The sequence below is a fragment of the Ceratotherium simum genome, chromosome 18, assembly GCF_057802395.1.
Source record: "Ceratotherium simum simum isolate JZ-2026a chromosome 18, ASM5780239v1, whole genome shotgun sequence".
NCBI lineage: Eukaryota > Metazoa > Chordata > Mammalia > Perissodactyla > Rhinocerotidae > Ceratotherium > Ceratotherium simum.
Window position 1 is genome coordinate 47,016,018 of NC_141917.1, and position 104,283 is coordinate 47,120,300.

The 104,283-nt window shown below is 39.5% G+C and overlaps 1 protein-coding gene and 1 pseudogene across 6 annotated transcripts; both read right to left on the reverse strand.

Annotated features, from left to right (window-relative positions):
* Nucleotides 1-3,715: 3,715 nt before the first annotated feature.
* Nucleotides 3,716-78,871, reverse strand: ELOVL7 (ELOVL fatty acid elongase 7). Of its 6 annotated transcripts, XM_087443298.1 has the most exons (9): nucleotides 30,268-30,395; nucleotides 28,250-28,478; nucleotides 27,072-27,135; nucleotides 21,685-21,875; nucleotides 17,399-17,479; nucleotides 16,174-16,230; nucleotides 12,996-13,101; nucleotides 9,304-9,440; nucleotides 3,716-7,152 (listed from the first exon to the last, which is right to left on the reverse strand). In XM_087443298.1, the coding sequence occupies exons 2-9, from the start codon at nucleotides 28,277-28,279 to the stop codon at nucleotides 6,943-6,945; spliced, it is 876 nt and encodes a 291-aa protein (XP_087299424.1). In that variant the 5' UTR covers nucleotides 28,280-28,478; nucleotides 30,268-30,395; the 3' UTR covers nucleotides 3,716-6,942. The 6 variants fall into 6 exon arrangements, with proteins under 6 accessions (XP_087299424.1, XP_004422912.1, XP_087299427.1 ...); XM_004422855.3 differs by lacking the exons at nucleotides 27,072-27,135; nucleotides 28,250-28,478 and adding an exon at nucleotides 78,734-78,871 and having other exon boundaries at nucleotides 30,268-30,366; XM_087443301.1 differs by lacking the exons at nucleotides 27,072-27,135; nucleotides 28,250-28,478 and adding an exon at nucleotides 78,734-78,855.
* Nucleotides 78,872-103,580: 24,709 nt separating this feature from the next.
* Nucleotides 103,581-103,654, reverse strand: LOC147914635 (U6 spliceosomal RNA; annotated as a pseudogene).
* Nucleotides 103,655-104,283: the final 629 nt, after the last annotated feature.

Sequence of the window (104,283 nt, forward strand, 5' to 3'; positions counted from 1 at the left end):
CCTTGCTGGAAGCTAGGATATATTTGAGATCTGTCTCCGTCCCTGGGCACATCCATTCCCCACTGTGTTTATGCAACTTTTTCACTCTTCTTCTCAAGCCATCTTGAGTAAATAAACATGTTTATACTTCCTCTACTTCAAAAGGAAAACAATTTTTTCCTCAATCTCACATTCCCCTTTACCTACTACCTTTTACCTTCTCTTCTCAACCCAGCTCTTTGAAAGAATAGTCATCACACTACTGCCTGAGGAAGAGATTTGATGGAGGAATGTCCCTCAAACTCAACACGTCCCCAAACAATTCACCTTCTGACCCTCCTTCCCACGCCCTGATCAATCGTCGGCTTGGTCCCGCACTTTCAAAACTGAAACATTGGGTTCACCTCACACGTTTCCCTCAAGCTCATGCCAGGTGTTTCTTTCCTTTTCTGGCCTGGAGTTTTCTTTGGGGCATACGCTCCTCCTCATTTTCTTTCTGACAAACAGTCCCTCATCTTTCATGAGTCAGCTGATACTACCTCCTCTTTCAAGCTTTTTCTGAAGTCCTGCCCCCAGTCTAGGTAGAACTGAACATTTCTGCTTTGTGTCCCTCCATTGTACAGATTAAAAACCACCATTTTAACAGCTGGCACACTTGACGTGCTGCCTGTTTGTCTCCCTCCATCTGAATGTGAATCTCTGTGGGGACTGCTATTATTTGTTTTGTTTTTTATACTCAGTGTCTAGCACAGGACCTGGTACAGAGCAGGTGTTTAACAAATTATTGTTGAATGAACGAATAAGCCGGTAAACGAATGAGCAGAGGAAGAGAATCTGTAACAATAGCAAACACTTATTTGATGCTTCATTCAACTCATATTTATTGAATTCCTGTAATATACTAGCTATCGTTCTAAGCACTTGCAGTGAACAAAACAGACAAAAATGTCTGCCCTTGAGGAGGTTACTTTCTAACGAGGAAGACAGCAATAGACAATATAAATAATCAATAAGTACAGGGTGCAGCACGTTAGAAGGTAACAAGTGCTGTATGGAAGAAAGAATGTGTAAGGTAAAGGGAGATCGGGGTACAGGTAGTGAACAGGGTAGGCAGGGCAGGCCTCATCGAGAAAGTGAGATTTGGGCAAAGACTGGAGGGAAGCGAGGGGTTTGGCCAAGTAGTTACTTGGGGAAGAGCCCCTCAGGCAGAGGCAAAAGCTGAGAATGTGCCTAGCATGGTCCAGTGAACACAAGGAGGCCAGTGTGGCTGGGGCAGAAGGAGCCAAGTGGGAAGTCGTAGGAGATGAGGACAGAGGGGCAATGGCAGGTGGGAGACAGATCATGGAGGGCCTTGCAGACCACTGTAAAGACTTTGGCTTTTTCTCTGGGTGAAACCAGAAGCCACTGGAGGGTTTTGAGTAAAAGAGTGACATGATCTAATTTACGTTAAGTGATGATTTTGGGTGTGATGTAGACAACGCATTGTAGGGAGGTGAGGCAGAAGCAGAGAGTCAGATAGGAAGCTAGTCTGGAAAGCCAGGCAGACACGAGGAGGGCCCAGAGTGGTCAGATTCTGGTTATACTTTAAGGTGAAGCCTTTGATGTTGAGTGAGAGAGAGAGGAATGCAGATGACTCCAAGGTGTTTGGCCTGAACAACTGGAAGGAAGGCACTGTTCTACAAGTCTTCCCTGTACTAACTCATTGAATCCCCACACTAAACTGATGAGGCAAGCAGTGTTACGGTTTCCATTTTCAGTGGGGACACTAAGACACAGAGAGGTTGTCCAGGTCACGTGGCTAGTAAGCGACAGAGCCAGAATCTGACCAGGCAGCCTGGTTCCAGAGTCTATTCTCTCAACCACTACACCAAGCTTCCCTCCATAACAGCACAGTAGGATAAAAAGGTTTTATATTGGGTAAAAATGTGAAAAGACCGAGGATAATTCTATAATATAGGCAAAACTATTTGGGTCTGAAGTAGGATGCTTGGCACAAGAATAAAAAAGAAAGAAAGGAACAGATTCATGGACAAGATAACACAAAGCAGGCAGAAGATACACTGACAAGGATTCGTGCAGTTTTTAAGATAAAAGACAGCAGCTCTGAGCTCACAGCTTTCATGTTCAGATAGTCAGATGCTTATATCATTCCTATTGAAGCTGTAAGTACTAGGCACAGGATGTCTCCTTGTGTAGCCTGGGCAATTTAAACCAATACTCCTTGTACCAAGCTTTCTCCCTTTAGTAACCAAATTGTCCCCTAAATTAACTGAATCCTGTGGACTCTAGAATATATACAAGGTACAGCAACATTTTCTTAATGCTGCAGTTTGAATATAGTCACAAATGCTCTTTTAGATGTTAAGAGTATTGCAGTTGGCAAGGATTGTTGGGTTATAAGTGCATATACAGCCTGACCTGATACCAGCTGTCAATAAAAGCCATAACCACACCCAGTTAGCCACATAAAAGTAAGAGCCCTCTGGTCTTTTCTCTGGTGCAGCCTGGAATAACAGGATGTGTTGTGAGCCTGTTCCATTGTGGTCACATCTGCTGGAAACATCTAGAGAAACTTTTATCCCCATCCCTTCCCCAATTAACACATACCATACGCCACTTGAAGTGGAGAGAACCATAACCCCTGCTCTCTTGGGCTAGGGACCCACCTTCTTTTCCTCCCCACTCAAATCTGCTGAGTCTGTATTCTTTGTGCATAGATTTCATATTTTTACCAGTTACTACAAAGGGCTTTTAAATACATTATTTCATATAAGCCACACAACAATGTACACAAGGACAACTTGTACTAGTATTCTCACTTTATAGATGAAGAAACAGAAGCTGAGAGAAGTTAACTGGCTTGTTCAAAGTCACTTGGCATCTAACATCCATGCCTCACAGATTCAGATACAGCACACTTCCCACACCACAACACTGCTTCTCTGAACCCTGCAACACATCCCATCCTTGGTCAATCAGTTGCCAGATTCCACTCTCCCATCCTAAGCTCTCTCACATCAGCCTCTTTCTTTCTAGTCAAACACTCTGGCTCTCTTCATCTCACCCTTAAACAAATTACCCCTTTAGTGTCTCATGCCTCCACCCCACCCCACCAGATGACTCGTAAGGTACCATTTTGATCATACCTCTCCTCTCTCAAAAACCTTTAAATGCTCCCATTTGCTTGAAGAATCAAGCCCAGATGCTGTGGCAGCATGTCCCCAAAGTCAGAGTCCCCCTCCCTTTCTGGCCTCATCTCTCTGTATCTCCTACAGGAAGCCTCACTCTAATCTGGTCTATTAGCCATTCCCTAAACTTTCCTAATGCTTTTCTTCCCCTGGCCCTTGATTTATTATTTTTTTTCACTTACCCACTTACCCTTGCCCACTAACCCACTACCATTTTGAAATTCTGCACATCTTAAACATATAAGTCAAATGTAAATTCCTTCATAGAGCCTTCCCTGCTCGCTAAGTGACAGGACTTTCACTCCTATGGCACCTAGCACGTACTGCCCTGTAACATAATTTCCTCTGCCAGTCTGTAAGCTCCAGGAGGTCCCAACTATGTTGTAGGCATCTCTGTATCATTCTAATGTCTACACAGGGCTCTGAACACAGCAAGTATACAACACATGTATAAAATGCTTTGGTTCAATGAGTATTCGGGTTAAAAACCACCCACCCATGCAAACATATGCAGTTAGATTCCAAAATGAAAGATACACACACATATATACATGTAATACCACAAATTTATTATAACACACACACACACAAAACCCAAACTTTGATGCTATCCATGGAATTTTCCAGTCTTTAAACACTTAACAGAAATAAAGGATAATTGAGGAAATGTAACCTCATAATTTTATAATTTATATAACAATGTAGTCTATTCAATTAAGAATTCACTCAGTCAAGACTGTAAAATGGCAATGTCCCATATATTTAAAATTTTGCATTTGTATTTATTTATAATATAGATATAGATTCTCAAGGATTCATAGAGTTTTATGCCATAAACCAGACTTTGTAACTGGGCTCTTTATTTGTTAGGATAGCAAGCCTAAAGGCAATAAAGTCCTGAAGAGGGGGATGAAACCCTAATAGAAACTCCATGTGATCCACAGAGCCCTTTAATAAAACATTGCCCATACAAACCCTACATCCAGTGATATTCATTTTGATCTACTGATGTTTATATGGAGGATGCTTCTGCTTGCTGTGATTTCTTTTCATGTAACATTCTAGCTCTCCACTTCTATTCATAAATTTAGAATTATGTAACATGTTGCTGTTAACTCATTGGCAAGTCAAACATTTTAAAGACTACAGGGAGGTTAGGAGAGGTCGTACAATGCAGGCCAGAAAGTATGCAAGAAAAGCAATCCAACTCTTTTGTTTTATCTTCTTTTATTTTTGCTTCATTTTGGTCTTTACCTTACTTTGGAAATCTTTGGGATTTGTGTGTATGTATAACACCTCCTACTATACCTTCTCATTTTAGCACAGGTTGGGTTTGAAAAGCCAAAACAGGAAAACACTTAAGGCACCCTGAGACCCTCAGAGACATAAACTAGAGCTGCTGTTTCTTTTTAGCTCTACTCTCCAGTTCTTTATTCTTTATTTAGAAAAATATGTAATTTTCCCCGTTTATCAACTCTCATCTTCTCATATTGTAAGCAAGCAAAATCACTAAAGGTCACTTAAAGGCAAATAACCTTATGCATCTGGTAAGTGTGAAGAGAAAAGGCCACGGTATAGATTAATGGATTAGGAGAGACACAGAACTACAGGAGTTGATGGTGACTGAAAACTCAGGCTTTGTTGTACAGTAAGTATCACTGTGTGTAACACAGTAACTAGAGCCCGTCAGTATTAATTGTTTAAAGTCATACGAGCAAAAGCAGTTCTTCAAAATCGAGTATAAATAGAACAAGAAAAAAGATGCACTAAGGAAAAATTCAGACATGTCCAAATATTGCTGTTTCTTGAATAAAATTCTATTGACCAGTAGTTTGGGTTCTCCAACAAGAAAATGTGAGAGCAAGAGAATTTTAGAAAGTAGCAATTCTAAAGAAACAAAATCTATGCAAAATGAGTTTCAGTCCTTCAATGTAGTATAGTTTATAAGTTCAAAAAAAAGAAATCCAGGCTGTTAATTAATTTATAATTCTGGAAAATATTTCTTCATGCAGTATATCTATAACAATAACTATTATGTAGTCTCTCTCTCTCTCTCTCTATTGAGAGAGACCCTTATATAACCAAATCTTCCCTGGACAATCTCTGTGTCACCATTTGCCTCCAGTTGCTTCACAAGCCACTTGAACCCATCTTTGGAAACTGTATGATGGGTGGTCAAAAATCCTTCATGAGGGGCCGGCCCAGTGGTGTAGCAGTTAAGTGCGCAAGCTCCGCTTTGGCACACACACAAAAAAATCATTCATGATCTAAGGGTATCTGTAGTATGCTAATGATATGAACATTTACACATCTAACCAATGTATCCTTTTTTTTTTTTTGAAAATCAATGTTATTTTATTAATTATACTCTTTTTTATTTTGGTGAGGAAGATTAGCCCTGAGCTAAACTCCGTTACTAATCTTCCTCTTTTTGCTGAGGAAGATTAGCCCTGAGCTAACAGCTGTGCCTATCTTCCTCTATTTTTTGTACGTGGGATGCCACCACAGCATGGCTTGATGAGCAGTGTGTAGGTCTGCGCCCGGGATCCAAACTGGCGAACCACAGGCCACCAAAGTGGAGCACACAAACTTAACCACAAACTGGGCCAGCCCCTAACCAATGTATCTTTAACCAAGATAATCCTTTAAACCATGACAATATGAGAAAGTGACATTATAATACAATTGACAACAGATTTTTCCCACTGAACTACAGGGTACTTTTTCCATTGACAAATTCACCTCTTCCCAGAAACATACAAAGTTAATTGCAAAACAGTAATAGCAAAGTGTTCATTAAGCCATTAGAACAAATCACCTTGTTTTCAAAATATTAATTTAACCTTCGTGTCAGGTGCATTGATATACTAACTGAAAGGATTTTTACTTTTGAACAGTTTATACAACAAAAGCGTTGTGAGTTAGTCTTACCAGCAAAACTGCTGGCTACTCAAGAGATCCATTAAAAATTATTGTTAGTGATTTTTTTTTTTTTTGGTGAGGAAGATTAGGCCTGAGCTAACATCTGTTGCCAATCCTCCTCTTTTGCTGAAGAAGATTGGCCGTAGGCTAACATCTGTGTCCATCTTCCTCTACTTTATATGTGGGACACCTGCCACAGCATGGCTTGATAATCGGCGCATAGGTCCGCGCCCAGGATCTGAATCTGCAAACCCCAGGCTGCCTAAGTGGAGCGCATGAACTTAACCACTGCACCACTGGGCCAGCCCCACTGTTAGTGATTTTAAATGACAACTTACCAAAAATTCACTGGACTGTTCCCTGTGTTAGCTCTTTAGAATGGGAATTTAACTCAAGAATAAATATAGTGTTTTCTGAATATAGTCAACAAGCAACCAAGCCAGATACCACGTTACAGGTTTCCAGACCTGGCAGAAGGAATCTATTGTACGGCATGGATCTCTGTCCGTGCTCAAAATATCAAATGATATTTTTCATCTATACCGGACTTCTTTGAAAAGTACTGTACTGTTTCATATCCTCCTTTCATTGTAACAAAATGTATTAAATAAAACCTTTAGATTAGGTTTAAAAGCAGCTGAAAACCTGGCTGCTTCAGGCTCTAATTATCAGAAGACTCTGTTATCTGGGAGCTTTGGGCTCTCAAATATCAGAAACCCCAATAACTTATCATAAAAATACAAGCTCTTGGTTTTGAAAAATATACAAAATGCACTACACATGGAAATATCTCTTGATTGTCAAGGAAGACAAGATAGCAGTCTCATCTATCGATTCATGCTGTGCTTGAATTTCAGTGATCTTTGTTTTTGCAGATTCCATTTTTCACAGTTTTGGGCAGCCTCTGACCTTTGGTGTAAGCGTGGTACCAAAAATGGAGAAAGAGCAGCAGAAAGATGCAACCATAAATCAAAATCACGTACACAAAGACTGGAAACTGGTACTTGCAGTCCTCCAGGAACAAGAACTGTCCCACGTGGATGGTGACAATAATGAACTGGACCTAACAGGTGAAAGAGTGAAAAATATCGCTCAGACATGAAGAGTCACAATGGCGCAATTATTTAATGCATTCTTTGCCTGCTTATGTTCAAACACTCTCTAACCACATCTAGGCTCCTGTTGGGTGGGGAATTTTATCTTTCAATCTAGCCTCCATGGGAGTGAAGTGGGTAGAACAGTGTCAAAACCCAGATGGGAATTTGGAACCCACCAAATTGCACAACTCCAGGGGGCCCTATGTAAATATCCCTGGAGCTGCACAGTGCAGCAGCCCTTTCATACTCGGAGAACCATCAGCGCAGGTTTTCTTTGCACGTCTCTGACTTGAGTCCTTGACTGATGCAATGCAAACAGGACCACTCCCTTACAGCTTTATTTTCTAGGATAGTTTCAATTTCAAATATTCTGTCCTGTTGTTAGACCGGGTATTTCAATTTTGGGGAAATAAAAACATTCTCCTTAGAGTCCCACTAATTCTGTAGGAGCCAAAGCATCACTGAGTCCTCACATCTGGCACTTGTCGTCCACTGTTATAGAGAAAAATATATCCTATCTGCCAACAGCAGCAGAGAATCTGCAAGGAGTAAGACAGCATTGGTGACCCTCCTAGTGATGCCCAGGGGCTCTGTGTTCAAGAATGTTCTATGCAGTCTTAAGAGGGACACTTTCTGGGCTAATGTCCAGATTTTTTGGATATCTTTTTTCTCCTGATTTTTAAAATGTTTATTTATACATATATTTTTCCTCCAAAGTCCCAGTAGATAGTTGTATGTCACAGCTGCACATCCTTCTAGTTGCTGTAGGTGGGAAGCGGCCTCAGCATGGCTGGAGAAGCAGTGCATCGGTGCACGCCCGGGATCCGAACCCTGGCCACCAGCAGCGGAGCACGCGCACTTAACCACCAAGCCATGGGGCCGGCCCTCTCCTGATTTTTAAAAGGCAACATATATTCTGTGGAAATTTTAGAAAGGTAAAATTTATAAATAAAAATAAATAATAAGTACCCACAATCCATCCAGTTAATCAAAGATTTTCACATAGTTTCTTTTATCATCATCAACTCTCTTTATATTATTTTGAACTTTCATGACATTTCTGTGCAGTAGCTACAATTATTCCTCTCATTTTGCAGATGAGGAAATGAAACCTTTGAAAGCCTAAACAACATCCTCAACATTCTATGCAGGTGTATTTGTGTATCATTGACATATTTGAAATACTAATGAAGAAATATCTGTTCTTTTTCTATATAAGTATTTTCCCACATTATTAAAAAGTTTTTACAACATTTAAGAGTATGTTAAGTGAAAAGAGCCTAATGCAAAATTGTATATGCCGTATAATACAAATCATGCAAAAAGACATACATAAATGCATACAGGAGAAAAGCCAGACGAGAATAAAATAAAATATCAACTCTGATTATCCCTGGGTGGTGGAATTACGTTTATTTTTCTTTCTCTTTGCTTAATTAGATGTTCTAATTTCTCTGCAATGAGCATATATTACCGTACAATTAGAAAAATACTTAAAAAGAAAGCAACTGTGAATAATTTTCATGACTTTGTAATATTCCAAAGCAGGAATTAACATAATTTATTTCACCATTTCCTTGTGGTTGGTTATTTAGGGTATTGTTAATTTTGTCAATATATATATTATGCCACCACCCTACACTTTAATCCTCACGGTACTTTTACTAGTTGGAGGAAAAAAAGACGGATAAATGTTAGGACTAGATAGGCAGGCACACAAGATGGCCCATAACTCCCTCAAAGTTACATTCCCCCAAAGTGATTTAGATCTAGAATATGGAATTTCTAACTTCTAATTTAATATTATGCCTAGGAAGGTATCCTCGAGATTATTTTGATCATAAATATATTTATTTTATATAAATGCATAAAATAGTATAAAGATACACATGCTAGTTTAATTGTCTGAGCCTCTTGGCTACCAAATATGCTTTGTTTTCAACAAAGTTCCTGACAAAAGTTTAAATAATATAGAAAGGATAATGATGGGATGCCATATAGGGGCCAGACCCTTTATAACCCTATTGTTTTGTAAACTTTGGTATCCTAATTCATAGGGAAGACAAGTGACTCCAGTGTAGTTTCACATCTGGTTTTAAAGAAAATTAATTACTCACAAGCTGTAATGATGTCAAATATTTTTTCCACCACAAATACTTCTGGTAAGCTGGTCCCAATGCACACAGTCCATAATAGGAATACATGACTATATGTACAGCTGTATTTAGAAAGGCATGGAATGTTCCCAAACCACCTGGAAAATAAAATTGTCATAAAACGGGGGCACTGTTCCTTAAAATGAAACATATTTTTGTCTGAACTGAGATTTTAGTATAATAATTACATTAATTTTAGTAGGAAGAAAAACATATGAAATATCATCTTGTTAAGCAGCTACCAAATTAGAGGAAGATGAATAATATATTTATTTAGTAAAATACAAGATACAAATCTTAGAGAATAGATTAGCATGTCTTTATTTATTGTTATAACTTAACCCTAAGGTGGTCTTATGATATGGGTTTGCTTAAACTAAGTCGATCTTTTTAAACTTGACACATTGCTAAATAACAGCAATCAAATTCATTTTTTAGTGAGGGTTAACATATATAAAGTACACAAAGTACATTAATCTTAAGTGTACTACTTGATGATTTTTTAAATATGAAAACACCCATGTAACCACTACCAAATTCAAGATATAGAACATTTCCAACACCACATAAGGTTCCTATGTCCCTCTTCCAAGAATATACCCCTCCCAACATAACCCTTATTCTGACTTCTATCATCAACTATTAGTTTTGCCTGTTGTTAAATGTCATATAAATAGAATTATATAAGATGTACTCTTTTGTGCCAACTTTCTTTCAGTCAACAATATGTTTAAGATTCATCCACGTTGATGTGTATATTAGTAGTCTGCCTTTTTATTGCTGTGTAGTATTACACTATATGAATGCATCACAATTTATTTATCCATACTCCTATTAAAAGATATTTGGATTGTTTTCAATTTGGGCTATTACGAATAAAGCCACTAAGAATATTTTTGTACATGTCATTGTGTGGAAACAAATTTACTTTTTCCACTCTCAATAATCTTCAATAAATATTCTTAGTGCCACAAAACTTTGGCAGTAAAACCACTAGCTTTCACTAGCTATGCTAAGTTTGCTTTAATTAATTACTGTTTTTCCAAAATAAACATTTCTTAATTATTGAACCAGCTTTGATTACTGCTTCCATTTGCTTATTATCAGTTGTGCCTTCCTGCCTTGGTTTTCCTCTTCTCATTTCCCCACCTCTCCTACTGACCACATTCAATTCAGAATAGAAGAAAAGAACCCAGGGGGAACGTAAGCAATGATCATTTCAGTTGTTTTTAGCTGGACCAGTAGTACAGTGAGAGGGGTAATGGGGTGATTAGTTGATGGTGGGGTAAAAAAACAAAACTTTTCCCTAGCATCTCTTTCAATCTAGAAGAATCTGCATTTTTTATGTATAACCTGATCCAGCTTAGTAATGTTGACATGGAATTTAAATTTTTCTCCAAAATATTCTATTTTCTTCATTCTAGTATTCTTAATTCCAGAAATAAGGCAAAATCTCACAAATTTGGATTAATTATGTTAGAAAAAGGGCCAAATTCATAAACACTATGAATTACAGAAAGTTTAAAGCAAAATGAAAATTGTTGCATGGTAGAAACTAGTTTTTAACGATCATTCATAATTGCAGTAATTCTAGATACTTCTAGATACTATCACTACTAAAGTACTCCCTTAAAATAACCTGTTAAGGGCCGGCCCCGAGGCTTAGCGGTTAAGCGCGCACGCTTCCCTACTGGCGGCCCGGGGTTCGGATCCCGGGTGCGCACCGACGCACCACTTGTCCGGCCATGCTGAGGCTGCATCCCACATACAGCAACTAGAAGGATGTGCAACTATGACATACAACTATCTATTGGGGTTTTGGAGGGGAAAAAAGGAGGAGGACTGGCAATAGATGTTAGCTCAGAGCCAGCCTTCCTCAGCAAAAAGAGGAGGATTAGCATGGATGTTAGCTCAGGGCTGATCTTCCTCACAAAAAAAAAAATAAATAAAATAACCTGTCAAAAATAATTATTTTTAAGTAGTTTAAATATTCCACCAATGTCTCATTTATGCTGTACTGTGCTTCATAAACTTTCCCTTCTTGGATACAGTAAATCAAATTTCAGCGAATTCTTTAATTATCACAAATTTCAAGTCAGAAGAAACTGAATTAATGAAGCTTATTAACAACCTCTCAGCTTTTATTATTTACATTTAGATTAGTCTTCTTTCCCCAAAGAAACCTGAATAAATAGATTATAGTGGTGTAAAAACACCTTTTATAGGGTAATTTAAAAATAGAATAGTTGTCTATTTCTGATAGTTTAGGAATCAAGCTGCTTAACGGGGAGAAGCCAAACACCTCTCAAGTCCATTTGTGTCTTCCATGATTATATACACTCAAGAGATCTATTTCACCCTTGATAACAAACTACATCAGGGCCTTTCTCACCAAGGCATCTCTCCCATTTTTTGGTAGAAGAATGTCTATTTTCTATTTAGAAATTTTCACCATTTAAATGTCCTAAAACGAGGATCCTATGGACAGGAATTGAACAAAGCACCAGTGTAGCTAAGGGAGTTTAGTAAGGGCTACTGATCAAAATAAGCTATCAAATAAAATTAACTTGCTTATTTTCTCTAGTTATGATTATTTTCTAAGTTATTTTAATAAGCTTGTTCACAGAACAATCACATTTTAATTAGTAATGTTTTTCATATCTTCTTTGGAAGGCTTTTCTAATAAAGTATTTTCTAAGCTTGCTTTCTTCTTTAAGATAAGAGTTCTGAAAAGCAAACGTCGCAGAATGAATTACAATTAGTGTCATCACATTTTACTTCTTTGGTTTGGAAAAAAGAAATGAATCGCCTCGGTAATTATCCCAATTCTCCACATCTCAGGAAGGGAGCAGATGTGTAATTAATATAAAAACCAGCCACAGAAATATTTTCATATATTCAAAAGGAAAGCTCGATTGCTATTATCCCAGAGAGTTGCACAACAGGCAAACAAAAAATTAAATACTAGACAGAGATCAGCTGTGCTCAAGCTTTTGAAAAGACAGTTTAAACCGGACAGTTTGATTCTAGGAATGGAAGCCAGTGCCAAACCACATTTCTGGAAATACCTCAGCTCTTATTGCTATACTTTTGACTTACAAAATAATATCAAAACATCCTTTAATATGATACGATGCTTAAGGAAGTTGGGACGACTGCCAGTTGACACATCTTTGGAGAGCTATTAGGAGTTGAGGAGTATATCAGTTATTGTAAATTTGAAGTCAAAAAAGACACGGAAGTTGAGACAAACATTCTAACTTCCTGGAAACATGTAAGGAATAGTTATTTAACTACATTCCTATGAAACCAAGGCTTTTACGATTTTATTTATTTGTTTGTTTGTCATTATTTATTTATTTAAAGACATTTAATGGGACTATGTGGGAAAAGAATAAAATCCAAACAAAACAACTAAAGGCTATGTGTAGAAGACTGTACCTACAAGTCACGCATATCTAAAGAGTAGAGGGTGGGGGAAGGATCTAGATAAGAGTCCTACATTCATGTTTCAGGTAATAATGAAAGTCAGAAGTTTGATCGAAGAGATTCTTTGGAGTTTCTTTGAAACCACATTCAAGGATAGAATCTGTGTTTATAGCATAGAGAAACGTTATCGTTTGTAATACATGAACCCACTCTCCCTTGGCTACCTGCAGCAAATTTGACTCCAAACCACCAGGTCCATGGCATGCTGGTATGATGGAAGACATGCAGGAAAGTCACTTGGTTATTCTTCTTACGCAGAACAAAAAAGATCTGAAATAATTTAAAGAAAATCAAGTTCATATAAAATCATCCAATAATTTATCTAGTGTTACAAAAATATTGGCAAAGTGAAAAATACATCACATCATAATTTGCTTTGAAAGGGTTGCCTTATAGAATGCTCATAGACGCAGCTGATTCACCAAGGGGCAGCTCAAAGGCTAATTAGTATGAAGGAACTTAGGGACGATGCCCAGTCATGGGAGAATCACTAAAAAGGTGAAAAGAAATTGCATACAGATTTAAAAATCAAAGGTATAAAGTGAAGAATATGGCCAAAAATTATTAAAAGAAATGTTATTGGTAAAAAAATATCGTCATGGATTCTGAAGTATATGAGAAAGCAGACAGTCTTAATACTTAGGACTGCGATTATTCTACATTGCTCTCTGACACACCCTACCAATTTAGATAAGGGACTAAGTAAATTGAAAGAGGACTTGCAACAAATCAAAAGTTAGCAAATTATTATTAAAGAAAGATGAAGAGGGAAAAACTTGAAGAGTTAATTGGAGAAATAGGATAGAAAAGAAAGCAAAGCTGCCTAGGAAAAATGGGAAGGGCAACCAAGGCACCATCCAGATTGAATGTACCCAGTAGTTTGCAGAAACTCTACAAACAAAGGAGTAGAACAAAAAGGCTTTTTGGGGAAAATTTTTTTCAAAAGCAGAATTAAATGTGTAAAAAAATATTCAAAATTTAGAAGACCAGTGATGAGCTAGACTTCAAAATATGGGACTAGATATCTTTGGGTCGGCAATATGATGTAATCTACACAGAAATCGAAATATAATACTGTACACCTGAAATTTATATAATGTTATAAACCACTGTTGCCTCAATAAAAAAAAAATCAGGACCAGCTATATAATTTGGGGACTAGTGCAAAAAGAATATACAGGCCCTCTTGTTCAAAAAGCAGTGTAAAAGTGCCATTAAAGGTACATAGTAAGAAAAAAAAAAAGAAAATGACACACTGATTCTAAAATCTTCATAGAAATGCAAAGGGCTAAGAAGATCCGAGATAATTTTGAAGAACAAAGTTGGAGGATTCATTCCACTGAATATCAAGACATACTTAAAAGCTACTCTATTTCAGATAGTGTGGCACTAGAACAAAGAGAGACAAATCAACCAACAGAACACAGCAAAGAATTTGGAAACAGGGACACAGTTACATAAATAATTTATGAGAAAGATAACACTGCAGAGCACTGGAGAGAGAATCGTCTTTTCAATCAATGGTGACGGTTCAACTGTATATTCCTACAGAAAACATAAAATCTGAACCTTACCTCACTCCATACACAAAAATCAGTTCTGGGGTGACTGTAGATCTAAATATGAAAAGTTAACAATAGAGCTTCTAGAAGATAACATAACATTACTTCATGGCCTTGGGCTTGGAAATGTTCTCTTAAATAAAACATTGAAAGCATTAAACACAAAAGAAAAAGTGAAAAATTGCACTACACTAATTAACAAATTCTGTTCAAAAGATACCATTAAGACAGTGCAAAGGTAAGCTATGGAATGGGAAAAAGATATTTGCAACAGACATATTTGACAAAGGTCTCACACCTAGAATATATAAAGAACTCTTATAAATCAATAAAAAGGACAGATAGCCCAAATACAAAAATAGACAAGACATTTAAACAGGCATTTCAGAGAAGATCAAAATGGCCAGTAAATATATAAAAACGGATTCAATCTCATTAGTACTTAGAGAAATGCAAATTAAAATCACAATGAGACACCAGAACATACCATGCTTATCTCAAAATGTGGACTCTGGACTAACAGTAATAACACCACCTGAGAACTTGCCAGAAATGCAAATTCTTGAGTTCCACCCAAGATCTGCTGAATCAGAAACTCTGGGGGTGGGATAAAGTCATCTGTGTTTTTAATAAGCCCTCCAGATGATTCTAATGCATGCTAAAGTTTGAGAACCACCGGATTCTACACTCACTAAAGTCCTTTCCAATTCTAACATTATGCAATTACTCAGCTGAGAAGGTGAAGCATGTTGAGATTTGCTACAAGAAATGTAGAGGTATATATTCTAGAGAGAGAACACACTTGTCAGTCTTAGACCCAGGACTGGTTCCACATAACTAAGATCCACATGCCACAAAGATACAGTAAATATCCAGCTTTCCTAAGCTACTCTGGAAACAAAGGTGCATGGCTTTCTCCTCTCATCATGGACTCTAATTCAAGGCACTTGCTTCTCCCAGGGCCCAGTCACCTAAATTCAGAGCTGGTCCTCAAGAAGAGAGAGGACCCAGTAAGCACGGACTTCGAATGGCAGCTGGAGACAGTTTTGATGTTACCCAAATTACTGATATCCCAGGGGTAACTGAACATTCTAGTATAAGCTTATGAATTTTGAAGCGTTTATCCTGTTTTTTTTTTTGCTGGGGAAGATTCACCTTGAGCTAACATCTGTTGCCAATCTTCCTCTCTCTCTTTTTTATTTTTTCCCTCCCCAAAGCCCCAGTACCTAGTTGTATACTCTAGTTCAAGTCCTTCTAGTTCTTCTATGTGAGCCGCCGCCACAGCACAGCTACTGACGGACGGGTGGTGTGATTCCACGACCGAGAACTGAACCTGGGCTGCCGAGCGGAGCGTGCTGAACTTTAACTGAGCCGTCAGGGCTGGCTCAGCATTTATCCTTTTAAAGGAGTATGGATGACACAGTACTTTGGTACGAAGAATCAAAGGTCAAATGTTCTCTGCTCTTTGCTTCCTGAACTTCACAAAACAATTATCATCAATCTATAAAAGGTGCACAGTTTTGTAGTGTATATGACAGTCACATGCTTATCTTAATCGGATGGTAGATATATAAGAAAAACCTTGTGGAGTTTGCAAAAGACTGAAAAATAAGCTTATTCTATCTATTCTCTAAAATTAATAATAATAAAAGGAAAAAGATAATATTAGGTCTGCCTGAGGAGGAGAGATAACCCAAGTTATCAGAAAACTGATTTCTAGCACTTTATTGCTCTCACTGAAACACCAAACATTTACCAAATGTGGTGACTATATACTCACAGTATCGAACAGCTCAATAAATTTTGAGAAGTAATAAAGCCAGCAGGTGCGTGCCATCTGCAGAAAGACACACACATATGAATTTATTTTATTTTTTTTACACGGAAGAAAATTTTATTTTTTTGAAATTTTGGCAATATACACATAACATAAAATTTACCATCTTAACTATTTTTTTTTGAAGAAGATTGGTCCTGAGCTAACATCTGTTGCCACTTTTCCTCTTTTTCTCCCTAAGCCCCAGTACATAGTTGTATATCCTAGTTGTAGGTCCTTCTAGTTCTTTTATGTAGGACGCCACCTCAGCATGGCTTGATGAGCGGTGAGTAGGTCTGTGCCCAGGATCCGAACCAGCGAACCTCGGACCACCGCTGAAGCAGAATGCACGAACTTAACCCCTACGCCATGGGGGCCAGCCCCTACGATCTTAACTATTTTTAAGTGTACAGTTCGGTGGCATTAAGGACATTCACATTGTTGGGCAACCATGACCACCATCTATCTGTAAAACTCTTTTAATCTTGCGAAACTGAGACCCTGTACCCATTAAACAATTAACTCCCTATCTCTCCTCCCCGCTGACCCCTGGCAACTACGATTTTACTTTCTGTTCCTAAATTTGACTATTCTAGGTACCTCAAATAATAGAATCATACGGTATTTACCCTTTTGTGCCTGGATTACTTCACTTGTCATAACGTCCTCAAGGCTCATTCATGTTGTAGCACGTGTCAGAATTTACTTCCTTGTTAAGGCTGAATAATATCCCATTGTATGTATATATCACATTCTGTTTATCTATTCATCCATCAATGGACACTTGGGTCACCTCCACTTTTTGGCTATTGTGAATAATGCTGCTATGAATATGGGTGTTCTAACATCTCTTTGAGACCCTGCTTTCAATTCTTTTAGGTACATAACCAGAAGTGGAATTGCTGGATCATATGGTAATTCTATTTTTAATTTTTTGAGGAACCAGATATACATTTATTTTTAAATTCAGGAAATTCAAAAACAAAAGCACCAATTTTCATTTTACAGGAAACTATACACCTGACTTTCTTTGATTCTTTCTGGTAATTTTTAACTTTTTTCTCTCAATACATATATTCTGATCACTGAGTCATTTACTCACTCTGAGTTCACATTTAGTGTCACAAATAGAGTCCCAAAAGTTTTGACATGGATTTGGGGTTACAAGTTTTTCCAAAGAGAAACTTACCCTCAATGCTGCAGGCGACCGTGAATAGTCAACAATTTCACATTGAAATGAATAACCTGTACCCCAGCCAGACATCACAAACTGCAAGACAACACACGCATATTAAAGAAGGAAGCATTTGCTCAACAGTTACAACAAAGGTAGTTTTGACCATGTGTCTTCATTACGTTCTTGGCTGAGTGCAGAGGGAAAGGCAGGCTAGAGCAGTTACAAAGTAGGAACTTGCATGACATCAAGGCAACGAGAATTTTCAAAATCATAAACTCATATACTATTTATATAAACTGTGTTTGGACTAAAATGTCCATGTCTTGGGATGACTGTTCTAATATAGTGGAGAATCTGTTGTATAAACAGCAATAGTGGCAGAGAAAGGGTAGTCTATGTACGTATATGTACATCTACATATACGCGTGCATATGTTTGTATGCTCTAAAGGGAAAATAATTGGGTGCACATTCAGTCTTTTCTGGTGATTTCCAATCTTCCCAATTAGTCAATAAATAAATGGGCAAACCAAAATTCCTCAATGTACTCATAAGATGGCTGCAACAACTGGGGTTTTCCTGTCCTTGGCTAGCGGGTATAATGTGAAGTGGTAATCCATGGCTCTTAAAATCAAGATTGACCAAACACAAGACTGAGATGTTAGTTTTGCTTCGGATTCACATGACAAGTAAGAAAGGAAAATCTTAACAATAAGAGTACAATCTGGCAAGCCTTAATTCCAACACACCCACAAAGTGACCTTAGGCTAGTGGTGAGAAGAAAAAGCTTATTGTTGATAAGTCTGAACCATAATTCAAAGATTATATCGACATTCTTTCAGTCTGATAGTGGGAAGCTCTTCTTTTAAAACAGTATCTGAACATGAAAAACTAAGGGCTCTAACTTTTTTTTTTTTTTTCAGGAAGATTAGCCCTGAGCTAACATCTGTTGCCATCCTCCTCTTTTTGCTGAGGAAGATTGGTTCTGGGCTAACATCCATGTCCATCTTCCTCTACTTTATATGTGGGATGCCTGCCACAGCATGGCTTGATAAGCAGTGCGTAGGTCTGCACCCGGGATCTGAACCTGCGAACCCCGGGCCACAGAAGCAGAGTGCACAAACTTAACCACTATGCCACTGGGCCAGCCCCCTTAAGGACTCTAATTTTAAATTAAATGTTTGGCTTAATTTAGAGTTTTGACAATATGATCAGTTCTTCTCTTCTCTGACTTCCTAGTCTCACAAGTGCCAACACATTCCTGAGAATGTCTTCTTTCTCACTATAATGGTTATATCCTTTTCGGCCATTGAAGTACATTTAAAATTTCTATTTTTAATTACCATTAAAGCTAAAATGACAACTTTAAAATAAATTAACTTCTATAAGCAAAAGTTTATGAGGCATTATCAGAATGATATTTTAAAGGTGAAAAGGAAAGAAACAAAGGAGAAAGAATAACTATTTAGACTGGTATTTAAAAACATACCATCCTTTTCTGACACCAGCTCCTAGCTTGTTTGTAATATAATTTCATCACACTGTTAACTTGGTAAGTTATGAAATTGTGAAAATTAAGATTCAGAAAAGTATAAGACATACTTCATGTGTGAGAAAAATCTTTCAAAAACAAGTCAATAAATTTTCTCAAAGGAATAAGGCAATGTGGCCCAGAAACAGCAAATTCTATTTTACAAAATCCTGACTCGTCAGCAAGCGTCCTCATATTCTCTGCTGCTCAGACTCACTTCTGACTGATGCAAGTAACACTCTCAGTCCACTTTCTTAAACAGGGATGGCTGCTTCTCCCCTTCACCCCAGCCCAGCAAGCACTGCACTGAAGGGGAGAAGCTGTGTGACTTGGCCTTCTGTGGGGTCTTCACTGGTCTCGCATTATTAGTGTCTGAGTGGTGCCAAGGAAGTAGCACGTTCAAACCATCACTGTAAGATAAGGCATGTGATTCCTTTGGTCTGAGGTACTTCCCTCTCTCCTTGTTCACATTTACCCTGACGTCCCTAGAGATGTTTACTCTCTATACCAAATGCAGTCGTGCTCCACCCAATAAAGCACGTGTCCTGGAGAGGACATGCTGCTCGGTGGTCAAAAGTCTGTTTCAACAGAGAATGGAACTCAACGCTTTCCTGAATTAAGTTTAAGAACATTCCAACAGTCTGTGGAGCTTTTAATATTTATTTATTTATTTATTTTGTGTGTGTGTGTGTATGTGTGTGTGTGTGTGTGTGTGTGTGTGTGTGTTTGTGTGAGGAAGATCAGCCCTGAGCTAACATCCATGCCCATCTTCCTCCACTTTACGTGGGACGCCGCCACAGCATGGCCTGACAAGCAGTGCGTCGGTGCACACCCGGGATCCGAACCCAGGCCGGCAGCAGCGGAGCACGCGCGCACTTAACCGCTATGCCACGGGGCCGGCCCCCAGAGCTTTTGACATACATGTCTACATTTCAGGCTGGCAATAAGAAAGAGTAAAAATTTATATTTGGCAGGTAATAAACCCCAAAACTGGCACATAAGGAACTCAAGTATTAGCAGTTAATGGGAGATAGAAACTCTCAAATTCAGATATTTTCAAACCTTCTTTTACATTATAATTGCTAAAATAGGAACCAAAACTGACTGGTTATAACTGGATTCCTTCCAAGTCTGAGAAATATATTTGGGGACATAACAATCAATGACACAATCAGACATAGAACCTAAGAACACCAGAGCATGAAGGGACTTGAGAGACAATTTGGTTCAATCCTGACTTCAGAAAATGAGAGAACAGAGGCCCAGAGAGGTTAAGTGACTTGCTCAAAATCAGATAACTAGTTAGTAGCATAACTGGGACTAACTAGCCCCTGATCTCCTGGCTTCTAGGTCTGCTCTTAACACTGTCCTATAGGAGGGTATATCCTATCTCTGAGAACACGCTAAGAGGGGCCGGCCCCGTGGCTTAGTGGTTAAGTGCGTGCGCTCCGCTACTGGCAGCCTGGGTTCGGATCCCGGGCGCGCACCGACACACCACTTCTCCGGCCATGCAGAGGCCGCATCCCACATACACAACTAGAAGGATGTGCAACTATGACATACAACTATCTACTGGGGCTTTGGGGGGAAAAAAGGAGGAGGATTGGCAATAGATGTTAGCTCAGAGCCGGTCTTCCTCAGCAAAAAGAGGAGGATTAGCATGGATGTTAGCTCAGGGCTGATCTTCCTCACAAAAAAAAAAAAAAAAGAACACGCTAAGAGCACGTATCTTCTCCACTCCCCATCTGTATTTCTCCTTCCCTTTCAGTTACTCATTCTCCAGAAAGGACAGTAAAAGTGGCTTGTGAGTTACTTTTGGAAATAAAGTAGAAGAAATGGAAGGCAGCAAAGTAAGTCCAGACTTCAGGGAGGCTTGTGAGAAATGAGGCCAGAGCAAACTTAAGGTGACCCAATCTGGTGGATTCGCAGCCGGAATCAGGTTGGAAGGACACATGTGCAGAGACTATGGTATCAAGAGAGGCCAGAGGGGCCATGTTGGGCCCTCATGAGTCCCAGGTATGAGGAAGCACAGTCTGTGTTGCAGAGAAAGTAAATAAGGGGCCGAAGATGAGGAAGCCAGCCTATATTGGAAAAGAAGAAAGGAATCCCAGAAAAGCAGGTAAATGAGGGTGGCTGAGGCATGTTAACAGCAGAGGGGGAGAAAGAGGATCCATGAGTCTGCCTTTGGGTCCTGGAAGATCCCCATCTCTCTTCCTGACAAGTGAGGGACAGGCTCCCTCACCTACTGCTTTGTATGAGTCTAAGTTCTCTGTCCCCGCAAAGCCCAGCTAAACCAAACCAAAACATCACATTATAGCTCATCAAAGCATGCAGAAACCAAAGGTTCCTACCATGAGGATGACAACTCATTACAGAGTCAGGATGAGCTCTGATCTCAGACAGATCTGGATTCAAACATCAGTCCTCCACTTACCAACTATGCTACTTTAAGTAAGTCACTTAATTTCTCTGAGTATTGTGTTTCCTCAAAACTAACATTTATCTATTATGGCTAGCTACATGCAAGTCCCTGGCTTAATGTTAAGTTTTCTCACTGCCTGTGAGGAAGACTACACTGAGATCCTCTAAAAAGTTCAATATCTGATCTATACAGAACAACTTTTTGGCAAATACCTTTCTAGTGAGCTAAGTTTCTAAAATTCCTTAAATCTCAAAGAGTTACCCTTACAGTCACAACAAGAAACATAATGACAGATAAACAGGAAGACAGGCAAAATTCTCCCATTAGGAATACTGAAGACACTTGCCTCATAACACATATACACAGAAAAGAGTACTAGGAAAAAATTGTACGTTATCATCGCTTTCTTGAGTTCAAATGGCTTTCGATTCTCCATGAGCTTTGGTCCCAGAGAAGTGACAAAATAGACATAGAGTCCCAGGATGATGGTTTGCGGCAGAGGCGAGGACATGAGGAGCCAGTCTTCAACTCTTGGATCTAAGAGAAAACAAGATGTAGGTACATATCCACTTAGCCAAAAGATATCCAACAGCAACCACCATTTCTTTAAGTGAGCAGCTAGATCCTAACGTTGACAGTGGACTGTTTGGGCAATGATCACTACTAGCTTCAGGAATAGTAAAGGGAAATCACCAAGAATAGTGATGGGGCTACAAACAGTGAGGCTGTTACCACCCCAGGCCTCAAATAGCAAAGAGAGGTAGTGGTTACCAGAACCCAGGAGAGAGTCACACAGAGAAGCCCTCCTGGAGAGGAGCTATGACCTTCAGTTGAGGAATTCCACCAGCACAAGGCAATTCTCCAAGTAAGGGGCCAGGAGAATCGATACCCCAACACCACCCTCCTCCCGCTCTCCAGTCTCCTGGGGCTCTCCATTGGCTGAACCCAACAAGAAACCAGAGGGCAGGGGAGTAAGCCCATGGATATAATCCATACTGGTCATTCTCCAGGGCCCAGCACAGGGTGCAGAGTAGATCTGGAGGATAGAAGACACCAAGCAAAGTTCCACCATCCATCTATATAACCACTAGTAACATTTTAGAGTTTCTCCATCCAGACATTCTTTTATATATAAAAATGTTTGTTTTTGCTATTTCTTAACTTCTTTCCCCAAGAAAACTGTGACATTTCCACATATACTGTATCACAGAATTATAGAATTGAAAGGGACTTAGCATCATCTAAGTACCTAAAGTGTCCAGAATGTGTTAACCAATCTGATATTTTGAGCAAAAAAATATATTAGCCTCACAACCGTGTAAAAAGAAATTCACCTGATCACTGCTAGTTCCAGGCCAGGAGAATTAGATCAATTACAATTTGCAACTCAAGATAAAATGTGATTAATTTTACAATCTTAAGTAGTTCAGGTGTAATTTTACTAAATTGCCTCACAACGCCAGAGCATTAAAAAGGAAAATAAGTATGGACAAGCTTCCAGGTGCATCTGACTCAAAACTGAGTCTTGACTAACTTTAGGTTGCCACATACCATCACTTTTATCAATTGGGAAAGAGGGGTGGCAGAAATATAGTCCTTGCTCATTTAAACTGCTAATGATGTAGCCAATTACTGAAAAATTTTGAATACCCCTTCAAGTCTGACTTCCTCCCCAATGTAAAAACTTCTTCAATAGACTCCATGACTCATGACTCACTTGGCTTCGATTTTATTGCTGGAGAGCTCACATTTGACACTTGATTACAGGGCATGGCTTTAGCTATTAAAGATGATTTATCCTGCATTCAAACGGGCTTCCCTCAAAAATACTGACAGATGCCCTATCTCAAAAAAATAAATAAGCCAAAAGTCAGCTCTAAAACGAACCCCAAAATATTTAGGAATTTAATATATGATAAAGGAAGCCTCATAAACAAGCAGGGAAGGGAGAGATTATTCAACAAATGTTGAGAGGGAAACTGACTATTGGGTTGAAAAATGAGTTTGTTCCTTACCTTGTATCCTATATAAGCATATCCCAAACTACCCAATGGAAGCAAGATATTTGAAGTCTTTCCACAAAAAGTGGGGAGAGACTACTGGGAATGCTAGGTTAAACAAACAAGTTGCTTTTCTGCAGGATTTCTTGGTGCTTCGTGTTCATTGTGAATTGCCAAGATGGGAACAGTGGTATGCAGCATTCCTCAAACTCATTTGGCCAGGGAACCCTGATTTTTTTTGTAGAATACCATTTAACACCTTGTGGAATTAACACTCTGTGGAACACAATTTGGGAAAGCTAGCCCTTTGCTAAAATACATTTATAAATTAAACCATTAAAAATTAGGTAGTGATGGGCCGGCCCTATGGCTTAGAGGTTAAGTGCGCGTGCTCCGCTGCTGGTGGCCCGGGTTCGGATCCCGGGCGCGCACCGACGCAGTGCTTCTCCGGCCATGGTGGGGCCGTGTCCCACATACAGCAACTAGAAGGATGTGCAGCTATAACATACAACTATCTACGGGGGCTTTGGGGGAAAAAATTAAATAAATAAAAATTATAAAAAAAAATTAGGTAATGATAGGGGAAGATAAATCGGATCAGATCATTTTGAGATAATAGTAAAGAGGTAGAAAATATAAATTTTTAAAATGGTTAAACATGGGGAATGAGAGACAGGTGGAAGTTAAGAAAAACACCTGAGATTCTTTTGTTTAGATAACTATACCATCACTGAGACTAGAAATATAGGATAAGGAGGAAGATTGGTCAGGGAGAGATGGCGTATGTTTTAGAACATCTTACACCTGGGGTGCCTGCAAAGCACTCATAAGGAGACCCCCATAGGTACCTGGATATATGGGTCTGGAATTAGGAGAGAGATCTGGACCAGAGATGTAGGCTTGGGTCGTCATCACAGAAAAGATGAATAATAAAGTGGTGAAACTGGCTCAGGAAAGGTGGGCGGAGTAAGGAGAGTACACACTGAAGTCAGAATCTTGAGGACTCAATGTTCAATGAGTGGTAGAGAGAAAACTGTAAAGAAGACTCGGAGGGACTAGCCAAAGAGGGAGAAGGAAAACCACCAAAGTGCAAGATCCTGAAGCCAAGGGCAGAGAGCATTTCCAGAAGGAGTCAAAGCATCGAATGTGGCTGAGAGGGAAAGTAACATGTGGACTGAAAAGTGCTGCTGGATTTAACAAAAGGAAGTCATTGATGCTCTCAGCAGGAACCACGTTAGTTAAGTATCATGCACAAAACAGAAATTCCACAAAAGTTTGCTGATAGACATTCATTAAAATTCTCAAAATAGGGGGCCGGCCTGGTGGCATAGCAGTTAAGTGCAGGTGTTCCGCTTCGGCGGCCCGGGGTCCACAGGTTCAGATCCTGGGTGCGCAAGGACGCACCACCTGTCAAGCCATGCTGTGGTGGCGTCCCATATAAAGTAGAGGAAGATGGGCACGGATGTTAGCCCAGGGCCAATCTTCCTCAGCAAAAAAGAGGATTGGCATCGGATGTTAGCTCAGGGCTGGTCTTCCTTACCAAAAAAAAAAAAGTTGTCACACAACTGGGACCAAGGGACAGAATTAGAACTGATCAAATTTTGATGGATTTCTTCTATCAGTGTGTAATCCAAACATTAAATACATGAATATCATAAACCATCTTGATACATCTAGTTTTTATCTCCAACGAAATACGGACTTAAAACCCATACCAAAAGAAGACTTCTGAAGGGATGTTAACGTTATCACCTTTGGATGGTGACAGTATGGATGACTTTTATTTTTTTCTTACTCTTTATTGGCAATTTTAAATGTTTCTCTTATTAACAGACACCATACGTATGATTGAAAACTAGGGTTTTTTTTAAAATGTCAGTAAAGGAATTCCTGAATTAGAGATTTTATTTTATTTTATTGTTTCATTGACTCAGCAGGGGAGAAAAAACCAAATGACATCATCTTTCTGTTCTTCCACTGGTAGCAGTAGAAAGAAGACACGCCAGAAAAAGCACAGTGGGCTGGCTCAGGAAGCAGAAAAAAATAATTTTAAAATAAATAACTTTTTCCTGTAATTTAACATTTTAAGCACATACCTTTTTAAAAAATCCTGTGTGTGACTTTCAAGTTCTATAGTTCAAAAAAATCATTATGTCCTTTGGGAAAAGCTAGTTAATTTAATTTCATGTTATTTTCAAAGCAAATAATAAAACAAAACACCAAGCTTTTTTATCCTATTCCAGCAAAATTCTGGAGTCAGCCAGCCGGGGTCAGATCCTGGCTTTCCTACTGACTTGTTATGTGACCTGGGGCCACTGACTTAACTTCTCTGTGCTTAGTTTCCTCATCTGTGAGTTGAGCATAATACAGCATGTATCTCACAGAGGATTTAGTGAGTTATTATAGGTAAACAGCTGGCACAGACTAAGTGCTCAGTAAGTGTTGCTACTATTATTACAGCAAATCTCAAGTCTGTCAGCACAGCAGAATCAGCTCTGGAGTATTTAAAAATCAATGGCCAAAAATGACCCTGATCCAACTGCACCAGAATTCTAGGGTATGGGTCCCAGGCATCCAAATTTTGAAAAAGGCTGCCGAGGTGACCGCAATGAACTGTCAGACCTGAGATCCAGAGGTTCAGTGTGCTTCTCTCACTTCTATTCAGGGCCTCAGCATCCCTCACCAGGGGCTCTGCAGTGGTCTTTCACGTGGTTTCCCAGCCTCCTGATCCAATCTGCTACATCTCATCTTCTACACAACTGCCAGACTCACTTTCTAAAGGTACAGGTCTGCTCAGATTATTCCTCTGCTTAAATTAGCTCTCTCTACTGAGTAAATAAAATTCAAAGTCTTTCATATGATGTTCATGACTCTGACAACTGTTCATTTTTCCTGCCTTCTCTCTTACCAACAGTTATTCCTTTCTGAATAGAGAACCCACTTCCATGTGAGGTAGTGGGCTCCCCATGATGAGAAGTCTACAAATCAGGTGTGTATGGTGACTTGATGGGGGGGTTGTAGAGGGGTCTGCTTGGTGACATTTAAAGTTTTTTTACTTTATTTATTTATTTATTTTTTGCCCTGAGCTAACATCTGTTGCTAATCTTCCTCTTTTTTTTTCCCCTTTCCAAAGCCCCAGAACATAGTTGTATATTCTAGTTGTAGATTGTTCTAGTTCTTTGTGAGCCGCTGCCACAGCACGGCTACTGACAGACAGGTAGTGTGGTTCCATGACTGGAAGTGAACCCTGGCTGCCGAAGCGGTAAGCACCCAACTTTAACCACTTGGCCACCCGGGCTAGCTTGACATTTAAAGTTAATGCTGACTCAGTCTGTGATTCTACAAATTACAAAAGGTTCAGGGGTGAGGTGAGCTCTGTCTCCCCAGAGACAAAAGGCTGATGATGCACCTTCTATTTCTGGCATCAGAGTTGGGTTTAAGTGTCACGAGTAGGGCCGAGCTGAAAGCAGAGGATGGGAGGGCAGGCTGTCTGAGAGCCCACACCCCAGGGATTACCAAATTCTGACATTATTACTCCTTTCTAAGAGTGTTCCAGAGAGAGAGGGTGCACAGGGGAAGTACAAGCACCACATATATAGAATATTAATGAGCTTTTCCATCAACTACTTGTAAGAGAGTCTTCTTAAGGGCATGTACTAGCTGAAAGAGCACACCCTTTGAAATTCCAAGCACCAGTAAGATGAAGAAGCTGGAAGAAAAAGCAAACATGTACCTCTAGCACTTTGTGAAGTATTAAAGGTTCCGAACGGCAGCAATCTTAACGCAGACTCCATCTTCTTGCAAAAAGATCACAACTAAGTCTGAAAAGTCATTTTTACTATCCAAATATAAGGAAAGTTGCTTTTTAAACATCAAAAACGTTTTCATTTCTCTCGGGCCCAAAATGCTACTATAGCATTATCTCAAAATTTGACCTTTCATACCTAAGAATCATAATAAATCCTCTTATAGCTTAAGTATTAATTAAACCATTTTTAAATTCTGTAGCTGTGGAATTTTCCACAAGAAATAACTACGTACGACCACCACTTCTCTAGCAATCAGAAAACCAATGAATATCAGTAAGTTCCCTGAAGGCTACTCAGGATTAGGGCCAAAGCCAAGAATACACTTGAAATTCTTGGCCCTTGATCATGGGCTCAGACCTTCCCAGGGTAAGCAAAGTAAAACTGGACCAAGATGGCCAGAAATGATTCCTAATGGCTCTCGGAGATCAATACCCCACTAAGCAGAAGCTAAAAGCTTTCCTGTTACACCTGATAGTGTTCTCATAAAGTCGTAAACCTCAACTCAAAACATTTTAACCCTTTTAGACCCTGACAGGAAAAAAAAGGTGAGGAAACTTTTTAAAAAAGTGATATGCTCTATAAAAAGTATTTTAAGACAAAAATGCTCTATCAATCATCTGTAACCACCACCACCATTTGTGTTGGGATACTTCCCAAATGACAGAGGACTTTCATGCATGTTATCTGGTAGCTGGTAGGTACCATTCTCATCTCTGTTTTGCTAACAGAGAAACTGAGACTCACAGACAATAAATAATTTGTTTAAGACCACCTAGCTAGTCCACAGTAGTGTCAGAAGGTAAATCTAGGTCTTCTTATCACACATCCCCATACCCTTCCTCCTCTCTCAAGACTTCCAGTTAGCAAACTCAGATAGGTAGCACTCCCTGCCTCCTCCTCCTCTTCCTTGCACTGTTTGCCGTGCTGTTTCCAGGCTCTCCTTGTTTCTCCCGAATCACCTCCACCCCTTTGTCATTCCTTTTCCTGACCTACTATTACTCAGCTGTTCAATGTAACTATTCCTCACAAAAAGTAAAGAGTTGACCCATGAATAAAAGTGGTGGTGGAATTCAGAAGTAGTTCATTTTAAAACATTTTATACTTCCAGCATTATGTAGATATCCATCGTCATCTGAATCTATTTGGCTCTTGAGTTAGGATATTGATTATTGGAGTCTCTTGGGTTCCTGCATTTGAGATAGTGAATAGCAAGCGTTGGATAGCAAGGGATCTGTTCTTCCAAACAGATCTATTTCAGAAAAAGGTACCCAAATCTGCTTGCTTCCCAAGTTCAAATCATGAGAGTTCAGGTAGCAAGGTACTCGTATACTCTGAAAAGCAATTAAAATATTAGTATTTTTAAAAATAAGTAAATAAAAGTAAAAACATTAGAACAAAACAAAAAAATAGTATTTAAATTAAATACTGAATTTATGAGAACTACTGTAAACCTTCAGAGAGGGATGACCTCTAAAGAAACCTATATGTTCTCTGCATCATTACATAAGTTGAAAACTAAGAAAAAAAAAAAAGAAGAAAATATGGAAATAGTCACTCTCCATTCCCCTACCAGAGTGAAGCTTCCCTACTTATGGGATCTTTTTTAGATCCTTAACATTCTTCAGGGGCAAAATTGTTGGGACTTTTTTTAGTGAAATAAAAGTGGCCTTTAGCAGTCTACTGAGAAAGACAGCAATGATGAAACAGTGTATCTTTGCAGAAATCAGTGTAAACTGAAATATAATTCCAATTGTGGTAGGTGCCAAGAGGAGGCACTTTTTCCTCCTGAATTTGGTGAACATGCAATTTCATCATGGTTGGTAGGTAGAAACTAATCCAAAGTGGTGATGGTGGTGAATATGTGTAAAATAATTCAAATGTGAAATACCAGAATGCTAATTAGAAAACATAGGTTCTAGTCTTTTCTGCCAACAACTAACCACGATGTTGGGAAGGCCACATCTCTGGGCCTCAGTTTCTTCAACTCTAAAATGATGATGTCTAGGTCAATCTCAGCTCCATTTTTTTTTTATTATTTTTCGTGTGTGTGAGGAAGATCAGCCCTGAGCTAACATCCATGCCAATCCTCCTCTTTTTGCTGAGGAAGACTGGCCCTGAGCTAATATCTGTGCCCATCTTCCTCCACTTTATGTGGGACGCTGCCACAGCATGGCCTGACAAATGGTGCATCAGTGTGTGCCTGGGATCCGAATCCGGGCCGCCAGCAGCGGAGCGCGTGCACTTAACTGCTAGGCCACGGGGCTAGGCCCCCATTCAGCTCTAAAATGCTCTGATTCCTTGTCTATTGAAAAATTCTTTATGTATATATTATATTTATATTTTTTAAATGTTTGTTTTAAATGTTATATTTTTTAAATGTTTTGTAATAGTTATAAAAGCAACACACATTTGGTGGTTTTAAAAAATCTAGACAGACACAGATAAGTAAACAGAAATTACCCATAATCCTATCACACAGTGATAACTGCTAACCCTCACAGAAGAAATATACGTGGTGTTTTATAACCTGTTTTCATTTAATGTATTTTAAACTTCTTGCTATGGTATTAAATGTTCTTCTAGAATATTGATTTTTACTTTTTTTTAATGGGCAAGGGGAGAAGGCAGGCACTTCAGAATCACTCAGGGGTTACCCTAGGAAATGCTCCCTGCCCCTTCTGATACACCCCTGGTGGGGTGCAGCCCTTCCCATTCAAGAATCATCATGGACAGAGCCATTGTTGGCAATAACTGTTATTTCCCTTAGGAGAATTAGGGCACAACAAGCCTAAGGGCACTGTGTCTCCAAAATCACTTTTAGTGGCTACTGAGTTGGAATGTACCATTATTTACTAACCAACTCCCTTCACTGGATATTAAAGCTATTTTCACTGTTATAAACATCGTAATGGACATCTGTGTAGCTCTATCTTTGGACATATCTGTAATGAAACCCTTGTACTTCCTCTTCACTAGTAATAAAAATCAATATTTGGGGTGTCTATGAGGGAGTGTTAAGCTGCAAAGTCTCTCATTCTGTTTCACTGAAATCCTATTAAATATGGGAATCTGACATAAAAAAGAAAGAATGAGCCTCAATTAGGAAATTTGGTTACTTACCAGCATCTTTGATCCAATTATCGTAAAGACGCACAGTCCTCGATGTAAGATCACTGAAGGCCATTTTTCCACAGGATTTACTGGCTCTTACAATGGGTTCTTCAGGAAAACAAAAAAAAGTCTGTGATCTATAAATGCAAATAAAACCAAGTTTATAGTAATACAACATTAAAAATGTTAAGGGGCCGGTCCGGTGGCGCAAGTGGTTAAGTGCCCGTGCTCTGCTGTGGCGGCCCAGGGCTCACCATGCTGTGGCGGCGTCCCATATAAAGTAGAGGAAGATGGGCACAGATGTTGGCCCAGGGCCAGTCTTCCTCAGCAAAAAAAAGAGGAGGATTGGCATTGGATGTTAGCTCAGGGCTGGTCCTCCTCACACACACACACACACACACAAACACACACACACAAAGCTAAAAACTTAACAGGAATAACCGGCAAAACAACAAACTTTATTGAGGTTAAATGCATTAGTGAACCACAATAAACCCAGATGCAGTTGCAAACATTTAAGATTTTTCATGATTATAAGGACAATGCTTACTTTGCTGAAAAAGGCTGACATTCTATGTAGAAGACACAAAAGGAGCAAATGATTCTAAGAACTTTCATAGGAGCATCCCCTTTTACAGCGACACATAGATCAGGAATGGACTGTACCTCCCATGGCAATGCTAGAGTAAAAACCCAGGTAAAGAATGTAGAGAAGATACACAAACTTTCAGAGAAGCTACTCTGATCCAGACTTATAGCTGATCTTCAGGCATAATAAGGTCTTCTATAGCAAGTTTTTACAATTTAAGTGGAAAAGACATAGAAAGCAGGAGGGAAAGAAGATCTACAAGAGTCAAGAAGAAGCTGCCTAGTTTATCTGGACAGATAGACAAGAATAGTTGCAAAAAGAGGTCTTCTGAAAAAGACCAGTGAGGGGGAATGAGCTGTATTATAACTTAAAAGATATTCTAAATCTTCAATAATTAAAACAGTGTGACACTGGCACATAAAGAGGCAAACCAATGGAATAGAATAGAATGTCCAGAAATAAACCAAATACATTTGGGAATTTAGAACTGTATTTCATAAATTCTAAGATGTACACTTTCCCACATTTTCACATCTCTGAAATCAGTATACACCTTACAAATGGATGATGTGTCATAAAATGAATAGTATATTTGATTCCAAGTCATGTGGTGGGAAGATGAAAAAGTTCTGGAGGTGGATGGTGGTGATGGTTGCACAAGAACACAAATGTATTTAATGCCACTGAAAATGGTCAAGATGGTAAATTTACACTTACAAATGGTCAAAATAGTAAATTTTACATTATTATGCTTTACCACAATAAAAAAGAAATCGTTTAGGTCAGTAACAGGGAAATTGAGACTTTCTTCTAGCATTCTAAAATAAAGCCATTTAAATATATACAATACATATATATATATATTTTAAAAGACATATGATATATTAAAAAGGTGGAATCTCAAACCAGTGGGCAGTGAATTACCAGCAGTTATTCAATAAATGGTGTGGTACAACTGAATAGTCATCTGAAAAAAAAGTTGGATCCAAACATGGATAAACTCCAAGTAGATCAAAGATTTAAATAAGAAAAATAGAACCATGAAAGTACTAGATTACAGCAGGGAGAACACTTTTATAACCTTGAAGTGGGAAAAGACTTTCTAACTTTGACTTAAAATCCATAAGACATAAGAGAAGGCTAACAAATTTAACCATATGAAAATCAAGAAGAAAAAATTAAAAAGCCAAATAACAAACAGGAAAAAATATGTTCAATTCATATCACAGACAAGTGCTACTCTCTCTAATATATAAAGAGTTCCTAGAAATTGATAAGATAAAGACCTATAAACTAAGAAAAAAATGGGAAAGTTTCACAGAAAAGGATATACAAATAGCTCTTAAACATACAAAAAGTTGCTTAACTTTAATCATAGTAAGAAATCTACAATATTTTATTGCACTGGATGGGCCAAAGTCCAAACATTTTTATCATCAGATGGGCCAAAATCCCAAAATATGTTAACTCTGTTGGCAGGACTATGGAAAACTCATACATTGCTGGTGGGGGTGCAAATTAGTATAATCCTTACTGAGAGCAATTTGGCATTATCAGTAAAAACTATAAATGCATATTTTTTTAACCCAGTAATCCTACTTTCAGAAACTTATGCTGTAGATATACATGTACATATGCAGAATGACATATATTCAAGGTTATTCATTGCATCAGTAAGTAAGAAAAAAGATTGGAAACAACCAAATATCTATTAAAAGGCTACTGGTTAATAAATGATAATACATCCAACACCATGAAATATTATGCAATTGTAAATAAGAATGAGGAAGCTCCCCATGTGCTGATATGGAAAGATATCCAAGATAAATCTCTATGTGAAAAAAATACCGGAAGGTACAGAATTATAAAATGACTACCTTTGTATAGAAAAGGAGGAAAGTAGTAAGAATATAAATTTACATTTATTTATATTAGCATAAAAGGAACTCTGAAAAGATATCTATGGGAAAGGGAATGGTACAAACTGGGCTGAAGGGGTGGAAGGAAGACCTCACACTGTTTGGTTTTTGACTCATGTGAATATATTACCTACCCAAAAAGAATTAAAATATTTTAAAGGAAAAAAAAAATGGGATCAGCTACACCTTTGCTAGGACATTCCCACTTAAACATCCATACACAAATGCACATATACGCCAAAGAGGGACTTTTATCTTAATTCCTCAAGGGCCCATCCCTCCAGAGGATCTCTCCAAGTCCAAGGAGGCATCTCAGCATGGCCTCTGACTTGCTATATCCAGCATCCTCAAGCTGACTTCAGACTCAAGGTTGGCTGTGGTGATGCCAGGGCCATGCAGAGTCAGCCCAGACTCTTTGTTTTCCTGTGGATCATTTCCATATGAAGGTGTGATGTGGGGGTAGGAGCAGAGGCTCTGGGGTCACAAAGACCTTGGTCTGAATCCCACCACTTAATAGCTGTGTGACCCTGGGCAAAATTAAAGCTCAATTTCTAATCTGTAAAATGGCGATTCTACAATCTACCAAGATAAAATAAACAAACTCATAGAGTTGTTTTGAGAACCATATGACATAACACATATTTGTAAAGTTTAGAGCACAGAATCTGATAAAGAATAAACATTCAATCAGAGTCAGACATTACCATGTGCAGAGATAAGTTATACCAATTTAATTGGAAAACATCTGGCCAAACTCACTATCTAGTACAGTTGAATGGCAACAATATGGAACAAACCTAGAGAAAATACTACTACTTTTAGCTCGTATGTCACAGATTACACGTTTCTTCCCGTGATGTTTTCCATCTGTTCTGGTATGAGTGTTTTAGACCATGATAAAAGCTACTTTCCCACTCACCTTAACCACTGATATAACAGACCTCGAGCCATTATTCTCATCTTCGATCTGCCCAAATAATACTGTTTAAATTATTCAGAATCAGAGTGAAAGAGTCTAATTAAATATGGCATATGGTGGGGTTACATTTCAAAGTATTATTCTGTCTTCTGGGCAATCCCCACCTCCTCTTTTTTTCACTCATTTCACCACTTTCCTCTTCCCAGCCCTCACTGAAGCACAAAAACTCAAAGAAACTGCAGTCTAATGCATGTCAGAAATACTCATGGGCAGCAAACAGAGCTGGCTTCTCTAATCCCAATGACCACACAAGACTGAGATGAAGGAAGAGGGAGAAGGTAGTCAGAGGAGCAACTCACCCTGGATGGGAAAGAGTGGCAGGAGGAGACATCCTCCAAGCAGGCAAGAGGAGGAGGACTGGAGAGGGAGGAAAGGGAGCCATGAGCCCAAGCTTTCTGGAGTGTGGACTCTCTCACTGATCCTTTGCTTGTAGATAACCTGCCATCCAATAGTCCTTAACATTTGTGGGCCCACCAGAAGAGAAGGAGTGTGCATAATTATGTGGGGATGGGGCATGAAAAGAAAAGCTGATCCCTTTATCTTGTTGGATCTGAACACAAACAGCTGAGAATTTCCTTATGAGCTGGGACAGTGATGGACTGGATGCCGACATTACATTGTAGGGATTGGTCTAGAAAATTGTTAACAACTGAATTTGGCGCAACCTGGGTTGTCCCTCAAATATAGTGCTACCCCTGGACTAGAGCCAGGTATCTCCCCGACCTTTACCATGATTTAACATGGACTCTTGATTGCTAAACAATGGTACATAGAGATGGGAAGAAGCTTATTCTATGTGATGAAAGTCTAAAGATATCTTCTACCTGACAGCAGAACTGGGATCTTAATAACCAAGTTAAACTACTCAATAGCATAAAATTTCAGGGCTGGAGATGCCAAGAAAGTTACGGCTCTCGTGTATGTGAAGCAGAGACTTAAAACTCATAAACAGTAGACAAATCATCACACCTCCATTAAGGGTGGAAGAGACAAGGGAGTGCTACAAGGGAAGAGAAAAAAGCTCCCTGTCAGAGATTGACTTGCCTCCAAAGACCTCAAAAATATGTGGCAGGATTACAGTAAACAGGAACCTGTTGATGGGGGACTGGTGCTGGTATTCCATGGCCCAGCACCTGCAAGCGACCCATGAATTCTGCTTCTTATTTTTGACAGTATCACACAGTGACCAGGGCATTTGGTAAAGAAGGGACTTAATCCGCCTACACTAGCTTCTTTAGGCCTACATTAAAGAGGTCAAGTTCAAATGTGAGAAATGTGCTTGATGCCTACAGGAGAAGGCCCTTCCCATAAGGCAGTTTACCTAGAGACTATCCACAGCCACATAGATACTAACACCAGAACACAGGAAGTGTGCTTAAGGTATCTGATCACTTCCTCCATTTTGCTCAACTCTATCTCAACAGTAATCAGAAGGCAGAACTCATCTGGGAGAACTTCTTGCTGGAATTCACTCAGATGGGGATGGGCAACAGATGTCAGCTCAGGGCAAATCCTCCTCAGCAGAAAAAAAAAAAAAGAATGTCACCTGGAAATGTAAAGGACCTGGGTCAAGACGGGTAGGCACAGGAGGTGTAATCAATACTGGAAAAGATTTCTCTGGTGATTCAAAACAACTTGTAAGAGATGTGCAATCTGGGAGCAGGTCTTTGAGTCAGCACATACATCCAAGATATTAGGAAACTAACCTCCTATTTCAAGGGTGAAATAAGCTTGAAGTTCTCAAGCAACTGCGAAAGAGAAGATCCTTGCTACATTTTAGGTCTTAGTAAATTACAGAAAATTAGAATATAAGCCTTGTCTTTTAGGCAAACAAAACTGATTAAGACAAATATCAAATAAAGATACTAAATACTTAACTTTCTGTTTTTTAAATGGGAATGTTATAATATCAGGGAAGATGCTTTCGTCTGCAAGTAACAGAATATTCAACTCAAAATGGCTTAAGCAGTAAGGAGATGCGTTATCTCACAGAAAAAGAAGTCAAAGGTAGGGAAATTTCTTCTGAGTTGGTTAGTTTCTGTTTTGCCATTCTTGTGGAAAAAGATGGTGGCAGTCATCCCAAACATCACATTCTTATACACCTTCATCCAGAGCAGTAAAAGGTTCTTTTCTTTGTGTCTCTTTTTAGGAGCTTCCAACCCTTTCCCGATGCTGCCTGGGAGCCCCTTGAATGCCCCTCCCAGAACTGCATCACATGCCAATATCTATCTAAATCAAGCACTGAAAAAGGATTAGGATTGTAGCAGTGTCTTTAGGGTAATTAGTGTTGTATCTACCCTGACCCCACAGCCACATGGGGAAGCAGATGGCTTCAGGGAGGAAGGAGGAGCCTGAAATAAGGTGGAAGCATGATTAGCCCACAAGGAAGAAGGGGTTAGCTTTGGGAAACAAGGTCTGCCGTAACTGTGACTTGAGATTACCCTGCAGGGACATTTCAAATGTGAACTGAAGCCCTGACAGTGAGCCCATCCATCTCTCTACTCATCCTGGTGATATGTGCTCAGGATAAACCAATCTTGATTTTTTTTTGTTTAAACAAAACATGATTAATAAGTTAACCATGCTTTGCAGCACCATAAGACTTTCTAGTGACTTATATATCTGCTATTTAGAATTATCTTGTGCCACAGTCTCTTTGATGATACAGATAACACACTATCGATCTATAAACACAGACAGCATAGGGTTGAACTCACACTTGTAATTGTTGTTATACCACTTCCACTAACTTATGCTGTTCTGGCTGGTATTTGGCATGTTTAAATAAAATGAGTGTTTCCCACCCCCAATAACAATGACACGGTAGTACCTATTAACACTCTCTTTATATGAATAGACTCAGGTTTGTCCTTCAATCAGGTTTAAGAGTTGTAATTTCCACACAAAGCAGCACCTCAAAACAAGTATCATTGCCATCCTCTCCATTCCTTACTATTCCATTATTTCATCTTGATTTTCACTTCTTCACCTTCCCCTAATAGAGGGACCTATTAAAATTAGATGACTCTGGAAAATATAACACTATATATGCATGACCCTCCCAACTAATTCAGATTGCATTTCTGTTTGGCTCGAGCTCTGCAGCATAATCATGACTCATGAGTTTGAGCAAAGCAGCAGGCAATCGTTAGTTTAGATGTTCATTTAACAACCTCAACATGTTAATATAACAACTTGTTAGAAATGAAGGAGTCCTAGAAACCAATGATACAAACAACAGGCCTCACTAGGAAATACAATTCATGTAAAACTTTCATGTAAAAAAAAATAGCTAAATGTGCTATTTATTGTGCTTACTATTATTGTTATGATAACAGAGGGCCTCTCAGGCTAAGCAGAGCTATCAGTATCCTTGCCAAGTCTCTGGTGTCAATGCAGCATTATAGAATTGGAGAGACCAGGCAAACTTAGAGAAGAGTCAGAGAACCTTTAGGGTAAATAAAGGATCTGCTCAAATCACCAGCAGGTATAAAACTCAGAGCTAGGCAGGAGGGGATAGGAGGATGCCTCTAGAAAATACAACGCACGAGACTAACAGATAAGTGACCGCTGGGACCAAGGGGACTCATTTTTCTGTCAGAAGAAGAGGTAAGCGCCTCAAGGGCAGTTTGATTCCTATGTGTAACCTAAGTCCTAGTACAATGCCTTGAGTAGACTAGGTGCTCATTACATATTTGCTGAATGAATTTTAACATGTAAACTCAGAAAAACAAGGCAAGATGATGGGGCCAGACCAAATGCTCCATCCCTTAGGCCTTCTCCATTTTTTTTTTAAATGAATGCAATACTCCTCTGATTCAATTCCTCTTCAAACAGAAAGTATTTTTTGTGTGTGTGTGTGAGGAAGATCAGCCCTGGGCTAACATCCATGCTAATCCTCCTCTTTTTGCTGAGGAAGACAGGCTCTGAGCTAACATCTATTGCCAATCCTCCTCCTTTTTTTTTTTTTTCCCCCAAAGCCCCAGAAGATAGTTGTATGTCATAGCTGCACATCCTTCTAGTTGCTGCATGTGGGACATGGCCTCAGCATGGCCGGAGAAGCGGTACATCGGTGTGGGCCCGGGGTTCCGAACCCGGGCCGCCAGTAGCGGAGCGCGCGCACTTAACCGCTAAGCCATGGGGCCGGCCCAGAAAGTATTTTTTGAGCATCTGTTATTGTGCAAGAAAGTGTTGAGCAGGATACAATATTATTTATAAAATATGGTCCCTGAATTCAAACAACTTTCAATTTGGCAGGAAAAATAAATGCCTACACAGATGTCTAAAATGCAAAGCAGAATACAGGGTCACACAAACAGTTCACATAGAATACCACAGCCTCCAGGAGTGAAGGTTCATATCTGGCACGTGTGACCCGGAAGAAAGGCATAATGGAGGAGAGGACACATGAGCAGACCTTTGAGAATAAGATTTCAATAGGCAAAAATGTGTGCACCTGGGAGAGGAGAGGCATGTGTCACAAGCAGAGGGAGCTTCAATGGAAAATTCACTCATTTGCTCATTCAGCCAATATTCTTAAGTATCTGTTATATGCCAAGCACTGTTTTAGGTGCCAGTGATGTAGTAGAAAACAAAACAAAAATCTTGCCTTCATGAAATTATAGAAAAACTGCAGGTGTGTTTCCAGAATGTTTGTTAGTCCACTTTGGGAGTGTAGAGAGTAAAGGAGGGGAACAATGAAGAGATCAAGACAGGAAAGGTAGATTCCAATGGTGGTACTTGATTGTGGAGGAACTGAAAGCCAGGCTTAACAATTTTTTTGGACTTAGTCCTGTTGACAATGAGGAGTCATTACAGGTTTCTCAACCAGGGAATGTCTTAATCAAAGTGGTGCTCGGAAAGATTAACTAGCTGGTAGAGTCTGGGGCTGGGTGACTGAAGGTGTGGTTTGGAAGCAGAGAGAACAGTTACGCAACTATTGCACCCTATTGGGAAGGATCCAGCATAAGCACCAGTTCCTCTGAGATGTCATCCCTGATTGCATCAGTTAGGATTAGGTGTCCCACTAAGGTGTTCTCATAACAATTTGTCTCATCTGTAGTAGTACTTATTGCATAGTATCGCAAATGCCTGTTTATTAATTATCTTTCCACTCATTGAGAGGGAATAGACTGAGCCTCATTATCTTTGTGTTCCCAGTGCCTAGACTAGTACCTGGCATTTGGCAGAAAATATTTGTGGCATGGGTGAATAATTAAGTGTTATGGGTTGAATTGTGTCCCCTCAAAATTCATATGTTGAAGTTCTAACCCCCAGTACCTCAGAATATGACCTTATTTGGAGATACGTCTTTACAGATGTAATCAGGTTAAAATGAAGTCATTAGGGTGGGCCTTAATCCAATATGACGGGTGTCCTTTATAAAAAGGGGGAATTTGGAGACAGACATGCATACAAGAACACTACAATATGAACATGAAGATGATCATCTATAAGTCAAGGAGAAAGGCCTGGAACAGATCCTTCCCTCACAGCCCTCAGAAGGAACCAAGCTTGCCAACTCCTTAATTTTGAACTTCTATCCTACAGAACTGTGAGATGATAAATTTCTATTGTTTAAACCACTCAGTTTGTGGTACTTTGTTACAGCAGCACTAGCAAACTAATACAAGTGAAAATGTTCAGCCAACTTGGAGAAACATCCAGAATCAGAGCTCAGGATTAAAGTCATCGTTAGCTATAAATAAAGAGAGGTGATAACATGGGAAAAGAATAAATTTCTGTGACAAATAATATATAAGGAAATATGGCAAAGGGCAGCATCTCAGGGAATACCCACATTTAGGAAACAAAAAGAGAAGCCAGGGACAAACATAAAGAAGCAACAGTCAGAAAGCTGCAGAAGAAAGCTGCCCGGTAGAATCTCCCTTCAAATACAGAAAAAATAAAATAAATGGCCAAAACAATGCCCACAAAATCTCATGGAAGCAACCAAATAAAGAAGGGCCACATACGGATGTTCTAAATCTCAGAAAGTCATGACCCAGAAAGGCTCTGGAGCAGAGTGGCATTCATAACATGGCAAAGCTCCTAACCCAACATGGCCTCTTCCCCACTGTACTGGTGATGGAAAAAGCCTGAGAATTCTCACAAGTACCCCCAAATCTAAAGAGAAGCAAGTGGACTAATAATCCTAATCTTTTCCCTCTCCAGCTGAGGAATGAACAACAGGACAGACTCTGATGATGGAGGCTCCACACTTAACTGGTGAACAGATAAAGATGCCTTAAAGACGTCCATGGGAATGGGATTCACCTGTGAGGTGGCGTGAATCTTGGGATGGATATTCAACAACACTTTAAAAGTGAGAATACAACTCAGGTACAATCTGTTTTTGTTTTTGTTTTTTTTTTGTGAGGAAGATCAGCCCTGAGCTAACATCCATGCCACTCCTCCTCTTTTTGCTGAGGAAGACTGGCCCTGAGCTAACATCTATTGCCAGTCCTCCTCCTTTTTCTCCCCAAAGCCCCAGTGGATAGTTGTATGTCATAGTTGCACATCCTTCTAGTTGCTGTATGTGGGACGTGGCCTCAGCATGGCCAGAGAAGTGGTGCGTCGGTGGGCGCCCCGGATCCGGGCCACCGGTAGCGGAGCACGCGCACTTAACCGCTAAGCCACAGGGTCATCCCCAGGTACAATCTGGTTTAACTGAATATTTCTTTCCTTCACCTTCCATGTCTTCAGGCTATAGAAAAAATGGGTATAACCTGAAATTCTCAGCCCTCAAACTGTAGCTCAGTGAGAAAAAAAAAAACTGGGCTCAGGGCCTGCCCGGTGGCATAGCGGTTAAGTTCACGCATTCCTCTTTGGCAGCCTGGGGTTCGCAGGTTGGGATCTTGGACGCAGACCTACTCATCGCTCATCAAGCCATGCTGAGGCAGCATCACACATAGAAGAACTAGTAGGACCTACAACTAGGATATACAACTATGTACTGGGGCTTTGGGGAGAAAAAAGAAAAAAAAAAGGGGAAGATTGGCAACAGATGTTAGCACAGGGCCAATCTTCCTCCAAAAAAAAAAAATCTTCATCAAAAAAAAAAAAAACTGGGCTCAAAAATACTGCGGAAAAGGGACAAAAAGGCACCCATACTATATATTAGTCAGAGCAAATAGATGGTTTGACTAGAGGTGCCCAAGTATTCATAAAATTTAAAAAATGACCAGAAAACGTCACAAACAGATTATGACAAAAAAAAAAAGTAAAACAAGAATATATAGCAAACAAAGAACCCAACCAAGAAAAAAAAAATGTAACTAAAGTAAAAAAAGGAAATTCTTCACAAGTGCTTTGAGTTTAAAACATGTATTTATAAAATGATAAAACAAAAGAATGAAATGGAACAAGGGAATGCAAAACGAAGGAAACAAATGAGGACCAAGGCATCATTATAGCACTAACAAATAAATTAGAAACAGCCAGAAATAGAATAGTCATAGCTAAACAGTGAATTCCTGATATAGAAGGAAGGTTGAAATAATCAAATAAAAATGACAGAAGTTAAAACAATTGAGAAAAGCCACTAGTGAGGGCAAAGATGATTCAATAAAAGGATAATTGGTATTTCTAAATTATAGAATTCAACAGAAGAAAAAGCAGCAATATTCAAATAAAAGAAAATTTCCTACTGACTTTAAGACAGACCGAGAATTCTAGATTGTAAGAAAATTTAATGTATAACAATCAATATCAAGACAAATTCAGGTTAAAATGATGAAGTGAAAAAATTAAAAAAAATTTTTGTGCATGTATGGAGAAAAAGCAAATCAAAGAAGATCTAAATAAATGGAAAGTTATACTATGTTCATGGATTGGAAGACTCAGTATTGTTAAGATATCAATTCTCCTCAAATCAATCAACATAATTCCAATCAAAATCACATATACTTAGTATATAACCCAGCAATCTCACTCTGGCTATTAACCCAAGAGAAATGAATACTTATATTCACACAAAAAATCTTTATATAAATGTTTATAGTGACTTTATTCATAATTACCCCAAACTGGAAACAATCCAAATGTTCCTCAACTGATAAATGGAGAAATAAACTGTGGTATATCCATGCAATGAAACACTACTCAGTTATAAAAAGAAAAGGACTATTAATACTCATAACAGCATAGATGAATCTCAAATGTGTTTACGTTAACTGAAATAAGCCAGACTCAAAAGACTACATACTATCTGATTCCATTTATGACCAACAAAACCATAAAGATAGAGGACAGATCAGCATTTGTAATCAACCCCTCCACAACCCCTCCACACCAACCTTGGTGGAGGGGTTGATTGCAAAGCTCAGCACAAAGAAATTTTTTGGTGTGATGGAAATGTCTGTATGGTGGTGGCTGCATGATTCAATGCATGAGTCAGAACTCGTAGAACTGTCAACTAAAAAGACTGAATTTACTGAATGTAAAAAAGAGTGACTTTACTAAATGAAAATTTTAAAAAATCCTTAAATCCCAAAAAAACCTCATACACAAGAGAGAAGAAACTTACGCTGCGTCAGACTTCTGTAAAGCAACATTCAATGACAAATAGATTAACACTTATAACATTTTGAAAGAACAAGGCATAACCCAGAAATATTAGACCTAACTAAGATCTTGCTCAAGTACAAAAGCAGTAGAAATACCTTCCCAAAAACAGAAGAACTTTGGGGATATTGCGTCTATAGCTTTCTTGAAAAAACGACATGATGACCAAAATCAAGCCAACATAGAAATGAACCAAAAGAAGTAATTCATGAATGGAGAAGCCTTTTCAAAAAGACTGGTTGTGGGGGCCGGCCTGGTGGTGTAGTAGTTAAGTTTGTGTGCTCTGCTTCAGTGGCCCAGGGTCCGTGGGTTCAGATCCAGGGCGTGAACCTACGCACCACTCATCAAGCCATGCTGTGGCGGCATCCCATATATAAAGTAGAGGAAGATTGGCAACAGGTTTTTAGCTCAGCGACAATCTTCCTCAAGCAAAAAGAGGAGGATTGGCAACAGATGTTAGCTCAGGGCCAGTCTTCCTCACTAAAAAAAAAAAAAAAAAAAAAGACTGGTTGATGGTGGGCAGAATCCATTTAAATGTAGAAAGAATATTAGGATTATAGAACAGAATGTAAATACTACAAATCCCTACAACATAAAGACATAACTATAAATAATGTTTACAGAATGCTTATTATATACTGGATTCTTTATGTCAACTAATTCATTTATATTCCCCAACAACTCTATCCTTACTTCACAGATGAGGAAAACTAAGACAAATGGGGTTAGGTAACCTGGTGGTATGCATTACTAAACCCAGGCTCCATGAACCACTATGTTACACTTCCTCCCCAAATTAAAATAACTTAACTGACAAAAATCTGAACGTGGGGAGGAAGAAGGGGAAGGAAATGTGAGATGTCAACATCTTTATATTTTATAGTAGTGAGTCAATTAATATGGCCTAAAATTAAGATTGTCTAAAATAGTCTTTTTAGAAAGGAATGACTCCAACCTTTTCGTGTTTTTCACAATCTCTTTTTATAATTGTCAGGGATCATTTAAGAAACCCGTCTGTATGGGAAAATACTTATTTGAAGTTCAGCAATCTCTTCAGCTTCACCTTAGTTTCTTTTTTGCCTATTAAAGTTGAGTAGAATTCAATTTAACACTTTGTGTGTGTGTGTGTGTGTTCAGAAGACTAGCCCTGAGCTAACATCCGCTGCCAATCCTCCTCTTTTTGCTGAGGAAGATTAGCCCTGAGCTAATATTCGTGCCCCTCTTCCACGGCTTGACAAGTGGTGCGTCAGTGCGTGCCCGGGATCCAAACCTGCGAACTCCAGGCCGCTGAAGCGGAGCGCACGAACTTAACCGCTGCGCCACTAGGCCGGCCCCCAATTTAATACTTTTTATTTATGAGCAGCATATATGATCGATTTTATAAAAATTCATCTGTCTAGCTATCCAGCTAGCCAGCCAGAACCAACATTTCATTTGCATACTTGTGCCTAGAAGGACTTCTGGAATGACGCTGACATCATAAAGACAATGATGTTATTTCTGAGTGGTTGGATTTGGGGTGATTTATTTAAAGAATAACACATGTTTCTCCTTGTATTTTCCTCCATTGCTTAAATCTGCTAGAATCAGTATATAATATTTTATGAGGACAAGAGGATCTTTTTTTCTTTAAAAAATAATGTTAAGAGACTAGCAAAATGTTGATAATTTTTGAGGATAGGAGATGGTACTTGGATGTTAATTGTGTATCTCTACTTTTCCCTGAAAATTCCACTTTAAAATATTCAAAAAAAGAAAAGAAAAAGAATGTTAAGGCCAATAACTAGTATTGACAGTGTAAAAGAAACTAAAGAAGAAAACTAGTTCTCCAGTTTTGAGTGAATGAGGATGAAGAAAAAAACTATTAAATTCTGAAATTAGCAAATAATTTGTAAACTTCTAAGTATAGTGTACAGTTGAGTGGCAGAAATCAAATCCAGGTCTCTCAGGCATGAGGAGGCACTGAAAGTAGTTAGTACAGATATACATAAATTTTATCCTTGAAGAAGGTTTGAGCTGGAGGGACCCCAAGAATTGATCCAGCTGTAAGGACTGAAGCTCTGAAGGATTTTCCAAGAAAGAGTTGGACCCATCACTCAACTCAACTGACTTCTGGGCTCTTTCCCATTCTATGTGGAACTGTTGCTCAAGATATTTATAAGAGGAAGGAGAGAGAAGATGGTGGAGTGAAAGATTGATTTCAAAGATGAAAACATCCTGAACACATTTGTAGGACCAGGAAAAGTTGGTGGTGGAGAGGTGGCGGAGGAGAAATCGCATGCGTATGTATGTATAGGCCTAAGATGAGAACTCTCATTTCACGAGAAGTCACAACCAAGTAGGAAGATAACGAAACCATAGCTCCGAGTGAAGATGCCCTGTCCCTATTTCAACACCTGTAACTCAACACCTGTATCAACAGCTGGGTTGCTATAGTGCATTGATATTTCAGTTATTTCAAAATTCAAAGTAGTCCATCAAAACAAAAGTGTGATGGGTATTTATTTTCTGGACAACTCACAAACACTGACTTAGCCCACAACGTGGGTAAATACAGTTTTAGCTGGAGTTCTGGCTCTGAGAAACAGAGAGACAATCGGCACAACAGAAGGAAAGAGAACACCTTTCCGGGGACTCAAGATAAACATTATTTGGGTATACCTTGTACCCAGGAATCTCATTCTGTCCTAAATCCCTCAATACTCCTATCTACTAGGGCTTTACCTCCACCAAAAGTGTTCAAGTACACAGTTACCTAATCCCTCCAACAAACAAACAAAAAGTCAATTCATTAAATTGCAACTCATGTTGGCTAGATACTGGAAAGAAAACAATTTCATCATTATTTAGAATAAAAGAGTAACTGTTAAACTTTAATGTACATTAGACTTTCCTGAGATACTTGTTGAAAAGGCATATTTCTAGGGCCTCCCCTACAGGCAATCTCAGGTGGTCAGTCCTTCAACCACACTAGGGAAACACTGCACTATGATTTTCTAGTTTTGTTTTAAGACAATGCTTACTCACAAATGAATCTTTAAGTGAGAGTTTTAGGTATTTAAGAAAATGAAATAAAGCATTTCTTATAGCATGAAGAAAAATGTTTTGGGGTAGAAGAACTACAGAAGCAGGTCCGCTCGGCCTGAGGCAGTGCCCCTAGGATCCTCTCCCTGCTATGTATTAACATAGCACTTTCATTTCCCATTCACTGATATTAGAATCCCATACTGAGGGGCCGGCCAGGTGGTGCAGCAGGTAAGTGTGTGCACTCCACTTTGGCGGCCGGAGGGTTCGCAGGTTCGGATCCCGGGCGCACACTGACACACTGCTTATCAATCCATGCTGTGGCGGTGTCACATATAAAGTAGAGGAAGATTGGCATGGATGTTAGCCCAGGGGCAATCTTCCTCAGCAAAACTACAAAAGATTTCACCTTTACTCTTGTACCTTTTTCCCACCTAAGATAGACACAATATTTATTGGATTTCTTCTTTTTTTTTTTTTTTTTAAGATTTTATTTATTTTATTTTTTCCCCCCAAAGCCCCAGTAGATAGTTGTATGTCATAGCTGCACATCCTTCTAGTTGCTGTATGTGGGACTCGGCCTCAGGATGGACGGAGAAGTGGTGCCTCGATGCACACCCGGGATCCGAACCCGGGCCACCAGCATCGCAGCGCGCGCACTTAACCACCAAGCCACAGGGCCGGCCCATATTGGATTTCTTCTATCTGTCATCTGAGCTGTAGAGTTTGTGATTCTTCCAAACAAAACTTAGGAATACAACCTTGAATAATGCTTATATTAAGTGTGTTGCTCTTACATCTCTCCCTCGAACATCATTTGCGGAGTTAGAAGGCTGAGTATGGTTTAAAGGATGGTAACAACGTAGCCTCTTTCCATTAACTCTGTAAAACCCGTTCCCAAGCCACCACTGTCCCACCCTTCTCAATTCTCTACTGAGAATGCTTCTCTATTTGACTAGTCTCAATCTCCATCTAAGACAAGTCCTAGAAAAAAGCAAAAATGAGAAATAAAAACAATAAAAACGTATCTTGAGGGGAAAGGAAAGCACAAAGTAACAAAGGGATCCTTGCCAATCAGTTTGACAATGGGGAGCCAAACTTACTGTTTGGTATAGATTTAATTGTCATCAGAAACATGGGTTGTAATAGGAAAAAGTTTAAGTGGTTGTGGCCTATGTTGGTAAATCAATAACAACAGTGACAAGCCCCTCACCAGGCTGGGAACAGACAAACTGCTCAACCTAACAGAAAAAATATAGAATAGGAAAAAATAAGGATAACGAAATAACGGAGGGGGATTGTTCCTGAGTAGATCTGACATACTGTGGTTCATCACGGTGGGGATTCTGGACCCTAGCACCTCAAACGGGTGCTTGATGGAGGATGCGGCTGTCCTCGGATAATCATCTTCCTTGCTTAAAGGTGTCCTCTCTCACTGGAGCTGCACACAAAGGTTGGGGAGCTCCCTCTTGTTAAACCCAGAGGCTTTTCCTGAGTCCTTATCTACCCTGATTTCCCTGCAGTCCCACATTGCTGACCTCTCCTTCCTTCCTGAAGCCCAGACCTTGGCTTTCAGAACATAGCACTTTTCTAACTGGCCTCATGCCTTTCCATCGTTCAGTCCTTAATCATTTTGTTCTGCTGGTTCTTTTCTTCACATTCCTGCCCTGGGGGTATCTCTCTTAAATCCATGGCATTTTCTTTTTCTTTTTATCTACTTGCTCCTCCTACTATGGTAATGACTCCCGAATCTATACTCTGAACCCCAACATTTCACCCATGCCAGAGGTTACTATTTCCAGCGGCCAATAAACATTACAACTTGGACATTTCAATGTCACAGAAAACCTAACTAATCCCTAAAGGAACTTACCTTGCCCAATTTCCACCTTCCACCAGTTGGCTTCTTTATCCAATACTTCCACCAATGTTAATGACTTGACTTTTCTTCTGATTTAAACACTAGAATCATCTTTGACTCTGTTCTCTCACCTCTAACCTGCAAGCTGTTACAAATTCCTTTGACTGTTGTTAGCTGAAACCTTTCTCTGCCATTCTCATGGCTAACAACCAGAATCCCACTTCACACCTGTATTCCTGCAACCGGGCCCAGACAACTCCTGCCTCCACTCTTATTTCCTTTCAATTCACGCTTAGGGTTAACATTTTACCAGGAAAAAAAATCATCCTAAAATATCACTTTCCTCATCTTTTCCCCCTTCTCAAGAACCTACAATGACTCCCCATTATAAATCACATCAAGTCCCAAGTTCTCAGCTGCATTATTTGACTCCACTCTCCCCATTCAAATTCCCAGCACTCCCCACTACTCTCTAATGTTAAAATCTCTTTTTTTTCCCATAAGCTGTTTCCCACCTGTCCCCTTCCCTCCCTCCCAACCCCCAAAGTCATCGACTGTTTGTTTTTGCTCCTATCACATTTTTTTCTACTAATAGAGATAGGGACTCGGGAAATTTCAGAGGGCACTTGTTAACAGACTACTAGTCCGGGTGTCATACATGAGGATTTGTGAAGAGGAGCAGCAGCAGCTAGAACTGGACAGGTAGACCGGGGCTGAGTGATGAAGATCCTTCAAGACAAGTGTGTCACATTTATTTCTCTTAGAGACTTGGCTCTCAGGTAAAAACACTGAAACAATCGTGAAATCATAATAAAGCACAAGCAAGTAAAACAAAATACCAACGTCTCCCCTTTGACCACTACGTATGAGATCTGTAAGAACAAACACTTCCTGCCATGGGAACCTTGCCACTGTGTGCCTCAGATGAAAGCAGTTCCTCTGTTTCATAAATTAACCAGGAGGTTCAAAAACAAGGCAGCAACAAGCTCTGCTAAGCAACTTCTCTGACAAAGGTCGGAAAGACTTTTCTCGGTCGCCTAAATCAACTCATGCCAACCTGCAATCCTCGTTATTGGGAATTTTTGCAATTGAAAAGCTGTTTGGATTAAAGTTTTAAAAATTGGTGCTTCTGAAAAAAATACTATTTTAATAAAGAGTTAAGAGCAGCAAGCAAATCTGTGAAATGGGTTGGTTCAAGCTAAAGCAGAAATTCATAAGGAAGAAGCAGAACCAGTGGTGACAATCAGCTTTCTCATCAGGCCTCAGTAGTCGTCTTGGACTATTGCTCAAACACCAAAGAGGTGTTCACAGATCCTATGAGGAGATTTGTAGGGAGCTTTCTTGAAGAAAGAAAGGGAGATGACCCAGCATACCACAGGCAGCGCAACGAGGCATATCTGAAATCAACTGTTGCCTGTATTTCCTGAAGCAAGGGAATAGAGACAGTTGCTCCCCATGTTATCCAAGAGAATAACAACAGCGCCCACTTATCAAGGGCTCTGGGTCAGGTACTGTGCTAGGTGATTCATTCACATTCTCTATTTAATCCTCAGAGCAACCCTATGAAAGCAGAGCCGGTGTTCAACAGTTCAACAGGACTGTAGACTATACTCATCTACTGCAGCGTACAGCTTTCCAGTGTGGAGGGTGGAAAGAGGAGCAAGATGGTGAAACAGACTTAGCCAATCAACAAACATTTATTGACACCATAGCAGGCCCTATGCTGGGGATTCAAAAGCAGACCAGACAACCATTTCACACCCACTAAGATGAATAACTAGTGTCAGGGAGAACATGGAAAACTTGGAACACACATACATTGCTGTTGGGATTGTAAAATGGTGCAGCCACTGTGGAAAACAGTTTGGCAGTTCGTCAAAGTATTAAATATAGAGTTACCACATGACCCAGCAATTCTGCTCCTAGGTATATACACAAGACAACTGAAAACATGTGTTCACACAAAAACTTGTACATAAATGTTCATAGCTGCATTATTTATAATAGTCAAAAAGTAGAAACAACCCATATGTCCATCAACAAATGAGCCAATAAATATAATGGTATATCCATACGATGAAATATTATTAAGCAATAAAAAAGGAATGAAGTACTGATTCATGCTACAACATGGATGAAACTTGAAAACATTATGCTAAGTAAAAGAAGCAAGTCATAAACGATCACATATTGTATGCTTTCATTTATGTGAAATGTCCAGAATAGGCAAATCCATGGAGACAGACAGTAGACTGGTAATTGCCTAGGCCTGGGGAATTGGAGGGGAAAGTAAGGAGTGACTGCTAATGGGTATTGTGTTTCTTTTTGGGGTGATGAAAACGTTCTAAGGATGACTGCAGTGCTGGCTGTACAACTCTGTGAACATACTAAAAACCACTGAATTGTACACTTGAAATGGGTAAATTGTATGGTATGTGAATTATATCTCAATAAAGCTATTTTTAAAATGTAGACTAGACACAGTGCTTGCCCTCTTGGAATTCATACACAAGTAAACAGTTATAATATATAGTATATGCTCTACAATAACAGTAAGCCTAGGGTGCTTTCATGGCAAAGAGGAGAGGGTACTTACTCCAGCCTGGGAGCCAGAGTCATGGGCAGAGATCAAGAAAGTCTTCCTGGAGGAAGTCACCTCTGAGCAGACCATTCAAAGGATAAGTTGGAGCTAGGCTGGTGAAAAAGATACAGTATCCTGCAGAAGTGTAACCAGGGAATATCTAATAAGAGAAAGCTAATACAAGCTATTCCAGCCTTCTCTGATTATTTTAGAATAATCAGACCAACTTTTAACCCTGAGATGGCTTGTGGTTCACATTATTGCTAATCTCCCTAGTCCACCATGTAGAAAAATCTCAGAAAGGAGTAAAGGTAGACTTAGGGTCATACAGTTCAGGTCACCCAGTGGGACAAATCTCCAAATTCAGGGACAAAATCTAGAAGTGTCAATCACCCACCTTCACAGGTTGAAGGTTAATACAGAGTTGAAGATTTACTTTCACATAAAAAGAAATATAGTCATGTGTCTCAAAAACGAGGATACATTCTGAGAAATGCATTGTTAGGCGATTTTGTTGTTGTGCGAACATCATAGAGTGTACTTACACAAACCTAGATAGTATAGCCTACTGCACAATTAGGCTATATGTACTAATCTTATGGGACCCCCGTCATACACACGTTCTATCATTGACCAAAATGTCGTTATGCAGCACATGACTGTAATTTAAAATTAACATGGTGAATAAACTTTAGTAGGTTATGATAGTTCTGTTCAAATTAGGGAAGGTGATGTAAAACTGAATGCAAACTGAAAGGCAGAGGTCCCATCAAAGTCTCAAAAACACAGTTGGTAAAGTATTCACCAGAGTTTTCCAGCACTGCATAGAAGGGTGTTATGAATGAAGTTTAAAAGACAGAATCATCTCTAGAGGGGAGAATGAGATTAGTCAAGCTCTTTTTGCTTTAATTTTACCAAATAATCTTCTCATCTACACCTGAATCTCCTGAGCAGAATTATCTACTTGCACATTTGCTCAGTCTTGGGTTTGTCTACATATACAACCAATTTTAAATGAATGACTTGAGATTCTACAGTTTCCTGGGTGTGGCTAGCCTTGTATTAACTCACTAGAACCTAAGAATGCACTCCTCCCTACCAAACACACTAAACGACTTATGTATCGAGGTATCCAAATTGGCCATCTGAGGGCTGTCCATGGAGATCCCACACAGACATGGCTTCCAAGAGAAGTGGGCAAAATCATCTGGAAACCTAACTTTGCTACATCGATAGTTCTTAACAGTAAGTGGAAAATTCAGAACTAGAGACTCACCCACTTAACTTCTAAACTCCCTATCCCATGAAAAGCATCACATGGACTACCCTGCAGCTAACACTTAGGAAACTGTAAGAGGACCTTACAGGGTGTGTGAACTGATAACCTGAAACTCAAAGCACATACAGAATTTTAAGTGCTGGCTTTTAAATATACGCTAGCAAGCTAATGTAATGAACTAAAATCAAGACTACTATTATATTACACAATAACCAGCCTACATGACTTCCCCTAACAGATGTGATTTTTAATTGGATTAAAGAATTTCTAGCATGTTTTCTCTCTAAATAACCCACATGAAAATACTTATCATTCTTTAAATGCTTTTATTCACTCCCTCCTATGTGGGAACATAAAACTATGGAAAACACTAGCAAGATAAAAAACATACATCTAGAATCATAAAGCGAGGAAAGAATTTAGGAATTATCTAAATCTACCTCCTAAATTCAGATAACTAAATAAGCAGAGGAGTATTTTATTCTTCCTTTAGCATGGCTCAGAGTGAAGTCGGAAAAACCTGGAAAAGTCACCTGTTTTTGCTTAGCCTTTTCGCTGAAGAGCAGAAACTAAAAATGGTGAAAGCCTTTAGGTTTGCTAAAGCAAAGGGAAGGGTATGTGGCCCAAAAGTTACAGTAGTTTTTATATCAGGTCAGTGCAGTGAAGAGACATCTTGGGCAGATGGAGGCAGTCATGGAATATAGTTTGGGAAAACACTAATCACAAGACCAGAAACTGTTTGCACTCTGCCTACTTGCTCTGTGACCTGAGGTCTGAGAAATTTTAATGTTTTTGAGTCTCTGTTTCCTATCTACAAAAGGCTTTACCTTAATAGACTGGGATCGATAAGCTAAGATGAACTCCTGGAGGCCAAGAAATGAATGTTATTCACCTGTACCTCAGCATAACCCACACTATTGTCACCGACCAGTGCCCCAAGGAACTCAAGGGTGGGTTTGGAAGCATTTAACTGTTTTTCCAAGTTGTTTTTATATGTTAAGGAGACACAACCAGCAACCACCCTGAAGCTAACCAAGTCTCCCTACAAGAGCTATGCCCATGACCTTGCCTTATTTTTAATACGAAGATCTCTTCAGGAGGAGATTAAGCCTCATTACCATAATCTGCAGTGTACCTGCCTCTCCCTTTTGAATATTCATTCCCCAACCAAATTAAAAGTTCCCGCTTCCTTTTGTTCAGGACGCCATCACTTTGGAAATGATTCCTCATGGCCTCCTATTTGCTGCAAATACACTTTACTTTGTGAGACAACTTCCACTGGTGTAGAGTCTTATTTAACTCACCAGGAGGCGAGCCCACTTGGTTTGGTATCACCACCACAAAGTCAATTCTAGACAAATAGGCCAAATTACGCAATCATGGGATTTTGAAACAAGACCAGCACTGGTCACCTCAACGTGGAGCTCTTGGAAAAACATACACTAACAGTTAGCTTCTCTTCAAGTTGTGATACTTTAAATATGTAAAAAAACTAACAGTATATGTAGGAATTTAGCACATGATTGATACATATGCATTTTAAATTACTAGGGAAGATATAGATTATTCAATAAATAGTGTTAGGACAGATGGGTAACCAATGGGAAAAAAGTAAATTAGAATCCGTATCTGATCTTATACCAAAATAAATTTCAGATGCATCAAAAATTTAAATGTAAAAAATGAAACTATAAAAATACCTGGAGGTTGGGAGAAACTAAGTGAAGGGTACACAGGATCTCTCTGTACTAACTGTAACTTCCTATGAATCTTGAAATACTATTTCAAAATAAAAAGTTAAAAAAAAATACTTGGTGAAAGCTGAGATAATTATTTTGTAATAATGTAATGAGAAAGGCCTCTTCAACTATGACACAAATCACAGAAGTCATAGATATAAAGATTAAATTAAATATGTCTACCTAAAATTAAATGTGCATGTCAAAAGCCTATGTTCACAAAGCTAAAAAACAAATCAAATGGAAAGAAAAATATATGCCATCTCATATCCCAAAGGGCTAATTTCCTTAAAAATTAGGAAAGTCTTTCCTCACCTAAAGACTCCAACAAATTAATAAGAAAAAAGCCAACAACCCAACAGAGAAATGGATAAAAGATATGAGGAGTTAATAGAAAGGAAATAGAAATAACTCTAAAATATAAGATGCCCAACCTTACTCAGCAATGTGACAAATAGAAATTTAAATTAGAGTGAAATACCATTTTTACTTATCAGATTGGCAAAGACCATAAAGTCCGATATACTGTGTTGGCCAACAAGTGGAGAAACAGGCACTCTCATACGTTGTTGGTGGGACTGTGATTTGGTACAATCTCTGTGGGAACGATTTGGCAATAACTGTTGCAGTGCAAATGTTTTACAAGTATACTTCACACTTGTATGAAAGATGTACATATAAGATTTTTTACAATCTTTTAATAGCAAAAGAAGTAGAAACTACTCAAATGTCCACCAATGTGAGACTTGTTAAAAAATTTGTATATTCATACCAGGAAATACTATGTAGTTATAAAAGGGAATGAAGTAGCTTTACCTATGCTGCTATGAAATAACCACTAAAATATATAATTAATGCCAGGTACAAGACAAATACTTCCTTGTATATGTGCAGAATTGTCTCTGGAAAGATCAATAAGAAATTGGTAACACTGGTTACTTACTTGAATAAAGTTAAAAATTAAAACAACAATAATATAGATTTATTAATGTTTCCTAAGTTTTATGGCCACACATAGAAAGGAGTGAACCAAGCAGTACTTATTATAATTATGCACATCTACTAAGTCCTTGGTACACAGTTTGAAGCTATAGCATACTAAAAACAGAGTATTCACTAAGCAGGGAAGAAAACATGAACATTAGCCAAACTCATCAGTAGATGGCATGGATTTAAGAAAATTGGATGTAGGCCTCAATAAACTGAAAATGAGCTGACAGAAATCAGGTGTTATTAATCTCTGTAGCTCACTCTCTTCCTCATTTCCCAGCCTAGCATAGACTCTTAAAAGAAAGCAGGTACTCAACTGTTTATGAATGAATAAATGATTAATTGAATGGATGAATGGAGGGGATGGATGGAATGGATAAATCCATAAATAGTTAGAAGAAGGAGTTTAAGTTGAAGGGCTTGATCTACCTCTGCTCCCATTTCCTGCTGACACTGGGCAAGCCTTAGTCTCCTTGTCCTTCCCTGTACAAATGAGAGGTGGTAGAACGTATACATGTTGGAAAACAATGATCATAATCCCTAAATGACTTGGTGGATAATTACTACCATGGTCGGCAAAACAATGCCCCCCTCCCGAAATGTCCCTGCCTTAATACCTGGAATTTGTGATTATGTTACATGGCAAAAGGGACTCTACAGATGTAATTAAGATTACAGACCTTAAAATAGAGAGATTATCCTTGATTATTCTGGTGGGCTTAATGTAATCACATGAGCCCTTACAAGCAGAGAACTGTCTCTGGCTGGAGGAAGAAGAAGAAGAGGAAGACAGAAGAGATGTGGCAGAAGAGGAAGTCAGAGAGATTCAAAGCAGGAGGATTCAAAGCACTGTTGCTGGCTCTGAGTTGTAGGGGCCTACATTCAAGGACTGGAGAGAAGCTCCCTAGGAGCTAAGGGTGGCCCCTAGCTGACAGCCAGCCAGGACAGAGGGACCTCAGTCCTGCAACCACAAGCAACTGAATTGTTTTTCTTGTATGTGTGTGAGGAAGATCAGCCCTGAGCTAACATCCATGCCAATCCTCCCCTTTTTGCTGAGAAAGACTCGCCCTGAGCTAACATCCGTGCCGATCTTCTCCCACTTTATGTGGGAGGCTGCCACAGCATGACCTGACAAGCAGTGCGTCGGTGTGCGCCCGGGATCTGAAGCTGGGCCGCCAGCAGCAGAGCGCGCGCACCTAACCGCTACGCCATGGGGCGGCCGGGAACTGAATTCTGCCAGCAAACTGAATGAGCCTGAAAACAGATTCTTCCTAGAGCCTCCAGATAAGAGCCCAGCTGGCCAACACCTTGTGAAACATAGAGCAGAGATAAATTGATCAAGCCATGCTCCAGCTCAAAATCCTTTGAAGACCGCCTCCAGAAAAAGTCTAACCCCTTGACTACCCTTAGCAACCCTTCCAAGCTCTACTAGGGCAAAAACCGTCTCTACTTGGCTTCTAATCCCAGTACCTAGGAAGGATCTGGCACATAGTTGCTTCTTGGGAAGTATTCACTGAATGAAAAAAATCAACCCCACCTGACTCTCCAGCCTCATCTCTCACTTTACGGCAGCCCTTTTTCACTATGCTTCTATCATCTTAGTTTAGCAGTCCTAGGCTGCTGCATCATCCCTCTCTCTCTGTGCTCCAATTTCTCCTCATGGCTAAAAAGCCTTGTTCCCTGGCAGGTAAGCAGATCTCATTTTTTAAGATTTCACCCTCCTCCAACAGGGTTTCTCCTCCCCTTACAGCTCAACCATCCAGGCAAACTGTCTGGTCTCTTCTGAGCCCCCGATGCAAGTTGTCCCCTCTTCCACTATGGCATCTACAGCAAACTCTCTAGTGTAGCGCTACTCAAAGGTGGTCTGCGGACTGGCGCTGATGTACAAATGGTTTATTACCGGTCCAATACAAGATAAGTCCAGAAATTCAAGTGTAAGCATTTAGTAATGTTTTTTTTTATTTTTTTAAAGATTTTATTTATTTAATTTTTTCCCCCCAAAGCCCCAGTAGATAGTTGTATGTCATAGCTGCACATCCTTCTAGTTGCTGTATGTGGGACTCGGCCTCAGGATGGACGGAGAAGTGGTGCCTCGACGCGCACCTGGGATCCGAACCCGGGCCACCAGCATTGCAGCACGCGCACTTAACCACCAAGCCACAGGGCCGGCCCAGCATTTAGTAATGTTTATGGTAATTTGACATTGCTGTGACATTCAAGTATGTGACACTTGTTGAACAAGGTATAGACCAGTTTGGGTGTCCTTGAGTTTGTGTGGTGAGTCACATGTGGTGCAAACTGCATTTTAATCATGTGCAATAGGACTACTTGTTGGTCTATGATAGAGCAAAAACAAACAGCTCAATGGGTCCGACACCACAGATCATCTGAGGTGCACTGCTCTAATGCACTCAGGTATGTTCTCATCTTCCGCCTTTTGGGATGTTGTTTGCTGCCTGAGACAATGCAGATGTCTAGCAAATATCAGTAAATAAATTAATAAAGATGTGAATGATGAGACTTCTTGAAAGACATGAGATCTGAGCTACTTCTTAGTGATTGGTAGGAATTGAACACTTTGGGGTAAAAGGATGGGCAAATACACTGAGGAAGTTGTACAATGAGGAATAGCGAGAAAAGATGTTGCACAAGCAATGGAAATCAAAAGGTGAAATATTATGCAGAAGCATAATTACGTAAAGGGGCTCAAACGGACAGTTCTGCCAGCCCTACCACTCTGACCCTCCAAGCTTACCCCAGAGGCACCCCCTTAGTGCAGAGTCTGCAAGCCTTAGGCAGACAGAGCCCCTGAAGGGTTTTAAAACAGTGTTGTGACCTAGCTGTGCAAAGGATGAATGGGAGGGGGTGAGCCTAAGGTCAAGGAGACCAACTAGGATTTAACTGCAATCATCCCAATGAGAAATGCTTCACAGCCTCAACAAGAGCAGAGCTAGTCTGGTGATATACAGTGGCGGTAGACACAAAGTCAATAAATATTTATGAGGCAATACAAGAAGGGCTTGGTGATTCAGTAGATGGGATAAAGGAACAGGGACTATGTGCAGGATATGTTCATGGAGGTGTCAGCAGATGAGATAAAGATCACAGAAAGAGAAACAGGTTTAAGGGGCAAGGGACTTGTGAATTTCAGTGTGACAAGCCTGTGGGACATTAAGGTGGAGATGGTCAGCAGGCAGTTGGGAGAAAGGTGAAGGCTGAAGATACAGATTTTGGAAGTTTTCACATCTAGATGGTGAATAAAACCACAGTAATAGATAAATGAGAAAAACAGTGGTCTAAGGACAAACCCTTAGACAATACCATCATTTAAGAGGTAAGCTGAGGGAGGGAATCTCACAAAGAAGATGAAAAAGGAAGAGTAAAAAAGACACGAGGAGAACTGAGTTCATGCAGAATCACAGGAACAAAAATAGGGGAAATTCTGAAAAAGGAGACAGTGATGAACACAGTCAAATGCACAGAGACGTCCAGTGTGACAGAGCTGAATGGTCTCCACTGACTCGAGTCAACCTGGAAGCCCATGTGACTTAGGAGGGGAAAGTAAGTAGAGTGATAAGGCAGAAGCCAAACTATAAAGACAGAGGAGCAATTGAAGACATCGAACAGGTCACTCTCAAGAGGCTTGCTTGTGAAGGTGAGAAACGAGGAAGGAGGTGCAAAATCAAGCTTTATCATTTTGGTAAAACCTTAAGTATTTTTATAGTGAGAGGAAGAAACAAAAGAGAGAAACAAGGGGAAACAACCAATGAAAGTCTGGAGGAGAAATGGAGGGGATGGAAACAGAGGCCTGCGAGGTGATGCTCTTCCTCCACTGGAGCAAGGTGACACCTCCTCCTCCCAGAAGGGAACAGTGAAAGCAGGGCAGGACAGAGATGAGTTAGGAAGGGGAAGGAAGCCTTCTGTGGGGCCCACGTCCGGATTAAGGCCCTCCCTATGTTCTCTAATAACGCCTCAGTGCCTCACCACAGCACTTACCATGTGCTGTGGTTGCCTAATTTCCCTGCCTACATGCGGCACTAGGCTGTAACTTCCAGGAAGGACTGGGCTAATCTGTCCTGTCCACCACTCTATACTCAATGCCCAGCACAAACTAGGCCCCAATTAAATGTTCAGTTGACTAAATGGGGACAAAAAAAATTAAGGGATTCACTGACAAAAGCTCTAATTTTTCTAGCAAAGTAGGAGGTGAAGTCAATTGCTGAGGGTTGATAAAATAGGGTTAGGTAGGGAGTTTTGGAGAGTAGGGAAAGAACAGGATAGCTTTTGAGAGGAATGGGAAATGCAAATCCTTCAAGGACAAGTTTAAAGCCCTGGTTCTCAATCTTGGTTGCATATTGGAATCACCCAGAGAACAGTAAGAAATACCAACGTTTGAGTCCCACCTAAAAATTTCAGATTTAATTGGCCTGGGCAGCCTGGGCATTGGGATTTTTTTTAAGTTTCCAGAAGATTCTATTATGTTGCCAAGGTTGAGAGTCACTGAGTGAAAGGATTAAGTAATGTTGGTTAGAGTTGAGCTGAGACTAGAAACCATGAATTGATAGATTATCAATTCACCATTTTACCCAGTTTTCTGCAAAACTGTTCAGCTGCCTGGGTGTATGTGCAGAGGACGACTGTAGGGTTAATCTGGAGTTAGGGCTTTGCCAGACAAATATGGAAGTGATACAAGTAGAGAGCTGAGAGACTGAGGGAAAACTAAGGTCTCTCTGAGAGTGAAGAGAGGGAGGTATAAGAGAGCCAAAAAGCCAGAGGCTGTGGTCTGAAGATGGGATATTACAGCTAATGATTTCTTCTTGACACATTTCCAGGTGATAAGGCCCAGAGACTGGCTATGAAAGCAAGTGGTTCGAGTGTTGTAGAGGTTATCACAGATGGGTCAGACAAGGAACTTTGTCTGACACAGCTACTCATAAGTCAGCTTCTGAAAAGGTTTTGAAGTCTCCCAGAGCGATAGCAGACAGCAGCTGGATGAGTCAGATGCCAAAGTCCACAATGCACGTGGGACTGAAGAGAAAATGACAGACAAAGAGGGTTAAGAAAGGCAAGAGAGAACCAAGCCTGAGGGAGAGACATTCAAAAAAGGAGAGTTTTATTTTCTCATGTAAGTGAACAAGTAACACTTTGATTCAGATGTGGCAATGGAAAAACAGGGAAATTCTAGCCAGTCCACCCAGACATGTAGTACCTTTGAATATGGGAGAAAGCCTCCATTTCTTTCACTCCTACATCAAACCATCAGCAAATCCTGACAACTCTCTCTAAATATATTCTAGAAGCGAACCATGGTGGTCAAAGTCACTGTCCTCTCTTATCTGAATTATTGCAACAGTCTCTCAACTGGTCTCCCTGATTTCCCCTTTGTTCCTCTTCAATGTAGTCTTCATATTAAAGAAAAAACAAAACAAAATAAAAAACATCCAAGGCATGTCACTTCTTTGCTTAAAATGCACCAATGTCTTCCCACCTCACTCACACCAAAAGTCCAAGTTCTTATAACGGGCTACAAGGTCCTACATGATCTGGGCCCTGACTACCTCTCTGACCTTTCCACTCTCTCCGCTCTTCTCCTACTTAGCTACAGCCACACTGGGCTCCTCACCCTTCCTTGAACACACCAAGAATACCCCTGCCTCAGAGCATTTGAAACTACTGTCCCTACAACCTGGAATTCCCTTCTTGCAGATATCTGCCTTGGCTACCCCTTCACTTCCTTCAGATCTCTGCTAAAATGTCCCCTTCATGACTCCACCAACACGTGCTTCCCTATCTTTATTTCTTACTTTTCTCCATAGCACTTTTCATCATTATTTACATATATGTCACCAAGATTCTACATTCATTTGTTTACTGTCTGATCCTCCCACTCCCCAATAACACTCTAGAATATAAGCTCCTCGGGAATAGGTATGGGGCATGGAGCTCCATCAGGGGAGGGAGATGGCACCCAGAGGAGGATGGGTAGGTCATGTGGATTGATGAATCCTAGAGAGAACAAAAATCATAATGGTCTTTCCCACTATAAATTTAACATAGGGAAAGTACTGTAATACACATGTACATAACAGTACACAACCATAAAATATATAGATAAACCCATAAAAGGAAGAAAAACAAATGGTCCTCAAAGAGAAATGTGGATAAGAAAAGTAACCAATAGTAAAATTCATCCTGCTTTCTATCTATGCGTACAATTCATTTATTCAGCCTCGTCCAGGAATACATTCTTCCACAGAAGTAAATATTTTAGATAACTGAAATGCTTATCTGTGGGTGTAATCACTTTAAAAAGTGCTTCTGATAGAAAAATGTAAAACATTTTTTGAAAGATTTCAATCGTCTTATACACTGAACTTTTCTGGATGACTCAGGGATGTTACTAAGAGCATCAGTATCACAGCAGTGCCCTCTGGAATTGTCCATGTCTACAACTATGCACCTTTGCCCTACACTAAAAAGTTCCAAATTGCCAGGCACTTCAAATACCTGCATCTGCTTTTAACAGATTTCCTGTCCCCTCCCTATCAGCTTATCAGCCACGCCACTGTTTGTTACCAGCATTTTTGTCTCTGTAAGATCCCACTCATTCTAATTTGCTGTCCCTAATCTGCTATGGGATGGGAAATGAGATAATCAATGATGCTGGAAGGTTTAAAATAACGCTAAATGGACTGTGATTAAAAACCAGAGGGTCTCCCTGTGGATCGAGAACTCGGTGGACTTCAGGACACTGTTTTCTCTGCTCAGGGATGATTTCTCTGCTTTCTTACTAATTTTCAATAGCATTTTGGGTATTTAAACTTCATGATAAACAGCCTCTGGATTAGCAGACTGTTCCTGTATCTACCACCTTCTTCATTCAGTTCTAATAAAATGATTGTTATTAAGGTATCTCAGGCCTATTTAACAAATTAAAAACTAAGGCAGATTTAGGACCACAGAGGATGTACATTTATTCCATGTCTGCAAAAGACATCTCCAATTGAGAACAAAATTTATAATTTGGTTATTTAAACCAAAGAAAAGATCTTCACAAAGAAAGTGCAGTTACACTTCTAGGCTAGTAGACAAGTTGATTTAATGCATAACGTATGTAAAATGCATTTGTAATAAAGTATAGTATTGCTAAATAGCATTATTTAATTTTTAAGTTAAATAATTTTGATATGAAAGATTCCAGAAGCAACAACTTAGAAAGACTAACATTTCCCCCCACTTTTTATCTGGATAGAAGAACATAGTCTAGTTCTGGTCTCAGTGTGGGCCCCTCCAGCTACGGCCCTTTCAAACAATAGCTCAATGTCAACAAACAGAAACTGCAGATAATGCAAGATCAAAACAATGACTGCCCTATAAAAGTGGTCATGGTGAATATTTATAAATGTCTTTCTAGGTAAACAAAGACAGACTTTTTCTTTCTAGTTAGTTTTACACAAGATACTTAAATAGCTTCCATGGATTTTCCTCCTGGTAGGGGAGGAGAGGCGAGGGAGAAATTGGAGTTATTCTGGCTTTAACTACCATTATGAGTTTTAACCATCTGATCTTTGAAATTTTTCAACAATTGCTAAATCTCTAAATGCCCCATCATAAAGGAACTCTCCAGAAGAGGCCACCTTGGTTAAATGTCTCAAATTCTACAAATGAGCATGTAATTTGTTCACTCAACCTGCAATGATTACCAAGGAAGAGAAATAATGGAATTTCCAGAATCTCATCTAAAACATTTCCCTGACCCAGTTTCCCTAAGACCAATTTTGGCACCACAATCCACCCATATTTCTAGGCTCCAAACCTTGGCCTCTTATCCCTCCCTCATCCAGACCTGCCTCCTCTGTACTTTTCCTTCATTTACTCTGCCCTCTCTTTTGTTTCCATCCATACAGGCAGATACCTGTCTAGGCTCTGTGCTGGACCAAGGGGTAAGCCTCTCCTCTTTTACACGCTAGTTTCCTTTCCACTAACAGTGTGACAAGCCAGCAACCTGAGTTGTCCAGCTCAAAGCACCTCTGACCAGATCCTTTCTCTTTTCAGAATCCTCCAGCAGTTTGTAATGGAGTTTTGAACTAAGCTGGAATTCCTGACCATAGACTTCATTAACTGGACTCCATTCACCCTCTACCCTCCCTTCTCCCTCTGATTCCTGATAAACTAGTCTCTCAGCCATGTAAATTCAAATTTTCTTGCTGTTCCCTGAATTCTCTCTGTTACACCCTCACAATAACTGAAATAGGAATAAATTACTCAGAGACTTTCAGGATTTTTTTTTTTTAAGTTATCATGTACCCTTTAAGAGCATAAAAATTATTTCTACTACTGATATAAACCATAAGAATAAATGGTTTTGCTCTGCTTTATTAATTTAACAGAGCATATGCCTAACATTGTTTCGTTTTTATTTCACTTCAGGTAAAGTATCTATAGCTTTAGGAAAAAGTATTAAATGTATCACATGGGGACATTTCAAACTGCTGATTTTTATGTACCCAGTTCACGCTTTTTCCCTGTACTAGCCCCCAAAATGGATAAGAGTTTTAAAAATTCATTTGCCATAGGTAGACACTGCATTTTAAATTAAACATTGAGAATAAAGAAATAGCAAAGTTATTGAAATATACTGCCAAATTGTTTAATAATATAATATTCATCTACAAGAGATAAGGACTGCTAAGTAAATTTCTATTGTTTTTAATCTTTTCTTGTAACTTTATATAATTTGTTAAGTGGACTGCATATCATCTTATTAGCCAAGAATCTCTACACGACTGCACTTTTAGTCATAACCTGATTTATATATATATTTTTTAATTACCTGTTGATTGGATATGTGATGGTGTTAATGGATTATTTTTAACTTTGTAGGTGCGATAAGGGTATTGTGGTAATTTTTTTTTAAGTCCTTATCTTTTGGAGATATACTGAAATATTTACAGATGAAATAAGATTGGCCATGAGCCTGGGTGATGTGTACATCCAGTTCTTTATATTATTCTCTCTACTTTTATAAACGTTGGGAAATTTCCGTAATATGAGTTTTTTAAAAAGGAAGAAATAAAATTTCCATGTTGAAAAGCTTATAAAGTTTTTTTTTAAAGTATACTAGGAAACAGTTCTTGTACTTCATCTAAATAGTACCCAATTTTTTTCCCCACGAAAAACTTCAACAACCTTTTTAAAAATGCCTACAAGAGAACCCGGCCCCACGGTTTAGTGGTTAGCTGCATGCACTCCGCTACTGGAGGCCCGGGTTCGGATCCCGGGCGCGTACTGACGCACCACTTGTCCGGCCATGCTGAGGCCGCGTCCCACATACAGCAGCTAGAAGGAGGCGCAGCTATGACATACAACTGTCTACTGGGGCTTTGGGGAGAAAAAGGGAAAAAAAGAGGAGGATTGGCATGGATGTTAGCTCAGGGCTGCTCTTCCTCACCACACACACAAAAGCCTACAAGAAGCTGCAACGCAATTTACCAAAATGTCAGCGATGGTAATTTCTAGTTGGTGGCATTATGGACGATGTCTGTTTTCTTTTTTGTCAAAAGTTTTTTGTTTTGTTTTGTTTTGTTATTCTTTATGTTTCCCATATTTCTAAAATTAGCATATACTATTATCATAGTCTGAAAATATGACTTTTCTGATTATACAGAAGTATTATTTTCTAAATCAAGCACAAAAAATCTGTCTATATCACAAATCTCTGCACCTTTTTCTATGTTTACCATGAAAAGTACTAACAAAAAAGATGAACTTTCATGCAAGTCCAGTTATCCACAAAACTACCTGTGGTATGACAGCAGGATGAAAAGGGTGAGTTTTGATTGTCACTGGGGAAATGCGTGCTAGAGAAGATAATTCTGGAATGATAGGAAGATTGGTAAGATTTTGGTCTTATTTTGCCAAGACAGTCTTATTGACTAACACAATTGAATGCTCATAATGGACCCTCTAAGAGCAAACAGTCCAGAGGAGTCAGGTGTTTACAGGAATGTGATACGTGATATCTTACGCCATTTTCATTTTAAGCTTGGCTTGGGCAGGGTTCATGCCTGGATACTGATATGTAGCTATATTTTTGTTTTCTCTTCTTTTTCTTCTAGATGGGGAGGGAGATAGAAAAGAGGAAACGTTTCTCTCCATTCTTGAATGAGAGGAAACAGTTCACATGTTTTTGACTCTTGTGCCCCAACACCATTCTCTCCTCCTCCTCCTTCCCACATCGTTTTATCTGGACAGAACTAGTTGCCCATTCTCCACATGAGACCCAGCTGAGAGGCTCTCAAAGACCTTGCTCACAATCACAACTCAGGGCTCCTGAGACTCAGTATCAGAAACTGCAAGGTCCTTGGGGGAAGGGACCGCATCTCCACTCATTTATTCCATAAATATCAGGGCACCTACTATATGCCAAGCACCCCTCTTGACACCAGGGCTACAGCAAGATCCCTGTTCTCATGGAGTTTACTTTCTTGTAGGAAGACACATAGGTAAACAAAGATAAACACAAACATAAATAAGACAGTGGCAAAAGCTATAAAGAAATGAAACATGACAGAGTAATGTGACAGGGTCACCAAGGGCAGAGGACTGCAACAGAAAGGTAGTCAGAAAAACCCAGAACATTTAAGATCTGAGGGGCGAATGGTCCTAGAGGAGACAGCAAGGGAAACGCCTGGAGGCAGGAACAAACTTGGTATGTCAGAGGAACAGAAAGCAGAGCATAAGGGAGAGAGTGATGCTGGATAACTCGGAGAAGTGGGTGTGCAGGCTCCCGAGGCCTCAGTTAAAGAGCCAAGGTTTTATTCCAGGTACAATGGGAAACCATCAGAGGCTTTTTTTTCCCTTTTTTTTTAGTATGACTATTTACTTTTCTTTGGTTTAAATTATGATAAACTACATATAAAATTTATCATCTTAACCATTTTTAAGTGTCTTGTTCAGTGGTATTAAGTACATTCATATTGTTGTGCAACCATCACCACCATCCATCTCTAGAACTGTTTACATCTTGCAAAACTGAAAGTCATCAGAGGCTTTTAAGCAAAGCAGTGATATGATTTGCCTTATGTTTTAAAAAATTAATTTGGTTGCTCAGTAGAGAATTGATCGTAGGGAGACAGCAGGCTTAGGAGCTTACTGAAGTAGACGGATTCAGGATACATTTTGTGGACACAGCTGACGTGACTGCTGCTAATTTGGATTGTGGGCATGAGATAAAGAAAGAAATGAGGAGAGGAGATGACGTCTAGATTTTTACATCTCTAGGGTCTAGTACATAGCAAATAGCCAATGTTTGTTTCATAAATGAATGAATATTGATTTAACATTTAAAAAGTAGAAACCTTTCTTCCTAGAGAACTAGAACAAGAGAAATGAAAACTACCATGGATGCAGAAGGTGATCTCTCTTTTCTAACTATCTGAATTAACTGTGTCCTTATAACATGAATAAAGTCTGCATAGTTGGTTCATGTCAACTTTATATGCCCAATTCTAACATTAACATTAAAGGCTATTCCTTTTCATGTATATAGCAAGATAAATTTTATTAAGCATTTTACATATATTATTTCATGTCTTTTCTAAATAAATTTGGTTTTAACCTTTGAGACTATGGTGCTATGGGCCTCCTCCCTAGAGATTACATGTATATACAAATTTGATGTTTTGGACAGTTTATGGACCTTCTGAAGTCTATCCCTAGACCAACCTCATGTTTGAGAAGCCCTGCTGCACCTAATGTGAGTTGTTATTGAATATCATCATGAGAACCGAGACTTTCTTAGCCTAGTCCTGGAAGCTTTGGAGCAATGCTTTCAAAGAGTTTACCTTCATTAATGTCCATAATAAATGAGTTATCAAGAACCAATATTAATTTAAAAAATATCTTCACACTTTTAGCAAAACCGTTATTGAAAGTATTATATATGAAGCAATTCAAGATCCTTTTTATAAGAACCTACTTGATAAATCCCTTTTACAATTTATTTCTAGGGGAAAAAAATACTACCTTACAAATGTATGTTTATGTTAAAAAATGAAACCATCAGAGTTATAGAAACATTCTCTTACTCTTTCAATGTGAGCTCCCAGCTAATAGTTAAAACTTAGTGTTCCATTTAAAACAACTACATTACCTAGATTTTCCCCTTCTATGCTTGGATTTTAATATATTTACTGTGAGCATTTTCAAATCTTTTTTGGAAAAAAGCAGAATGTAAATTATACGCTATCACATGCAAACTTCTCAATTCTCCTATTTCATAAGCATATTAACTGCCCTCTCCCCCTACTTCCAGCTTTTTTTCTAACGAAGAGGAAACAGACTCTAAGGCCGCATGCAGTAAGTAGCAGGGTGGATAGTCAGAATATCTGTATTCTAGACCCGGGTCTGCTTCTCACCATCCAGGTGACCTTGGCAAAAATCACTTAAATTTCTTGGAGCCTCAGAGTTTTGGTCTCTAAAACTGAGTTAAGAGCACATACCACACAGGGATGCAACAGGAACTGATATCATGTCTGTAAACAAGTTCAACATAGCACTGGAAGTTCTGGCCAGAGCAATTAGGCAAGAAAAAGGAATAAAAGGAATCCAAATAGGCAAGGAAGAAATGAAACCCTCGCTGTTTGCAGACGACATGATTTTATATATAGAAAACCCTAAAGAATCCCCCAGAAAACTATTAGAAATAATCAACAACTACAGCAAAGTTGCAGTGTTTACAAAAATCAGTTGCATTTCGATACTCTAACAACAAACTAACAGAAAGAGAACTCAAGAATAGAATCCCATTTACAATCACAACAAAAGAAAATATCTAGGAATAAATTTAATGAAGGAGGTGAAAGACCTATATAATGAAAACTATAAGACATTATTGAAAGAAATAGATGATGACATAAAGAAATGGAAAGATATCTCATGCACATAGATTGGAAGAATAAACACAGTTAAAATGTCCATACTATCTAAAGCAATCTACAGATTCAATGCAATCCCAATCAGAATCCCAATGACATTCTTCATGCAAATAGAACAAAGAACCCGGGCCGGCCCCGTGGCTTAGTGGTTACGTGCGCCAGCTCTGCTGCTGGCGGCCCGGGTTCAGATCCTGGGCGTGCACCGACGCACCACTTCTCCAGCCATGCTGAGGCCACATCCCACATGCAGCAACTAGAAGGATGTGCAGCTACGACATACAACTATCTACTCGGGCTTTGGGGGAAAAAATCAATCAATCAATAAAAATTATTTAAAAAAAAAAAAAAAAGAACAAAGAACCCTAAAATTCATATGGGGCAACAAAAGACCCCGAATAACTAAAGCAATACTGAGAAAAAAGAACAAAGCTGGAGGCATCACAATCCCTGACTTCAAAATATATTACCAAGCTATAATAATCAAAACAGTACGGTACTGGTACAAAAACAGACTTACAGATCAATGGAACAGAATTGAAAGTCCAGAAATAAAACCACACATATATGGACAGCTAATCTTCGACAAAGGAGCTAAGAACATACAATGGAGAAAGGAAAGTCTCTTCAATAAATGGTGCTGGGAAAACTGGACAGCCACATGCAAAAGTATGAAAGGAGACCATTATCTGTCGCCATACACAAAAATTAACTCAGAATGGATCAAAGACTCGAAGGTAAGACCTGAAACTATAAAACTCCTAGAAGAAAATGTAGGCAGATATTTTCTGCCTATTTTTCTGCCTATATTTTCTGCCTATATTCTGCCGATATCAAAGATCGACTCTTTGATATCGGTCTTAGAGGGATCTTTTTGAATCCCCTGTCTACTTGGATAAGGGAAACAAAAGAAAAAATAAACAAGTGGGACTTCATCAGACTAAAGAGCTTCTGCAAGGCAAACGAAACCAGGATCAAAATGAAAAGACAACCCACCAGCTGGGAGAAAATATTTGCACATCATATATCCGACAAGGGGTTAATCTCCATAATATATAAAGAACTCACACAACTGCACAACAAAAAAACAAATAACCTGATCAAAAAATGGGCAGAGGATACGAACAGACATTTTTCCAAGGAAGAAATACAGATGTCCAATAGGCATATGAAAAGATGTTCAACATCACTAATCATCAGAGAAATGGAAATCAAAACTACACTAAGATATCATCTTATGTGAGAATGGCTATAACCACCAAGACAAAAAATAACAAATGTTGGAGAGGATGTGGAGAAAAGGGACCCTCATTCACTGCTGGTGGGAATGCAAACTGGTGCAGCCTCTATGGAAAACAGTATGGAGATTCCTCAAAAAATTAAAAATAGAAATACCTTATGATCCAGCTATCCCACTTCTGGGTATTTATTCAAAGAACTTGAAATCAACAATCCAAAGAGGCTTATGCACCCCTATGTTCATTGCAGCATTATTCACTATAGCCAAGACGTGGGAGCAACCCAAGTGTCCACTGACAGATGATTGGGTAAAGAAGATGTGGTATATATATACAATGGGATACTACTCAGCCATAAAAAAAGACAAAGTCGTCCCATTTGCAACAACATGGATGGACCTGGAGGGTATTACGCTAAGTGAAATAAGCCAGACAGAGAAAGACAAACACTGTATGACTTCACTCATATGTGGAATATAAACTAACGCATGGACAGAGAGAACAGTTTGGTGGCTACCAGGCAGAAGGGAGTTGGGGGTTGGGCACAAGGGGTAAAGTGGTGCATTTATATGGTGACTGACAAATAATAATGTACAACTGGAATCTCACAATGTTATAAACTATTATGACATCAATAAAAAAAAGTATTGGGCTGGCCGGGTGGCATGGTGATTGAGTTCACGCGCTCCGATTTGGCGGCCTGGGGTTCACAGGTTTGGATCCCGAGTGTGAACATACACACCACTCATCAAGCCATGCTGTGGCAGAGTCCCACATACAAAATAGAGGAAGATTGGCACAGATGTTAGCTCAGGGACAATCTTCCTGACCAGTAAGTAAATAAATAAATAAATAAAAAATAAAAATTAAAAAACGTATTAAACAGCAAAAAAAAAGATTTTTTGTGAAATAAAAACGCACAGAAGGACAGAGGAGAAACAGCAGCAGCAGTTGCAGCCCATATTTGCTTTTTAATAGGAGAGAGCTAACAACCTATCCTTGCTCTGTCTACTGATGAAATGCTGAAGACCAAAGGTTGGGGGTTGACAGATTTTTTTTAGGGGGTGCCCAGCAAAGCAGTGAGCACTCAGTCTCCACTGACCTCACCTCTACCCAGCCCCACAGATGCTACTTCCAGGAGACAGACAGTCACCTAAAGGGAAAGAACTCAGGCTGAGGATGGAGAATGAAGACAGGAAGGGATTGCTGGCTGAGATAGCATGGCTTGGGCTGCATGGTTTTGTCATCTTTGCTAAGGTAATGTATTTTTCTTCTTTTACACTTTCAGTCGTAGTTCAGGGTTAGGTTTTATAACAGGTAGGCCCCAGGACTAGATACATCATTGCATTGCTTTGAGCTTTGGTTCTCCCACCTGTGACACAGGGAAGCATAATCCTTGCCCCGCTCATATTCTACAGTAAAGTCTACAGGATTAATTATTGTTGTTACTTAGAGACAAGGATGGGGTGGGGCAATTTAGGAGCTTCAAAAATTCAGTAATGAAGCCATCTTCAGAGTTAAGGTTAAGAAAGAGAAAATGATTAGTAAGTTAGAAAAGCACTTGGACTGTCATCAGGAGAACTTACTTCTGGTCCCCACGCTAAAATAGGCCTGTGGCCTTGGCCAAATGACTTGGCCTCGCTGGGCCTCTGCTCCCTCACCTGTAAAAGAGAGGGTTGGCCTAAATGACCTCTACGGTCCTTTCCAAAACTTTAACATGTCTTTTAAAAAATTATCTACACTTTAAAAAATTATGTACATGCTCACGTCCCAGCAAAGTTTTCAATTCTTCACCCCTTGGGGATAACTCTGAGGCATCTCCCAGTGGGAGCGAAACTCAGGTGCCCACAGTGATATTAACAGCATCTTCACTAACACACCCTGTATTGGCTGCCTCTTCCCCTGTGTCTGCTCTCTGCTGGTGCTGTCTATAGTCACCTCTCCAATAAACTGCTTAGAGTAAGTTATCAGCGTTATAAAGTAGTAAGATCATGGGCATATGGGCACTGGAGTTCAGAATGAACTACATCTGATTCCCCGTGCTGCTACTTACTAACCACATGACCTTGGGCAAGTTAACTTCTATTACATCAATTTCCTTGTCTATAAAATGAGAAAATATCACCTTCCTCATAGGGCTTTTGTGAAGATTAAGTGAGATACAGCATACGTAGAATTTAGCACAGCACCTGGCACATAACATGTGCTCAATAAAAGCTAATACTATAAAACATAGTCTTATTTTTCTCCTTTTACAAATTTGGTCTTTTTTCATTAACTCATAATGCTTCAGAAAATAATTACCATACTTCTGGGCCGGCCCCGTGGCTTAGCGGTTGAGTGCGGGCGCTCCGCTGCTGGCGGCCCGGGGTCGGATCCCGGGCGTGCACCTACGCGCCGCTTCTCCGGCCATGCTGAGGCCGCGTCCCACATACGGCAAATAGAAGGATGTGCAACTGTGACATACAACTATCTACTGGGGCTTTGGGGGAAAAATAAATAAATAAAATTAAAAAAAAAAATAATTACTATACTTCTATAATTACTATTTGAGTCTCAAATAAGTTATACTTTGCCCATTTCAACTTGTCAGCTTAACAGCACTAAGAAATTTATCAAGTTTAATAGACTCGTGTGCCGGCCCCGTGGCTTAGCGGTTAAGTGCACGCGCTCCACTGCTGGCCCCCCGGGTTTGGATCCCAGGCGCGCACCGACACACTGCTTCTCCGGCCATGCTGAGGCTGCGTCCCACATACAGCAACTAGAAGGATGTGCAGCTATGACATACAACTATCTACTGGGGCTTTGGGGGAAATAAATAAATAAATAAAAATTATTAAAAAAAAAGTCTAAAAAAAATAAAATAGACTCTAGCTAATGCTATATTGTATATTTTTGCTTTCAATTTTTTGGAAATCATTTAAGGGAGGTAGGAACCAGCTCAAAGTTCTACATATTTGTTCACATTATTAAAATAAACAAATGTTATATGGATTCTAAAAGTCTAATTTAAAATAAGAAGTATGAACTGATTATGTACCATTTGCATAGTATGGTAAGCAAAGAAAAAAAATCCACATGGACTGTGCTTTTTACATTCGCAAAGTTCCACTTTATCTTTATTAATGTAGATGCACAGACTAAACCCAGAGGCAAAGCTTCTGACTACTCACTAAGCTACAGCATAAAATATTACAGTCAGACTACTAGCAGCAGCAATTTTGACTGGTTCTGGTTGGTTAATCAAAAAAATTGTTTATAGGGGCCGCCCGGTGGCGCAGTGGTTAAGTTTGGTGAGCTCCAGTTCAGCGGCCCGGGGTTTGTAGGTTCGAATCCCAGGCATCAATCTACACCACTCATCAAGCCATGCTGTGGCAGAGTCCCACATACAAAATAGAAGAAGACTGCACAGATGTTAGCTCAGGGCCACCCTTCCTCAAGCAAAAAGGGGAAGACTGGCAACAGGTGTCAGCTCAGGGCCAATCTCCCTCACCAAAAAAAAAAAATTGTTTATAGTAAAAAATCAAAAAATTATGTACACACCATAAACATTTACTTTACCTTAAGGCACATAAATGTGCATTAATTCCCTAATTTTCTTTTTTCATTTTTTTTATTTTTTTTTGTGAGGAAGATCAGCTCTGAGCTAACACGCATGCCAATCCTCCTCTTTTTGCTGAGGAAGACTGGCCCTGGGCTAACATCCGTGCCCATCTTCCTCTACTTTATATGGGACGCCGCCACAGCATGGCTTGACAAGTGGTGTGTCGGTGTGCGCCCGGGGTTCCGAACCTGCGACCCCTCCGGCCGCCGAAGCGGAGCGCGCGCACTTAACTGCTGCGCCACTGGGCCGGCCCCCTAATTCCCTAATTTCCCAAAGTAGTTCCAAGATTTTCCTTGAGGAAGAATTCCGCCTTGATATTTTTTTTTATATAAACCATACTTAGAATTTATTTTCTGCAATTTCCAGTTTTAATTTTCTAAGTGGGTTGAAAACTAAAAAACAAAAACAAAACAAAACAAACTTGTAAGGCGAGCTCAGGCTATTACTTTTCAAGTTTTTACAATTTTCTCTCTGATCTTTCTTAGCGTTTTCCTGCCCACGTTTGTAGTCATGCACATTTATGGTATCTTTCCAAAGAATTCAACATTCCTTTCACAGAAACAATAACACTCTTTCCTTTTACGTGTATGTTTCATAGATTTACAAACATTTAAATTATCTAAACACAGTAACAAGGGTAACTGGCACCAACAAGTTTGCAATGAATACAACAGACTGTTGTTGAGCCAGTAACCCAGCAGTCGGAGCAGAGAACAGGCTCCTAGCAGCCTGCATTCATGGTGCCTGGCATCACCCAGTCCTTCATGGGGAAATGAAGAGCATAGGCTCATCAGATCAACTGGTTAGATGTCAAGGAAATTGTATTTGTATTAAGATAAACCACAGGCAACTGCCAACATCCAACTGTATTTTACCTAGAGAAATGGGAAGTGCATATGTTCAACCTAATATATATTTTTTAGTTTAAAAAAATTAACTATATTTAATGTTAAATATTTTATGTACGATTCATTTTTTTCCTCCCTTTGAACAATGAATAGTGGTTCTCCCAACTTTATTTTTAGAATTCCATTCCACATTTGCTCAGGAACTCAACCTTAGCTACTGAATAATCAGTAATTGGACTCAGGTTTCCTAAGAATGTTATTTCTACCTTCTTTCTTTCTTCACGTTAGAGTCACACCTGTTAAAATTTCAAAGAAAAGGCTGTAAATATGAGCATGTGCCTTCTAGCTAAGTAAATGATAAACAGCAGAGGGATAAAAATGTGAGGTCATCATTAGTTTGTTTTTTCCTGACACACAAATCTTTTTGGCTCACAGGATCCAGCACAATACTGTCTGCCTGGAGAAGGCAGGAAAAAGACAGGTAAGAAGGGAAGTGGGCAGAGAAGCCCCTGGACAGACTTAGGATAAGTCACCCTTAAATACAAGCACCCTTTACTTTTGTTCTGTCCTGTTATGTCATTTAATGACACTAAACTAACAAATAAATCACACATGTGCTATTAAGACAAAACCCAGAAATTTGGGACAGAAAGGAAGAAGGAGAAGGTGTTACTAGATGAGGGACTGCTAGCCAAACTCGCTTTTTCTAGTTCTCACATTTCTACCACTGACCCTAAAAAGTCTAAATCAGGATTACGTTTATGGTTGCTCTCAGGCCCTCAAAAACTCATATGATATCAGAGCCCCAGTGTCTCTTATACCCTTTAAAACACCAACCCGCAGAGTTAATATGCAGAGTGGGAAGAGCCCAGGCTCTGTAATTATACCCGGGTTTAAATACCAGCTGCATACTCTAATAGTGTACCCCGAGCACCCTTCTGCTTTCTTCATCTGAGCACCTTCTTCACTTTTCTGCACCCATGTGTACTACGAGGATTATGGTGCAGTCCTTGCTGGCTTTAGAAGATTCATGACAAAATGCATGTAAAGTGCCTTATTGCAACTATCACTGATCGAAAAGATGCCCAAACTTTTCACCTCATGATTGTCAATAAAAGAATTAAAACTTAAATGCAGGCCTGATTTCCCACCCCTCACCCCACTTCTCCGCTGCCCTAACTCCCACTATTCCTTCTTTGGACTGAGGAGGATGACTTTGTCGGCCTCCCTCTGCGTGGCTTCCCAACACCTGGTCTTTGTTAGTCACGGTTTATGACACTGTACTGTAACTGTTTACCTCCCTCCAATCCACACAGACCTGGACTGGCTCTAGCAGCCTGCCGGCCATTTTGCCTGACACAAAGCTGACACTCAAACGTTTGTTGAACATGCAACTTCTGAAACTCCCTAATTCTGGCTAGGTTTGACTCTATTACCTTTATGAGAGGGGACGTGGAAGCTGGACTGCCAAGTTCATGGACTGTGTGACTGCTTCTCCAGAGGGATGAAGATTTGTCTCTAACACTGCAGACTTACATGTTATATGTTATATGGTAACTTAGTTTGACTCAATAACAGTCTGTTTAGAAATACTTATAATGGTGTGCCTACTTCTACCATCAACAAAAAAGACAAAGTATTACTTGCCAAAGTAATAATGTGCTTTTAATATACCTACATCAATTAAAAATAATTGGAAATCTCCATTTTTTTAGAAGACCAAACTTATAAAGTGCCAAATTTGCATTAGTTTTCAACTTTTTTATAACTTGCGAGTGACATAAATTGGATGAGTCATAGAAACACATCTAAGATATATTTCTTTCTAAAAATGTGTTTATGGCATGCTTCTTTCCATGCAATATGATGTGTATTATTGAAATTCAAGGTTATCTCTCAATTTAACATGCTCCCATATTCACAAAAGCTCCAAAATTATTTGTTTTGTAAATAGCATTCCTTCCTATCCTAAAACTGATGTTTGCACATGTAGCATACAAAGGAGAAAAAACAATTAAATAAATTAGGAAAAGTCCTATTTCTTCAACTCAACTAGAAACGATTTGAGGACAGAGGCTTTCTTTTATGTACATTCCAATATCTAGCATAGTCCCTATTGTGGGTTGAATTGCGTCCCCCCAAAAAGATCTGTTGACATCCTAACCCCCAGAACCTCAGAACGTGACGTTATTTGGAAATTGGGTCTTTGCAGCTGTAATTAGTTAAGATGAGGTCATACTAGAGTAGAGTGGGCCCTTAATCCAACATGACTGGTGTCCTTATGAGAAAACAACCATGTAAAGATACAGAGACAGAGAGAATGCTATGTGAAGACCAAGTCAGATATTGGAATAGAGCATCTACAAGCCAAGGACTGCCACTGTCACCAGAAGCTAGGAGACAGGCGTGGAACAGATTCTCCCTCAAAGCCCTCACAAGGAATCAACACTGTTGACATCCTGATTTCAGCCTTCTAGCTTCCAGAACTATGAGATAATAAATTTCGGTTGTTTTAAGCCACCCAGTTTGTGGTCCTTTGTTACAAGAGCCCTAGGAAACGGGCACAGTGCCAAACATGCAAACGTAGTTTAATAATACTGTTCATATTGAATTGAATTGCTGTTTCTTCACAGAGAGAAAAAAGTAGGCACAACACATCTATTCTATTTTTAACATTTCTTTTGGAAATCAGACGATGTGTATTAAGAACCATAAAAATGACCATACTTGTTGACAAAATAATTCTACCTCTGAAACACTATCATAAAGACACAAACCCCAATTTGTTAAATGATATATCTGCAAAGATAAGTATTACTGTAACTTAGGTTGTTCATAATTTGTTGCCAATATACCTATCCAACAAGAGGATTAGCTAAGTAAATCACATTATGATGACTAGACTATAATGCAAACAACAGGAGTTTGGGAAATTATATAAGATGAAAAACGCTTACTATGTGTTATATGGAAAACAGAATACTAAAATTCTATATGAAGTATGATGTACAAAAAAATGCAGAGAAAAAAAGGAGAGAGACAAAGGTAAATGGCAAAATACCCATTGTGGTAGAGTTATGCTCAGTGGGTCAGAACTCTCTTCTTGGCTCCCTAATCTCACCATTTTGGTACCTCCTTCCAGTCTTTTCTCCTCACCTCAAATCTCCCCAAGCACAACCAACTCTTTCTCGACAATGCCTCTCAGGATTAGTCCAGGCCCATACCACCTTATACACAGGTTTTGGGAAAAGATTCCTATTTGGCCCGTCTACAGTCTCATGCAACTATCATATGTGCTAGCAAAATAAGACAGTCATTCCACAGCTAAATATATGTACTGTGGTGGTCTCTTCATTTATGTTTTATGTACTTTTATGTATGTGTTATATTTTTCAATAAAAATGGGTTTTTTGGTAACTTTCTGTGGTTTCACATCTGGTTTTGCTAAGATGAGGTGAGGATTCATGATTCTCTGCTGACGTGGTCCTACTTCATTACACTTCTTTTTTTTTCTTTTTTTTGTGAGGGAGATCAGCCCTGAGTTAACGTCCGTTCTAATCCTCCTCTTTTTGCTGAGGAAGACCGGCTCTGAGCTAACATCTATTGCCAATCCTCCTCCTTTTTTTCTTCCCCAAAGCCCCAGTAGATAGTTGTATGTCATAGTTGCACATCCTTCTAGTTGCTGTATGTGGGACGCGGCCTCAGCATGGCCGGAGAAGTGGTGTGTCGGTGCTCGCCCAGGATCCGAACCAGGGCCGCCAGCAGCCGAGCACGCGCACTTAACCACTAAGCCACGGGCCGGCCCGTACACTTCTAAATATAACGTTTGGCCCGGATAACTGGGTTCCTACCTGCAGCCATGGGGTCGGCAAAGGCTTTTCTCCCCTTCTTCTCCAATGCCTGCCGGCTCCCCATGTCTACCAAGGCAAACTCCTTAACAGCCTGTAAAACCTGGCTTAAAACTCTCAAAAAGTTTGGGTCAGCCCCTGTTGCCTAGTTGGTTAAGTTCAGCAACCCCCACTTCAGCAGCCTGGGTTCGGATCCCAAGGGCAGACCTATACCGCTCTCTTAGCAGCCATGCTGTGCTGGCAGCCCACATACTAAAAAATAGAGGAAGACTCGTGTGGATTTTTAGCTCAAGGTGAATCTTCCTCATCAAAAAAAAGGAAACTGTCAAAAAGTTTTCTACCATCATCAAACCTACCCCATCCGTGCTACCTTAATTCATTTTGCATCATATTCTGCAAACATTATCAAGGAACTGCTAGTTGTAAGGCCTGAAGATTTAATGTCCTAAGTTGTTTACAATCTTTTTGTGGACACTGAATGTTTATGAAAGAAGACAGCCAAGAGTAGAAAATGACATATGATAAATGATAAGTGAGTGTTCAAGGGCGGGGAAGAGCGAGACTGGTGAAGAGAGGGTAGGGAGGGGGTGAGACTGATGAAGGCTAGAAGGAGGAGACAAGGTAAAAGTTGAATAGAAGAGATTTCATGATGGGGAGGGGGTGATGTGAGACTGACAGCTGAGTTTTGCACCCGGGTGACTAGGACAATGGTGATGGAAATGATGGCAATAGAAATGCTTTGGGGCAAAGCAGAGCAAGTCCAAATGAAATATTACAAAGTGCACTGACAGATGCTACACTAAAAGTGAAAAAGATACATGAAAAGCACAAAATCTTAAGGTGGATAAGTAGAGGTGATAGCTGAAGTAACAAAGTTCTATAAAATCGTTAAAAAAAAACAAACAACCTAAAGTAGTACAAAGCCACATCAGAAGGAAAAGAGGGACCTGGGAATGAGAACCTGGTTAATGATGCTTGAAACAGCACAGGACTTCAGGAAAATAAGGAGGAAGACTGGAACTCCAGGTGAGGCAGTATGCACAGTGATGAACAGCCCCAGGGCTGGATCAGAGCCCCTGCTTGGAACCCCCTCCTGCTCCTTATTACGAGTGTGCCTTTGGGCAAGTTACTGTGTCTGAGTTTCCTCATCGGTAAAATGAGGATGATATCATCTACGTCACAGGATCGCTGCGAGGATTGAGAGTTACTACAAGTTCTTAGAACAGTGCCTGACACAGAGGCGCTGGATAAATTTCTACCATTGGGGGAAAAATAATTTTTTAGTCCTCGGTGACCTTGGGGAGAACAATTTCTGGCCAGTAGTAGGAGCAGTAACTACAAAGTAAGGGAATTAATAAGCAAGTGAGCGGTAGGAAGGCGGAGGCAGCCACAAAGTATGGATGACTCGGTCACAGCAGTGAAACAGTAAAAGCGAGCAGTGAAATAAAGGGTAACCTGCGAGTCTAGGGTTAAGTGAAAATGCTTTTCAAGGGTAGATCTCAGCAAGAGGGAAACGGCTTGGCTCGCCAAAACTATTCTTCAGTCAGTGTGGGACTTGTTTCTCCCACCACACAGGGAGCTGATCAGGGGTTGAGACCCGATCCTTCCTGTCCCAGCTCCCCAGGGAGCTCGAGAGAGCTCTGTCCCCGCATCCGGTAAGTTTGAAGCAGCGCTGACTGATTAGGTGGGAAAGGCCCATTTCCTAACTAACCGATACCATGGAGCAGAAAACAACAGGCTTCCCCCTTTCCATCTCCGGCACGACCTGCTCTACGGCTCTGTACTCATCACTCGCCTCCTCCTCAGCCAGCAGTAGCCGCCGGGACAGGATGCAGCTCCGGGAGCCAAGGAGGCAGCGCCCGGCTGCAGAAGCAGCGCCCCAAGTTCATTCCAGCCTCCAGGACACAAAAGCGCCCCAGAGGAGAAGGAAGCTAAGAGAAAGGGGCTCGGGAATTCTGAGGTGGCTAGCGCGGCCAGATCCCCGAGCTGGGAAAGTGACCTCGACAGCCAAGGTCGAGCAGCTCCTTCACTCCCCCAGTCCCACCCGCGAGCACCTTTGCCCTCCGCCAGGAACAGCCGGGCCTGCGCGCGCAGAAGCGCTCGGAAAGGCTCAACGCCCCGCGGCGGCCGGGGACCACCGTCCCTTTGGGATGCTGGGGGCGGCGGGGGGTTCCCGGGGGGGCGCAGGTGAGCGCGGCGGCCCCGCCCTCCAGCGGGAAGGGCCTTCGCCCCCCGCACCGGCAGGCCGTGGTGGGATAACTTCCGAAGCGCCCCCCCTAGAGCGCCCGGAGGGCCTGGCCAGGCCCCCCGAGTCTCCCGCACGCGGAGCCCACTCCCCCCGCGCCGCGCCCAAGTTCCTCCATCCGGCCGCTCCCGAACCCCTGCTCCCGGGGTCGCTCTCCCTGCCCCCATCTCTTCTCCTCCGCGACCCCGAAAAGTTTGGCCCCGGCCCCCGGGCTGGGAGCCTCGCACTCACCCCGCGGGGAGCAGAGCCGAAGCGCCCCACGCGCGGAGCCGAGGGCGGCGGCGGGCTGTGGCGCGAGCGCGGAGCTGCTCACAGCGGCCCCTGCTGCCCCGGCCGCAGACCGAGCTGAAAAAGGGGAGGCGGCGGCCGGGGTGTCACCTGCCCGCTCCCCACCCCACCGCGTGACGCCGCTCAGCACCGCCCCCTGCCCGCCGCCCCCACCGTCGCCAGGTACCCGCGAGGGGCGGGGGGAGGAGCCGGCAGGGGCGCGCGGCCTGGGTGGCCCACCTCCGCCCGGCCCCCACGCGCACCGCGTGGCCTGGGAGAGGGGACTCCCGGCCGCTGTGGGATGTCGGTTCTGGCCGGTGGACTCATTACATTTCATTCTGAGCACAAATGCCATCCCCCGAGGTCCTCCCGAGTGACAGAAATAGGGTGAAAATTGTCGTCATGCATGACTCAGGAGTGACTTGTAGAAAAATCTGAAATGAGAAAAAGCTGGCCGAGGGTGGTGGAGAGGGAGACAAAAGGTAATCCCTGCTCCTGAGAAGACTGTTCAGAGGGTTAATTCGCATCTAAAATGGAGGCCAGACCCAACCACGGAGAGAAGCCCAATTTGGGTCAGCTCCATCCCCTGCTTATTAAGAAACTGGAGAATAGCTGCAAATATTGAGGAGTGGAGGGGCTTTTGGAGTACTCAAGAGCATACTGTATAAAATCTAAGTTAACTTTTTTCCTGGTTAGTAGCAGCAACTGCTGTGGGGAACAAAGCCTGGCATACTGATTTCTCCTCTCTACTATTGGATTGGGGAGTAAGTTGGATGAGGATGAATGTTAAACGTGTGTATGCATGCTCCATTATTTAGCTTACCTGGCCTTTTGTCTGGTTAGGATCCTCTTAACCGCTGTTACCTTTTGGAACATCAATTGATGTTCAACATCCAGCATCAATAGCTGGAAGGGAAAATAGGAGTCCAAAGAGGTTACTTCCTTAGGGAGCAAAACCAAGAGCTTGAATTGAGTTGTCTCCTAGGAACCTGAAAAATATCCTGAGGGGTTGCAGTCCCGACCGAGCACCCCACAAACGTGGCCTGTGGGTTTGTGCTGTGAGATTTACGCATGGAGTCACCACAAAAGGTCGAGACTACCAGGGAGGGTGGGTAGGAAGAAGAACACTCAGTGGGCCAGAAGCACTACCTAATCCTACTGCATTGAACAAGGGGTTTTAAAGGTTTTGTGTAAAACTTTGAGAGCCCACATAGTAGCCATTGAAAGGAAAGCAAAAAGCATGAAAGTTCAAATTTAAAAGAATCTTGAAGTCAAGGAAACTAAAGATTTCTCCTTCCTTTCATATAAACTTTGCTTTCATAATAAAACAGACCGTTTAGTAGCTTTGGGAAATCCTTTGGGAATTGGAGACCATTGCTTAATGATATTTGCCTTTGAGTCTGTCACTATCTACCTATTTATATATATTCATGAAATTTCAAATATGCAGAAAGACAAATAGATTCATTCATTTAGCAAATATTTATTGAGGGCTGCTGTGTTCCAGGCCCTGAGGATTCAACAGACAACAAAACAGACCCCCCAAAATCCTCTGTTCTTGTGGAGTGTATATTCATTTTAGTTGGGGATGACAGACCATAGATGAATAAACACGTAAAATTTGTAGTGTTCATGTTGTGTAAGTGCTGTGAAGAAAAATAAAGAAGGGAAAGGTGTTTGGAGGTGGGGAGTTGCCGTGTTAACGTAGTTAGGGAAGATCTCAATAGAAGAGGGCATGTGAGCCAAAATTTTAAAGAGGTGAGGTAGCATTCTAGTCAGTGGGAACAGCAAGGCCAAAGGCTGTGGGGCATGAGCGTGCCTGGGATGTTCATTTTCATAGAATAGCAAGGAGGCCAGAGTGGTTGAGTTGGAGTGAGTGAGGACATTAATAATAAATGAGGCCAAGGAGTTAAGGGAAGCATTTTGAGTAGAGAAGTGATATCATCTGACTGAAATTTTAAACAGGAATACCCTGGCAGCTTTTTTGAGAGTTGGGTGGGTGGGCGCGGGGGAAGAGAAAGGCAGAAGCAAGGAGATGATTAGGAGTCTCTTAGAAAATCCAGGTGAGGGCCGGCTCCGTGGCTTAGCGGTTAAGTGCGTGCGCTCTGATGCTGGCGGCCCGGGTTCGGATCCCGGGCACGCCCCAAGGCACCACTTCTCCGTCCAACGTGAGGCCGAGACCCACGTACAGCAACTAGAAGGATGTGAACCTATGACATACAACTATCTACTGGGGCTTTGGGGGGAAAAAAAATGAATAAATAAAATCTTTAAAAAAAAAAAAAAAGAAAATCCAGGTGAGAGATAAAGTGGCTTGGACCAGGTTGGTAGTACGAAAGGAGGTCAGATTTTAAAAATATGTTCTGAAGGTAATATCAACAGGATGTCCCGAGAATCTCGTGTGGGACCTGAGAGAACAAAAAGGTCAAGAACTCCAAAGTATTTGCCTCGATCAATTGGAAGGAGGGAGTTGCATTGACTAAGAAGAGGAAGACTGGGAGAGAGGAAAGTTGGGAGGGGGTTAGTCAAGAATTGTTCAGGAGACTGATTTAATTTAAGATGCCTATTAGTTATCCAAGTAAGAATGTCGAGTAGGCAGTTGGTTATACCAGCCTGGAGTTCAAGAGAGAGGTCTGGGCTGGCAATATAAATTTGGGAGAAGTCAGCTTCCACATGATATTTACTGGCCTGAGAATAGCCAAGAGCACCAAGAGTGAGACTAGAGAAGAGGTTTCAGAACTGAGGTGTGGGGCACTCCAGTATTAAGTGGTGAGGGAATGGGGAAGAACCGGTAAACAGAACTGAGAAGGAACAGTCCTGAGGTTGGAGTAAAATCAGGAGAGTGATGTTTCGTGGAAGGCAAGTGTGTTGGTCAGTTAATACTGCAATAACACATCACTCCAAAGTTCAGTAGCTCATAGCAATATACTTGTTCCCTCGCCCACAGTCAGCAAGTTGGTTGCACTTCAGCTGACCTAGGCTGTGCTCAGCTGAGTGGTTCTGCTTTAGGTTGCAGATCAAGCTTAAGCCTATTGCACGTGTGTTTTTTCTGGAGCCCAGACTGATGAGGCAGCAGCCACCTGGAGAAGATCTTCTCATGGAAGATAACTGGGGTGGAAGAGCCAATCCAAACCCCACAAGATTTGGGGGCCTCTGCTCGCATCGTTGAAGCACATGTAAGGCTTCTGCTCACGTGTAGCTGGCTAATATTCCCTTGGCTAAAGTATGTCAATAGACAAATCCAACATCAGGTGAGTAGGGAAGGATATTCAACCCACAGTGGAAGGGTGAGGAGAATGAGTATTTGCTGAACAATAATCCAAACTTTTATCACAGCAAGGGAAGAAAGTGTTTCAAGGTGAAGTGATCACCTGTGTCAAATGCCAGAAATTGACTGTTGATTTAGCAATATGGAAGTCATTGGTTCACCATGACAAGAACAAGCTTGGTGGAATGGGAGTGAAAACCTGAATGGAGTGAGTTTCAAGAGAAAGGAAGAGAGAAATTGGAGAAAACAAGTTTAGATAATTCTATCAAGGATGTTTGTGGTAAAGAAGAGTAAAGAAATGAGGTAATGGTAGGAAGGGGAATTGGGTCTGAAAACGAGCATGAAGTTAAAAAATCTTCCCTAGAGCAAAAAACTTTGAGATAAGCTTTGCTAACTGCACCTGTGTGTACTTAGTGTAATCGACTGTTGTTTAAAACTAACCAGGTCTTTCTGTCCCTTCTTAGTATATGAGTGAGCTGTCTTTCCCAGCAAGTCAAGGTCCAGACATCGAGATTTAGCCTCAGAAGGGCAAACGCAAGCTGAAGATGAAAACTAACCAGAAAAGTCCAGACAGTCAAGGAAAAAGAAATTCAGTCTTCAAGACCAAATGTAGGCTGGTGGGAAGGTGCCAACCAGGATGGCCAGATGCTCTCACTCCACTATCTAAAACCCCAGCACATGTTCTCCTTCCCCTACCTAAAACTCCAGCACATGCTCTCCCTCCCCTACCTAAATCCCTAGCACATGCTCTCCCTCCCCTACCTCAAACCCTAGCACATCATGCTCTCCCTCCCCTACCTCAAGCCCCAGATAAAAACCCCCACCTTTTCCCCTTCATGGAGGTAGATCTGAGTTCTAACTCCCATCTCCTCATCTGGCTGCCTTTTGATAGTAAACCTCTTTCCTTGCCACAAGCCTGATGTTTCAGTTGTTGGCCCTACTGTGTGGCAGGTAAAAGAATTTGTGTTTGGTTTCAGTAACAATTTGGGGAGCCAGCGTGGAGGCTCTTTGCCCATGGCTCTGCAGCCCTGAGCTGACTGGAATTCCCTGGGAAGCAGTCCAGCAGCTGCCTAGGTGATTTGCCCTAGGGACTGTCCAGGGTACTTTCTGTCCAACCCAGCACTGCTAGCCCTAGGTGCATTTTTCTTGGGGCAAGGAAACAGGCTCTAGATTTGTTTGTTCATTTGTTTGTTTTGCTTCTGGTTTGGAATGGACATCCTTTTGGTGAGCTTCCTCATTAAAACTGACTGAATCCTATTTTTCCTTTCTTCGTTTGCCTCTGTTTCAGGGGTTTTGTCCCAGGTTACTGGAGTTTGTTTGGGGGTCTCTGATTTTGTTGAAAGGACTAGAGATCTCACTCAAGAGAAAACTCTGGGCCCCATTTGTTCTGGTTGAAGTTGGCAAGTTAAAACTGACTGAGTCTTATTTTTCCTTTCATTTGTTTGTCTCTGCCTCAGGGGTTTTGTTCCAGGTTACTGGAGTTTATTGGGGGGGGGGGCTCCAATTTGTTGAAAGGACTAGAGATCTCACTCAGAGAGGAACTCCGAGCTCCATCTGTTTTGATACTTGTGTGTGTGTGTGTCTGTGTCTGTGTCTGTGTGAGTGTATAGTTTGCTTCTGTTTCAGGGGTTTTGTTCCAGGTTACTGGAGTTTGTTCAGGGGGCAGCCCCGATTTGTTGAAAGGACTAACTCTTGGCACCATCTGTTTTGATACTTGTGTGGATATGTGTGAGTGTGTATAATGTGTGTGGGGAGGCAGTGCCATAATGGGAAACTCGGATTTGATTTGCAGTGGCAGCCCTCTGGGTTATGTATTGCAAAATTGGAATGTTTTCAGTTATAAACCTATGAAAAAGAAAAAGATGAAACTTAATCAAATTTGGGGTCTCAGCTTCCTCTCATGGTCTTACAGATGCTAATGAAAACAAGTTAACAAAAGAACAAAAAAAAAAGCTGAGAGGAAGAATAAAGGGATTCTTTTCAACAAGGTGGAAATTTTTAAAGTTTTTTTTTTTTTGAAAAAAATAAGATAATGGGGTAAATAAGACAAATATTAAAAGGAGCGAAAATAAAGAAGAATCAGAAAAGGAAAGACTCACAGGACTCATTTGAGCAGGATGAAAATCTTTAGCTTGTTATTAAAAAGAAAAATGAGATAAATAGAATGGACATAAATGAGGTTAAAACAAGGATTTTTTTCCTTTATTGTGAAATTTTTGTTTTACATTATTGTAAAACAAAGATTTGAATAAAACACTACCTAAGGTTGGATAGGCTAAAAGGACCCCGTACTGGCCCCCCAACATTAAAGGACTTCAAACAAGCCTGTTCTACTCACCCCAGTTGGGAAGAAAAAAATTTAAAAAGCCAGAAGGCAGAAATCACAATGAGAAACCTGACCAACAATTATTTGGGCCAACAGTTAGACTGCTAAGATTAATAAGATTATAAAGATTGAAAAGTATTGAGCTAATATTATATGAAGAGGTCGTGTGAACTTTATCTGAATTTTTTTTTTTGGAAATGGATGTTATGTCTGGTTGGAAGTGCTACCCCTACACAATGTTATAAGACTGAGACTTGTTGATGGAATCCTAATGAAAGCTATGATTAGAGATATAAAAGTTGATAAAACTAAGATAAAATTTTGTTTAAAAAATTAGTATATTTAGATAGGCTTTATGTAAAATGATTGTGTCTCTTTTGCCTGATTGTATTATAGATAATGTTGTGGGGATAAACATTGTGTCTCACTGGGAGCGTTTCCCCTGCCTGATATTGTAAGAGCATAACATTCAGCATAACATAATCAACATTCAGGTAATGTTAATTAAACATACTAAAGAAGATCTCACTTTAAAATGGCCAAAATGGGGTAATTTCAGTTTACCCAAACTGGTGTATATGCATCTACAACTGGAAAAAGCCAGCTATAAGCTGAGCAACCAGTGGGAAGCCTATTTTAATCTTTTGAGGCTTCTAAATAAAATCAAGAATACTTTACTCCGTCTTTAAAAGAAAATAATTAAATAATTGAACATGCAAGCAGCAAAACCAAATCCGCTGCTCCTCTCTCACTGAGCTTCTCTACTTCAACTCCTCTGAAATTCCTGATCTAAAATTAAGCAAGTGAGGGACCGGCCCGGTGGTGCAAGCGGTTAAGTGCACACGCTCCGCTGTAGTGGCCCAGGGTTCACCAGTTCGGATCCTGGGCTCGCACTGACGCACTGCTTGGCCAGCCATGCTGTGGCGGTGTCCCATATAAAGTGAAGGAAGATGGGCACAGATGTTAGCCCAGGGTCAGTCTTCCTCAGCAAAAAAAAAAAAAAAAAAGAGGATTGGCAGATGTTAGCACAGGGCTGTTCTCCTCACACACACACACACACACACAAAAATAATAAAATTAAATTAAGCAAGTGAAAATAAGTAAACTTTTGAGATAATTTGGAATTGTAATGGCCATTCTGGGGAACCTCTGTTTCAAGTCCACCTTAAGAGTCACCCTTAAAAGAGAGGATTCAAAACCTCTCATAATGGAATGCAATCTTTTATTAAAGTGCAGAAACTTCTAAAAGACAAAATGATTTCAAAAACAGGTCTAAAAAGGATCCTTACAACAACAACAAAAAATCTTTAGTAAATATCTTTGGCCTTTGAGCAGGTCCATCTGCCAGGGAGCAATTTGGATCTACCTTCTTCTGAGTTTTGTACCTGAGACCTGGCTAAAGCTTTGAAGATCTCTGTTTGTGTCTATGTATATGTTAGTCTCTGTATATATATTTGTCTGCCTCTAGATAGAATAATTTCTAAAGGATCTCCATTTAATTGGCTTGAAGTAAGTGCTTATATAAATTATTTCTAAATGTAATAGAAACTAACCCAAATGCCTTTCAAGTTAACATGATATAAAATGATCTTTGGTAAATAAAAGCTTATTTAAGTTTGTTGATTTAATTAAAATAAATATGTTGGGCCGGCCCTGTGGCTTGGTGGTTAAGTGCGCGCGCTGCGATGCTGGTGGCCCGGGTTCGGATCCCGGGTGCGCATCGAGGCACCACTTCTCCGTCCATCCTGAGGCCGAGTCCCACATGCAGCAACTAGAAGGATGTGCAGCTATGACGTACAACTATCTACTGGGGCCTTGGGGGGAAAAAATAAAAATAAATAAAATCTTTAAAAAAAAAAAAATAAAAAAATAAAATAAATATGTTTTCAGAGTTATCAACATTGGATATGGTGTAAACATGTTATCTCTATTAAAAAATTTGTCAGCAAAAAATAATAACTTAGAATAATGGCCGATTTTGCCTGATGTCTCATGAGGGTTTTGTAGGCAATCTAAATATAATTATTGGGACCAAGTAAACTAAATAGATGTGAAAAGGATAAAAGTTTTTGGAGGAATTTTTAACAATAATTATGTGTTATGGTGTATGTACTTAAAACAACTTAAGATGATGGTTAACTGCTTTAATGTCACATAAAGTTTTTGTGAGTAATCTAAACATAATTGTTGGAACAAATAATTTAGATAGATAAAAATGGGTAAAAGTTTTTGGGTATGATAATTATGTTTTATGGTATATACACTTGAAAAACAGCTTCCAAAATCTTTTTGGTAACTTGAAACTTTAGAGTTTTGCTAAGTTAAATGATAAAAATTTGTAAAATATCTAGGTCATTCCACATAAAATAAAATATTAAAATTGATTATTTGGCATAGATTTGTCTGCCTTTGGCTTCTTATCTCAAAGAAACTAAAAGATACTTGAGTTTATTGATAAACATTTTGTACATGCTGAGAAATTTTCTACGAGAAAGCACATATTTCTAGAAAGTCTGTATACAAGGAAAGTAAAATGTATGTTTTCAGTAAAGAAGGTATAAATAATAGAGATATTTTAGTTTGTTTTATTAAGAAAGATAAATTTGTCCTAAAGTACTAGGAAAGTAAAAAAGAAAAGAAGGCATGGGACAAATTCTGAATGTAAAAAGTAAGTGACAGAAGGTTTGTGGAAGTAAAACCCTGAGGAGTTTTGTTCATGGTCGAGTTGGCTGAGATTAAAATGAATGAGTTTCAATATCAAAAGTAAGCTGGTACAAAATTAGAATTTGGCTTTCTCTCTTAAAAAAGATAATTTTCTTGAACTTTTGGTTGGCTCTTGATAAAGAAGTTATATAAGGTTTTTCTTTACCGTTAAGTAAGTCTACCTAAAAGACAGAAAATCTAAGTTATGTTAAAACAATTTCTTATGTTCAAAAGGACTGAGGTCTCTCTATTAAGGTTTTTTGTTTTTTATTTTACTGTTTTAACTCTCTGTTTGCCTTTTACATCTCCTGTTGTCACCTTGATTGAATGGATAACTAAGCATTGTTTCCTATTTGACCAAGTGTTTTAAAACTTTTTGATATTTTTGACAAACTTCCCTGAAAATTAAAGTCTTTCTTTTTACTTAAAAAAGAAAACTTTAAAAATTTCCAATCAGCCTTGGGACTTCTCACAGAATATGTCCTAAGTTTCTATAAAAAAAAAGGAAGATATTAAACTAATTAGACTTATTTGGTATGTTAAATTACAGGGGAAGCATTATCAAATAAATGATGATAAACCTTCCTAGGTTGTATTGTGTGGGTAAATGTTATCAATATCAGTGTTTTTTAAAAAAATTATATAATATTCTGAAATTTCTGATCTGTCCTGGTTGTCATTCGTAATTCTAGTTATTGTCTTGATGTGTTGTATGTTATAGGAATAGCCAAGTGTCTTGTCAATTGTCATTTTGATTATTTTATCATTTGCAGACAGTTGTTGTTTTATTCTGCTTTTACAAATATGTTTCATCTTTAGAGAGATTCATAAAAAAGACTCTGATACTTGCTCTAAAATACAGGTTTCTGATAAACCTTCAGATTATGAAGCTGAGCTGGTTAAAAACAATTTTAGAACTGTAATGGAGAAACTGATGGCTTCATAAAACTGCTAACAGAACATCAAGAGTTGATATCATGGGACTGAATAAATTCATGAGGATGATTATAATTTTTATGACTTTTTATTTGAAATATTGCTGATTCTTTAATGTTTTCTTTTTCCAGATTTAAGGAAATCTTTTTCTCTTTTCTCTTAAGCTAACTATGACTTATAACAATTTGGTAAATTATACTTTTGTGAGCAGAATTGAAATATTTATCTTTTTCTCCCTACCTGATCCCTCCAGAATTTGGAAACTCTTAGAAAGTATTGTTTTCTTGGCATCTGAACTTATTTGCATAAGTTCAATAAGAATCTGTTCTCATTATAACAGGACACAATTGGAAACATTGGTTATATTACCACGGCTTTGACTGGAATGTCATATTTGAGAAAAACATGCAGTGTTAGATATGACCAGACAGCTTTTGAGGAACAAAGATTGGACTTTATGGAATAAAGCCACTTGAAAATATTGGTCTCGTACCTTGCTTACAGGGTTCCCAGCAACCTTAGTGCTGAATAAAGTAAGTCACTTCTCTGGCAGGTGCAGAGAACCCCAGGGTATTTTGGGGACCTTGAGAAGAGAGGAATTCACCCAAATCTGTAGGTATTGCAGGCAGAGTCTGATGACAAGTCCTTGGCTTGGCTTTCCTGTACCTTGAGAGGCCTTTAAAGTTCAATGTGAGATTCCTTATAAAAAGTACAAGCAAAGCAGATTTACAAGAGCCTATATGATCTATTGCTATTCTTGCTGTACTTATGTAAATAATTGGGCCAATTTATTGAAACTAAACTTATTTTGCAGACCAGTGAGTCTTAATTTGGCTATCTTTGGTAAAAACAAGGGTGATTTTAGAGAGAAAAATTATGTTTCAATAAAAACTATAATACATATTTGTGGATGTTAAATTCTGGTTCTGTTGATTGTCTTCGAGGTTTTTGTTTTCTATCTGTAAACTGGACTGGATCCTAAATTCTTCTAGTTTCCTCAAATATATGGTACAGATCTCCAAATTAACGTTTTCAATTTTTTTCTGTCCTTTTCATTTTGAATCATTGAGAACTAAAACCACCCTTTTTCCTGAAGCCCTGCAAACTGAAGGTGGACAACTTGATATAAACCTAAGAAAGAACACCATGATAGCCCATGTTTGGACAGTCTTCATACCTGTTTCTGTGTAAGCCGCTCAAAAGGTTTACCTGAATGCCTGGTGACATGATTGGAGACATTTCAAACTGCAGGGGATACTTTGACTCTGACATCTAGAGATGTTCTTGACTGACCATCCCCTGGCCTCAGAAATTGGTTTATAATTTGCTCCAATCCTTAACTTTGTTTTTCTCTTTGTTCATCTAGAAATGCTTCTTATTAAATACCTAGTTACTTGCTTACACAATATAGGCCTAACTTTGGGAGACCCTCCCTATGTTCTAGAGATGATCCAAAAGACCTGGAGGGAGCTTGAAATAAGGAACTAGGCACTGTCAGATGTTCCTCTGCATCATCTTTGCCCTGGAAACTAGGTCCTATTATAATCCTGGAAGCACAAGATGAGACCATACAAGAAACACCACAGGGAATGGGGACCATACAAGAAACACCACAGGGAATGGGAACCATACCATAAAAGTATAACACAACTGGGATCACCCAAACCTTGGGTGACTTCATACTCTAGACACTGACTTTTCTGAATGGACAAATGAAACTGACAGACCACAAATTGCTATACAGAAGATGGTCTCCTAAAGATAAGTAATAAATAACTCCCAGGTTTTTACCTTACTTGTTGGATTATTAGATAGTAGTCTACTTGGCTACATCAGATTTCACCTGAGATTCTAGGCCCTGACCTTGATTGGTTTACAGGCCTCTTCTCCTAGATTCCCCAAGAATTGAGGTCCATTATGGAGGGGATACTAAAATTTGGCTGTCTATTTTGCTAATCTGTGCAGTCATCTATGTAATTATAAAATGTGGACTTAAGTGTTGTTCCAAAGCCATTGATCAGAGTCTAAAATATTAGTCATGCAAAGCATGTCTCGCTCTCCCCACCTAGTATCCAAAAATACTTTAAAATAAAGGTAAAACAGTTTAATTCCTCTGATCCTGATCTTCACCCTTTCAAAGCAGGAAGTAGCTAGAGTGGTCTTCGCCCCCCCTTCCCCAAGATTGAGGAATGACCATAAGACAGTGGGGATTGAAACTGAGCACAAAAAAGTTAAAAAATCTTCCCTAGAGCAAAAAGCTTTGAGATAAGCTTTGCTAACTGCAGCTGTGCATATTCAGCATAATCGACTGTTGTTGCAAACTACCCAGGTCTTTCTGTCCCTACTTAGTACATGAGTGAGCTGTCTTTCCCAGCAAGTCCAGGTCCAGACATCAAGATTCAACCTCACAGGCCAAACACAAGCTGAAGATGAAAACTAACCAGAAAAGTCCAAACAGTCAAGGAAAAAGAAATTCAGTCTTCAAGACCAAATGCAGGCTGGTGGGAAGGTGCCAACCAGCATGGCCAGATGCTCTCCCTCCGCTATCTAAAACCCCAGCACATGTTCTCCTTCCCCTACCTAAATCCCCAGCACATGCTCTCCCTCCCCTACCTAAAACCCTAGCAATGCTCTCTCTCCCCTATCTAAAACCCCAACACATGCTCCCCCTCCCCTACCTAAGACCCCAACACATGCTCTCCCTCCTCTACCTCAAACCCCAGATAAAAACCCCTACCTTATTCCCTTCAAGGAGGTAGATCTGAGTTCTAACCCTCATCTCCTTGTCTGGCTATCTTTCAATAATAAACCTCTTTCCTTGCCATAAGCCTGACCTTTCAGTTATTGCCCCTACCGTGTGGTAGGTAAAAGAACCTGTGTTTGGGTTCAGTAACAGGTCTAGACAGTTTTCTGGTTTTTTTAAAGATAGATGGCATTTAAAGTGTGTTTGTATACTTTGGAAAAATTTGGTAGAGAACAAAAAACTGATGATGCTGGAAAGAGAGGACAGTTGTTGTCATGATGTCCTTGAGTATGTGAGAAGGGTGGGATTTAGTGCACAGGAAGAGAATTTGGCCTTAGATCTGAATGTGCACAATTAACCCATAGGTCACAGAGGGAAGGTAGAGTTATGGGCACATAATTGGGGAGGTAGGAGCTTGCATACATAGTCTTAGGTCAGGTTCCCCAGAAGCAGACCTGGGACAAAAAGTTATGTGCAAGTGATTTATTGAAGTCAGTTAAGGGATCCAAGAGGATCTGAGTGAAACAATAACATTGTCCACTATGCAAATGTTAATATCTTTCCCAATGTGGCTTATATATATATGTTTTTTTAAGAAATAAAATGTTACAGTTAAAGCTCCACTCTAACCTAATCTTTTTCTTTCTCCCAAAGGTATCTTGAAGTAGTTGTGTATCATTTCCATGCATGTGTTTATACTTTATTACATATGTATCTATCTCAATATATACTTTTGTATATGGTTAAATTTTATGTAAATAGTATCATACTGTATGTATTCTTCCACAACTTTGTTTTTTAGTCAACATATTTTTTGAGATTTATTCATGTTGATACATGTAGACCTTTTTCATTCATTTAATTACTACATAGTCTTCTATTATATGAGTAAACATTTTGTCCATTTGCCTGTTAATGAACAAAATTGAGTTAATTCAATTTTTCCCTTATGGAAACAATGTGGCAATGAATATATGAGTAAATATTTTCTTGTACAGGTGTAGAAAAATTTCTAGAGTTTATACTTAGAAATGGAATTGCTGATCATGGAATAGATTGTTCTCTTCTATGGACATTCGCTATTTTTTTGGCTGCCCTGTATTTGAACCCTTTTCCTATATTTGAGGAAGTTCCTATTATAAGACTTCATAGGAGGCAGAGTTCGCCTCCCATGATAGAAGCTAAAAATGCCTGATACTCACTTTGCCAGCCTCTTGGGAAGCTAGAGCACAGAGTTGTAACCAAGGCTGGGCTAAGCAGCTAACCCTACTCCCTGCCCCCACCCAGGATTCTGAAGTTGAAGCCAGTGACACAAGAAGTTGTGTTTGCTAGTGGCATGGATGGCACTCCAGACTGGTTCACTGGCATAAATTTAGCTCTAATTTGTCAGCAAAGCCTCCCTTTGTTCCTACCTTTCCCAAGCCTGTTATCCAGCCTTAGTGGAGAGTCTGTAATCTTCTCAATATTTTTTTCAATAAACACCTTTCTGTTTAAATTAGTCAGTTATCTTCTATTGCTTGCAACTGAAGACCTGACTGGCTGACCTTCCTAAGTGGTGCCAATTTATACTCCCGCCTCACAGTATAATAATAGTTCCTATTTCCCTAAACTCTTGCCAACATTTGGTTTTTCAGACCTTCTGTTTTGCCAGTGTGATAGGTGTGAAATGGTTTCTCACTGTTGTTTTAATATACATTTTCAGGATTACTAGTGATACTGAACATCTTTTCATATTTTTTTAGCCATTGAGATGTCTTCTTTGAATTGCCTTTCATGTCATTTGCTTATTTTTACATAGAGTTATTTATATTTTTCTTGTTGATTTGCACTAATTTTGTCAGTTATATATTTTACAATGTCTTTTCTCAATCTAGGGCTTATATTTTAATTTAATGAGGATTTTTCTTATTCTTAAGTTTTAAAATTTTTAATGTAGTTAAATTTATCAATATTTTTCCTATGCTTTGTGCCTTTTGCCTCTTATATAAAAATATTTCCTTTTCTGATGTCATAAATATACTCATTTTTGTTTTCTAAAATTTTTTTCTTTTTTTTTTTGTGAAGAAGATGAGCCCTGAGCTAACATCCATGCCAATCCTCCTCTTTTTGCTGAGGAAGACTGGCCCTGGGCTAACATCTGTGCCCACCTTCCTCCACTTTACATGGGCCACCGCCACAGCATGGCCTGACAAGCAGTGCGTCGGTGCTCGCCCAGGATCCAAACCCAGGCCACCAGCAGTGGAGCGCGCATACTTAACCACTACGCCACAGGGCCGGCCCCCTCTAAAATTTTTTTCTTATTAAATTTAGATCTTTAATCCACCTGGAATTGTTTTTAAATTATTATTTTTGAACAGGTAATACATTCACATGGCTTTCATATCAAAAAGGCATATAGTGAAAAACCTCCCTCCACCTCTTCTCCCATTGTACCTTTCTGATATATTTCTGAGATTTAAAAAATCTTTTTTTAAAAACCCACAAACATATTCTTCTTCTTTTTTTAAAGCGATTGTTTTTTTTTTGTTTGTTTTTGTTTTTGTTTTTTTAATTTTTTTCCCCCAAAGCCCCAGTAGATAGTTGTATGTCATAGTTGCACAGCCATCTAGTTGCTGTATGTGGGACGCGGCCTCAGCATGGCCAGAGAAGCGGTGCGTCGGTGCGCGCCTGGGATCCGAACCCAGGCCGCCAGCAGCGGAGCGCGCGCACTTAACCGCTAAGCCATGGGGCTGGCCCCAAACATATTCTTCTTGTTTCTGTCTTTTTAAAATAAAAATATTAAATACTATACACATTGTTGTGTACCTATTTTTTTTCACTAAACAATATACCTAGAGATACTTCCATAAAAACCTTCTTTATTCATCTCTTACATCTATATTGTATGATTCTACCTAATTTATTTAACCAGTTTCTTGGTTAAATTGATAAACATTTAGATTGTTTGTAGTCTTGTGATGTTAATATCAGTAACTAATACATGCATAGTATGTGCAAGGTACTGTTGTAGGTACTGTTTACATAGATTAACTCATTTAATCCTCACATCAGTGCGAAGAGCTATAGTGTTACTATCCCCATTTTACAGATGAAGGAACTGAGGCACAGAGAGATGTGATAACTTACCCAAGGACATATTGCTAGTAAGTGGTAGAGCTAGGATTTAAAGCCAGGCTGTTAGGCTCTAGCATTCATGTTCTTAACCACATGCAGTGCTACAATGAATAACTTTGCACACACTAAGTAAATTCCTAGAAGTGGAACTGCTGGTTCAGGGGATAAGAACATTGGTAATTGTGATGGCTATTGCCAAATTGCCCTTTATATAGGCTTGCACTAATTTACACTCCTGCCAGCAAAGTATGAAAGTGTCTTTTTCCCCCACAGCCTTACCAACAATGTGTTATCAAATGTTTGGATGTTTGTCAATTTGATAAATGAAATACAGAATGTTGCTGTGGTTTCCATTTGTGTTTCCTGTAAGGTGAGTGAGATTGAGCATCTGTTTCATGTGTTTAAAAGCCATTTATATTTCCATCTCTGTCGAATGTCTCTACTCTCCATTTTCCTATTAGGTTGTAGGGTTTTTTTCCTTATCAATTTCTAGGAGGCCCTAATACATATGTCGGGAGATTAGCCCTTTGCTGTGATGTGAGTGCAAGTATTCCCACCCCCCCATTTGTTAAGATCTCACATGTATGTTTTTCTGTCTAAGCTCTGTTCTATTCTATCATCTAGTTGTCTTGCTTTGGATTTTCTTTCTCTTTTACTCTTGTGTAAATTTTAAGAGCAGCTTTCTTTCTTTTTTTTCAATGAAAAGCTATGGTAGGATTTTGATTTGAATTGTCTTAAAGTTTAAATATTTATTTAGAGAAAATTGCCATCTTTAGGATATTGAGGTGACCCGTCCATGAACATGGTATTATTTCTCCATTTATGTAAATCTTCTCTGCCTTTTAATAAAGTTTTAATTTTTCTCTGTATTGGTTTTCCACATATTTTATTAGATTTATTCCTAGAGACCTTATAATTATTGCTGCTATTATAAATGGTATATGTGTTTTTAAATTATACTTTCTAATTGTAAACATAGGAATGTTACTAATTTTTTTGTTGTTGTTGTTGTTGAGGAAGATCAGCCCTGTGCTAACATCTGATGTTGATCCTCCTCTTTTTTGCCGAGGAACACCGGCCCTGAGCTAACATCCGTGCCCATCTTCCTCTACTTTATATGGGATGCCACTATAGCATGGTGTGACATGCGGTGCATCAGTGCATGCCCCAGGATCCGAACCCACGAACTCTGGGCTGCTGAAGCAGAGCGTACACACTTAACCACTTGTGCCACCGGGCAGGCCCTGGAGTGTTACTAATTTTTGTGTAATGACTATGTATCTTTTGTCTTTACTGAACTCTTCTTGTAGTAATTTGTCTGTAGAATCTCTTTGATTTTCTATTGAGACAATACTATCTCCTGTGAATAATTACAACTATATTTCTTTTCAGCATTTTTCATTCTTTGAGAGAAGACTGAATCCTTCCTGGTAACTTCTTACTCTATGTCAGTCTGTTATGGATTTAACTTTTACCAGTGATTCTCAAACTTTGCTGAGAGTCAGAATCATTGGGATGTTGTTAAAATGCAGATTCCTGGAAATATATCTCCAGAGATGCTGATTTATTAGGTCTGGATAGTGGGCCAAAGAATCTGCATTTTAACACATACTCTATGTGATTCTGATATAGTTGTCCAGAGAGCTGCAGTCTGTGATTCTGATATAGTGGTCCAGAGAGCTGCAGTCTGGGAAACATCTTACATGTAACCTATCTCTTCTGATATTTATTATTGCCTCCCTGACTAAATTAAAAACCCTTGAGGGCAGAGATTTTATCTGATCTCTCTTTGCATTTTTTGTGCCTGGAATAGTAGCCTACAAACAGTAGCTGCTAAGTAAGTGTGCAGATGGTGAAAAGGAATTTGGAAAAGTTGTTGGAAGTACTTTGTGTGAGCTTGCTATGTAAGTGCTTTAAAATGTTTCCCTATGCGTATTTTATATCACTAGAGGAAGATGATTGCAATGTGGTAAGGACATTGACTACGTGACTACCAACCCTTACCACATCTTGTGTATTTACCTCAATGTGTCTACACCCTGCCAAGCTTAATGGCTTCATCTCCTTTTGGCATTGAAAAGGCAAACTATAAGTTTCAGACAAATCATTTTCTTTTTGGTATCCTTCTGTTCAGATATCTAAGATGCATGTAAAATTTATGTCCCTGAGACAGGATATAAGTGAGATATGGAATGAGAACATCCCTTAAATCATCCTAACAATCAGTACTGTAATTATCTTCCTATAAACCCTAGTCATTTGAAAATGTTAATAAAAATGGCTTTCAACTGTGAAGGATTGTCATTTACTGTGATTATGACATTAACTTTGATTAATCTGGTTTTCAATGTTATGAAACTGCTTTCTGTACCAACTATATTATCTGAAAGTAAGGTGCAGTGGTTTATGTTTTTTATTCAATTTATCTTGAAATCACAAAATCCTGTGAGGGCCAACTCTAAATAACATTTAATTAAATTTCTCATATATTACATTTTGTGATAAAATGCTTTTCAAATGGATAAGAAAACTATCATAATTTATATCTTATTGAATGACTAAATAGTATACCATCAAGAAAAGCTATACCTTAATGATGTAATTGAAATAAATAATGCAACAAACAATTAAGAAAACATGAAAAATATTTATACTTTAAAACTTTAGCTGTCATGATTTTTTGGAATTTGTTACCATATGCAGTATATGTTACTCTAAGTTTTATGGAACGGTAACTGACTGATGTTCAGTGTACCACATAGGTTTACATAACAATTCAGCAGATGGAGAGTCTCTCTTTGTGGAAGAGCTATATTTGAACTAGGTTGGTGTTTCCCAAACTTGCCTAATTTTAATAATCACTGAAAACAAATGTTAAAAAAATCACAGATTTTTGGGTCCCTCTAATGGTGGTCTGACCCTACTTTGGATAGTTATGAAATAGCCAATGGTAAGAATGTTGATCAGTTTCATCTCTCTCTCTTTTTTTTTTTTAACATTGCATGTCTTTTTTTTCCCCTAGATATACCTGCTACTGAAGTGATAACCTATATCATTTATTACCCATTCAGGATGATTGGGTAATCACTTAATTTTTGTGAAAGACTTATCAATTTGAGGTAAGAGAAGAAACTAAGGACAATTTTATTAATAGGTTATTATACAAGATTTTGTAAAAACATTAGATTTTAAATCCTATATGATACATTAACAGTTTTAAAATTTTTTGTAGCTTCTGGGATATTTCCAGAAGACTGCTACTGTAATAAAATTGTGATAAGTAAGCAGAAAGAGGCACCAGGGATTATGTTTCATAAACAACATGTGTGAACCTTGGTTACCTATAAGAACATCAAAATAATCAAATTGTCTTTACTTGTCTAAAGAATGTAGCCCTTGATTGAAATGTGCATTTTAAACTGTTACTAGAATGTTTTTATTTTACAGTTTAAGGTATATTTTCAAAACAGTTTATCCTATGGGTATAATCTGTAGTCAGTTAATCAGTGTTTACAGATCATTCTGCATAAATGATGATGGGGGCCAGCTCTGAAAATCAGACCGAATGGAGATGGGCATATGTGTGTTAGTGACTGAATTCCTAAGTGAAGAAAATAAGTTGTGAACTGCTTTATATTATCTATGTTTTCTTTTCTTTGGCACAGATCCCCAAGAGTTGACCCTGTGCATAGATGCAGAGTATAAGTTGTGACTTATATCCCCCAAAGCACAGTTTGTTAGTCATTCAGTTTGTTACAGCTTCATTCAGTTCAGCTTCTTGCTTCTATGAGGCTGAAAAATTAGACTTGTTCAGAAAGCTTAAAGAGTTATGGCAGGTGAGTGAAAACAGTAGTGGGCACACAAATAGCCAGCTCCTTACAATTTAAAATCTGCAAAGCAATTAGCTCTTGGTGCATTGAAGAAAGGAGTCTCGGAATGTTTGGTGACAGACATGGGTAGAAATGAAGAGTATGCCCATTCACAATTGTAGCAGAAGATGGCTAGCTAGTCATGAGGTCTGCTTCCTCTTCCTCTTGGTCACACAGCTGGGCTTTATTTCCCAGTCTTCCTTGCAGTTGAGGTGTGGCCATGTGATAGAATTCTGGCCAAGGGAATTTGAGCAGAAGTGCTTGGCACTTCCATGCCTGGCTCATTCATACTTACCAAGTGAGATCCTTTCTACTCTTTCTCCTGCAGCATAGGGAATCTTTATGTTGAATGTGATGGAGCCACAAAACGGAGGGATCCTGAGTTTTCCAATTATCATTTGGAGGAGAGGGATTTTATATAAGCTATAAACAAATGTATATTGCATTAAGTCTCAGAAATTTTGTAGTTCATCTGTTATGACAGTTAGCCTGCCCTAACTGATATAGCAGGATAGTACTGTCAGTAAAGGATTTTACTTCTCAGCCTGCAGAAAGCAGGAAATGGTTACCTCTTCCTTTGGCCTCTCTTTGGTATTTGCTGGATAAGACTTGGCAACTTCTTTAGCATTCTTCCATAATGGACAAGTTTTCCTAACCTCACCTTGATTATTGCAATAGCCTCCTAAACAGCTCTCTGCTTCTGCCGTTGCCCCCCTCTATAGTCTATTATCAAAACAGTGACCAGAGTGATCTCATGTCATTCTTCTCAAAACCCTCCAAGCTTTTCATTTGTTTCAGAGAAAAAGCCAAAGTCTTCTCTACAGACTATGAGACCGTTTGTGATCTGCCAGCTCTCAGTATTACTTCTCTGTCATTCTCCCCTAATACTCTCCCTTTTGCTTACTCTGATCTAGCTACATAGATTTCCTTGCTATTTTTTGAACATGGCAGGCATGCTCTTGCCTTAGGGCTTCTGTGTTTGTTCCCTCTGCCTGGAATGTTCTTCTCCCAGATACCCACATGGCTTGCTCTTCTGGTCTTTGCTCGGAGAGGCCTTTTCTGAGCACATTATTTAAAACTATAATTCCTTACATTCCCCATCCCTCTTCCCTGTATTATTTTTCTCCATAGCACTTAGTAACTTCTAATATACTGTACAAATTTTCTTTTTAATGTTGCTGATTGTCTGTCCCCCTCCACGCCCCCATTAAAATGAACGCTCCATGAGAAAGGATTTTTGATTTTTTGTTAAATTGCCAGCCTAGAGCAGTTCTTGGCAAATAATAAATAACAGATACATCTTTGTTAATGACTAAATGCTACTATATAGATAAGCACAGTGTGCCAAAGGAGCACTAAAGAGATTTAAACTGAGATCTGGCAGGGAAAAATTTTCTGGAGAAACTTACTTCTCTTCCAGGACTGGAAGCTGACGCAGTTGTTGAGAGCATGAGCCAATGGTCACTTTTTAGTGCTCATCTTAGCTGACCTATCAACATCATTTGACACAATTGATTACTGTCTTCTTGAAATGCTGTCTTCACTTGACTTCTGGGTACCACACTTGCTGGCTGTTCTCCTACCCTCCTGGCCATTCCTTCTGAGGCTCTTCAGCAGGTTCCCCTTCATCTCCCGACCTCTAAATGCTGGAGTGCCCCAGGGTTCAGCCTTTGGTCCTCTTCTCATCTCTCCACACTCATTCCTCAGGTGATCTGAACTAATCTCAGGACTTTAAATGCCATCTACATATTCATGACTCCCAAATGTGTGTCTCCAGCTTGAATCTCTTTCCTGAACTCCAGACCTGTATATCTAGGTGCCTGTTGGGCCTCTCCTCTTGAACATCTGATAAGTATCTCAAATTTAAACGTCCACAGTAGAGCCTCGGATACTTCCCCCTTCCCTTATGTTCCTGTCTTATTTAATGGCAACTCTATTCTTTTGGTTGCTCAGGCCAAAAGCCTTGGAGTCATCTTTGATTCTTCTCTTCCTCTTTGCCAACTCTGCCTCCAAAATATTTCCAAAACCACTTCTCACCATTCCCATCATCCCTGGGATGCCACCATCATTCCTTGCTTGAATTATATTAGCCTCTTAACTGGTTTCTTTGCTCCTGCTTGTTGCTCCTCTTCAGCCAATCCCTGCATCGACACCAGAGTGATCCTATTAAAACCTAAGTCAGATCATGTGTCTCTTCTACTCAAAACCTTCCAATGGCTTCCCATATGCCCTTCAGGGACCTACAAGGCCCTTCTTAACCTGACATCATTTCCAGCCCTTATCCACCTAATTACTCTTCTCCCTTTGGCTGTCTTGCTGATCCATGGATATTCCATGTATGCTCCTGCTTCAGGGCCTTTGCACTTGATATTCTTTATCTGGCATGTTCTTGCCCCAGCTGTCTGCATTGCTGGCTCCCTCACTTGCTTCAAGTCATTACTCAAAATTCATCTTTTTCAGTGAGGCTTTTCTTGGTGTCCTATCTAAAATTGTAGTGCTTTTTTCCTCCCCCTCCCCCCTTTTTCATTCCCTTTCTCTTTTTTCTCCTTTGCACTTTTCAATAATATATCTTATTTTCGTATTTACCTTATTTATTGTCTTTTTCCTACACTTCAGGTATAAGACTATAGACTCTCACTTTTAAAAACTGCATCCCTCTCATTCTATTTCCATTTCTTCAGTCTTAATTTTAAAGTGATGCTAATAACGTCCACTTTCAATGGAAATGTTTGAGCATAGCAAAGGATTTGGTCTGTTGTGTTCACTGTCACATAGTTGGTGCTCAACTTGTTATGAATGAATGGATCAATAAATTAATTTGAGTTGGTAAAACTGTTTCCCTAGTAAGGGTCCTTCCAACCCCAGAAAGATTTAAAATTTAAGAAGATATTAAAGGGGATGAAACTCATAGTATTAATACTTGATACTTTCATGTTAAATGTAGGAATAAGTTTGTAATTATTGTGATAGATACTGTATGAATATCTAGGGTTTAAAATCTTAGTAGTATTTAGGATAATCAGGCATATTAGAGAATTTGACAGATTAGGTTTATGATTCCATTTTGAATTGTATAATTGAATTCAGACTCATGATTTAAAGATGAAAGATATAAACATTTTAAATGTTTATAATCAGTATTAAATGCTTGAGATGAGAAGTTAATTTTTATTGTATTTATAGGTTTAATTTATTGGATTTATAAGAGTTTAAATTATTGGAAGGTTTGCATGTTCATTTGTCTGATAAGGCATTTGTAGTGCTTAAAAACAACAAATATTAAAGTTATCAATGTAGTTTAAAGGAATTTGAATAGGTTTGTAAATAGGACTTATGGTTTAAGAGAAGCCGAGTTCTACAGTGAGATACCACTTCACACTCCCTAATATGGCTACAATAAAAAAGGCAGACAATAACAAATGTTGGCAAGAATGTGGAGAAATTGAAATTGGAACTCTTATATATTGCTGGTGGGAATGTAAAGTGGTGCAGGCACTTTGTAAAACATTTCAGCACTTCTTTGAAAAGTAAAACATAGAGTTGACATATGACCCAGCAATTCTACTTCTAGATATATACCCGAGAGAACTGAAAACATATATTCACAAAAACCGTGTACACAAATGTTCATAGCAGCATTATTCATAATAACCAAAAAGTGGAAACAATCCAAATGACCATCAACTAATGAGTTGATAGATATAATATGGTGTATCCATTCAATGGAATATTATTTGTCAATAAATATGGAATGAAGTACTGGGGGTACATGCTACAACATGGATGAACCTTGAAAACATTATTCTAATTAAAAGAAGCCTGTCACTATAGACCCCATATAGTAGGATCCATTTATATGAAATGTCCAGAATAGGCAAATCTATAAAGACAGACTCCATAGAGGTTGCCTAGGGCTAGGAATTTGGGGGGATATGGGAAGTTACTGCTAATGGGCATGAGATTTCCTTTGGGGTGTTGAAAATGTTCTGGAATTAGATAGTGGTGATGATTGCACAACTTTGCAAATATACTAAAAACCACTGAATTGTATACTTTAAAAGGATGATTTTTTTAATGGTATGTGAATTATATCTCAATAAAAAAAGAGAGAAGTTGAGTTCTTTAACTTCAGTTGATTATGTTATGCTTACGTAAAATTTACTAGATTTACAAGTAGAATAACAAGATTTATAAGATGAATCTACTGTATTAAACAAGGTTTTAAATTTGCAACTTTGATAACTTTATTGTTAATTTTAAGCCCAATCTTAAAAATACAAAAATGTCTTAAAAATGTAAATTCAAAGGGAAGCTTGTTCTAACTGATTCATTTGCAGATAGTTCTAAGGAGAGAGGTTAGGGGGAAAGAGGCAGGAGAGTGTATAAATACAAAACAGTACAACAGGCTTAGGTTAAATGTGCTTATATTAAATATTAAAGAAACACAAAAGCTTTTTAAAAATGTTGATCAAAATGTATCTTTAAGGAATACCGGCTTTAAAACTCTTTCCTATATCAAACAGAAGCTTATGTACTTCCCTTTGGTTTTTAATTTGCCATTTAGAGACACAGATAAATCTGACCTTTATACTGTAGAACTGTTCTTTAGATATTAAAAGATAGTTGTCACGTCCACAGCAGGCCTTCTTTTCTCTGGGTTAAATGATTCCCGATCCCTTTGGCCATTTTCAGATGACTTGGGTTTCATGTATCCTGATCATCCTAATTGCAAATGTGAATATTACAAGGAATTAGAAATCAGACACAATACTTTCTATGTGAAATGGTTTTCCCTTGTTTATGAATATTGTTTGTCTATTGAAGTAAATTAAGAGAACACTGGCTTGTTATATTAGGCTTCTAGTCAACTACCAGATTTTCCTTCACAGTTGTAAAGTTTACCTCATTTTGCAATTGGTGTTTAGAGCTTGTGTCAGGAATGCATTCTGCTTGCAAGTAACAGAAAGCCTAAAGAGAGGTGTAAATAAATAGGGTTTATTTTTCTCACACAATAAGAAGACTGGAGGTACAAATTGCTGGTGTGATGTTAGTTCAGTGGCCTAACAGTGTCAAGCCCTATTATCTTTGCCATTCCCTTGGCCTTCCTTGTGTGCTTGTTGCCTATGGCCACAAGTCAAACATCACATCTGATACTGAAGGCAGGAGGAAGGGAGAAAAAGAAAGGGAGATGCCAGTTGTCTCTGACCTCTTCAGAAATGCAAAACCTTCCTCAACGAACTCCCTGTAGATTTCTACTACTGTGTCTCAACCAGAAGTGTGTCATCTGACCATTCTAAATTACAAGGAATGTAGGAAAGGTAAGTATTTAGCTGGATACATTGATTCCCCAAGCAGAATGTGGGTTTATCAGGAAGAAGGGAGGGGGAATAGATGTTGGATAGACAAAGAACAGTGTCTGCCATAGGTCCTCAGTGTAGATTTGATACTTTCAATTTGAATTGGTTGAATTTGGCATATCATTCATTCCAAGCTGTTGAAGTAACTTTGAATCCTATGTCTGTCATCCATATTTGTTATCCCTCCTAGCTTAGTGTCATCTGCAAATATCACTACCACCATTAATGTCCTTATTCAAGATCTGGTACTGAACAAAACAGGGCTGAGAATGGAGCCCTTTGGCTCTGGATCTTGTCTCACAAAAAGGTGGAGATAAGCTCGTCATTTACAAGGTCCTCAATAAAACTTGTTGAATTAATAAAAGTTTTATAATGATGACATATACCTTAAAATTGTTTTTCAGATTGCTTTAATTGCCAAGCTATATTACTTCCCAGAGCAACATGGGCTGTTGGTTTATTTTGAATCACTTAATTTCTTCTTCTTTTCTTTTTTTTAACATGGAATGTTTCACAAATTTGCGTGTTGTCCTTGCACAAGGGCCATGCTAATCTTCTCTATATGTATAGTTGTTCTCCCATATCTTTTTCTTTTTCTTTTTTTTTGTCAACAGTAATTGATCTCCCAGTTTTTGGCTAAGTACATGGCCACTTAAAGACCCAGCTTCCTTTTCAGTTAGATGTGACCAGGAGTTCTGGCCAATAGAATGTCAGTGAAAGTGGCGTGTGATCTTGGAACCAGCATACCAGCTGAGGACTACCTTCCTGGACTTTTATCAAAAGAAATGCATTTATATTTTATTTAGGCTATGTTATTTTGCATTTTCAGTTAAACCTAATCCTAATTCATAAAAGCTGCTGCCATTGGGCAGGTATTCTCAGGTTTATCACAATTCCCACCACTACCTTGTTTCCCTAACACTGACTGGCAGTTCCCATTTATTATTAGATCACACTGTTTTTCTCTCCATTAAAAACAGGAAAATGAAAGATTGCCATAGCTATGTGTTTCAAGAGAAGTAGAAGAGCTTATGTCCCTGTGGAAGTAGGCTATTCCTACATGACTATTACTGCACACCAACTATTAATGCGCACCGCATTAAATATACATGACTTAAGAAGCTATTATGAAACGAACCACAATAAGAAGTATGACCAGAATAGCAAAGACATGTTAATGACAAACTTAACAATGAAA

What these genes read in the sequence shown, in the direction of transcription:
- ELOVL7 (XM_087443298.1), bottom strand. Translation starts at nt 28,279, where the DNA reads ATGACGATGGATATCTACATAATGCTGGAA. An exon ending in ATATCTACATAATGCTGGAA is followed by an intron (nt 27,136 to 28,249) that starts GTATAAAATGTT and finishes TCTTTTTGCAAG; the next exon opens with AAGATGGAGTCTGCGTTAAG. An exon ending in TGGAGTCAAATTTGCTGCAG is followed by an intron (nt 9,441 to 12,995) that starts GTAGCCAAGGGA and finishes TTTATTTTCCAG; the next exon opens with GTGGTTTGGGAACATTCCAT.